Source organism: Tachypleus tridentatus, chromosome 7 (genome assembly GCF_004210375.1).
Source record: "Tachypleus tridentatus isolate NWPU-2018 chromosome 7, ASM421037v1, whole genome shotgun sequence".
NCBI lineage: Eukaryota > Metazoa > Arthropoda > Merostomata > Xiphosura > Limulidae > Tachypleus > Tachypleus tridentatus.
Window position 1 is genome coordinate 154,825,183 of NC_134831.1, and position 121,896 is coordinate 154,947,078.

The following is a 121,896-nucleotide window of genomic DNA, read 5'->3' on the forward strand; positions in this document are numbered from 1 at the left end:
ACAAAATGATGCTAATAAGAGCAAAGTTAAAGAAATCATCTTACTGCATACGCACTTTGTGTTGTTGGCTAATTTGGAGTATATAAATTTTGGCTGGATCTTTCCATTGACTATTTGCCCAAGAAAACTCACTTATTAATTATGCAGCTCATATTTCACGATATTCATCTTAAAGATCACTTTCTTCAAATGATCAACCACTTTTCTTAGTCCATGATACTTGTAATGGATTAACTGTAATGTATTTATTTTACTGTCTATGTTTCTTTTAGTTGAATATATATTTAGAAACACATATATGTATTGTAAAAGTCTAGCCTATTCTCTAAATTTGTATGAGATTCTCGAACGTAAGTTTGTTTGTTTTTTAAATTTCGGCAAAGCTACACAAGGGCTATTTGCGTTAACCGTCCCTAATTTAGCAGTGTAAGACTAGAGGGTTTGTTTGTTTTTGAAATTCGCACAAAGCTACTCGAGCGCTATTTGTGCAAGCCGTCCCTAATTTAGCAGTGTAAGACTAGAGGGAAGGCAACTAATCATCACCACATACCGCCAACTTTTGGGCTACTCTTTTACCAACGAATAGTGGGATTGACCATTACATTATATCGCCCCCACGGCTGAAAGGGCAAGGATGTTTGGCGCGACGGGGATGCGAACTCGCGACCCTGAGATTACGAGTCGCACGCCTTAACACCCTTGGCCATGCCGGGCCTAAGACTAGAGAGAAGGCAACTAGTCATCACCACCCACCGCCAACTCTTGGGTTACTCTTTTACCAACGAATAGTGAGATTGATCGTTACATTATTACACCCCCACGGCTGAAAGGGCGAGCATGTTTGGTGTGACGGGGATTCGAACCCGCTACTCTCAGATTACGAGTCGAACGACTTAAACCACCTGGCCATGCCGGGCCGGGCCTATATAAATCCAAAATTAATTCGCTCATTGCGAACCTTTTATACAGTGTCAAGGAAGTTCGGGATAAGACAAAAGACTCAATATTGTTTGTAGGTTTGTAAAACATTTTTATATAAGTCATATATATGTAATAAATGTTAATATAAATTGTATTCTTGTTTGTATATTAAAGTATATTTGTTTTAAAAAAGAAAACTTTTTGTATCAATCTTGTAGGCAAATATCTTAAATTTGATAATATCAACATTTAATTAACTTCCAGATTCAAATTTAAATTTCCGGCTATTTGAAATCGTAGTACGTCACATACGTAACATAATAAATTGGAGGCTAGTCCTGGATAAATTATAATACATAAGTAACACAAGTATTATTGAAAATTTTACATGTCAGGGTAATCCATAGAAGAAATATTCTAGTAGTAGTTAATATGTGCCAGGTACTTTAAATAACCTAAATAGTAACACCGAAAATTGTTATAACATATTTATTGTAGTAAAGACAGGCTTTTCTACCCCTGGTTTTCTAACGTGAACGCATCAGTATCCACTCTTTAGATTCGGTGTTGAAAACTATTCTGAGCCAAGTAAAGCATCCAAGATAGAGTCAATCTTTCGCAGTGGGTACGAATCCTTTTTTTTTATTCCATTCACCTTATGGTAGTCTACAAAGACCTCTATGAGTCAACTCTTGTTCTTCAATAGAATGGTAAATGATTCCCAAAAAACTATTACTCGATTTTATTTCTCCTTGCTTTTTAATAGGTTCTATTTCTTTAATCTCAGCCTGTTTTGCAATAGGGATTCATCTAGCAGTCTGATGTATTGAGGCTGCATTTTCAGTATAAATATTTTGATATATTTTATTTGTCTGGCCTAAATGATGATGTCTGCTTAGTATTATGTGATCAAATCACGTAGCTTGTGGTATAGCTCATTTGTAAAACCTTCGCAACTCTAATTATACATCTCCTGCAAGTAAGACTGTAATCTCACTTTATGTGAAGTTTTGGCATCAGGTTCCCAATGTCTTATCTCAAAGGTATGCACATTTCACGCTCTTTGAATGAGATTTCTACTTGTGCAGCTTCATATCTTGCAATTTTACCTTTAGAATTAACTAGGACTTCATTATTTATTATGTTCTTACCTCTAATAATGGCATCCTTATCTTTAAGTTTCACAAAAGTTCTTCCAATCAATAACCTTTCAGGAGAAGCTGAAGTTTTAATTTTACAATAAACTAGTAAAGTCGCGCATAATAAATAGGTCATGGCATGAGTAGTTCACTTGAAGATGATACAAATATTTACTCAACTGTTTGTTAGTGACAGTTCAAATTGTTCCCCGCTAGTATAGCGGTAAGTCTTCCGGATTTACAATGCTAAAATCAGGGGTTCAATGCCCCTCGGTGGGCTCAGCAGATAGCCCGATATGGCTTTGCTATAAGGAAAAACACACACTGTTAATATCTTGATCGAGTGTTTTGGTTTTTTTTAATTTCGCGCAAAGCTACACAAGGGCTATCTGCGCTAGCCATACCTAACTTTACAGTGTAAGAGTAGAGGGAAGGCAACTAATCATCACTACCTACCGCCAACTATTGGGCTACTCTTTTACCAACGAATAGTGGGATTGACAATTATATTATAACGCCTCCACAATTTAAAGGGCGAGCATGTTTAATGTGACAGAAATTCGAACCCACAACCCTCGGATTACGAGTCAAGTGCCTTAATTCACCTGGCCATGAAGAAGTGAAACTAAAATGTTTTTATCATATTAATAAAACCCTTACACTATTTCATTATTTATTACGTTCTGGTTTTTACTTCAATTAATACATTGTTCTAATTATGTTACTTTTTAATTTTGGTCATTGTTGCAAATTGCTTTTCAAACATTTGAGAAATAAATTTCTAGCCATACGTATTCAACCATACGTAAATAATTTGTCTAACTGTTGTAACTTTTTAAATGTCTAATTATACTTTTAATTTGTTTCAAATAACATACAACTCTGGAACCAGTTTCATTAGTATAAATCTTAAATTACAAGATAATTTATATCTATCACTTTAATGATTTAAAAATAGATTTTTATTTACTAGTTTACCTTCAATTATTATTAAAATAGATTTAATGACCTACAGTTATCAGTTAAGTGGCTGTGTCGCTAAAAAGAACTATCTGAAATAAATAACCCAGTACATATCTGCTATTACAAAATGAATACGACCTGAAAACTTGTATATTCTTTCTTTTACGTACCCGTAACGCCATTTTTAATCCAGTTTTCGTGCTGTGTTCTGGTTGATGTAGTGTTAACGAAATGGGAAGTATTCACGTTGGCAGTTGTCATGTCAAAATGTAGTTGTAACATAATAAAGCTAAATAGTGTCAAGGTTATGACCTAATATTACATACACTATACAGTCAATACTTTAGAGCCCATATACTGCTACGAAGACGTCTGTTCAGATGAGAGACAGCATCTAAAGGCGAAAATTTTACCACTATGGCTTTGATTGTGAAATTCCCATCATTGATAATGGTTTTGCAGAATTATCTATCTTCATAAGGTCAAAGGTTTTGAATGTTTATATTATGTAAAAATAATGCATATGAAGTTAAATGTATGAATTGATTTTTTCTTTGCAATTAAAAAGGTTTACTGTTTACGATAGAGGGCAACAAGCGAGTTTCTTCATGTACAAAACTATTTTAATGCTTTATATACTATTTTATGGCCACCACTAGATCAACACTAACACGCAAGTGTTAAAGGATACTCTGAATAAAATTGAACTTGTTATGTATGTCTCGTAATCTTAAACTTTCGCTTTTTAAAATTCATATCATGGTTTATAGTGTTTGTGAGTAATGGTAGAGTAACATCAGAAAAAAAAACATTTAAAACTTTTATTCGGTTTTAAATTAAAATATTATTATAGATATCGTGAATATTTGAGTGAACTATAATTCGAATAAATTCAGACAATATGCAATAATATGGAACAACAAATTTTCTTAAAATATGTTAAACGTGTATTACTATACATTTCAAACTATTTGTTTGTTTTTGAGCATGAAGCTGAACAATGAACCTTTCGTGCTTTGCTACTCCTGGATAATGATGTTCAACTTTAAACGTTATAAGCCCCGCAGTCTTGCAACTACTCGTAGTTCCAAACTATACATATTTGAAAATATAATCACATGATGACAGATAAGATATAGCTATCGTTTAGTTATCTGAATGTTTACATTAATAAATCAGTTTGGGTCGTACAAAATATTTTAAATTTTCTTCGGAAGTAAAATGTATTTATTTATTTTTCTAAATTTCAGCGCAAACCGTAACATTGGCAGTATATCCTAAGAGGTATAAGTTTCAGTTCAAACATATAGGGGAATGAATATTTTGTTAGTTTTGTCGTGTGATTCAAAGCTGACAAAGGGTTATCTGCCCACTTCCCACAATAGCGATCAAACCTCCCCCTGACCCCGCAGAAGACAACAACAACAACGTAATATACACGTTGCTAGAAGGTTACATTTTTCTCTTACAGTTAATATTATATCACTTCAGTGAGTCATAACTTTGTAAACGCTAACAGTTTCATACAAGGTGAGAAAAGAGTACAGTTCCCCAAACATTGTCTCATTTTATTTATATTTATATGAATAACGTTATATTTTGTTTCTAACCAACCACTCTCAGGGATCGTTGCATAACAGCTAAAACAATCCCATAGTGTTAGATTTAGTAATTAAACTGCCAAATAATGGTTTACAAATTTTCTATCAGAAAAGAAATGCGACTTACTGAACTTATAAATTATAAGAGGCTTGCAATTTCATTGGTGAATCTTTCTATAAATTGCACTTTTCTACAAACATAAAACTACGATTTTCGAAATTCCTATTCTCACGACTGAGCAATTAACTTACTGATAGGTGAATGTTGTGGTTTGTGATTCGCTTCTCACTGTCGCAAAACGTCCGTGACCCGAACACTGTTTTATTTGCTTGGTTGTTTTGAAATTAAGCACAAAGCTACACAATGGGCTACATGTGTTCTGCCCAACATGGGTATCAAAACTCAGTTTCTAGCATTGTAAGTCCGCAAACTGTGCCACTGGGGTCTCTGAAGTTTGAACTCGTGGGTTTTGTAAAGGTGACGATCAGATCTCACAGTTTAGTTATATTAGCCCAATAACAAGTGTCGGGTGTTGTTCACTGTCCACCTTTCTTCTCCTCTATCAGTTCAAATTTATGGACGCTAATATCCAAAAATAAACAATCATATTTTCGTAATTTAAGTTTGTAGATAAATATATGTAGATGAGGCCTTATTTTCTTTTTTATTCGTAATCTCGAGGCCTTTCTTTCTGTGTATTATTAAATATTTAAAAATGCACGGGAGTTTAATTGATATGATTAATTGCTATATATGTATATATGCTCTTACATTCTAAGGAAATATAGTAAAATATAATTCCTAGTTTATTCCCCTAAATTAATTATACGTGTTATGATTCACTTTGCATTCATCCCTTATCTCATTGTTTGTTCAGTTTAATTTTTGGACTTGGCTTTAACAATACTGGTGACGCCATTTTACTCTAAGCTTCCAAGTTGTTCTCGTTGTGTGTGATATTGTTATCACTAAAAGGCTAGATATTTCTAGATTTTTTTTCTGTTGCGTGTTATAAACAGTGTAAGCACAAAAAATAAGTCGAGAAAGCAAGTTTAGTAAAAGATAATGACACAGGTCTATAGTGAGTGACCCCCCCAATGGTACAGCAGTATGTCTGCGGACTCGCATAACGAAAATCCTAGTTTCGATACTCGCGGTGGGTGAGGCACCGGTAGTCTATTGTGTAGTTTGTGCTTAATTCTAAACAAACAAACTATACTGACTGATTGACAACTTAACCTTGACAAGCGATTTCTAATGAAGTTGATAATGAAATTCAGTTAGTGAAGATTAAATTAAGATTTTTAATGAAGTTGGTAATGAAATTCAGTTAGTGAAGATTAAATTAGACTGCGTGATTGTTAATTCAGCCATAAGGGCTATACTTTGAAGTGAGTTCATAGTTTAACAGAGATAATGAGAAATGATTTGTCTTGTCAAAGAGTGTTATAAAGCACTTGAACCTGACTGTGTGGACTTTGACGAAAAGGAGCCCTGGACACAACAGTGGTAACAACATATTGTATAGTACGAAAGAGAATAAAAAATAATAATTGGTCTTGTCATTTGGGTTCTAAAGAAACTGAACTAGTGAACAAGCATGTGTGGGCTTTGACAATAAAGTATAAATATTTAAATACAACTGTGATAAGCATTAGCGTTACAAAGTTTTGCACATATGTTTGACTTGTTTTAAATATATTATTTTAAGATAAATGGATTTTGTTCTGTTTGTTTACTGTTGACATTTATCGCCAAGAAGTTACAGACACGTACTGTAAAGCAATTCCAGACATATTTGAAACCTGAAACTGAGGCTCGCAGTTAATGTTGAAGAGGAAGCAAATGATATATTAATTTTCATCAGAAAAATACAGAACAATGAAATAGGTATTTACTTTAGGTGTCTCTATTTATTATAAATTTTTATCTACCTTAATCTCTGCCACCTTGTGTAGATTGTACGCCCTTCTTGATACAAACTTTTCTCATAATAATTTTCATTGGTTGTTCTACGCCTATACTCTGATTGGTTTTATTATCTAAGCGGCCTGCCTCAAAATACTTGTAAACTCCGGTAAGATGGCTTTACTTCTTGGTTCTTTATGTCGCAAGTATAGATGAATTGTATCAATGAAAAATAAAAACAAGAGAACCAGAAGGCACAATTGTCCTGTGCCTCGCACCAAAAGATGTCACTCTCATGATATATAATATTATATATAATATTACCTGTAAAGATCGCTATCGTTTACAGACAGTGTCAGTAAAGAAAAAAACATCTCGTTCACAGTATAAGTGCTGGAAGAATGATACAATTATTGTGCATTTGGTGGTGAAATGTTTCGAAAACAAGGGGAAGAAGGATCGGTTTGTTTTCATACCTATGATCATTTTCAGTTTAATTGTAAAGTATTTTAAAATTATACACAACAATAAACCGCGTATACAGTACTGTGCAAAAGTGTAAGGACAATAGAATATTTTGTCATTCTTTCCACTTTATTCAGCTAATTATTCCATGCCATAACAGAATGTAAATGCCAACATTATGGTAACGCCTCACTGATCCATGTTGACAATTGAATAAGACATGGTAAGAATACTATCACTCTTTATATTTCCATATACTTGCACCACGAATATTTCATATGGGTTCTGCTTGAATAAATATACTGTTCAAATTTAGTGCCTGAATAAACTGTCGTGGTACCCTTTGCTGTGTCTTAACTATATAGAAAGAAGCTAGTATGAAGCTGGCATGTGGTACTGGTATATGCTAGAGGAAAGTGCTAGAGGAAATCAATTTTACAGCATTCTACAAATAAACATTGATAAAAGTAGTGTTTAATACTATACATTAAGTTTTGCTGTCATGCCACAGCCCAGAAGAAATGGAGAATTGTCAGTGTACATAAAAGCTTCATGTGATGCTAGTTGGACTTTACAAATTGCTGCAGACTTGAAATGCTGCCCAACCACTGTCAACTACTCACTAGATCGTGAGGCTGAGACAGGTAAATTTGAAAATAGGAAAGAAAACAGAACATTTAAACTAAATAATACTGATGTTAAGTGTCTTTATTTCTGTCGTCTTTGAAATAGATGAAAGATTGCCACTGAAGTCAAGTAAGAGATAAACGACCGTGTACCAAATAACAGAAAAGTGTCCAGGTCTACAGTATCAATAAGATTAAAAAAGGATAGAATATTTGATAGTGTAGGAGTTAAGAAACTTTATTTCGATCTCCATATACTGTCAAGAAACTTAAATTTGCTAAAAGTATAAATATTTGACCGTTTATGATTGGAAAATGGTATTATAGGAGGATGAGTCCAGGTTTGAAATATTCGGTTCAAAGCGTAAGTTGTACGTCCGGCCAAAGAAAAGCGAAAGACGCTTATCTCAATGCATAGCAACTAGCATGAAGCATGTGAGAGGTAATGCGATAGTTTGGGGTGTTTTTTCTGTTGAGGAAACAAAAGATATTTGCAAAATAGATGGAAAAATGGACCACTGAAAGTACCATCAGATACTGATCTCTCATAGTATACCCAGTTGTTTGCATATTATTGGTAAAGGATTTTCGTACCAAGAATATAACCAATGACTTCAGATACTCGTTCAACCTATGAAGAAAATTTCTTAGCCAAGAAATAAGCTGCTGGAGTTATTCATTTGATACAGTGGTCCCCATGAAGCCTCGATCTCGACCCAAGTGAGTAAATCAGGAATTTAATAGATCAAAACTTTATAAATCTAAAGTTACTTCCAAAGAAACTTTATGGGAGTGTATAAGAGACATTTGGAGTAAAAGTGCATAGAAGTGTTTGATTAAACATATTGTTACAATACCTAAAAGACTGTCTGGAGTTATTAAAGTAAAAGGAGGACAACAAAATATTAACTGTTTGCTGAACTGAACTTTCGCTGAGTGTCTGTTGTACTAAATACGAATATTACTAAAATTTGATGTTTCACCTGTGATCTACTTTCCGTTGTTTTTTGAATGCAGTCTTAAATTTAATTTTTACTTTGTTCTAACACTTTTGTATAGTACTGTATCAAAAGCAAAGATAATCCATCAGTGATGTCGAGAAAACCCACTTTTAGAGAAATATATATACAAAAAACGGCTCGTTTGGGTTGAGAAAATATTTTACATGGAAGAGCGAACAACGTTTCGACCTTCTTCGGTCACCGTGACGAGCCGTTTTTGCATATATAAAGATAATCCATTATGTGTTATATCTATCACCCAGAGTTGGCTGGCTTGACTACTCTAATGTTTATAATATGATAACTGGAAATTGTCTGACTGTGTTCACTATTTTGTTTTAGGAGGTGAAAAAGCCTCTAAAATATGATAATATTTTCATACTATTTTATAGACTTTTGCCTTAAGTCAGCCCCAACTGTCTGGCTCGATTAACATAATTTTTGTATGATAACTGGAAACTGTCTAGCGATGTATATGTTCTAACTTGTTTTAGGAGTTTTGCCAAAGAAATGAGATAAGAAACACCTTAAAATAGGGCACACTTCTACTTTTTTAAATAGACTTTCGAATTTGAATTTAAAGACACAAATACGTAATCAGTCAAGTGAGTCAATTCAGTTAAGGTATGCAATTAGCATCTACTCGTAATATCATCGATTATATTCTAATTTAAAAACAAAATTAACAAGGAAGGAAAACATTATGTAATATTGACGTTTATGCATTTTTCCTTCAATAAATGTTACACTCAGCTAGTACTAATAAATTAATTGTAACTTAATAACTGAATGTATGATGCTTATTTAACTATTGTTTCGCAGTGCAGGATTGCTGATAATTGAAAAACAAGAAAAACAATACTCCGCATATGTTAAGCATAAACTTATTTTGAATAATAAATAGCTATTTGTACTATTTCTATTGTGTTTAGAAACAATTCATCCACCTGAGAGTGGTTAGAACTTAAAATGATCTCATTTCCTGCTAAGTTCCCATTTACAATATAAAATTTTATTGAATAAGTGGATGATCGTTGTACGTAGAAATGATTTTACTCTAACCATATAATCAAGCATATGCAACAAACATTTCACTGCATCCAGTGTTTAAGCACGTAGATAATAATAAGTTCATGTTTTTTGTTGTTACACAAACCTTTATAAAATCATACCATCTTTTTCAAATTGTGTTTTAACTTCATCTTAGTGTCAGTGTTTAAAGACAACTCTTTATTGTTAGAATGACAATAAGGCAGGCATGTATTAAATATCTTCATCAACATTTCGTAGTAAAATACCTGAAAACAGTATACAAGGGATGGAATAATAAGCCCAATGTATTCTATGACCATTATTGTGCACAGACTTCATAAAGTAAGTAGGAAAGTCCAGCGTTTGAAATGAACAATAATTTATTGTGTAAATTGAAATCAAAATATGCAATTACAATTTTACATGTTTCAATGAGAAAACTTCCACCATCTTCTAAAAAACAGAAAAAAAGGAAATTTCATTTTATTTACCAGCAAGTGCACCTTTGTAACTTGCTTATTATGCAGTGGCATCTATTGAATCTATTTTCATATATTCACCCCTGTGGCTCATAACATTGATTTCCATTCACAATCATTTTATGTTTAACAATTTCAACATATTTTCTTTTTTCTAATTCATCTTAGCTTAACTTATTACAAAAACATGGGAATGACCCGTTTTCTGCTTTCCAGGAACATCTTAAATCTATCCGCCCTACAATAAAATTCACTTTAGAAATGGATGGAAGGGGCTGTTTGAATTTTTTGGATGTTTCGGTTAAATGAGAAAATAGATATTTACTTACCTTTGTATGCAAAAAGCTGTTCTTAGTTGCCATGCTCCCACACGCAAGATCATGTTACCCATAGTTACAAAAAATGTTTTTTTTTTCATCGTTTGCCCATAGTTCCATTAAAATCTCTTTATATAACGAAGATATTATGCTTGAATCAAATTATTTAAAATATATAGCTATTGATAGAGGTTTCGAATCGTGTATTATGTATAGGTTTATAAGAAAACAAATTAGTAAACCACAAGTTTCAGAAATTACAGATGAAAAATAAGAATAATAAAGAGAGAATATGTTTGCCATGCATTCCGTTACTCTCAACTAAAATAGACAAGTTATTAATGAAAATAACGACCTGTCTATTAGTCCGTATTCTTAAATGAAAACCACTGAATATAATTAACAGTATTAAAGACAAAATTGAATTAAAGGATAAATGTGATGTACATAAAATTTATTTTAGTTGTGGTTTGGGTTTTATCTGACATGTAAAACGAAATTTCAAATTTCAAATTAATGAAGAGAAAAACGCTGTCGAAATATTAAAACCACGTTACGTCCTTGGTGTAACATGTAGCAAACTCTTTGCATAAATTAAATTGAATAAAATTAAAATACTTAAAGAAGTTAAGATAAAATGAAGTAAAAATATGAGAATTTCTTGAAATTTTTAAATATAAAATTATTTCGAATAAGCATTCAAACCTAGGTGTCACGTGAGTGAATTTTTGGAAACCTATTCTGTAGATGGTACTGTATAATATACAAATTCAATGTGCAATCGCTGTTATATGAAAAAAAAAAAAAAAAGAACACCGTAATTTTTCCAGTCTTTTAAAGATGGTAGAAGTTTTTTACACTGAAACATCTAGAGCAAAGGTGCACAAAGTCCAGCCCGCGGGCCAAATCCGGCCCGCGATGTCCAACGGGAAAGTCAAACATAGAGAGTTCACGCGCTTAGGGTCCGCGCATGCGCAAAGATTAAGTGCTATAGAAAAATATGCATGAGATTAGATACTGGATGGTTCTATATTTGTGTCGAACAATAAAGAAAATTTAATAAGCAAATCTCGTTAATGCAAAGGAATTTAATCATTGGCGCAATGACGTAGTATTTCTGTAATTACGAAATCTCACGCGTTCTAATTGTTCTTCGAGATTTATTTACGAGCCCTATTTTGATATTATTTGATAACAAAAATGGCAGCTAATCGTAAAAAAAAGTGACGACGAAAACCGGCAGTTTCATGATGATTGGACTGCGCAATACTGTTTTGTTCAACAACAGAAGAACGTGATTTGTCTGCTGTGTCATTCGACAGTATCAGTGGCGAAGGTATCCAATATAAAGTGTCATTATGAGCCGAAGCATAAATATTTCCACAACGTTGTCGGTGATGAACGAACAGCTCGAATTGAATCTCTGCGGCGGTTGCTGAATCACCAGCAGAACATTTTCTCAAAGCAGTCAGCAGATTTAGGTGCAGCATGTGAGGTCAGTTACGATATTTCGTTGATGATAGCGAAATCTGGCCGACCGTTCACTGATGGTGATTTTGTCAAGCAATGTATGATTACTGCATTGGAAAAGTTGTGTCAAGAAGCAGTTTGCAAGCTACATGCGGTGGCTTGAATCGCATGACAGTTCAACGAAGAATTTCACACCTCTCAGCAGACGTGACAAGGCAGCTTACAAATAAAGCAGCCAACTTTGTCTACTTCTCTTTGGCAGCAGACGAGTCGACTTACATCAGTTCAACGGAACAGCTGCTAGTTTTTGTTCGTGGTGTGTCGTCATCGTTTGATATCACAGAGGAACTAATCGGCATGGGTTCCATGAAGGGTCAGACAACTGGGTCTGCTCTATTCGAGGAGACAATACAACTGTGCAGTAGTGTTTCATTGGATTTCACGAAACTGGTAAGTGTGACAACTGATGGGGCACCAGCCATGACCGGAGAAAGTAGCGGGCTGGTAGCACTGTTGATGAAGCATCGAAGAAAGCAGAACAGACAGTTTGTGAAGTTGCACTGTATTGTTCACCAACAGAACCTGTGCAGTAAAGAACTTGGTTTTCAGGCACTGATGGCATTAGTGACGAAAACAATTAATTTCATGAAATCACGAGAGCTCAATCACCGTCAGTTTCGAAGTCTTCTTGAAGAAATTAATTCAGACTATAAAGACCTTGTGTATTACTGTGAAGTACGCTGGCTGAGTCGAGGGAAGATGCTCAGAAGATTCTGGGAGTTGATTGATGAGGTGATAGAATTCCTCAGAAGCAAGAACAAAGACACAGAAGTGATTTCCATGACTGATCCAGCATGGCAAGCTGATTTGACCTTTCTGGTCGACATGACACAACACTTGAATGATCTGAATTTGAAGTTGCAAGGCAAAAATCAGCTTGTCTGTCAGCTTGCAAATCACGTCTCAGTTTTCAGGACAAAGTTGTAGTTGTTCTGGCAGCAAGCTGCATCAGGCAACTTCGTGCACTTTCGCACTTTTCAGTCACAGCTACAGAAGAATCAGGATATTGACACACAAGTTTATGTTGGGAAGCTAGATACCTTGATTCAATCCTTCAACTCACGGTTTCATGACTTTGACCAATGCAGATTGTTAATGAAACTTTCTGCTGATCCATTCAGTGTGTCAATGGATGACTTGTCAGCAGAATATCAGTTCGAACTTACTGATCTCCAGACATCTGATGAACTGCGTGCTATTTACCGAGAAAACAGTTTGCTTGACTTCTACAAAACGTTGCCTGATACATTTGCTAATCTGAAAGAGAACGCATTTGTCCACACCAGCATGTTTGGCAGCACATACTGCTGCGAACAGTCTTTCTCGCATATGAAACTGAACAAAAATAACATTCGCAATCAGCTGACTGATGATCTTCTGGAAGCAGTCTTGCGTCTTTCAACGTCAAACATCAAGCCAGACATTTCTAAGCTCGTAGATGACATGCAGCACCATCCATTGCACTGACTTTGTGACAGTTGACGTATCATAACATTTCTTACAATAATGTGCAAACTCTTTGGTGTAATCGTTATTTGTGTGTTCTTAAATGTGATGCCCATCTTGTGTGAAACAACTGTGGGACGAGTTTAATCTTCACTTTTTTGTGGCCTCCAACGGTTACGAGAAGTCTGTTTGTGGCTCCTGACTCAAAATGTTTGTGCACCACTGATCTAAAGTTATTAATTGTATATTTTAAGTTTAACTTTATTCAATAAGTTACTGTGCCTCTTTAAAAGCTTGAATGTTCTTAATCATTTCATGAATAATAAGTTAATATAAGTTTGATTTCTTAAGAATTTCGCGCAGAGCTATTTGGAATGTTATCTGCATTAGCCGTCCTAATGTCAGTCAAACTGTAAACAAAAACCCTATTTTAAGAGGACGTTTACAATACTTACAGAAATATTTTTTATGCTTCCCCACATTTGCAAAGAGTGAAATCGAAGAGGAACTCTCAAGGGAAGAATCAATTTGAAGAAAAACTTCAGTCTGAATTGAAATATTATATGTTTTAAACAGAAGTATGACGTTTAGTGTGAACACTTTATTGTCTGATCACTTTACATGAAAAGTTCATCATTGCCAAACATTCAAAAATGTAATGACGTTTTAATAGCTGCCGCTAATAATGAAAATGCTACTTGAATTTCTGTGCTTAGCTCTCGGAATATTGTTCTATTTAAGTATTCATGTTTTTTATCTCAAATATTACTGAATACCCTTGCTGGAAGGACGTTACTGTAAACATTAAAAATAATTTACCTGCTCATGCTAAGTACTACTCACACCATTTGCAATACCAGTGGAATTTACAAGTAGTTGATTAGACTTGCAAACAAAACTAATATTTTTTTCTAACTTATGGAGGTCTCAGAATCTCAACAACATACTCTGCCACATACTTTTATGTTTTAGTTTCCTACTTCTAAACTACACAATTGATTATCCACACTCTATCTTCTGCAGATAATCAAATCCTGGATTTTTGTTTTGTAAACCTGTAGACTTTCCGCTGATTCACTGGAGAACTTTTCCACATACTTTTAAAGAGGGTTTACCGAATTTGGCTACAGATTTCTAAAAAAAATGAATCACTTTGAAGAACAAAAAATTGATTTAAAATAGGAATACCAGCGCGCTGGTTAAATAAAATAGTAAATAATGCATATATATTTTTGTAAAAGTCGTTACCTAATTTGGAATATAACTTGTTTCAGAGAACACCCCCATTTTGGTTGAAGTTTGGCTACATAAGATAGAAATCAATCGCGACTGCAGTTCAGAAGCAAAACAAGTTTTGAACCTATAAATTAGGCAAATCTATATATTTTCATTGTTGCAAATACTCAACATTGTTCAATATTATGTTTTTAGTAAACTATACTAGTATTATTTTTTATTTTTGTAAATGGTAATTAGACGAAACAATTACGTATTACAAACAAATACAAATGGTAATATATGATTATGTAGTTCATTTATTCGTTTCAAATGTGTGTACACTAATTTTTCTTTCAGACATGTGTGAATCCAGGGTTTGAAAAATGATGATATATTTGTAGGCAGTTTATAGAAAAACTCCCGAGTAAACTGTGGTAGATGTCTTAACATAGATAACCTAAAGGTGACCCAAGAAGGCTGAAACGTTCTTCTGTACTTTATTTTAATTAAAGTTTCAATACCCGCACCAGCCGTCTTTAGAATACGTTATGTAAAAAGGTGTTAGAGATATATTGCTTTAAAAATGGTCAAGAACAACTATGTTTAAGTGCTGTTAAAGTGAAATAAAGGTGACACATGAAAATTTAGTGAAAACGAAATGCTAAGCAGATACACTTCTAAAGACAGGCATGGAAAATTGTAATACATAATAACTATTACAAAGATTCCATAAGGATGAATAACTTTAGATTAGCACTCCAATGAATTTCTTTTATCTATCAATCTTCTTTAGTTTTAAAGTCGATTTCAGTGCCGATGAAAGTAACATCGTTAATAAAATAACTGGGTTGGCTGAAGTATTGAGAAACAGCAGGGAATTCTTTTTTTTTTTTTTTGGTGTTCATATGAAACTTATGTTTACTGAAGCGTTTTTAAGAGTAGTTAGGGTATGTTCTGCGAACTGGAGATTGTATTTTTTGCAGTATTGTTCCACAAGTGATTTCTTTAAAATTTTTAAACAACACCCAATGGGAAAGCATCCTAAACCAGAGTAATACTAAAGTTTCAAATATAATTCATCTTGTTATTATCTGCCGTTTTAAACCCAGAAACGTTTCGCGCATTCAAAATAAAGAATATTTCCATCTCCTACAACTGAACGATAATATTAAACAGATAATTAGTAAAGTTCCTGTTTTCGTCTGGAAAAGTGAAACACTAAAATATACCCTTGATAATAAAAGCTCGTTGTTAAACCTGCCAAAACTACAGAACTTTTTTTTCTGATAAGCACAACCTGTGAATTATGAAGACAGCAGTTTTAGCCTGGCGTGATGAGTTCTCTTGATGGACATTATGTGTTGAAGTCAGGGGAACTCCATACTGATTCAGTATTTCCCAAATTAAACTATATAATTTTGGTTTGTGAATCACTGCAACAACTTCAAGTATTGGTGAGCTAGTCCCTCTGATGCCAGAATCAGCAGAACGTCAGACTGTAACGCTATTCGCCAGTTCTCTATTTTAGCTATGTTTTTGACTAAACTGAAAATCTTAGTAGCTTTTGAAAACGTTAGAAACTTAAGTTAGGTGTTAATAAAAGTCCTTTAGATTGTTATAAGAGAGATTTGAGACTATGATAAGTAATACATAATACGTGGCGACCATAATTTTTCCTGGATCATCTCTACATATTAAGCACTACTGCGCTTAATGACAAGTTAAGCATGAATAAATAACCAATAAAGAAACTAAAACGTATATAAGTTCATTAAATCAGGGATAAAGTAGTTAAAAATTAATAAGTATGAAGCACAGGCTCTAGACAAAGTTAAGATACGAAAAGCTAGTAACACAGTCTCACCAACTAAGCATTCAAAAATATTATTTCATGTTATTTCTCTGGAGTTTCAAGAAAAGAGAACAGCTATCAAAGATGTGAAAACATACAGGGTTGATTTAGAAGTTAGTTGGACTTATATGTACCTACATACATACAGAAGCACAAGCAGAAATGATACATAATTAATACAATCAAAAATATAACAAGTCTTACTGTTGGTACTAAAATTAGTCGTTAGTTTATAATATGTGGTATGACTAGCTTTCAATTCCATTCTCTTTTTGTTACAATGTGCTCATTTCCGAAATGTTTTTATTTCTTTTTTGCTATCGTTATTTTAACAGTAAATATAACTGTGTTTTGATTTGTACCTCAACACAACTTTTTATCTTTCGCTTAACTCTGGTATTGAGTTCATCGTTTCCATGCACTTTGACTCAGCCTTTTAACCAAAGACAACAAGGGTATTTGTCTGCAAATTTGTCTAACGCTAAAAACAACAACAAATAATTGCATAAATGCTAGCGACAATTGTTGTCACGCTGATTGTACTTTGGAGTTATACTGCTTAATATAATATCCAAACTTTTATAAAATAAGTTAATTAATTGAAAAAACAACAGATAAAGTTTGTTTTCACATTATTTTTTATCACAGTCATCAATCCCATACTTGAATTATCTTTCTTAGCATTACGTTTGGAAATCGGCTCATACAAATTTTAGGAAATATTCATATCTAAAAATAGAATACAGTACTTACCGTTTGAAACAAACAATAAAATGTGTTAAGTAGATTGTAATATCTTAAAATGAATGTTAAATAAGTTTTGCTTCTCAAACACAATAGTGCAAAAAGTGAGTTTGTCATGTTGCTCACACAAGTCATAAATGCCAAATGAGGGCACTAAAGTTAAGATATGGTGGAAAATGAGAAACTACAATGAAGCACCTCTCATTCAGTAAGGCCCGGCATGGCCAAGCGTGTTAAGGCGTGCGACCCGTAATCTGAGGATCGCGGGTTCGCATCCCCCTCGCACCTTTCAGCCGTGGGGGCGTTATAATGTGACGGTCAATCCCGCTATTCGTTGGTAAAAGAGTAGCCCAAGAGTTGGCGGTGGGTGGTGATGACTAGCTGCCTTCCCTCTAGTCTTAAACTGCTAAATTAGGGACGGCTAGCACAGATAGCCCTCGAGTAGCTTTGTGCAAATTTCAAAAAACAAAGAAACAAACTCATTCAGTAAATTAACTTGTATCGGACGTGATATATAAAATAAAATTTACATTAATATTTACATTTTGCTGTTTTAGAGCAAATTTTTATTGAACTAAACAAAATGTTACAAAACAAAGTTTTAATGTGTGTAAAAATGTCACTGACAAATAATTAGATATTCAAAAAATTTTAATTTAAAAAAAGTCCCATTTAAAATGCAACTCAGAATTTATTACAAAATACTCATGCAGTTTAACATGAAATCCCAAATTGAATGACAAGTTTTATTATTTTCCACAGACTTTTGCTTTCTGATGCACAAGAAGTATTTTATTTTATTCATTGCCTCAATATTTGTCTCAGTAAACGTTTTATTAAACCGATCAGGCAAAAGTGTTTGAATTAATTTTCCAGTTTAAATCCATTAGTACAGCTACAATTTTGTTACTAAACTGAGTTTTAATTATATTTAATTCAGAGACAAAAAATGCAGCTTTTGGGTTTAGCTCACTCAGCTTACGAATTTTAGTATAACGAAGCGATCCAATACCATTGATGTTTTACTGATTCAATTTATATAATAAAACAATTATTAGAATATTATAGCAGGTAAAATTAAAGTATCTAAAATTCTTCATCATTTTGCAGGTATATTTTGATATTTTTTCTCTTTAAAAGTATAAAGTAGATCTATTGAATTAAATGAATCTTATCATTTTTATAAGAATTAACAAAAATATGTTCATTAATAAATATTAATACGCTTATTTCAAATTAAAGAAAACTTAACTTTTGTGTTGTAATTATTACTTTAAAATATACATCTTTTTGCGGGACATCATATTTGTATTTGTTAAATTAACTACATCCTCATCTGCATTTGGTTCCATTATATTTGTTATAATATTTTATGTGCAACAATGTTTTTGTCTTTATTCATTATCAATGAATTATTTTCTCAATATTGTGATTTGCTTTCAGTTACAGTATTAAAGCTGTTAATACTTAAATTAATATTGTCAATTGACTCTTTTGAATTTCTTTCTAATATAATTATATTAATTTTTAATGTTTTTATCAAAGTCTTCATTTTGGTTAATATTTTTATCGACATAGGGTTTGTTGACTACATGTGTTTCTTTTATCTGTTTCTTTATATTTCGTTATAAATTTATTATAAGCATCAAAATTATCATTCAGTAATAACAGCAATTATTTCGGTACATATAAACCTTATGTATTTTTGTTAAATTATTATTCAGTGACTTGTCATCGATTTTGGTTTTACTTTGAACATATTTTTTCACTAGTTGTAAATTAAAGCATTGTAACTATCAGTTCCCTCTTCAACACTTTTAATTGTTAATTTTCAATATCATCATTTCCTTCACTGTTTAGTTTAGAAACGTTTCAAGATGTACCTATAGGGCCCTGAAATCATTCTTTATATAGATTACCATATGTAAACGTAAAACTCATTTATTATCAGTAAATATTTCGCATAATTTCAAAATTTTTATTATAAAAACATTCATTATTCTATTGTGTGTTTTATTAAAGCAAAGCTACATCGGACTATCTGCTGAGTCTACCAAGGCAACTAACACTGACTAAAATCAATATATTTTTGTTAGAGTTTGCGTGAGTTTTCAAAATAATTCAAACTTCAAATTGCTCACATTATTATAAATGCATAATTCATATTGTCAAGAAGAATTATTAGGTACAGTCTCCCGTAATTGCTATAGCTCACTAAGTATTTACGTATTGATATTGTTTAAGAAGTCTGAGTAATATCTAGAATAATCTAGTTTACATATTTGAAAGAAGCATTGGGATATTTACTATCATTAAATACTTCCAAGATTATTAAAAAATTTATTGTTCTCGTTTTGATTATTATTCTTACCTTTAAAGTAGAAAACAACATGAATATTTCTAATTTCATTGTTTGTAGTGTTTATTATATATTTATCGCTGGATCCATTCTGAACATTACTTTTAATAATTCTCACATTACTTCAGTTGTTTTCAACATCAGCTTGAGGATTTAGAACAGAACTACGATATTCAACTTTTGTTCAGGATAAAGTTTAATAGGAGTTAATCATAATGAAATGTCGCTTATAATAACATTGCAATATCTATCACTCCTATTTCTATAGAGACAAAATATCACATCGATATTCAATATAATTTTTATCCTAAATACATTAAGTAATTAAAAGTATTGTTTAATCTGCATCTACACTTTTATTTTATTAGCATGTTTTCATAGAATCCATATTTTTGTAAAACCTTCTTCTATGAAGCATATTTAAATGTTGATCCCAATTTATCAATTTTATTCTTACCATCATTACCACCCAATGTTGTTGATCTGTAGTTATTAGATGTTAAAACTGTTTATTTAGAGTTTCTGAAGGATTGATATTGAAGAATATGTTCGATATTTCGCTCATGTTGTTATCATTTGTGAAATATATTAATCCTTGTACATAATGAGCGAGACAGAGTGATGAAATAATAATCAGTGATGTCGAGAAAACCCACTTGTTGAGAAATTTATATGCAAAAACGGCTCGTTTGGGTTGAGAAAATATTTTACATAGAAGAGCGAACAACGTTTCGACTTTCTTCGGTCATCGTCAGGTTCACAAAGAAAGAGGTAACTGACCGGAAGCTGACCACATGTTTGAAAGAGTTGTGTAACTGTGTGTCGAAATGTAGAGGGCGGTATTAGATGTTTGAATATATAATTTTATTTATTTTATTATATTAATTTAGGTATAAAGGCGTTCCTTTATATTGGTTTATTTTGGGTTTAAGTTGTTGTATAAGTAAGGCTTCTTTAATTTTGCGTTTGTTTATGTTTGTTTCTTTATTTAGTATTTGAGTGTTTTCTATGGTTATGTTGTGTTTATTTGACTTGCAGTGTTCGAAAACGTGTGAAGGTGACTTTTTATGTTCTTTGAATCTGGTTTCCATTTTTCTACTTGTTTCTCCAATATAGAAGTCGTGGAAGTTATCACATTGTATTTTATAAATAATGTTGGTGTGGTGTTTGTCAGTGTAGTTTCTACATAGTATAGACCTCAGTTTTGTGCCGGGTTTTTGAATAAATTTGGTATTAACAAAAAGATCTGCCACAACAAAAAACTAGAAAAACTAAGATGCAAACAACAGAAAAGACACCAAAACGACAAACCGTTGACTAACCTCATAATTAACAGATCCGACCGTCAATTAAACACAGACAAGAAACAATTACTTAACAAAGGACTCAACTTCGCAATAGCACCTAGGTACATTCCAACCATAGAAATCAAAACATGTTTAGAAGACCTAGCCAGGAGACTTGTGATACTTTCTACAGAGAAGAAAAACAAGGAAACAACCAAACACAACCAACAGAAAGAAGACAACTTAGATAATTTTATTGACATCCAACAGCCAAACTTCCCAGGTAAAATTACAAATTTATATTTTCCAGAAACACCTAAAAACAACATCTTAAACGATTTTTTCAAATAATTTTCTCACAAAACCATCAACATAATTTCACAAAACAGAAAACTAAAAAACAACCTTACACAAAGAGACATTAATTCCATTAAAACCTAAAACAAGACAAAAACATAAAAATTCTAAAAGCAGATAAAGGTAACGCTATAGTCATAATGAACACGAATGAATACATCCAAAAAATGAATAACATCCTATCAGACACGAACAAATTTAAACCAATACACACAAATTCAACAAAGACACACGAGACACAACTGAACAAATTACTACTACAAATGAAAAAAGCCAACACAATTTCACTAACACTTTATTCCTACCTACGTAAAACCGACTCACGCACACCGCAAATATACGGCATCCCCAAACCTCATAAACCAGATTATCCATTACGACCAATAATGTCCACATATTTAACAGATAATTACAATCTTGGTAAATACATAGCATTTTATTATCATTAAATTTTTCATCAATGTTGTTCCATAATACTAATATTGGCATCTATTTGAATGCTAAAAATGACTTATATTATTAGAAGATTTAAATTATCACCTAAAATACCCCGATCACTTATTGTCTTTATAATATTAAACTACAAGCTTTGTCATTTATTCAAACATAATTCTCGTTGAAATCACTCGAGTTTTAGTAGAGGTATATAAAACTCTGTAATGACTACGACTGGAATTTCTCTATTTTGAGCCTCCTCCTACTGGAACAGAAGTATATCTGCGGACTTGCAATGCTAAAAACCGGATTTCGATACCCGTGGTGGTCAGAGCACAGATATCTTATTGTGTAGCTTTGTGCTTCAAACAAACATACTATATTTTATACTACAATATCCACATTTTACTGTTATAGCTTTTTAGAAGCTCGAATTGTATCCAATTTCATATTCATTTTATCTCAAATGATTCAATGTTTAAAATTTACCACCAGTGATGCAGTGGAATGTCTTTGGCCTTACAACGCTGAAAACTGGCTTTTGATACCCGTACTGGGCAGATAAAAGATAACCCATTATGCAGCATTGTGCTTAATTGCAAAACTCTTTAGAAACCTTTATTTATTTTTTTATTTTCTACAAAGATTGAAATACTCAATTAAATTATAATTGGGCCATTGTAATAAGAATCTCAGTGAGTTGCAGATCTAGGTCTTTTATCTGAGTTAATATTTCCATTTTAAAACGATTTTATCTTCTTAGGTAATAGAGCATTAGCGTAGACATCTCTATAGCCTTTTCCATTATTTTTCTGTATATCTTCATTACTAAATGTGGTTCTCCTCAGTTTTGAAGTTCGCCTTTTATATTTTTTAACATTCAAATATTTAATAATGCAGTTCCATTGACATTTTATGACCTTTTCCAGTCAAACCCACCAACTGCATCTGCTGTAGTCGCTTTTCAGTTGTTATTAACATAGAGATAAAAAATGGTAAAAAAGTCTTCCACTTTGTTTTAATTGTGCTTTTCACATGGTAATCTTTTTCCTTCATTCATCTGTATAATTTGTATTTTTGTTTAAAATGTTGTTGATTAGACTTATTATATTATTCTATTTGAATTGACCTAGATTCATGTTTTTTTGTAAGTTGCTTCTAATTTGTCTTTTTAAAGATCACTGAAATACATGTTATTTGTTATATCTCCTTCATTAAGTAGTATGTTTAATAAGTTTACTATTTATACATGGTTTTTACTTTTTGCTTCTTTATATTACCCTCTCAACACTTTTAATTTTTATATATATGACATAAATTTATAACATCTAATATATTTTGATCTATTTCGAGGGATTTTCTACTTTCTAAATAGTTATTTATTTATTTTCACTTTTTATTATTTGTTTCACCTTTTTTACCAGCCAAAGATTTATTTTCTTTCTCTGCTTTTCAGTTTGTTTGTTTTTGAATTTCGCGCAAAGCTACTCGAGGGCTATCTGCGCTAGCCGTCCCTAATTTTTTCTAGTGTAAGACTAGAGAGAAGACAGCTAGTCATCACCACCCACCATCAACACTTGATCTACTCTTTTACTAACGAATAATAGCATTGACCGTAACATTATAACGCCCCCATGGCTGAAAGGGCGAGCATGTTTGGTGCGACTGGGATTCGAACCCACTACCCTCAGATTACGAGTCGAATGCCTTAACCCACCTGGCCATGCCGGGTCCGCTTTTTAGTCATTTATCACAATTTCATCATGTTTATTAATTAATTTGAATAGTAATAGAAATATTTATTGCTCTAAAAATGAAACTGCAAATTTCTTCATCTAAATCAACCTTATATATTTTTCGATAGCAGTTGATTCCAGTTGATGTTGAAACTATGGTATTGTAATGTTATGAATTGTATGCTATAATGCTTTATATCTCTTCAAGTTTTTGAACTTCTTCTAGACGAGGGTAGCTTGAAATGACGTTTCTAAATTACTAGTTTATAAAACTACTATTGACTCTTTATTTCTTACTCTACCCAAAATTGTGTTTCATTCTTAATTCTTTGTTTATTTTGATCGTCGTTTTAATGAGCTTATATGCTCTTTATCATCTTTATAATTAAAAGTGTTAATGAATTTAAACAAATATAAACTCTAATTGTTTATAAAGAATACCTTTTATCATTAGATTTTAATATTTCGCTATCCTCTTTTAATAACATTAAGTCTAGGAACCAGTGTTACCGAAGTAGTTGATAAATATCGAAATATATTTCTTATATAAAAGGTGTTATAACTTCTATAAAGAAGTAATAATTTTATTTAAATTCCTAAAGTTACTGAACAGGAGATTAAAGTATAGGCAAAGGTATCATAAAATAATAAAATAGCTTCCAAAAGAGAAGTACACCAAACACTCAAAGTTAAATGTGTATTAATAAAGAAAAATAAAAACGAAGTGCTCTAGTTGTTTGAATTAAAACGGTAATACAGAAAGAGGTTTTAGCGCTATTAAGTAATTAAAAAGAAAATCTCAGTTTTTTTCAAAATGAATAAAATATTTGCATCAGCAAGGTGATTATAAAAAAACACAAACTAGTTAGGCGTAAACTATGAAACAGGTTTTATTTCGTAGCACATACTGACGATCAATGGCAAACAGATTTAGTTGGTATGATACAGTTTAAATCTAACAACAACAATAATAATGCAAAATATATTTTAGTAAATATGCTTGAGCTGTTCCAATCAAAGTAAAAATTGAACTAGAAATAACAAAGGCATTTAAAGAAATTTTAAAGAGAAAAAGCTACAAAAATTTAAACTGATAAAGGAACATAACTCACCAATAAAAAACTCAGAAATTTTTAGTGATTAGAATGTTTACCTACTCACAACTGAAAGTAATGTTAAAGCTCAGATGTTTATCAGAACTATGTAATGCAGAATATGGAAATTGTTTGTTTGTTTTGGAATTTTGCACAAAGCTACTCGAGGGCTATCTGTGCTAGCCGTCCCTAATTTAGCAGTGCAAGACTAGAGAGAAGGCAGCTAGTCATCACCACTCACCGCCAACGTTTGGGCTACTTTTTTACCAACGAATAGTGGGATTGACCGTCGCAATATAACGCCCAACGGCTGAAAGGGCGAACATGTTAATCGCGACAGGGATGCGAACTCGCGACCGTCAGATTATAAGTCGCACGCCTTAACGCGTTTGGCCATGCCGGGCCTAAATATGGAAATAATTTATGGCTTATAATACAAGGAAAGTGAGTAACGTTTTAGATAAATTAATAAACAATAATTATAATTTATATCGTAGATCAATCAAGGTGAATCCAGTTAAAGCAAATAAATAAGGCGATGAATTTAAAATATTTAACAATATATTTAATGTTAAAATTATTCGTACTGCTAGATATAAAGTTATTTATAAGGTATATTTCTACATATAATGGACCATTCAAAAACTTTAAATTTACGAGATTTTACGGAACAAATATATGTTGTATCCGAAGTTTTGAAAATAGACCTTGTTACTTATAAAACGTATATCTAAATGGTAAAAACTTTAAGTCGGTTTCTACAAACCTAAATTAGTTGAATATGATAACAAACGTTAAGTTTATAATACTGAAAAATGAGAATAATTCGAAGGAAAGTGAATAAAGTATCTGTAAAATGGGAATAATTCCTGATAAATTTAATTCCCGTGTTGGTGTTTCAAATATGCCTTATTTGAGGAAATCCTGTTTATATGAACCTTTACGTTTTTTTAACATTTAATATTAATGTTGTAGCCCCCAGTGGCTCAGCGGTATGTCTGCGGACTTACAACGCTAACAACCAGGTTTCGATACCCGTGGTGGACAGAGCACAGATAGCCCATTGAGTAGATTTATGCTTAATTCAAAACAATAACAAGTAATGTTGTATTATTTTCTTGATTAATGTATCCCAGTGAAACATTCCATAGATTTTAATTGCTCGTAGTATTCAGTAAATGTTCTTACATTATTCGTTTTTATTTAATTAATTTTATATCATTTGTAGCTTATAAAAAGTTACAGATCTTTTTAGCAAAATGAATGAATCATATGTTTACCTTTATGAAAGATAACGAAAGAATGAGACATGTTTCTTATCAATGACATATTTATTAAATTATTAAAGAAATGCATTCTATATGTTACTTTAGAATAAAGTTTTCTTTAGTTTTTTACCAACGAACATAGTTCAGTATATGCCACAGAACTTCTGTATCATGTCATCTATTTAGCATTATTTAATTTCACAAAACACATCATTACTTTTAATTTTTCAAAAGATCGTTTGCACTCGTCAAAAGTGTTATTTTTAACAGCCATTTATTAACACATGGAAGACAGTATTTTTTGTAAAGTTGAAAAACAAAGTTAATAAAAATAATGAAACCAAAAATAATTTTAAATATTTCTTTGAACATGTATTAGTAATTATTATAATAAAGCTAAAAATGGAAGGAATGAAGAAGTTCAACATTAATGTGCTAATCAAATTTTAAAAAATGCATTTGAAAAAATACAAAGTAAGCTCTCTTCGTCGAAAGAGATCAAATAAATTTAAAAAGTGTTCTACATACAGAGAAAACAAATCACTTGATGAATTTTATAAAAATAGAAATAATGGTAATGGGTACAAATTTTTATATAAATATTCACATTATAATAAAAGCAAAATCTCATAGGAAAAAATGTAAATGTTAGTGTGTGTTTATTAGATGCGACATTTGCAGCGGACTCATGATCTCGAGTACTGAACAATAGGTTTCACAAATCTATGTCAGTTTTGAAAAATTACATAAAAATCTTTCGTCCTTTTTTGACTAACTTTTGAAATTCCAAAAGAATGTGTATTTTTCTTATAGCAAAGACACGTCTGCTGTGCTAACCGAAGAAAGTCGAACCCTACAATTTAGCGTTGGAAATCCGTAGATTTACCGCTGTTTCAGCGGGAAACTGAAAGTTGATGTAGCTGTAATACGGTTTTAAGTAGGCCTTGGACACGTGATCGACTTTTACCATTCAACTGCATGCTTATAGATCCTCACCTGTCACAAGATACCTGATTCTGCCACAATTGAGATACAACGTGAGGCATGTCTCTTTGTGACTCAAGCTCATCCATTAAGAATGAGGAATATTCCCGTCTTAGAAATTCTAAATCTTCAATTTTAATGTATCTTTATGATTTAAGCGTATGTACATTTTTGCGCCGGAAAAGTCCGTTATACGCCCTTAAAAGCGATACATTTTTATGGCATTAGACTACTCATGCCTGAAAAACAATAGAGAAATATGGTTATTAAACATATTATTCCATCATTACCGGCCAGGAATAGCGAAGTAGTTAGGTGGTTAAAGCACTCGAGTCGTAATCTGAAGAGTGCGGGTTCGAATCCACGTCACGCCAAGCATTCCTGCCCTTTCAGCCGTGTGAGCATTATAACGTGACAGTCCATCCCATTATTCTTTGGTAAAAGAGTAGCCCAACAGTTGGCGGTAGGTGATGATCACTAGCTGCTTTCTCTCTAGTCTTACACTACTAAAGTAGGGACGACTTTAGTATAGCCCTCGAGAAGCTTTGTGCGAAATTCAAAACAAACCATCATCACTTGCAAATTTACATGCACAGGACCTTTTTAACATAAGTACTAAAACTCCATATTCTTCAGAGTGTTGATACTAGGCATATGTAAAGGGCGTGTGTGTGTTTTCTTATAGTAAAGCCACATCAGCCTATCTGCTGAGTCCACCGAGGGGAATCCAATCCCTGATTTTAGGGTTATAAATCCGTAGATTTACCGCTGTACCAGCGGGAAACAGATGTAAAGGGGCACCTCATATTTAGTATTAAATGAAACTTAACTTTTTATATTTGTATCAAAATTATTGCAAATAAATCCTTGAACTGCTTTCTTCACGACATTATTTTAAACATCGCTTCTGTGTGAACAAGAAATGTTTAATTTTTGGTTATGAATAAAATTCAGTTGAGTAAAAATGTAATATTTTAGGAGAAAATTTTGGATTTGGGTGTGAAATATATTGGTTGGTTTACTGAAGTTAATTCAAATGTTTAAAAACTACTAATAAAGTCAACTTAGTAAATCTATTAAACAGAGGAATATTGAAGAAAACGTTCCGCGAGAATACTGTTCCCTGGCAGCATTAACAACCTTGAGTTAACAATATACATTTATTCTTTATGTAAAGATTTTGTCCTAAAGCAAAGTCCTATTCTGAAGAGAAAACATTATGCATTTTAAAATAAAAAAATATAATTATTTGTGCATCATTTTCACTGTGAGATAAGACACTGCATTGTATTTAAAATCAGTATTATTTCAAATAGCCTAATAAAGTTTTGCCACCTACATATCATTACAAAACATTATTGGAGAAAATACTATAGATATCAAAAGAAGGGAAATTAATAGAATATATGTGTTGAAGGACGTCGGATGTTTATAATTAAACTATTTCCCTTCCAATAGGTTATGTTTCTAGTAACTTCTTATATGTACACGAAATGTCTGTTTTTTTGCGTATTTGTATCTTGAATTATAGCATTGTTAAGTGTATGTTTTTTATTACTAATAAACTTACCATTTATATATTTAACTATGAAGGACAGAATACTTTCTTTGTAATATAAACTAATTTATCAACAGAAGTTATTGTAAAATATTTTTAAGAAAGTTAAGAATGATGTCCTCTCGAGGATGGCGTTCTGATAGTGATATAGCCCCCTAGTGGCACAGCGGCATGTTCTACGGATTTACAACGCTAGAAAACGGATTTCGATACCAGTGATGGGCAAAGTTAAAATGCCCATTATGTAACTTCGTACTTAAATTCAAACAAACAAACAATCTGATAGAGTTAATGTTAACAGTATATTTACAGCTTATTGAGGATATACTTAAAATAAAGAGGATTTAACTATTTATATTTGTATCAAAATTATTGCAAATAAATCCTTGAACTGCTTTCTTCACAACATTATTTTAAACATCGCTTCTGTGTGAACAAGAAATATTTTGGTTTACTTATTAAATGCATTTGGGACGTAAAGATATAACTTATATATAGTCTTTACCAAAGACTAATCCATTTAACTCCATTTAACAGACTTATTTCCAAAGTGCAGCTTAGATTTACAACATTAAGTATTTTAACGAGGTAATATCTGTTTAAATCTTTGACATTTTTTAAGAAGACAGTCGGCCCGGCATGGCCTAGCGCGTAAGACGTGCGACTCGTAATCCGAGGGTCGCGGGGTCGCGCCCGCGTCGCGCTAAACATGCTCGCCCTCCCAGCCGTGGGGGTGTATAATGTGACGGTCAATCCCACTATTCGTTGGTAAAAGAGTAGCCCAAGAGTTGGCGGTGGGTGGTGATGACTAGCTGCCTTCCCTCTAGTCTTACACTGCTAAATTAGGGACGGCTAGCACAGATAGCCCTCGAGTAGCTTTGTGCGAAATTTCCAAACAAACAAACAAGACAGTTATCCAGTTTTTATTGCAACACAATTCGTAACCAGCTTAAAATTACTTTATTTGTAGTTGCGTACAAAGCTACACAAGTTATTTGTGTTGTGCCTGCCACTAGTATTGAAACACAGATTTTAGCATTATAAGTTAACAAACTTATAGCTGTGCCACTGGGGAACATTTAAAATTGCATTAACGATATCTTAATAATGATGATAATTTAAAAAGTTTAGAGATTGCCATACGTGTAATATAAGCTAGTTTCTTCAGTTATTTAAAAAGTTTTCTGTTACATAGAGTAGTAATCAGATCTTTAAATCCATTTACTATTAGTACTGTTACTTCATAGTTCTTGTGTGCTCTGAAATAAATAAATTTAAAACACGAAGTTTTAAAATTGCAAATTAGATTGCCAATAATAGCATTACTTTTAATCCTGGTTTTGTTCCTGATGAAGACTAATCCATTTGCCGAAAATACTGGAATTTTGTTGTGTTTTTTATATGGCATTATTCTACGTAGGAGTGTAGGTTATTAAAATTTTCAGCCTAAACAATGAAAAAAAATATTCACATTTTTATTTCAATAAATCAAATATAATCTGTCACGATAGCATTTTATACTCCGTTCGTGCACACACACACGTAACGAAGGGAAATATATATGAAGATTCAAAAATAATATTTTTTTTCTCACGAAAGAAAAACTGTAACACAATTGTATTTAAAGAAAGGTAAAAAATACCAGAGCAATTCGTAGAAAAACTAAACCAATAAGTCATTACAAGACTAAAATAGGTCTTATTCCAGAAACCCACATTTTATTTAAATAGTATTTCACTTGACACAATTTATAACAGTTAGTTCTTCCTTACGTTTTCTATAAGTGGGATAAAATATATAAAAAACGAACAAAAGAATAAATCTTAAAAGAAACTAAAATATATTCCCTAATTAATCTGAAATGTTTAGAAATAAGCCCTGATATGCATCTTGATTGAAAAAAATTTGCTGAAGAGAGACCAAGATAGGTGAGTTTATCGATTAGAATATTGGAAAGGTACCAAGATAGTTTCGAAAGGAATTTGAAATAATTGAAAATAACAGTATAAACTTGCTAAATTATTTAGGATTCCTGAGAAAAGTGTTCATTCAAATACTTCAAATTAATCCAAACAATTTAGCTGTAATTATTCTAAACCACCAAAAAGAGAAAAATAATAGCATTTAAATACTTAGAAAGGGGCCTAAATATATAAGAGCACCATACTTTAAACATAGTTATATTTATTAGTAATGCAACGTACTTTGAAAATCATTGTCTTTTGTTGAGGAATTCAATTTTATCCTTCTTGAAAGTCTAAATAGATAAAACTTACATTTTCATTTGAGGTTCCAATACAGTACTTTTGAAATATTAACATTTGGTATTCTTATACAAAGACATACCATTTTTAATAATGACCACCATGATCTACAATAATATCAACAAATCAGCTATTTCAGACAAAATAAAGAATGTAATTTTGAGCCAGAAGATAGAAAATAGAATACTAACATTGGAACAACATTTTCTCACATTCTTTATAAAAAACGATATTTTCTCACTGTATATTTTTATTTTGATTCTTCTTCCAGTGAGTGCTTGGTAAGAGCTAGAAGAATCATAGTTAATTCTTTCTTGTTAATCTTTCCATCCCTGTTGAGATCACAGCCATACAAGATGGTTTCTTGGAAGTGCATCAAGTCTTGAGCATCATAATCCTAAAACAAAAGAAAAACTAGTTACTGTGTCATGAGTATCACAATTTTAATATTCTAGTAACGGTATAGTTAAAGTTTACGAACATAAAACTACATAATTTCTAGGAAACAATATATTGTCACCAGTTTTTAGGCTTGCTCATTTGTTTAGAATTAAGTACAAAGCTACACAGTGGGCTATCTGAGCTATGCTCACCACGAGTATCGAAACCCGATTTTTAGAGGTGTGAGTCCGCAGTCATACCGCTGTGTCATTAGGGGGAAGTGTTGAGTATCACAGCCACAAAGTTAACGAAAATAGGCTAAAGACACAGCTCTCATATTTAGAACACTGCTGAAATTAACCAGGGTTTGAATATCACAATCCCAACATTAGCAAAAGTAACCAGACATAACAGTCCCAATATTGATAAACAGACGAAAGATGGAATCAAATTTTGAATTTGGTAATCTGTTTCCCATTTTATACTTATATAACATATCGTACTTGAAAGGACTTTTTTCCTGCTTTTCATATATACCTGTTGTGACGGAGCTATCATGTAGCGCAATTTTATGGTATAAGCAAGAACAGGTTCACACGTGTAAAATGCGCAAAACTGACTATGCTTGGATGCGATTTATTGCTTTAAATAACTCCTTCAATAAGCATTCTGGCAAGCCAGTATCACAGCCGCAATACAACTTATTTATTAAGAAATATTCAAACCTTTCTGCAGGTGTGTGTGTTGCAGAATTCTCCAGTGATTTTATTTTAGTCCAAGTACTAACGAAAAGACCTATGATTGAAGCGTATATCATTCCCAAGTAATTAGTTGTGAAGTCCTTGTTCATTTATTGTAATAGCGTTTTTGTATAGCTCTTCTATCCAAATAACATTTATTCCTAGATTTAGCTACGTCTCATTTTCAAACATATTTGTTCATTAGGGCTAAGTAAATGGTGTTCCTCTGTTGACATCATTACGGTGTGTCAACGTGTTTCTATACTCTTGAAATTATTTCGACATGAATTTCTTCCCGTACGAGTGCAGATCATATGCTGCAGTGTGTGTGATGAGGGTAGGAACAATGTCCGTTTTTCACCCGCGTCTGCAAGCAGAGCCAAGAATTTGATAGATGTGTGAATACATCCAAAATTTTGTTCAAGACTCAGGCTTCTTTCCATGTAATCTAGATTTTTCTTAATATGGTGGTAATCGTGCTATGCTGGAAGATTTTCTAGCCGATCTAAATCTCCATGTACCTTTTCCATCATCTTTTACGGCATAGAGATTGGCTATTAATCTTCTCTTAACTTGCTCTTTTCATGGTCTTTTCTTGTTATAATTTCCAAGGTTCTCTGAGTCACATTTTGGAGCATTCCAGAACTTATATACATCTTCTTTGCTCAGTGTTATACAGTGAAGATGTGGTATTACACTCAAATAATGTGTGGAAAAATTTTGTAAATAATATTTGGTTTCTATTGATTTTATATCTCAGAATGTTTCAGCGCAAATTTGTGCTTCCCGTTGTGGTTACTTTTTGAATCCGTTGTTCCTTTTTGCTAGTCAGTTGTAAAATATAATGCACAAGAACATCAGTGTTTGTGGAAGAAATGACAATTTATCGCTTTTTGTCAGCAGCTGAAAACCTTTCTCTATATACGTGGCACGTAAGATTATCCTGATGCTGTTTTTTCTTGAATGCTGACCATATCTGGAACAATTTGGAATTATCACAGTCATCCATGTCTTGTCAGTGTACATCTCATGTAGAACATCTCCTCTAATGTATTGTAGAACCTTAACCCCTGCGAGTAAACTTGGGAAAGATTATTAAATGTGTGATATTTATTTCCATCTAGTTTGGTTTAAAATTCACGCAAAGCTACACGAGGGCTATCTGCGCTAGCCGTCCTTAATTTAGCAGTGAAAAACTAGGGAAAGGGCAGCTAGTCATCACCACCCATCGCCAACTCTTGGGCTATTTTTTTACCAACGAATAGTGGGATTGATCGAAACATTATAACGCTTCCACGATTGAAAGGGCTAGCACATTTGGTGGAACGGGAAATCGAACCCACGATCCTCAGATTGCGAGTCGAGTGCACTAACCACCTGACCATCAATGACCCTTGTTTCCATTAATGTTTCCGGGATGACTTCTACAATATTCCTAATATTATAGATAGAGATACACATACACACTTGAACCCTTATCAATGGGAAAGTTTGTTTGGTTTGGTTTGGCTTGTTTTTGATTTCGCACAAAGCTACAAGAGGCCTATCTGCGATAGCCGCCCTTAATTTTGCAGTGTAAGACTAGAGAGAAGGCAGCTAGTCATTATCACCCACCGCCAACTCTTGAGCTGCTCTTTTATCAACAAATAGTGGGATTGACCATAACTTGATAACGTCCCAACGACTGAAAAGACGAGTCTCAGGTTACGAGTCGAGTGCCTTAACCACCTGGCCATGCCGGGCCCAAAGGGAAAGAGATCTATATATTTGCAGGTTTACTCTGTTCAAGATTTGTGCATTATAATATATATATATGTGTATGTGTATTTGTGGTTTAACAAATATTTGGCTGTTTCAAATTTAGATCTTTAAAAAATGTATAAATCATAACTATTGGAGTAAGATGTTAAAGAACTGATTTTGAAAGGTATATTAGAACAGTTGACGCTAGGTACAAAACTTGTTGTTGTTTATTTTTAAACACAAAGCTACACAATATATTATCTGTGCTCTGCCCACCACGGGTATCAAAACCCGATTTCTAGGATTGTAAGTCCGTGGACATACTACTGTACCACTGAATACCATGCACAGGAATACTATATTTTATTTTATTTTATGATTCAGTTTCAACTTTAACCGTTCCTTTTAAGAGAGGAATGAGACAAGCAGAAATAGTACACTTTTGTTTTTGTTTTAGTTACTTAAATTAGTTATAGAATCTTTTCTTTATAATTTAAGAAAAAAATAATCTCTTTAAGAGCAATATCAAATTTTAGTAATTAAAAATTAATTTTCTAATGTAACAGTGCGTATCAGCATAAAGCATGAAACAATTTAATGTTCTATATAACAACATGAATGAATTTGACATATATATTCTGGAAAAAAGTTTAATAAAAATATTCTGCGTTATAGTCTGGTGTTTGGAAAGCGCACATTAAAATATATTAGTCTGATCGAATCAGGAAATAAAATAATTTTGAAAGTATTTAGGAACGTCGTCAGTATGGATTTTAAGAACCTGGAATGAGATAAAAGAGAACAATATAAGCTTATTATAATTTGGAAACATTTTCCTCCTTTTTGTATCATTGAAAGGTAAAATATTAATTCTCAATCAAATTAGTACTATGTGGTAAATATTTCAGGTATTGTAATCTCCTAAGACTGAGATATCTAATTTTCAAGAGCTTTTATAGAATGTGATTGGAGAAAAGGTCATTAAATCAATAGAAACACCTTTCGATGAAAGTGAATTAAATCTAATAAATTAACAATTTCCAGACCCCGTTACTTCGAATTTGTGATACATAGACCGCTCATTCGATTTACAACTAAAGTTATTTCGAAACAAGTGTATCGTCACTTTGTCTTTCTTACAGTTGTTTTGAGAGATCTTAAGAATCTACAGGAAAAGTTAGGAATATTTTACTTTTTCGCTTCAAAACTATGGTACAGTATCAGGATAAGAAGAAAAACTGAAAATTACAATGTTCGAGCACTTCTTAATAAGCCCATTTCCTAAGTTTTTTTTATAGATAAAACAAAAAAAATCAATTTGTTATTTTTCATTGCTCATAAATAAAGTAATAACAGTGCCAGACATTGTAGACAAGAAAAGACACTGATAGAAAAATATCAGATTAATCTTTCGCTAATTTTACAGAATGATGAAATTGAAGAACGTTTAAACAGAATAGTGACTGCAATTACAGCAATTCAAACACACTAAAAACAGAGGGAATGTAATTAATAATTAACAAGGCAATATATCTAGTTAAAACTGCAAATAACAAAACAGAAGACAAAAATATGTTCAATAATTTGATAAAAATAAAAAACATTTGAATTAATATCATCCTAAATTACAAAAAAAAACAACAGAAAATATATAAAAGTCTGGAAGATTGTTTGTTTGTTTTTGAATTTTGCGCAAAGCTACACGAGGGATTTATAAGGCTAAAATTAGGGTTTCAATTCCCCAATATGATTTTGCTGTGAGAAAAACACATATATTCAGAACAGACCTATCCTTCATGGAACCAACCAGATTCTTTAAAATATATAGCAGTAGTTTTTAGTGTTAGTAACTTCATTTATAGTAATGTCATTTAATTAAGATAATTTTATAAAATTTAGCATATTTATGCTAAAAGGTTTGCAATAAATAATGACCAATAACCGTTTAGTTGTATGATTCTTTTGAAAACCTGAGCTACAAACTGCTAATCTTATTTTCTTAGCCTAACCAAAACTTGTATCAGTATGTCCTTTCATCCTATATTTTTGCTACTCTAAATCAGCCATCTTTAATCCGAATGTCAAAAACTAAAAACAGTCCACTTTTACTATTAGTTGAAGCTACAGTAAAAACTTAATTTTGTTCTAATTTGGGCGGCTTCTGTTGAATAACTCTGCACATGTGGCTTATATGTAGACCATTCTGACAGTTAATTTTTGACACTACGTTTTAAAGATCTATCAGCGCACCAAATTTTTGAAAAAAACCTATAGAAGTTAATTATGTCATTCCATTAAATGAATTTTTCATGTTTTTGATACGTCTCTCAGTGACGCAGCGTTATATTTTCAGTCTTACAATACTAGGAACTGAGTTTCAATACCCATAAAGGACAAAGCTCAGATAGTCCATTATGTTGCTTTTTGCTTAATTAGAAATAAATAAGAGTTTTCTGTTCAAAGGAAAAAATTAATTAAAATCGGAGATTTTATATTTTGTGTATTTCGTAAGGGATTGTCTAGAAATTTAGTATGCGAAATAATGATTTAATAATGTACATCCACTGAAAATATATATTAGTTTGGTTTAACGTGTTCCGAGCAACGTAAAGTGAAAAACCGATTAACTATTTTTCCTGTTAATAGCACACAGTGTGTTCTCCAGGTTGTTTTGGCTGCATGACACACTACAAGGAGTCTTGATATTGTTGTTACTAGAGGTCTAAATATTTTGTATTTTTCTATCGCATGTTATGAGCACGTTTAGAAACAGAGAAGTTTATCTAGTGAAAATAAAACAAAGTTAACGAAAGATATAGATATAGACTGCGTATGCAAGTTTATTTATAAAGAGTGTATAGTGGCAACTTTTTAAAATGTTATGTACGTAGAGCTGCAAAAAAACAAGGTAGAGAAAAATAATTCATTTTGTCAACTGAATTTAAAAACTGAACTAGAATGGGTGGAATTTTAATATAAAAGAGAATTACTTGAAACTCTATTTATAACTGTGGTAACCCATGGGAAAAGGTAAGTGATTCTATCATTAATTGTATTATGATAACAAAGTAGAGGAGAATAATTTGTTTTGTCAAAGGGTTTTGTAAATTTAACTCAATTGTGTGGACTTTGACGAAAAAGAGACAATTATATAAATTTCTGGATACAATTGTGAAAACCAATAATATAATGAGTGTTTTAACATATGTTCGACTTGTTTGGAATATATTATTTCAGAACAAATGGACTGTGTGATGTCCGTGTATCGTTCAACTTTATCGCCAACAAGACACAGATATCTACTGTAAAGAATCATGATCTGTACATGCACAAAATAAAAATCTGACACATGACAAACTTGTATTTTTACATAACTATCTCGTCAGTGCTATAAAAACTGAAAAATCTCCTATACGCTTTTAATCTAACAGATAATTATGAAATATATAGATATGGCTATTAAGTTATAGATTTATTAGGTAAATAGTTTTGTTGTTTCAACAAAAATATCAAATTATCCATCTAACATTTTATGGCTATTTGTTTGATACTGCCCATTAAGAACAAAAGAAAGAGGTAAATATTGCATCAAAGTACAGGTAACAGATTATATTTTTCACTTAATATACATATGAAGGCTTCAATGCTGTAGTTTAATCTTCTTACTTTTAGGTAACTGCTCTAAATAAACCATGAAATTATTTTCCATTGTTCCCAAAATGTAACATACACATTTATAACTTAACAATACATAATTCGTAAAGCCATTGTTGTGAAGTATGGAGGTACCCGAGTAAGAAATTCAGAAAATTATTTTCTATCGTATTTTCATAATGCGTGAAATGGAAGTTACTATGTCGTCCGTTATAAATATATATGTGAGTATATAAAGGTATAGCAGTTGAGTATGATAATATAATGGATGAATGTTTTTCTCTTGTAGGTATGAAGTGTAAAATCTGTAAAAACCATAGTTGGTTTTATGGTATTTGCTGGCAGATCATTCGAATGTGGGAAATAGACGGATAAACCAGAGTCGCTTTTTTGTTCATTTGTTTGTTGTGAAAATGCAATTTACTTTAAAAAGGTTTTCAAACTTGCATATAAATATACACTTCAATAACATACCGAATAATGTTAAAATAAATACACGTAATTGTTGCAAACCATTAAACAAAAGCTTAATTTTTATGAATTCAAACTTTCATAAAATCCTTTAATTTTTTTCACCACTAATATTTTAAAGTTGTGTGTTCACCAAAAATAGAATGAGTTTCGCATTTTAACTAATTATATTAAAAAGACGTATGGCAGTAAGCAGATTTTTCAAATTATTTTATATTATGTGCCAAAGATATAAATTTTAAAGGCACTTGCTTTCCACTTTATACACATGTTACTGCTACTGCTACTACTACTACTACTAATAATAATACAGTCATACATTTTAAGCTCAGTATGCTAGCCGTCCCTAATTTTTCAGTGTAAAACTAGAGGGAAGGCAGCTAGTCATCGCCACTCACCGCCAACTATTGGGCTACTCTTTTATCAACAAGTAGTGGGAATAGCCGTCACATTATAAACCCCCCACGGCCTAAAGGACGAGCATGTTAGGTGCAACGGGGATATTAATATAGCGAAACTGTGAACATTGGAGAACTAAAGGAAACATTTCTAGGGGAAAGTTTTATAGCGTTGCATTTATGGCAGGAAAAAGGTTTGAAACCTCGCCCCACATCAATAAGGATCAATATCTTCATCTGCAGAGTAAAACTGTCCCCAGAAAAATAAAACTCGATATATTCTGCACCATTAACAAGGTCACAAAGAAGAACTGAAATTAGTAAACTTTCAGTGCCAACTAAATAATAGCTGTTCTCGTGAGAAAGATAACTGAAGAACCTAAAACGATTGCATGTTGAAATGTGATAATTCAATTAACCCTAATAAAAAGGAAGGGTAAACTAGACACAACGTTCCCTTTTACAGTTAAATTTAACAAAATCATGGTTTTCAGAATAATGTATATTTTTAAACAAAGCAATAATGAAACTTGTAATAACAACTGTCTTAAAACATAATCATACAGATAGAAACGTCTAATGTGTAAAGTTTATCGATATAAAGAGATTAGGAATTTCAGAAAATAATTGATTCACCTTTTTCACCAACTCCAGTAGGTCTTTTAAAAAGCCTTTCAGTTCTTCATTCTCTATTTTGCCATTTTTATCCTATATTAAACACAAGAAAGTTAAACTGAACTGAACTGAACTGAACTGAACAGAACCTAAAATTAGAACGGCCTTCCTTTAGAGAAGTTTTTGTAGTTAAAACCAAAACAATTATATTTGAGCATAAAATTCCATAAAGAAAGAAAGAAGCATTTTTATTATTTTAAGGCTACATCAATTCATATATTAAAATTAATAGAAAGGTAACAAAATTTGTGTATTCGTGATGACGAGAAACCCACTTGAAGTAAAAATGTATCTCAAGACGGCTTGTATGGGTATTAACACTTTTCTTAAAATAAAACACAAGGTTTCGCCCCTTTAGGTCACTTTCGGGTTAAATTTATTCTAATAAAAATTTTAATGCCCATAACAGCCGTCTTGAGATACAAAAAATTGTTTATGACAGAAAACTTTCCAATATATCTAATTTTACAGCAAAGATTTGTTAGGTACTTTATGTTAAGTTTCCAATATGCTACTTTAAACAGAGGTGGCTATTTATGCACGCACGTAAAAAATATCGTCAAACTTCAAAAAACAAAAATCCGTTATTTTTATTGTAATAGTTCAGTTCCAAGCTTTTGCACTGTCAGATTTTATGGTTTCTTCCCAAATCACTGAATTTTCTAAGGAAACGTTAATAATTCTGATCAAAAGCAAGCTGTCTGTTTAAATCAAAACTAAAATGCAACTTATAAATTAATGAAGCCAAATATATATAAGAAACTGACTAGATGTGAGAAAACTAAAGCTTCTAATAATTATACTGTAAAGAAATAAATTTCCTGGTACATTCCACTGTTCTACCTGGCTAGTTTACATAGAGAATGTTTAAATATATAAAAAAAACAATGTACATACCCGGTCATACAAAGCAAAGACTCTCTCTATATCCTCTCTTGTTAGCTTGCTGCAGCCCTAATGAATATAAAGTTTAAATTTGTGTCACGTCTGCTTCAAATATCCCTTATCTTACTCTATTATCTTTCAGTGAACATATGTCATAGTACGAAGGATTTGCACGAAAGTTTTATAACTGTTTTCAACCAGAAAATTGCTTTAGAATGAATAACAGATTAATCTCGAAATGTTATCTTATGAATTGCTTATCAAAATATATAAGTATTGTAGATTTTCAACACACTATGATGTCTCTACTATACTCCATCAATACTCGAGGATTTTTCTAACTTAGAGTTTAGAAAAATGAATTATATTTCAATTTTATAAACACGGGGATACAATTCTTCACAACTGCTGTCCTCAGCTGTTAATGTTATACAGGGTTTATGTGAGTGTAAGTTTTAACTTCACAGCTCACTCCACTGAGATGTGAAAGAAACGTAAATACCAAATTCGGCTTAAAAAGTGAATGGTCTCAAACTTTCTTCTGGAATAACAGAACACAAAACTTTATGTACTTTATGCCCAGCACATACAATCATAAAACTCCTCTCCATCATAAGCCTAATTAGGCTGATAAGACACTGCTAGAAGCTCCAGATCTCAACCAGTCATGATATGTTTTGTTTTTACCTAATTTCAATATTGGTATATTTTCATTTAAATTTTTTTCTTCAGAAAAACTGTACTTTAAAAAAATTAACTCAAGAAATTAACATTTTGGCCTAATTCAAAAGAACAACCCTAGCCGACCTTTTGAGCTATTTATCTCAACGTAAATGCTTTGATAACCCAAGGTAAGATGTGTTTGTTTTACGAATTTCGCACAAAGCTACACCAAGGCTATCTGCGCTAGTGACCTCTAATTTAGTAGTGTAAGAGTAGAAGGAAGGCAGCTAGTCATCATCACCACCGCCAACTCATGGGCTACTCTTTTACCAACGAATAGTGGGATTAGCCTGAACTTATAATGTCCTTGCGGCTGAAAGGGCGAGCATAATTGGTGTGATGGAGATTCGAACTTCCATCCTCAGATTTCGAGTCGAGCACTCTAACCACCTGGCCATACCGGGCCACAGGAAAGAGCGGATGAAGAAACGTGTAATTAAATTTTTACAGTTATTAAGCATTCTGTTTATTTTTCCAGTCTACGTTAGAAAGTCTTTGAACAGTGAATCACTTATCCATCTTTTAGTTCTTGTTTAAATGAGAAAGTAAATAAAGATCCATACCACCATATATGGTAGTCAAATCACTGATTTATATAAAACTTAACAGGATCAAATTATACATCCATGATTTGAAGAGACATTCTTCATATCTTACTTTCATACTTTACTGAGACTTCTTTGCAAAATTATTTTTAAATTCGTGATTTTGTTAATTCTAAAATGAAGTTTCGTTTTCGTACTGTAGAATTGTTAATTAATTGTCCTTTCTCAATTCAGTTTCCATGCATTTTAAGTATAAACTTATAATATTTTATAATAAACATCTAAATGAGTCTCTAAACGTTTTCCGTATCAGATTTGTTCATGCACTCGAAGAATTAAAGAAATAAAACTAAATTTCCTTCAACACGAGTTATCATTGTGTTAGATGTTAAGTAACTTGGATTTCTTATTTGTGTAAAAAAAAGCTGGAAGAGGGCATTTATTCTTCTCTCTCTATAAAAACAACACAGATCGAGGAAGTAGAAATTACGACAGAGGGGGTCTAACGTGCTGGCGAAACCCGAACATGATAAGTTTGTCACACAATTCTTAATATATATATGGTAAAATATGTAAAGATGGTATATGAAAATCAAAGTCCTCAACAGGGTTTGTTTGTTTGTTTGTTTAGAATTAAGCACAAAGCTACAGAATGGGCTATCTGTGCTCTGACCACCACGGGTATCGAAACCCGGTTTTTAGTGTGTAATTCCGCAGACATACTACTGTGCTACTGTGGGGAACTCTCAACAGGGTTACATGCTCTCATCAGGCTAGTTTTGAGAAGGCTAATGTGCCCCTAGTTGATTTGATAAAATTTCTGCTTTCACAAAAAATAATTTAGGAAATAATTAAATTTTTCGTAAATTTATTTCAAAACAAATTTAAAATTAGTTTCTAAGTTAGTTTTTGTGAAATTAAAAGCAATAACCACTTTAAGAAAAAATTAAAAACTAATTGATATCAATCAAAAATAGAGTTAAGAAAACGAAGGTGAATTAAAAACAAAAATATGCCAGAAGCTTTTGTTATACAAAAAACGTATTGAGAAAATTTAAAAAAAGGTTGTTGACTTTTACAAAAAAAACTATACATTGCCATAAGTTATTGAACAAAGTACATATTTAAGCATTAAACTTCTAAAAAAAAAGCATATTGTAACAATAAAAAACGCTGGAAGTGATGGTACATTTCTAACATAATTGAGTGACTATTGCAATAAACCATAACGAAAACTGGCATACTCCTGTAGACACGACATTTAAATTCTCAGTCAAACTTTTATGAGGACACTATAAAATAACAGTGATTACAAACGACATCTAATGCTTACTAATCAGCATCATCATAAACATAGGCCGCAGCCTTAACTTGTTATGTCATGTATTATCATCGTGAAAAAGAAGAAAGCTTTAACTTACATAACTACAATGGTTTGGTATGCTCCCATCATGTCATCATGAATTAAAACATAACTTTAACTTACATAACTACAATGGTTTGGTATGCTCCCATCATGTCATCATGAATTAAAACATAACTTTAACTTACATAACTACAATGGTTTGGTATGCTCCCATCATGTCATCACGAATTAAAACATAACTTTAACTTACACAACTACAATGGTTTGGTATGCTCCCATCATGTCATCACGAATTAAAACATAACTTTAACTTACATAACTACAATGGTTTGGTATGCTCCCATCATGTCATCATGAATTAAAACATAACTTTAACTTACATAACTACAATGGTATGGTATGCTCCCATCATGTCATCATGAATTAAAACATAACTTTAACTTACATAACTACAATGGTTTGGTATGCTCCCATCATGTCATCATGAATTAAAACATAACTTTAACTTACATAACTACAATGGTATGGTATGCTCCCATCATGTCATCATGAATTAAAACATAACTTTAACTTACATAACTACAATGGTTTGGTATGCTCCCATCATGTCATCACGAATTAAAACATAACTTTAACTTACACAACTACAATGGTTTGGTATGCTCCCATCATGTCATCACGAATTAAAACATAACTTTAACTTACATAACTACAATGGTTTGGTTTGCTCCCATCATGTCATCATGAATTAAAACATAACTTTAACTTACATAACTACAATGGTATGGTATGCTCCCATCATGTCATCATGAATTAAAACATAACTTTAACTTACATAACTACAATGGTTTGGTATGCTCCCATCATGTCATCACGAATTAAAACATAACTTTAACTTACATAACTACAATGGTATGGTATGCTCCCATCATGTCATCACGAATTAAAAAACAACTTTAACTTACATATGTCATTGACACGTTTTTTTTCGTGATGATAATTACATTTCTTAGGACAAATTATGTAAATTTAGATTATATGTTTTGTTAGTGATTATAATAAGTGTAAAACGTCACTGTAGTTAAGTCACATATGTTGTCGCAAGTGTTATTACCATCATGAAAAATAATATCTCAATTTACATTTACGTCAGCGACTTGTTGTGGCGTATACCGTCACAAAAAAACATAGCGTTAACTTATATAATTCAATGTTTTGACAGATTTTATCACTAACAAAAACTACAACCTTAACTTACATATACATACTCTCGTTGAGATGCATCAACATAAACAAAATCCACAGTCCTAATTTGCATAGTTGTAATTGTTAATACGAGAAAAACAAGAAGAATATAGTCTTAACTTACGCGTTCACAGACATTCTGGCATACATTACAATAATGAACAAAAATCTCGATATTAACTAAAATATACCACCAGTTGTGTGACATAACAATTACTAAAAAAACAACAACCATAAGTTACATAATAACAAGTACTTGTTTTGAAACATATCACAAACAAACCTCCACAGCTGTAGCTTTTATAATTGCAATGACTTAAGTCTAGTGAATTCAGATAAATACATTTGTTTTACACATGTTTCAGGTATGAAAACTAGAGACGCAACTTAATTACAACTGTGGGAAAGCATCATTAAGGAGAAAAATACTCTTTAACTAACACAGTATATCATAAGAGTTTGTATAAAACTGAATTACCTAAATTCATATAATATTTCAGCAACACTTTGTCAGTTTAATAGTTTTTAGCCTTTTTTTTAAGAGCTAAAAGTGTTTCCTTCACCCATATCATTTTTGATGCGACTACACTGTGCTCACTCCGTACCTGAGAAACATTGCTTGAACTGTCCTTGAATCTTGGTTTAGAGTGTTTGTTTAAAATTTAACCCAGTCTTCTGATAGTTTAGTACATGTAAGCGTCCCCACACGGTGGGTAATATAATTTATAAACAACAAGTGTTGAGAAAACTAGATCCAATATTTAAACTTAAAAATATTCTGAATTCTTAATATTTAGGTTTAAATACACATTGAAAGATGACTTCTGAACAGACATTTCATTCCTTAAGGATTGTTTATGGGAAATACTTGTAGCTTTAAGAGGTCATAGTTTAATGGCGTAGATATAGTTGTGAAATAGTTTTATTGATGGTATAATCTATAAAAGTTGTTTGGAAAGGAGTTAAGTTTAAAAAAGAACTTAGGTCTATGTAACTATCGCGTAAAAGTTCACAGAACTGGTGATTTGGTGTGTATGTGGCATAAGTCATTTCACGAGATTTTCTTTCAAATTAAATGAAAAACTACAAAAATTGGTGATCATTCTGGCATATGTCAGTCTCTGATAACAACGGGTATCAAAGTATATACATTTAAAAACGGCTTGTATGAGTATAGAAAGCACTAGTAAAGTATAATTTTCTCTACAAGTGGGGTTTTCTCGTCATCACGGGGTATCAAAGTGTCTTTTTGTTATTGTTATTGTTGAACACATATGTCAAGGAAAGGTAGAGCAGAACATTGTTGGTGTTCACTAATGAATTTAATGTTAACATGTCTAGAATTTAAATTATAGATGATCCTCATTGTTGAACATTAAAAATGTGTAACCAACATATCGATTGTAAATAAGTGGTTTTAACTTTGTGAACCTGACGATGACCGAAGAAGGTCGAAACGTTGTTCGCTCTTCTATGTAAAGTGTTTTCTCAGCCCAAACGAGCCGTTTTTGCATATATATTTCTCAACAAGTGGGTTTCTCGTCATCACTGACATGCTGACTTCAATCTATTCATAAGATTCACCATTAAACTGAAAAAAAAAATTTGTCTGAAATTTTCGTAAGTTGTTGGAAAGATTTGTCTGTTTATCCTGTTAATACATCCTTGTCTATTTATCCTGTTAATACATCCTTGTCTGTTTATCTTGTTAATACATCCTATGTATTTGAAAACAAGCTTTGTATAAATGTTAATACTCATCTAGTATATGGTAAATGAACAGAGCTTCAATATCTAGACTGGTTAAATAAACATCTTCAAACCTAAAGTTTCTATCATTATTAGAAACAAAAAATGCTGTCTTTCTCTATCTAACTACTAAAAGTAAAATTAATAAAAAAACGAACATAAGAATTTGGAAAATTTGTAATTAAAACAATCTATATTGGAAACAGTAGGTCCATTGGAGCAATCATACTTGTGATTCTTAGGCAGCCCGTAAAGTATACCTGGTTTTTTCGTTATAATGTCGTTATAAGTGTCACCTTCCAGGACACAAGTTCTCAAACGTAGCAAGTATAATTTTTTTTATAAGTTAGAAAACGTGATGGTGTTACTAACTGACTTTGATACTTTATCAATATAATCTGTTCAAAATAACAGTGCAGTTAGCTTTGTTTGGTTTGGTAATGAAAATGTTACGGTTGAATTTAAGTGTGTCTGGTACTATGTGTTCTTCTTTGCTGATGTTAGAACATTTGCGTCCAAAACTATGAGAATATAATCCCAAAAAGGCGGGATTGTTAATATGTTCTCTGGAATTATTGAAGGTTTTGTTATAAAGTGGGTAAAAATCACAAGATTTAATTTTTCTTAATAATTTAAAAAGAACAAGATAATTGTGGGACCGAAGTTTTCCTGGTACTAGGAAATATCTGAAACCCTTAGAAAAAAACTCATTTTTCTGTTTCCCCTAATTAGGTCATATATGGTGATTATGAACAAAAAACAGATGTATTTTAAGTAATTACACTTGTTATGGCACATTATGACCATGATGAAAATCCACAGTCCAGTCTTATCTTACAATATCACGATGCCTTTTTGACATATGTTAGAAAAGGAATTATCCCCGTCATAATAAACAAGCCTGCTCTTTTAGCCGTGGAGGCGTTATAATGTATAATCAGTCCCGCTATTCGTTGGTACTAGAGTAGCCCAAGAGTTAGCGGTGGTGGTTGGTGATGATTAATTGCCTTTCCTCTAGTTTTATACTGCTAAATTAGGGATGGCTAGCGCAGTTGGCCCTCGCGTAGCTTTGCGCGAAATTCCAAAACAAAAAAAAAAAAAAAACAGTAAAAAGCATTAAATGTTATGAAAGTACATATTAAGAAAATATGTAATTTAGAAACAAAAACATTAACAAATAGTGTAACACAAAAAATTTCTTCTTAGTTTCTATACTTAAAAAAAGATTAAATTAGAGTAACAAGATGCAGAAGTGACTGTTCAACTCACCTTGAAAACAGATCTACACAGAAAGTTTTCCTTCACTGGTAGCAATCTCGTAATAAGAAAAATATATATAAAATAGTGAATGTTTTATTTTTCATTTAGAAAAAATGACACTTGATTAAATTAATAACAATTTAATCGAGCTAGATGGTTACTAAAACAGGCATTGTTATACTTTATTAATATCGTCGCATTGTTACGTATTAAACTCCCAGAAATAGCCTACTACAGGGTAGAGTACGTTATGTTAAAACAATTTTGAATATATAATTCCTCAAGTCACGTGCCAGCCTCAGATAATATAGTCTCTATGAAAAGGCGTTATCAGAACTATGTGTTTACACTGTTTAGCGTTTACTTAAATAGTGTGATGCTACTGATAATTCAAGAATATACAAGAGCCATTTCTGATACAAAATATTCATACACCCAAACCATATAGATGTGTTACGATTGAGGATTTGAAATTTATGATGGTTTTATTCATTATCAATGCCGTTGAAAAATAGTGGAATGTAGCTCAAGTTGGGGTACCAGGACCATTCAAAAAGATATATGAACAAAATGTGGCAAGCAAAGTATGATTGTCTTGTAAGAGACGAGAATTGACGATCACAAAGGTCAGTGCTAAAAACTCTCGTGTTCCAGGCATCATTACACAACAATTAAAAATACCTCCGTCTCGAAACAAAGTCCATATGATATAAGTTTACCAAGATAACGCATCCATTCATACCTGTCATTCAACCTTTTGCAAGCAGTTCGAAAGTAAAACTGATATTCATAAAATTCCGCATGAAGACATACTAGGCAACTTACCTGATGCAAAACCTATGGATTTGTGTGTGAATTAATTGTGAACTAATGCTGGAATCCGTCGTGGTTTACATAAAGGAAGCATGGAGGAGTGGTGTGGTTAATACATAACAACCTTATGATGGAATCTGCGGATTTATTATCAAGGGCGGTTAAAATGAGCTTAACTGAGCAAAGCGAGATAAAATGTTACGACCATTTGCGGCTCTGAAATCGTTTTAACTTAGTGTACTCCATACCCTCTCTTGGAAACAGACTACACATTCTGTTATTTAATCATACGCTTTGAAAAATAATTAAATTATATTTATGTAAGATTTAATTTTTAATAATAAATTCGTTTCTTTTTCAAACTATAACTATCAGTTTCCGAAGTTTTAGGAAAAAGATACTTACTTTGCCATTTCACTTAATTGTAATTTCCCATCTTTGTTCGCATCAAAAATGTTGAGCTAGAGTAAAAATGGAAAGTTTTCAGCAGAAAGCGATTTTTTTTTCAATTTACGTTCATCAACATTGGTTAATAAAACATCAATGGGCAACTTATTTTAGTGAATAAATTTACATGAAATATATAGCAACATGAATATGTAAAAAAGTTAAGACTGGATAATAAGGTTCTTTGAAAAAATGTATTGTTATTATTAGCAGATAGCATTAACACTTACAATAAAATATTCGTATTTAAAACAAAAATAAATTAGAAAACAAGTAAGTTTTAGCACGTGTCCAAAGAATTACTTAACTGAAATGTTTAAAATCTAATATTTACTTTAATTATTTATTCTTATATGGTTGAATGGAAGACTGAATCATTCTAACGCTAAATATCGGGTTTCGATACCAGTGCACATATTGTGCAACTCTGTGCTCAAGAGAAACATGCACACCATAGTATTTAGTATAACAGTTTGCAGTTACATAGTTACGCTAGATTTACGGTAGTTATTATATACGAAAGCTACAGTGGTATTTGCAGTTCTTTCTTGAACTGCTGAAAGGTGACAGTAATTACAATGATATTTTATTATGCTATTTGGACATGCCGCTTGATATATCACAATTCCCAAGCAACTTCCTATCTCTCTCTATCAGTAACCAGCTTACCAGATGAGCCTCCTGTTCATTCAGTCTAAGCAAGGCTGGTGCCATAGGAGGATACGAAGACACCATGCCTGCTGTGTAAAACGTGGTTCCCACAGTCCTAATCTACTTCAAACGTTAATAAATATGTAACTTACATTTCAAATTGTCGAGCTTTCCAGGGCTTATATTAAAACGTTGGTTAACTTTGTGTTTATCTTAGAGCGAGTGTCTGCTTTGATATTGAATGCTTAAACATAACAATCACGTCTGTGTTAATACACAAAAAGTGAGACCTTTAGGGAACATCACTAAAATACATTTCAAATACCAAATGAAACCACAATAAACATGTGTTTCTTCAATAAAGTAAACTACGTAAGCACGAATAAAACTTCAGCTAAACCAATTGTAGATTAAACAGAAAATACGAACGAACAAGATATTGCAACACATTAAACCAATAGATAAAAGTATACACAGCACAATGAAAATGAGACTCCAAATGGCAGATGTTCAATTTTTTCCAAAAGAAGTTAAGCCGTCGAATAGACCAGAAAGCTGCAGACTAATAATCAGCCTAACGAGCTATATTGGCAAACTTCTAGAAACTCATTAGTAAAAGACTAAAGATATTTAGAGCTATCAGTGAATTTACAGAAAATACAAAAAGGTTTCTGTAATTCAAGACAAACCACGAATCATTTAGCTCTGCTTACAAAATTATAATATAGTTTTAATCAGAAGGAATGCAGTGCTTTCTCAACGTAAAGAAAGCCTTTGACAGTCTGTCACAATGGGTTAAGGTTCCAAATGTCTCAAATTAAACTGTCTCGTGATATTATTAGTTGGCTTTCCAACTTTCTCAATAATAAAAAAAGGTGACAATTAATGTGTGTCCATCTTCTCAGAAAATTTTATTCAAAAGGTAGATGTCCCGTTCTAGAGTTAGTTCTATTATCTTCCTAATGTTTGTGAATGAAGTACCAATCATAGATCCAAAATCCTGTCGTTTTTTCCAGTAATCTCACTATGTTGTTATATGGAAGAATTCAAAATATCCCGCCATAGCTGCGACTGATTTACAATCACAATTAAAGAGACTCAGGATTTCTGTAATAAATGGAGAATAAAGATGAATATTCCCAGAACACCAGTGATACTCTTCTCAGAAATGAATAAATTAAGTAGGTAGCCCCATAAATGAGAATAACCATATTAGCGAAATTTCAGGACTTAACTTACGACTTTCAGGGTTTTATAAAAAAAATGGGATAAGGATCTTTCTACAGTAGGTGTCGGTGACTTGTTAGAGATAAATTCGACAACAAACAGAGGGCACGTATTCCACTTGTTTTAAAACAATGTATACAACAGCATATAAAACAAGCCAAACTAAGTAAAAAACGTTTTTACGCTATGGATATCAAAGTTGTGACTCAAACTTTAAATAATTCTCTTTTCTTGTCAAAAGTCCAGTTAGGCTGGTTCAATTACTTTAGAATCCATTTAACATGATGAACTCTCTTTCTTTACTCTTTTCACAATAGTATCAGTAAACAATTCACTTCCATTACCCAGTGAGTTAACACAGTTATATCTCGAACTCAGAATTTGACAAGACCGGTGATTCTCTTTATCTCTATTAAGCCAGTAAACGTATTTTAAAATAACGACCGTTATGGCTAATCACTCACACTCCTGCTAACTTCAAGCTCTTTTCGCGAACTAATTTTCTGACCGGACTACATTTTACATTTCCTCTATTTTAGTACACTTTACTTCTTTTCCTTGACTTGCGTTCGCGAACCATCTATTTAAATGTCTTATTCACTGAGGCCTCGAAAAATAGCGAAGATTCGAGTAATGTGACGTCAATAATATTAGTAAATCCTAGATAGCAATGTAATTGCAAACACAACATGCGACTCAGAGTTATGTAACTGAACTTGTCATAATTTCGCCTTTAAAATAATCAACTTTTAACTCTTTTGTTATGAAAAATAAACAATCATTAAATATTAGTTCTAAAAATAAATCAAATAATAATTCCTAAACTAAACAGTGTTGTATATCCAACAACGACTATGAACTTTCTGAACTAAACATAAAGTTAGAATTAAAAATACCAAGCAACTAGCTACATACAGCTTCTGACTGAAAACAATAGAGCTATAAAAACTGAAAATATACTTAAAATTTATAAAACCGATACACGTCCAGTAGTATAGTACGCCTACCCTACGTGGTTAAATTTCATTTAATTTAACTACATCAATCAACTACAGACAGTTCAAAATTCAATAACCACAAAAGCACGTGGTATCTCTATAACAACAAATTCAATATTTATACATAGTTATGCATTACTAAATAGATTGGAAAGTTATCATACATGAAGAGCATCCGCCTAAATACCTCTCACCATTTAAATTCCTTACAACAACAACTAAGCGATTCAATAATTCGTACACAACTTTATTTTAAAAATAGTTGTATGTAAAAAAATGAAAATACCAGTTTATCTCTTTTTTGCAATTATGGAACTACTTGCAAGAATAAGCATTTTCATTTGAACATGTAATTCAAAGTGATATATATATATATATATATACAAACTAAAAAAGCACATCATAATGAGACCGACAAATCTAGATCATTATTCCATTACTAGTCCTCGTTGTCATCTGTAAGTCAGAACAAATTATGACTGTTGCCATTGGTAACAATAAAAGGTTTTAGGGTTATTCAATCTATCAAACAAGATCCAGGTACCGATGTGAAACAAACCGGCTACTAAGGAGAATCAATGCCTAAACCAACATATCAATTACTATCTCTTAGTTGCGGAAAAACTGTCACACTTGATATTTAGATATAACCTTAACATAGAATTAAACAATCCTAAAATTATGCATTGTAGAAAGTTATAAAACCACAAATGTTTTTGATATTATAAGATATAGAAAGCAAAATAAATATCCTTATAATACAGTCTTGGCGAAAATGTTTACATAGTTTATAGTAAATAATTTCATTGTTGTGTGTGTGTGTGTATTTTATAGCAAAGCCACATCGAGCTACATGCTGCGCCCACCGAAGGGAAATATTATTGTTATTAAGATGAAATACAAACACATTTAATATTGTCAAACTGAGAAATGTAAATTATATTAAACATCTAAATACGTAACTTGTATAATGAGACGGGCTCTGTGGATATCGTACACAAGTTCTTAGAACAGCAAACAATTATATGAGACACTTATAGAAATATGTGGAATTCAGCATTTGACTTATAACAACAAAACCTGACTAAAACATATATAATGACAAGATACAACATCAAATTATGATAATAAACATGCAATACTTGATTGGTCCTCCTCGTATTTTAGTAGCCTCTGCAAGGTGACGAGGTATACCTTCAATTAGATTACACTATATAACACAAATTTCATTTCTGGATAGTATGTGTTATTTCTTAATTGTTTATATTGTAAAAGTACAGAAAATGGCCATTATTTCCTTCAAACTTTGCTTTTGTGACCTGGATAATAAAGTTTAGAAATTAATTTATTTTCTTTTTAAAAACCGGCAAATTTGCACATTTGGGAAATAACACTTTCTGCCCACGAACAAGAGAAAGTAAAAAATTTGTTACCTAGTGCTACTGATGTAATACACTATGATTTTATCTCAACTTGTCACTAGAAAGCACTGCAACTCAGCTATAGCAGCTGCTTTGGGGTTTTGGTTAGTAATTTTAACAACTCAGTTTTGCCCAATAGTTCTCAGTGAGATTACAATCTGGAGACTTTATTGGTCGTGACACTTTTGTAACATTCTCCTGATCGAGACAATCTCTAGCATATGAAACAAATATCGTCTCCATGTTATGCCTATAGGAGATACTTATACTCATTGATGCCATTGATTATTATTTAGCCTCTATATTTATCTTGTTGTCCCACATAATCAAGGTGTTGTCTGCCTCGTCTGTCAAACTACAATTGCAGTCATGAAAGAGTACAATATTAAGCGACATTACGCAACTAAGCACTCCTCCCAGTTTGATGAAATTGTTGGTCAGGCACGAAAGGACAAAATTGAACATTTAAAACATCCATTGAAAAGCAACAAGGTGTTTTTACCACTTTCAAGAAAATTCAGAACTGGTGACAAAACTGAGTTTTAAGCTTTGTGAATGTATGGCAGAAAAGGGAAAGCCTTTCAGTGATGGAGAATTTATTAAAAATTGTTTAACAATCTTCACAGAATATGCATGTCCAGAGAAAAATATTTGGTGGAACAAACTAGCCTTTCCCTTTACTGTCTCACGCAGCACAAAAGATCTTTCAAAGGACATCAAAGAAACTTTGAAAGAGATTGAATTCGTGTGAAGCTTTCAGTCTGGCTTTGGATGAAAGCACTGATATCAATGACACATCCCAACTTGTCATTTTCATCAGAGCTGTTACTGCAGGCTTTGATGTTTTCGAAGAGTTTTTAGATATGGCAAGCCTTTCCTCCACAACCACAGGACAGGATATTTGTGAATAAGTGCTTAAGGTTGTAGAAAAGTTTGAACTGAATCCTTATAAATTATGTGGTGTTACAACAGATGGTGCTCCTTCCATGACAGGTAGGACAAATGGATTCACCAAGAAATTTCTAACTGCAATTGGAGCACAAGACGTAGTTGTAAGCCATTGCATTATTCACGAAGAGAGCTTGTGCACCAAAGTCCTGGATTTTGCAGAAGTCATGAAAAATGTCGTCCAATGCGTAAATTATATTCGAACACGAGGATTAAATCATCGACAATTTAAAACTTTTTTAGATGAGCTGGACAGTGAGTATTCAGATGTTTTGTACTTCTCTGCTGTACGTTGGCTTAGTAGAGCTGCTACTTTGAAGAGATTCTGGAATCTGCGAGAGGAGATTAAGTTCTTCATGCTCTAGAGGATATTAGGAGCATTTTCTCCACCATGATAAATATACGCCTAAACATGTACTACACCACCTCCTGTGTGTTTCATGTGAGAAAGACAGTCTTACATTATCTGGTATTCAGGCAAATGACGAACACGAATCTTACCATCTGATTTAATTGGCCATAAAGATAACCCATCTGAAAAGATGACATGCCGCCAGTGTCCTAACTGTATGTTGGCATGTTATCTTGCCTAAATAACATGGTGACATTGGTGAATTATTGTTAATATTGGTTTGCCGATACACTACATGACCGAAAGTATGTGGACACTCGACCATTACACCCATATGTGCTTGTTGAACATCTCATTTTAAACTCATGGGCATTAATATGGAGTTGGTACCCCCTTTAGCTGCTATAACAGCCTTCATTCTTCTGGGAAGTCTTTTCATTAGAGTTTGGAATATGGCTGGGGGACTCGCTCCTATTCAACCATAAGAGCATTAGTGAGGTCGGGCGAGAAGGCCTGGCTCGCAGCCACATTTCAATTAATTCTAAAGGTGTTCGGTGGAATTGAGGTCAGGGTTCTGTGCAGGCCAGACAAGTTCTTCCATACCAACCTCAGTAAACCATGTCTTTATGGACCTCGCTTTGTGCACGAGGGCATTGTCATGCTGAAACAAAAAAGGGCCTTCCCCAAACTGTTGCCACAAAGTTGGAAGTACACAATTCTTTAGAATGTCATTGTATGCTGTAGCGTTAAGATTTTCCTTCACTTTAACTACAGAGCCCAGCCAAAATCATGTAAAACAGCCCCAGAACATTATTGCTCATCCCCAAAATTTTACAGTTGGTGCTTTGCATTCGGGCACATAGCATTCTCATGGTATCCGCCAAACCCAGATTCGTTCGTCAGACTACCAGATAGCGAAGCGTGATTCATTACTCCAGAGAACGCGTTTTCACTGCTCCAGAATTCAATGGCAGTGTGCTTTACACCACTCCAGCTGACGCTTGGTATTGTGCATGGTGATCTTAGGTTTGTGTGCAGCTGCTCGGCCATGGAAACCCATTTTATGAAGCTCCTAACGAACACTTCTTGTTCTGACGTTGCTTTCAGAGGCAGTTTGGAACTCGGACTGAGTGTTGCAACTGTGGACAGACGATTTTACGCGCTACAGCACTCGGCGATCCCGTTCTGTGACCTTGTATGAGCTACTGCTTCGTGATTGAGCTGTTGTTGCTCCTAGACGTTTGCACTTCACAATAACAGCACCTACAGTTGATCGGGGCACCTCTAGCAGGGCAGAAATTTGACGATCTGACTTGTTGGAAAGGTGGCATCCTGTGACAGTGCTACGTTGAAAGTATCTGAGCTCTTCAGTACGACCTATTCTATTGCCAATGTTTATCTATGGAGATTGGACGGCCATATCGATGATTTTGTGAATCTGTTAGCAATGGGTATGCCTGAAATAGCCGAACCCACTGTATTAGAAGGGATGCCCACATACTTTTGGCTATGTAATGTAGCATTTCTTGCAAAATAACCTTGTTTGGTCAGTTTCCTATTCACTGTTCTTCTGGATAACCTGGAATGAACGTATTTATACCATTTTTGTCATAAGGCGTTGGAAGACCTCATTCAAATCTTAACGTGTTAACCTGACCAAAACAGGATCATCTTGGGCAGTAAGTTTTCGGTATCTAGACTTTCCTGGGACAGTGTTTCCTATAGTGTAATGGAGTCTCAGGACATTTGAAGTATTCTACTATTCTGGCAATGTCGGTTTGCTGCATACCGTTTGTGAAGAGATGAATAATATTTACTTTTATGAAATTTGATTCGAATATCTTTTCTTATTATTAATAAAAACAGCGTCAACTAAAAAGTAAAAACACATTTGCAATAAAGGCAACGAACAATTTTAGGTGTTTTTTATTCTACCTAACGTTTCAACTTACACATCTTTCAAGTGTCAATGCAAGTTGTGACATTTGATAACATTTAAAAAAAAGTCGGAATCCAAAACATTAAGTAGAATAAAAGATATTTATTTGAATTTCTTTGCTGTATTCTATGCAAATGAATATTTTTTTAGTTCATCAAAAACAGAATCTGAATTTTTAGAACATTTTTTTAAAATTAATCCATTCTAATTTAAACTTATCCCTATCTTCTTTCTTTATTGTTTCACGCTGGAAATACTAATGTGATATAAATGTCTAATACAATAATTATCACTTAATAATTCAACAGGTTTAGTTTGAAAAACCTGATGTAATCCATTCGGGTAAAAACATTTCCTTTAAAATAAAATTTATCTTCAAGTTCTGTCAAAGGGTCAGCATTACAAACCTTTCAGAAAACAATTATTTTAACATTAAAAAAAGGAAAGAATGTTTAAATCGCCTATTTCAATAAAATGCATAAAATCATTTTACATTGTGATCTATATAGATCATGCTTAAATATAAGAGATTGGATGTTTTAACACATATTTTAAACCAAATATAACAAAAATTAACAAGTAAATTAGATTTTTCGTTTCAGAAAATGAAGAATCGTTATATAAATAGCAATAACTACTGAAACTGGACATACTAGACATCTTAAGTTATTTAAATGTTATGAAAAATAACCCACTTATTATTGACTTGAATGGGTAATGGAGATAAATGTATTATAAATATACAACGTTTCGACAAAATTATGTCATCATCACGTGCATCGTCTTGTACCAGGTGATGTCATTATCGTGCCGAAACGTTTACATTTATAATAAAGTTTTATTCAGTACCCATTCAAGCCGTTTCCAAACTTTTATCTTGAAATGCTGCAAGTATTTTTATAATATTACGTTATAACATACTTAAGTTCGCAATAAATAGTTACCTGGACTAAAAACTCATAGACAAATGAATGTCAGGGAAAGAAAAGAAGAGAGAATGGTGATAAATCAGGACCTGACATGGTGTCGCCAAAGGCATAAATAAACCAAATCTCGTACTATAAATTACATTAGTTTTATATGGTGCAATATAGTGCATTTAGTAAACTAAATTCGTACGACTTATATAATGATGTGTGTTTAGCTTTTTCAAATGAGTCTGGTGGCATAACTGGCATCGAGCATGAGCTTTCTGTGTATGTGTCATACACATTTAATCACTACTTACGAAAATGTTCAAAACCAAGAACTTTAAGAAAGAAAGAAGTTCTCACGCAATTTTTTTGCCAGGAGTTATGCGTAATCCCATCCACAGGCACAGATTTTAAATCATAAAACCTAAAACCATGTTTCTTCTTTGAATACTGCAAAGATCTACTGTTAATGATTGTTTCACTTCTTTTTGTTTTTCCGTGTCTGTTTACTTAATGAAGCGCATTCCTTCTAGAATGGATATGTATTTATATTCGGCTGTTTATGTCTTATTATATTTAGTTTGACAGTTTTTAATTCACTACTTATTGTATATAATCAAGGTGAAGAATTTATTTTAAAATTTTAAAAAATTAACGTTTAAATGCACAATTTTTTTTGGCCGACAGCCAGTAATAAAAGACTACATGTTTCGGAAGCTTTATGCTTCAATAATCAGAAGTAAAAAGCTGCATGACAAGAGGGTAGTTTTGCAAGAAAAATGTTTAACTCATTGTAATATATATGTGTAGAATGAGTATTATTTGTTTGTTTTTAGAATTTCGCACAAAGCTACTCGAGGGCTATCTGTGCTAGCCGTCCCTAATTTTGCAGTGTAAGACTAGAGGGAAGGCAGCTAGTCATCACCACCCACCGCCAACTCTTGGGCTACTCTTTTACCAACGAATAGTTGGATTGACCGTTACATTATAACGCCCTTACGGCTGAAAGGGCGAGCATGTTTGGCGCGACTGGGATGCGAACCCGCGACCCTCGGATTACGAGTCGCACGTCTTAACGCGCTTGGCCATGCCGGACCTAGAATGATTATTAATACATAACACATTGTTAAACAAAAGGAGAAATTAACATTTCATTATTACGTACATAACAAATATGTTTATTCAGAAGATATTTCAAATCATTTTAATTTTGACCAATACATTTTTCATAACGCACAGTTTTGGAAAGAAATATGACTTCTTATGTGCAATATTCACCATCATATATTACCAATGAGTTAAACATTTTCCTTGAAAACTATCCGTTCCTCATGTAGGTTTTCACTTCTGAAGACAATGTCGTAAAACTAAGGAAAGATGAAGAGTTTTTCATGTTAGTTGTTTGTCAAATATAAAAAAAAAATTATGCATTTATAACATTGTTTCAGTATTTATTGCATATGCTTACATCTGTATAAGCATTTTTTTTCCATTTTGGGAACATCTGTAATATTCATACTTTGAAGGATTTCATTGCCCACTCTAGTTAGTTAAATAACTCTCTTAGGTTGTGTGTCTCTAACTGCAGTTTAACAAATACGTAACTTACTAGAGCAGTTCAACACACCGTGGTGTGTCTGATAATATTTGTATTTAAACTTTAGTATATTTCACTATAACTGTTTTCAAGATTACTTACCAACGTGTCCGTATATTCTATTAGTTTGTCTTCGTCTACAAATTGAAATTTCTCTTTTTTGGCTTCTTTGAGCAAATCTTTTAAAAAATTCTGCAATAATTGAGAAAATAACTGCAATCTGTTTCAGCCAGTTGTGTAAAAAAAACTATCTACCAATCAACGTAAACTCAAAGTAAAAATATAAATCAAATAAAGCACTTATTAAATCTGTTGTAATAATATCGAATAAAAGCAAATGTTCGGGATGAGCTTTATTCACTTATTCTCATAAAACTTAAACTAATTCTAGCTGGTTTACAATTAGCACTTAATTATAAAAATAACATTAGCTACTAACATTAAATTACAAGAAAGAGGAAAATAATTTCATAGCTTATTTCCTCTGGTTCACAATCATCCATTTAGGACAGAATGATTATTACCACATGCTGGGTGAGAACGGCCAGTGGGTAGCGTGCCGGACTGTAAATCTAAAGTTTTGTGGTTCGTGCTCCGCATTTTAAGGCGAGGCAATGGGAGCGTTGTAAAATCCCATAAAATCCCATAAAATTAGGAATGACTAGTGTAAATAGCTCTCGAGTAGTTTGACGCAAAATTCAAGCAATTAAATATATTATCCCAGAATCTTTGGAATTTAAGACCAATGGAAAATGGATTATTTCATTCAATAACATGAAAATTATTTTTTATTGCTACAGACAGAGTATTTCATTATGATTCAGTAAGTGCTCTGACTCAGAACTCGGGTGTTAATGTAATCCTGTGATTTAACATTTTACTTGGAAAAGACTCCATAAAGACTATATATATAGTATGATGACTGGACATCTCTGTCATGTTTCGATTCTTTGAAATTAAGCCCAAAGCTACACAATGGGCTATCTGTGCTCTGCCCGCCACGGCCATCGAAACCCGGTTTCTAGCGGCGTAAGTCGAAAGACATATCGCTTTTCCACTGCAAGGTATTTTGTCATGTCAAAACTATAGGTGGATTCACAGCCTCAGGTATTCAATTGCCTTTTTTAGAGGAAATAGTAAATACAAAAACCTTCAAGTACTGATAAAATTGTATCAGAATCTGAAAAGCAGTGTCTATACAGCTAGATGAGTGATTAACATTTGTAACAAATTTACTGTTGTACATTTATTTCACTGCCTAATATTTGTTTCAGTATAGGTTTTCTTTATGCATGTAACGTATATATTGTTGTATCTGCACTGCACAAGACCAGCCCTTTCTCTAAGTTTGTAGAATATTCTTGAGAATAAGAATAAAAAAAATATTTGTTTTACGAAAACGCTAGCGTGTTTGGACTTTCTTGAACGTTCTAGAATCTCGCGTGATTCGTATAAAGACAGCTAATCGAGAGACAATAATATAATATTATTAGTCAACTACCGTCAGTGTGTTATAAGCCTCGGAAGTTGTCATTATGATTACGCTTATTAATTGGAAAATTACAGAATTGGCCGAGGAACGTTTATAGATTTCGAATATTACAAACCGTTCAAGTTCAGTGAGTTAACTTTGGACGTTAGTATTATTACGAAGACATTATATATCTTCATCAGTAAAAAGTAAGTGGTATAAGGCCAACAAATCTTAAGCGAATTGTGACAATATACACTCAGAATTAAACTGCTTGTTATGTCTTTGGATTGACGATAACATTTTCAGTTTTATACTAGATATACGACTCAGTATTGTCTGTAAGTTTGCAAATTCTTGTACATAAATCATGACTGTTTTTAATAACCGTTGTTATAAATTGTATCGTTATTTGTATATTAAAATATATTTGTATTAAGAAATAAATTTGTGTGTATCAATATTGTTGGCAAATATCATAAATTTGATACACATTAATATCTAAATAAGTTTTAAATTAAAATTAACATTTTCTGTTGTTTAAAGTCTTAATACGTAATGTACGTAACACAATAAATTGGAAACTTGTCCGAAATAAAGTATAATAAGTAACCTATTACGTAAGTTATCCACTTAAATAGCGATTTTCATCTTATGGTAAAAATAGATTCCATAGAGTTGCAATATATAATAAATATTTTCATGATCTCACAAAAACACGAAGGTTCAATCATTCTTGATACAAAATGACGAAAAAGTCATCTCCATCACAAGTGGGCCTTTCGAAAGCACTCGGGTTATAGAGTTTTATTATTTTGTAACAAATCATTTGATGATATTGTTTATTGTTCTTAACTTCGTATTTGCAAGAAATGATTATAATTATGTTTGTAGGTGTGAATTTTCTCGTTCTTGTAAAGACTAATTTAGAAGAAAAATTAATTTAAAGTAACGTTGCAATTATTATACAAGTTTGAGTCATCTATCACTTTGAATAATTAATGTCAGAGATATTATCTCACATTCTTATGAAGTGTATTAGTGTCTTAATAAGTCTCTTTGTGATTCGCCCCGCACTTTCACGCCATGGAATCGTTATAAAAGAGATGGTTAAATCCTGCTATTGGATTTGAGCAGTCCAAAAGCTGGCAGTATGGTGCTGTTGACTACCTCCCCTCCAGTCTATCATTTCAAAATTAATGACGACTGAAGCAAGTAACACTTTCGTATGTTTGAACGAACATCCCCAACAAAAAGTTCTCCGCTAGTACAGCGGTAAGTTTACAGACTTACGATCCTACAATCACGGGTTCGATTCTCTTTGGGAAAGTCAGCAGATAGCCCTTCTGACTTTGCTATAAGAAAATACCCCCCCACTCGGACCGAAAAAAAGCTCTTTCTTTTTTCTAAACAAATCTGAGATTTCATTGTTCTTTATTTTATAATTAAAAAGTAAACCAAGTTATTTCTGTGTACTACTTTTGACACTAATTGCTAAAACTTACTTACTTTCGCACATAAAGGCGTGTTTTTAAATTCTGTTTGACTTCTTAATGACTCCTTATGTTTCCTTCTGAAAGGTTCAAACTTTTGCAGCAAAATCTCATCTTCCACAAACTGGTTTTCGTTTTTATATGGACAACCAGATTATACTCACAACGTCTTTATTTGAATGGAAGTATTATTTTTTATGCGCACTTAAAGGTTAACTGGGATAACGTGGGTTGTCAACCTTATCCTCATTCATCGAAGTTCTAAAGTGGCTTAACTGTTTTTTTGTTATTTACTATTGTTTCAACAATGACATTTAAAAAAAAAAGACGTGTTTAGTTTATATGCTCTATATTTTTTGGATACCATTGGTTTTTTGAACTGAGCCATACTTTTAAAAATTCAGCAAGCATTGGCAGTTTGGTTGCATGGAACAGATTGACATGTTTTCTTCTGTAAGTTTTACTAACAAGTTGAAACAGTACATTTACTCGACACGTCTGCGAATTTTCTAAAAATACGGTTTCTATTCTCTTGGTGGGCAGAGCACAGATAACCCATTGTGTAGCCCTGTGTCTAATTATAAACGAATAAACAAAAGTATATTTAGTTATGTTTCCAAAAGATACAGGTCAGATTAAAGTATTTTTACGTCCATTTGTGTTGCAAAAACTTGGTCTTTGTCATAATCCCTTTCTTATATTCGTATTTTATGTTTACATATGATCGATTATCAGAACTTTTCGGTTTATTTGTAAAATATCAGTGTATATTAAAGCCTGTTTGTAAAGGGGAATCTTGTTCCTAGATTTGATATTTACGAATAGTTTTATTTTCCTGAGATTTATGCTTTCTAATGTTTCTGCTATAGCAAGCTGTAAAATTATTTCAATCGTTACGAAAGCAGCTACATTCTATCTTAATCTTTACTATTTTTTTACATTGCCTGTGTAGAAAAACTAATTAAAAACTGGGCAAATTGATTAATATTTTGTTCTAGCGTTGTAAGTCCGTAAACGTAGTACTGTCTTTGTGTAGAGGGGACATAGAAAATCTACATGTATGACATTATGTTATAGACCAGCTTTAAGAGAGAGTTTTCTTGAAGCGTGACTAAACCCTTATTATGATAGGACTATATTTTTGAAAATATCTCTAAGGTATAGTTTAATTTCATTAAAATCGTAAAATATAATTAATTTTGGGAATAATTTTATTTAGATAAACCTTCAGGTATGACTAATAACTCGTCTTGAAATCTCAGAAATACCTTTAACTATAAGTAATATATCATTATAGTAGAGATCAGTATTAGAAGAACTTCCAAGTATTAATAATTTCCATATGGTAGAGAATATTCTTATAAAAACTTCCAAATGCGACTAATGTCTCGTTATCATAGAAAAACGGCTTACAAGAGCATCCAAATATAACTAATATCCCCTTATTGCATGAACTAGTCTAAAACTTCAAGCATGGCTAATATTCCACTTTGGTAGAAAACAGTCATAAGAAAGTCTCCAAGTGTGGTTAGTACCTCTTATAGTAGAAAATATTCTTAGGATAAGTATGATAAAACCCTGCTATAGAAACTAATTGTTTCAAGTGTAATAATCATCTTGTTACTGTATGAACTAATTATAGACTACATATAATATATTCTCATGATAAAAAACAATAATCGCTTTCAAATCGTTAGTCAAACACAATATGTCCTTAAGGTAAAAAAAAAAACATACCTTCAGTTCGTTATCCTACACACAGTATTATATTATTCCGACATAAAGCAAAACAAATTATTTAGCTTGTACATATAGTACACCTTTATAATATAAAGTAAAACTCAGCCCTGATTCGTTACTCTATATAGAATATCAGGTTCATTACTCTACATAAAATATGTCCTTGCGATACAAATGAAATCTTACCTTCAATTCGTTAGCTTCGATAAACCCACTGCCATCTATGTCGTATTCTCTCCAGATCTGAAAATACGTTACTTTTTCAATTTAAACTTGTTTTATCAACAATATAAACATCTAAAAATTGAACTGTGTTTAATTATAAAAGATAATTAGCTTTTTAAGTACATGTTAACTCGCGATAAGGCTGTGTAATTAAGTATAACCATCTTTAAAAGAAAAAATATACAATTTCTTCTTTGTGCGTGTTTGTGTTTCATCGTTTAACAAAGCTACATCAGGCTATTTGCTGAGTCCACTGATGGGAATACAATTTATTAACTGTAGCAAATCGAAAATGGACACTAATATAAGCTTTAACCTGGAATCAAAAACAAATATTTATCAAATCATAATCTTAGCTATGAATTGGACTACAAGAAATCTGGAAAATATAAAAATTTGTAATAAATGTGAAAATGATTATTATTCTTAATGAAAACGAGTTTACATAATGGAAATTGAAAGCAACTTCAAAAAATTACAGTAATCATTCAGAACTGCGATAATTAACCCACAGAAATGATAGTATCATAAAACATAGAATTAAAACAGCGCTTACACAAAGTTTGGATACGTTACATTAAAACAATTTTAAAGATTCATCATGTTGTTAATTTATGCTGTCATATTCGGTCATGCTTTAGTGACAACTATAAATCTTGTTAATACTCATACAGCATGGTTTCCATTGTAAAGGGCTCCTTAATGTTACCATGTTTAAAGCACATAACACTCCAGTGCTTGTTTTCTACAATCTATCTAGTTTACAATGACGACAGTTTCATTGCAACAGTCTGATCACTCAGAAATCCAGTAAGTGCTGTATCCAGTAAGTTAATCAGTGTTGATTCGTAATGATGCGTAAAGTTACATTTCTATTCTCCAGCTACTTCTTGTACAGCACAGTTGAATGAATATGCTGTGGAACCAATGTGTGCTTGTGAGATTTCTATCGTTTTTCTTTCATACTTTGTGTTAGATTTTGCTCTATGCAACTCCGGAACAATTTTTGGTAATGAATTTTGTATTCTTGGTTTCTAGCCTATCACAAGCCACCCACCACATTCTTTTGTCACCGTTTGCTGAAGGTATTTTTATAGATGTTTCATTTTCCTTTGTTTTTCAATGATTTTAAGAACAAAAGATACCACCTTCTTGAAAATCTAATATTCTGATCTGAAGATATCCTTATTGTCTGAGTTGATAAATATTTTTCATTTGATAGAGCTGTCACATGATCATATTCTGATCTGAAGATATCCTTATTGCCTGAGTTGATAAATATTTTTCATTTGATAGAGCTGTCACATGATCATTTTCTGATCTGAAGATATCCTTATTGCCTGAGTTGATAAATATTTTTCATTTGATAGAGCTGTCACATGATCATTTTCTGATCTGAAGATATCCTTATTGTCTGAGTTGATAAATATTTTTCATTTGATAGAGCTGTCACATGATCATTTTCTGATCTGAAGATATCCTTATTGCCTGAGTTGATAAATATTTTTCATTTGATAGAGCTGTCACATGATCATTTTCTGATCTGAAGATATCCTTATTGTCTGAGTTGATAAATATTTTTCATTTGATAGGGCTGTCACATGATCATTCCAAAAGAGTTGATAAATATTTTTCATTTGATAGGGCTGTCACATGATCATTCCAAAAGAAATGTTTTTTGAGGGCATCACACCACTTTTATAACGTCAAATATTGTTAGAATGTAGCTCTAATACATTTCACTCCACTGCGACTTTATATCGATGGTTGATGTCGCGTGAATTGTTGATTTACATATTCAAAATTATTTAATATAATATACTCAGTCCTCTTTATGGAATCATTTTGGTTGATATACAGTAAATATAGTACCTATTCTAAACTATATACATAAACTTAGAGTTACACATATCATGATAATTAAATTATCGCAATTAACAAAAGATATATTACAGTTATGAAAAAAACCAACAACAAATGCTCACTAATGTATTGTAGCGATAAACTTTATAAGCCTTAACGTTAGTCGTGATGTAAGACAGATGATTAAATGTAGCAGCTTTAGTATTAAACTATCTGATATATTTCGTTCTACTTTGAAAAACCTTCTGGTATGTCTGACTTTCAAACAACATACGCTCTGTAAAATTGTATTATAGGTAGAGCTGGCCTAGATATCAGTTGTACAAAAAAGATTTTGTATACAAACAGATTATCCAGTGATGTATAATGACGTCAGTTGCAGACACAAGAGACAAACCTGTGAATTCAATGAAACATGCTAGTTATTCAAGAAACAGAAACAGCGATAAACCCTTTACAATACATTATGCACTATATTAGCATATAAGGTGCCACAGGTAGTGTATCTATCTTTTACAGCAAAGTAACTGCAAAAATTAAGAACTAATACTGACAGAAAAGTAATGAGCAGTTGTCAGGACTGTTCAGACACCGCCCACTGAGTGAAAGCTTCAGGAGAGGGGGGGAGATGAAGAAAATAATGTCATGAACTCAAGAACTGGAACCAGAAGGCGTGTTGATAGGGCCAAGTTATTAGGCTGTTATGACATATAAATGGCGGAAATTGTCATTTCATCATGGCATTTAACGACGGAAGTTGTCTGTTACCAAAGAGAGTTCTGCTGGGATATGTCATGTGACATCACAATTCATGGGATACTCAACAGAGAGCATGTTGCTAGTGGTCAGAAGGAGGTACTAGAGCGTGCATTGCTAAGGGCACATAGTGTTGCCAATGTTCTATATATGGATGTTATTACTAAAAAAAGATAGCATTTGTGTATGGGAATGCTCTTACAAGTTGTATTATGTGTTTTTGCAAAGGTGGATGGTGTTTATGTAGGTGGACAGTGTTACTATACTTCTATAGGACTTCATACAGATTACAAATTGTCTCAACTTATGTTTATAGTTTTCTATTCTACAATTAACTTTCATGAAATACGTCTTGCTGTTTTTATAGCTTTATAATGTTACTAACAGATTTAGCTTACTCATTGGAGTTTCACTTCTATAGTTAGTATTGCTGCGGTGGACGTTTATATAAACAGATAGATCAATAGGATAATGTCTCTCAACTTCTTCTAAACATGTGATGGCATCATATGGATTGTAGACTAGTTTTAGTAATACGTCCTTATAATTTAGAAATAAAACCATAATTTTAATGAGACAACTATTATAATATAGTGTATTTCGTATGTCATTTTGTATTGTATATACTGTCTTCGTTTATCCATTACTTAAATGAGGCAAACATTATCGTTAGTAATCTGCTTTGCATACTTTTATAATTATCTGCCTTGAACGGATACAAACAATCAAACGGACATTCATGACATTTTCAAGATTTGAAGATATTAGGAAGTTATTTTGTTTTCGATCTAGAACTCACATATTTGAACTTAATAACTACGATTGTTTACAAATACAACTTACATGGATCTATATATAATCTATCTTTTCAGAATGTGTGACTGCTTAAACACTTAAAGAAATATTAATACATCAAACTTACAGTTCAGGTTGTTTTCTTCAAATTTATCTAATAGAACAATTCCACTGACAACTCGAAAACATTTGATATTTAAGAATAACACAAACTGAAACATGTATGAATTATAAAACTGTATTTCCTATATTAAATTAGCTTTCATACAAGTCTAGTATATTTCAGTGAGTGTATAATTCTTGTAAACTTTCTTCTCAGTTAGACTCCCATAATGGCCTTTGTTCATTTAGCTTACTGATCAGAGTTTTGCTTCTATGATTAGTACTGTTATGGCGAATGGTGTTTCTATAAACCAATAGATCATAAAATGTTTCAACTTGTCTCATCATCTAACTATGTCATCAACATTGTAGTATAGATTTAATTATATATCCTAAAGCATCACAAGTAAAAACAATGGTTATCGTTCAATGTTGTCCTTAATACAAACCAATTGATCACGCATACTTACAGTCCAGCCCACTAACCACTTTCAGTCTCTTGGAATCATTGATTGAATCTTATCCAGTGTCTTGTGCATGAAGGAAATCATTCCCACAGTGTAAATATAGGTCAAAAGGATTATCGCTGACCAACAGAAGTTTTGCGTTGGAAGACTTTTCACAAAACCAAAACAACATTTTGCGAGTTTCATTATATTTCTAGAAGCAAAAAGTAAAACCATAAACTTATCTGAGAAATTGGTTTAGCAATTTGTTGTTGTTGCTGTTCAGTGTTCTCACAAAAACAAGGTAACGTATGGTCGAATCAAGATTTTGAGAGTTGAATAAAATCAAATGAAATCACATTCTTAAACAAAAAAGACTGTAACAACAACAACAAAAACAGCAACTACGGGCAAAATAAAACCTGAATTTAGTAACATTTTACAGCGTAATAAATGAGAATGATGCTAGTGATGTCAAAATTTTACTAACGTTAATAACCATAGAGATATTATTGCAGTGCAAAAAGTGCATGAAGTAAAATTCGTGCAAAATTATTCAATTGTTAACGAGACTTTTGTAGTATTTGAGTGTTTTGATCATCATGCTAACTAAATTATTTATTGTTTAAATTCATTGGTCAAACACCTTCTATTACATTAGTTACTGGTACTGTTCAGACACTGCATGTTGACTGTCTGCTTCAGGAGTACAAAAGGGGTAACGACAAAGACGTCATAGATATACATAATAGAACCAGAGGGGTGTCGCTGGGGTGACACTGCTAGGCCATCATGTCACTTGAAAGCCGGTAACTATAATGTCGCCATGACACATGATGATGGAAGTGGTGTGCTGTCAGAGTGTGTGTTGCTAGCATATGCCATATGACATTACAGATCGTGTTACTCAACAGAGAGCATGTTGCTAGGAGTCATAGTTCCATCAAATTGTACCAAATGGCAAATTGTATTAGTAATGTTCTGTTGGTGAATATGTTACCAATATTCTATATGAACATGATGCTAAGGTTTTATAAACAAATGGTATTTATTACTAAGGGTAGCATTTGTATAGGTGAATAGTTTTACTTGGCATATTGTATGTGTCCTGCTAAGGTGGATGGTGTTTTATAGGTAGACAGTTTTATTGTACATTTGTAGAATTGCGTACATATGAATGTGTTAGTACTCATGGTGGTAGTAACAGCAAAGTACAGAATAAAACCTGAAATTATTAGCATTTTGTTACTAACAACTTGTAAATAGAATACTTAATTTCGACTAAGAAAAACTTATAATTTCTACTGATACTCTTTCATGTCTAATAAACTGTTGATTTTTATATCTTAAAAAGTATTTAACATGTTCAGAACAATTAAAGAGGACAAATATGCCAGATAGCCGATACAAAATTCGTGTTTTCGAAAGCTGTAGGTTTAAGATATCATTGAAAGATAATGTTAATGGTGAATATTGTGATGACTATAAAAGAACAAAGTATTCACACTATTCCATTTGATTTGCTGTGTTGTAGCCACGTTTTGACTAAATTCCAGTTTTTTTCGTAACTTTTTTGATAGCTTTAGTCTCACAGGAACACAATTGTTATGACATCCACAATGTTTACTTTTTATGCAAACTTACCATTTTCCAACCTTGAACTTGTAACTGAGACTAGAGACATTCTCCTAGAGTAGAGTTACCAACTATAGCTCTGTAGATCTGAAAGAGTCTTCTACAGGTAAATTACTTTACAAGAAAGAATGAACTTCCCCAACAACTTGACACAGAAGGTACTGGCTGTTGTTACATGGCATCTATGTGAACTAAACCAAGTGGGTTGGTTCTCTTTTGAAGCAACCAGAGGACTCGATAGTTGATTATAATGCCAAAATAGTTAATCAAATACTGCCTAACAACATAAAGTTGGAGTATGTAGAAATTTTGTTTTTGTTCGTACCTTGGTCCCAATGTGCGTTACTCTAATATTAATTTTTATTATACCTTAAAAAGTGATTAATATGTTCAGAATCATTAAGAGGACGAATATTCATCAACGTAATTTCAATAATTACGAGCTTGAAGCATTGTGACTGTTTTTCAACTACTGCTTTTTATTTTGGCAAAAGAAAATATTTATCTCACTGTCATTACACGCACATGAAGGACGATTCTATTTTTTAATCTGACGCTTATTGTTGTCTCAGAGAAAGTTAACTTAACAGACTGCGAGAGTTATCTACTAGTTTCACAAAATCTTGACACAAAGGAGGGAAAGAACTCTTTTAAAATGAAAATTTCTCTGTAAAAGTTGAGCCGATAAGCATAAAATTTGTATTTTCGAAAGTTGTAGCTCTAAGTTATCGTTGAAAGGAAATTTTAATGATGGATATTGTAATGACTAAAACAGACATTAATTTATTTACCTTCTCCGGGAGTTAAAAGCAAAGCTTGACAATTGAATAACAAGGGCTAGCCAGCTTTAAGGTTTATTTCTTAATTTAATGTACAGGCTAGCTTAAAAGAACCAAAAGGTCGATTTTTGACCTTCAGTGTTATGTTACAGGCAACTATCGAACTCTCTTGTAACAAAAGGGAAATTTTCATACCTCTGAGGATTCATCCGAAACTTAATCTTACTACGTCAATAACGGTAGATGCTCAAGAATAGTCCCCAAGTATTACCTCTTGCCATAGTCTGTTTGATGATGTCTTCCGCTGTCACAAGCTCCTGCTTAATATTAGAGACTTCTTTGTAAACTTGCCAACAAGCTATTGGGCTGTTCTGAAATGATTTTCCTAGCCCGTCTTATTATCTTTTTTGACACATGGCCTAGTCGTAGGTACATTTTAGATAATCTACTGTATTATGTACTGAGTTTGAACCAATGTGGTTTTAGTTTTCTGAGGTTCTAACTCTTGTTTATGCTTCATCTGTTGTAGTGCCAGATCTGAAGTAGAGGCTTCAATACTGTATGTTTTGTTAAAGTGCAATAGAAGTAGTTGTTTCAAGGAATTCTTGGTGACTTTATATGTTTTAACCACAGGAATGTATATAGGGACTATGATATATTACAGTTCACAGAGATTACCATAACTATTAAGACAATCACAACGTTTTGATCTCCTTAGGTCATCATTATGTTAAGAATGACTTGAGAAAACGGCTGGTTTGGGTTGAGAAAATTTTTATGTAGAGGAGCGAACAACGTTTCAACCTTCTTCGGTCATCGTCAGGTTCATTGTTGTTGATCACGTGCCGTGGGGTCGACAATAAATAGAGATAAAATAGTTGGGACGTTATATATACTTACTTATTATATATGATAGTTAACAGTGTAATATCATCTGTGAACATGTGAATAAATAATTTTGTTTGAAGTTAAGCACAAAGTTGCACAATAGGCTACCTGTGGTTTTCATAGTTTCTAGCGTTGTAAGGTCGCAAATATATCGTTGTGCCACTAGAAGCATATGTAATTTGAACAAATCTTTGCTCAGATTTAAAGGACCCAGAATGGCCAGGTAGTTAGAGCTTTCGATTCGCAATATGCGGATCGTGTATTTTAATATCCGCTCCATTTCCGTCGTAGGGGAGTTATTATGTGTCAATCAATTCCACTATTTATTAGTAAAAGAGTAATCCAAGAGTCGGCGGTGGATGGTGATCAATATATGCCTTCCCTCTAGACTTTCATTGCCAAATTAGGAACGACTATCGAAAACAGCCCTCATGTAACTTTGCGCAAAATTAAAAACAAACACAAATACAACTTTTTTCACTACTTTTCACTTCAGCCTGTTTTATGTCATAAAAAATCTTGATTTTGTTTTTAAATACATCGAATTCAAACATAAGTTACTTTTTCTTTTACTCCTAGAAAGTGTGTTTGTGTTTTTTTATATAGTAAAATCACGTCTGGCTATCTGCTGAGTCCACCAAGAGGAATCAAATCCCTGATTTTATCGTTGTAAATCTGAAGACTTACCGTTGTCCCAGCGGGGAACTTTCATAAAATGAAACTGTCTTTATAGTATAAAAGTGTAAAACTTTTAACAAGAAAAATATTATATACAAATTGAGTGAATGCTTTGTTTTAGATAATGGAGAAACACGACGTTAACCAAGTTTTTATATTTATGAGCATTTCTCGAAATTCAACATAGCTTTTAAAAGTACTAAATAAAAATTATGATATAAATTCGACATATAGTATTTTAATCTATGTTCGTTGGGGCAATCGTTAAGCATGTGTACTTGAGTATTAGTGTTTTTAGTGTCCAGGTGACAGTAACAGTTTTTATAGTTTTAACCTGATGGTTATACGTAATCACTAATGTAAGCAGAGTTGATTAAACACTTTTACTTGACCTGTGAATATGTAGATAAAAGCGACATCTTCCTTGTGTATGTTTTCATGTTGGGAATGCTAGTTATAAACTTTTATATTGATAGCTTAGACATATTATTTTTACTATACTATATTTTGATCACTTTTATAGAAATAACATTGTACTTTCTCAATTGCAATTTGCTCCCCAGTGGCACAGCGGACTCGCACCACTAAAAACCAGGTTTCGATACCTAAGGAGAGAAAAGTACAGATAGCCCATTGTGTCGCTTTGTGTTTAATTCAAAGAAACCAAACCAAAACCAATTGCAATTTAATTTGTTTATTTAAAGTTTAAGATACTGATTCCTAGTAAACGTTGGTTAATTGGTCAATTGGCTCATATTGAGGTCTACCATACTTTCAATGCTACTGCGCTGGATTTCCGAGCTCATAAATTGGATTCTAATCCGTGCACTTCTTCAAAATACAACCCGCATTTTAAGCTCTGGGTGTTTATACGAGTGACAGTCAATTCCTTACATGAATACTGAACAGAATGGTTCCTGCTGACCAGTTATTTTTCTCCAAAATTAGGTACGGCAGTACGTAGCTTTAGAAGTTTTGCCACAAATACAAATTCCTCAATTTTGTTTTTAATCGGTCATTCATCAACAATTAAAGATCTCAGTTTTCTTAATAGCAGATATATTCTCTGTAATTTGACACCTTATTTTATATATCTAAATAAACGAGCTGTTACACAACTATATGATGGAAGGTCCCTAATAAATTGGTCAGTTGGCTTAAATGTTTACGTTTAAACTCTGGTCTACGACATAAAAGTAGGAACATGTTTAAGTCCTAGTGTTCCAGATAACTATACAATAAAATAATTTTTATTAACTCAAATTCACTGCTGGCCAAAATCTTAAGGCCAATGAACATAAAGAAAAAATATGCCTTTTGCGTTGTCAAACTCAACCATTTATTTGAATAGAGCTTCGAAAGATGACAATAAGAAAAGGGAAAATAAAAATAAAATCCTTTTTAGCATTTAATAGGGAAAATGTAAACACTATGAAATTAGCCTAAATACTAGCTGGTCAAAAGTTTAAGAAAGCGTTAATCGGAAAACAAGTAACAAAATTTAGTCATTTGTTTTAAAGCATTAGCGTTGTCAACATCTCCCACTGACCTCTCCTGTGTTACGTTTGATAAAAACATAGCTAAGGCTAAAAAGTTGACAGAGTTTGAGCGTGGCAGATTGGGTGTAGTAAAACTGCTGTTGCAAATTCCTTAAAAGACCCTGAGGGATACGGAACGAGAATTTCAAGTGGTCGGCCCAAGAAAATTTCGTCAGTGTTGAACAGGAGGATTCGACGGGTTGTCTGGCAAGACACCAGCTCATCGTCGAACCAGATTAAGGCCCTTACGGATGCAGAATGCAGCTCAAGAACAATAAGACGGCATCTACGAGAGAAAGGCTTTCAAAACCGTAATCGTCTTCATAGGCCACTCCTCCTTCCACACCAAGGAAGCTCGGTTAAACTTTGCTGAGAAGCGCCAAACATGGGATGTAGAAAATGGACGAAGGTTTTGTTCTCTGATAATAAAAAAATTAACCTGGATGGTCCAGATGGCTTTCAAAGTTACTGGCACGATAAGGATATCCCACCGGAGACATTTTCTACACGACACAGTGGTGGAGGTTCCATCATGATCTGGGGTGCTTTCTCCTTCCATGGAACAATGGAGCTTCAGGTTATACAGGGGCGTCAAACAGCAGCTGGGTACATTGGCATGTTGGAGAGAGCATCCTTATTGACTCAAAGCCCTCGCTTGTGTGGAAATGGCTGGATCTTTCAGCAGGACAACGCTGCAATCCACAATGCCCGCAGGACAAAGGACTTTTTCATGGCGAATAACGTGATTCTTTTAAACCATCCAGCGTGTTCGCCCGAACTGAACCCCATTGAAAATGATTGGGGGTGGATGGCAAGGGAAGTCTATAGAAATGGACGTCAATTCCAAACAGTGCATGATCTTTGTGAAACCATCTTCACCACTTGGAATAACATTCCAGCCAGCATTCTGCAAACGCTTATATCGACCATGTCAAAGCAAATGTTTGCAGTTATTTGCAATAACGGCCGTGCAACTCACTACTGAGACCTCTTGTTGAGCATTTCCTACCCTGTTTAGGACTTCTTTTTGGTATGGTCTTAAACGTTTGACCAGCTAGTATTTGGAATAATTTCATAGTGTTCACATTTTCTTATTTTCATCTTTCAAAGCTCTGCTTAAATATGTAGTTGAGTCTAACAACGGAAATTGCATTTTTTTTTTTTATGTTCATTGGCCTTAAGATTTTGGCCAGCAGTGTACAAATACTATATGTATCAAACTTGTATGTATTGTCTATTAAGCAAAAAAGAGACCGTAGAAACATTCTTTGTGTAATTATCTGTCATTGTTCTTTTCACTTCATTAAACATGAGTGCAAGTGTACATTTACACTTTTGTTTTGTTTTTAATTTGTCTTCTTACTTTGCTCTGCATTAAGCATTTCTTTTTGTGGAAATAATATCCTTATAAAATAATAATATCTGCTCACATCTTAAGCTAATTTAATTTGTCTGAATAGCATATAAAATTCAAGCTAAATATATATACATATAAAGATAACACAATTTTCTATCAGTGTTTAGAATAAGAGAATAATTTTAACGATTTTAGTAAAAGTATATATAGAATGTGAGAAGACTAAAGAATAAATATAATTTCGTATAAAGAGAAGAACGTGCAGATGAAATAATATTTGTTTACCTTCATGAATTCCACGCTTGACTCAAGTGGATTATCAAAGCGAAAGAGCAGCAAGAAACTCTCCTCAAGGGGGAGCAACTGAGCAAGCTAAAATTGGGAAAACTAGTCGTTATTGCTAAATAATAAGATATTAGAAATTTGATCAAGATAACATAGATAAATATGTTACGATTTTTACAGAGAAAGAGGGATTATTAAATCTTCAAACAAGATAAAATAAGGAAGACTAATTTATTATTGTCATAGAAAAAAGGATTATTGAATTTATAAGAAAGTTAGAATGGGGAACAAAATTCTTGTTGTTACAAAAATACAGATTATCGAATAATTTCTAAAGGGATAATGAGAAGCTTTTGAAATTTTGCTCATGACAATGAGTGATCAAAATATGAAAGTGTGTTTTTTAATAACGAAAAAGACAAGACATTCTAAATGTAACAACTCATGTAACTGTTTTCGGATCTTCCCAAGAGATCCATCTGGTTTTATAATAATTAGTCCATGACAAAATAATTTTAGATTTGGAAAACCTTTATGAATAACTTTTTTCTTACAATAATATTAAAAAATATATGTTCTTTAGATGAATATAAACGCGCACGTAAATTTGAACATAGACAATATTTTTATGAAATCTTTAAATAACACGATAAGTTGAGCTCTGCCTACCTCTCTAATTTCAATCTTCCCGTCTTGGTTATCATCATATGCTTCCATGAAACATTTTTTAAGTTCTTCCAGCATTGATTCAGATAACATCTAGTATGGAAAAAAAAACAGTCATGATTATTATAACTTAAACACATTTGCCTATATTGATTTGAACTGATCAAACCCAATCTTCCGTAATCGTTCATTTCGCAACTTAATTAGAAATTATTTCTGCCAGCTGCTGTCAAATTTGTGTTCAAATTTTAATTCAGTCTTTTTTTTAATTTCTGTAGTAGTAAGTTTAACGAAACTTAGTGCAATAAATGTGGACTAATTTTAAACATTTTACTTCAAGCTGGCCAAATTTCTCTGAAAGGGGGCCGAAGGCCGCCTAGAAGGGTCACTTATTTTAAACACTCACACCACTGTACAGTAAGCGTGTCGTTTGTTAAGTCAGTCAGAAGACACCCATAAGGGACGCTTAATGTTGTAATATGTACCGTCATTACGTCAATAAAAGGTACGTACGCCATGAGTCACGAGAAGGATTATTCACTCTGCAGGCTATAAGAAAACATTACATATGAACTTCAAAAGCAAAAAATGGAAATAATTGTTAGTCTTAATTTTGGTTTTATTCACTCTTGAAACAGAACATTTTCAGTGACCCTACAGAAGTACAATACTCCAGTAAGACGAGAAAGAAAAAATACACTTTTTTTCCAGTTTCTCTTCTAAGTGTTTTTACTTTTGCGTTATATGCATTACATAACAGAAGAACTTAACAGTAGACAGTATCATTACGCTTCTGTAAATAGTTTATCCTCTACAGTATGCATGATAGAACGCATTCATAAATATCACTGTCAATTTACTGAATTTACCTAAAATAATACTTATCTTAAAGCTTAATGATTATGAAAAACCTAGTTTACGACATAATTATCTCACAGATAAGCATACCAATTCGAAGGATTTATTAGGCAAATCTAACTGTAATGACACATATAAAGGGGCACATAAAAGGTTCTACATCAATATAAGCACAATATTCATGTTTTCATAAGCAGTATCTGGGGAAAATACAATATAAATTAACTGAACAGGTCGTTATTTGTTGTTTGTTATTAAGCGGTATAAGTCCGCAGACATACCGCTTTGTCACAGGGTGGCCTGAACATTTGGAGCATGTTGAATGGAATTGTTAATAGCGAAATAAGAATACTATACTCCACAAATAGTTGAGAATTTAGTCATAAATGCTATATTAGGATTAAGTTAAACAAACAGGGCAAGTAATACTGCAAGAAAGGGTTTCGAAGTCAAATTCACTCGAATACATTTATATTATAACTAAATTTAGTTATAACTAAAATGCAACGTTTCACATTTACACAATTAAAAGTTTATTAAAGCTGTAAACTGCTTCCATATTTAATTGTGTAAGTATGAAAGTTCGCACATTAATTCTTTCTTTGATTTTAAATATTACTCAAGGGCCACTTAGTCATACTCAGCTTTACTCTTTGGAAGTGAACAACATACAAGTTATGTTATAAGACATACATAAAGAATTCATACATGTATACAGAGGTATAAACAAGCATCTGAGGAGACAAAACTAAATTCGGTACTACATTTGTACAGAAATACCGTACACCACGTTGCAATATATATATGAAACATTACTCCCCCAAAAAAATTAAAATAATTTCAAACAAAAGCAAAATAAACTACTACAACTAGTTTCAAACAAAGTGAAAGATGAGAGAAGGAATTAAACACCCATTGTTCACCAAAATCGTAAAATAAATTAATACAACAGCAGCAGTGTTGCAGAAATGCGTTTAGGTTTCTTTACTATGTGGTTCCACTAGAGGTGTGACTATATCTAAGACTAGTGTTGTTGTATCTCAGTATACTCTTCTAGTTTTTACTATACAAAGCAATGAAACTTCTGGTTTGAAAGAATCTAAATACAACCCATGCACCGTTTGACATATTAGTTGTAAGTTATTGTATGGTGTTCTTTGGATCTTGAGGAGCAAGACACGAAGAGTTGGTGAACTGTTGCTCCGGATAGTCTGAAGTAAAAAAAAAAAACAATAACAAACCTGCAAAGCTAGTCTTACAGGCTCAAGTAACATTTATGCGATCAAGTTACATAAGGGCAGAGAGGATCAGCTCTGCTATAAATATCCGAGCATTGGTTTGGAGGATTCAAAGTATATTCATGGAATAAATTTAGATAGATGCACACATTACCACACTGGAATTTTCTAAATACATTCCAAGATAAAGTAAAGCATAATAATGATTCACATTTGGTTGGAAACTGTCAACCCGTGATAAAGAATTGACACCTTCCATTTTCAAAGCCATACAAGATTGAAAATTAACAAAATATGACCTCTCCTGAGTAGTGGCAGTACTAAACTCTGTGTAATGCCATTGAAGCAATTCTTCAAAATTACACATATCTGAAGAGTCAACCTCAAGTCCAGAAGCAGACTCTGATTTTATGGGTTTCTTATTGTATACTATAAGCCCCTGCTGATTTTCTAAAAGAGTAAATGAACATATAACCCACTCTTTGTTCTTAACCCTGACATTTTATTGGAATAATAACACTGATATCTATTTTCATTTACATCTGAAATAGATACCTACAAGAAAAAATATCAAGTGACTAAAATGATACAACAAAGTAATAAATAATCACTCTGAACTAAACTTATGTTATCCGTTTACCTCATGCCTGTAAGTTAATTAAAATATAATATATATGAAAAAACAACATTATAGCTTATGTCAGAAAACTGTAAATGGTAATGTGCAAATAGTATAAATATGTACATATCAGAAATAAACCCATCTTACATATTTCTTCAAAGTTCGTAGATATATATTTTTAAAAAAACATATCGCCATTATTTCCAGTTTGCACACTTATGTACCTTAACAATTGTTGCTCACAATCATTCAACATCTTCAGTAAACATTGTGGAATATTCATGATGTAAAAAACACTTAAATTACACTGAAAACATTATAACTTTTCTCCCAAACATCGACAAATGTCATAAACATCTACCTGATTGTTGGTTACTTACCCTGTCTGTCATTTTTAAGTTGAAAAAAGGCCTTCCTATTATAACTTTTCAACCACATCCCATTATTTGACAAAATATTCAAGGGTTTTGGCAGCGCATGTTACTCCTGGTGTCACCGTAATCTTACATCATCCACTATTTGCTGTTTGAAAGACCTGGAGACCACTGGCATCAATATCTTGCAAATTTCAGCAATAGTACAACATATTCTGCAGTTATACTTTAATAAACATGTGTGTTACAGCTTGTGTTACGCTGCAATAAAGTTGGTAAGTCAAGGTGGGTATACTTCTTCCTTTACCTCATTTAACATCCAGCTGAATCTAGTTCCTCTAGTTTGCTTTTCCAATATATTGGATATTCTACTTATATATGTAGTCATCATTTTTACTCAGTGATGGTAAAACAAAACAATGTTATATATTAGGACATTTGACAAATTTTAATTCTCATCTCAGCTGGTGAGAAACTCCATATGTCTTACCATAGTACTGTTGCATATGATACTATTAGATCATGGTATTGTTTCACTGTAATACTGTTATCGATTGTACAACATACTTTCTTGTTATCTAAAATGTGTGTGTGCTTTGAAGTTTCTTTTTTTATAGTTCCAAAATGCTAAAAAACGATAACAACTCCCAGCGGTTTTTCTGTGACGTGCACTGATGGCATTTGACAGTAAACTACATAAAGCTTTGTCTGCTGGCTTTAATTCACAGTCTTGGTCAAATATTTTCTTATTTTGTAACAAATGAGATTATCATTATTAATACGGAATACAAATAAGTTAACACTGTCAAACTAGAAAATGCATGTTATATTAAACATCTACTTAAGCTATTTGAAAAATGAAACAAATTCTATAGTCCTTATGAACGATTTATTTGAACAGAAAGTATTTTATCAGACATCTGTAGAACGATGTGTAATTCAACATTTTACTTGTCACAACAAAATTTATCAAAACATACATAAAACAAAACATAATAGCAAATTGTTGTAAACATCGTCTGTAACCTTGCATCAGTTCATATTAAACGTTCAGTACTTGGTTGGTCCTCCTCATGCTGTAATAACCTTCAAAAGGTGACGCGACATTCTTTCGGTGAGATAATTGATGTAATCCACTGTGATTTCATCCCAATTTTTCACTAGAAAGCACTGCAACTCAACTGCAATAACTGATTTAGGATTCTCAATGGGATTACAATCTTGAGACTTTGATGGCCATGGCATGCTCCTGGTCGAGATGATCCTGTATAATATGTACACTGTGAGCAGTGACATTGTTATATTGGAACACAAAACTAGTGCCAAACCTTGCACTAACATATGTGTGTGTGTGTTTTTCTAATAGCAAAGCCACATCGAACTGTCTGCTCAGCCCACCGAGGGGAATCGAACCCCTGATTTTAGCGTTGTAAATCCGCTGTACTAGTGGGGGGCAGTAACATATGAAAGAAATATCGTCTCCAGGTTATATCTGTAGAAGACACCACTGTCGTTTACTGGAGAATATGAAGAGCAGTTTTATAGGAAAAACAGTTTACCCTCATCTGTTCTCCAGACAAACAACAACACGAATCCTACTGTCAGCTTTAACAGACAAGAAACAAGATTTATATCAAACGATGGCTTGTGATCAGCGTCTTGACTGTAACTTCGCATGCTGTCTTGCACAGGTTACATGATTATGACAATGAATTCTGGTTAAATCGGTTTGCAGATAGTCTTTCTTGCAAAATAACCTTGTTCAGTCAGTTTCCTATCCACTGTACTCTGGATAACCTTAATATAAATGTGTTCATGCAAGCTTTATTTCGACATTGATGTGATAATCTGATTAAAACAACGTCTCCTGTAACTCAATGACGTTTCAATGTTTTGTATATACCTTACTCTTCTGGCAGTGTTCATTTGCTTTATACCATTTACGAACAGTCGAACAATTTGACGCCTTCCAACACCTGACGAGACACGACTCTACATGTATCTCAGAGAAATTGTCTGAAGAAAGCAGTTTTGATCAAAATCGAAAAAATTATACCAAAGAACGCCATTTTTTAACAAAAAAAATAGGTGTATATAAGTGTTTAGACGAACAAATACACAGTATAACTTACACAGACTAGAATAAAAACAGGTTTCTCTGATCATACGCTACATTCTCTGTTACTATTCGAACATTTACTCAATAACTACTCCTTGCATGTAAATAATAAAATCAACATACAAACAATTTGGTGATCCTTGTAGAAAAGTTACTTTCAACTTGTTATTCACCTGTTAAGAAAAGCCATTTTTTTGGAAGCCAGTTGAATAGTGAAGCTATTACAATTATAGATGCTGGCTTTCAATAGTCCCTTAATTTCCTTAGACTTCACTCGCTTGAATTTGGTCCACATAAACAGAGCTTATATCAGAGATGTAATATCCCAGACACCCATATCATGCCTCGACCACTCACTTGACGTAAAGCAATGTAGATGACTCACATTGTCTAAGTAGACAACAACGTTCTTGGGTGGCTCTTACCTTGAGGCCTGTGATTTCATATCGTTTTCCACTGTGTTGGGTCTTTACTTCAGTTCTGCTCTTACTATATCCCAGACATGCAACTGGTACACATTTATAATAGTGACAAAGAATCAATGTCTGGAATCAGTAAATTTATCAATAACAAATTATCCAGGCAGCAGTCCAACTCATATTTCACTCAATGCCCCTGAATGATAGTAAATTAATATTTTTGTGATTCTCGCACCAATAGTACATAACTGGGGCACCAACAAACCCGTTTGTTTTTATTTCCAAGCTTCACTTCTGAGATAAACCTGGGGTGTGTAATCATGCTTTCCTTTGAAAAACGTTTCAGGAAAAATCCCAATTAAATCCACTTTAAATTCTACTCAGCCACAACTACCCAAAACTGTAATAGTCAGAAAGAGGCTACGTCTTGTCCTGATCAATAGAATTACAACATTTACTTTCAGGAATACGTGATACTGGTAGTTATGGTAGTGTAAAAACTTTCCTTTACAAACTCTACGTATTTGATTTCATATAACGTCAACTATCCTGCAATAATCTTACTTTTGTATTAAGTTAGACTTGTGTGATGACTGTCACAACTACTGTAGAAAATCCAGACAGCACATCAATATGCTTTGTTAGTATTCTGAATTTCCAAAATTACTCAACATCCAAGAAGTATTCCTCCACCCTGACTCCAGTTCGCAGTTCTGATCGATCTGATCCACAAGTAGGAGATTTGAAATATTTTGTTGTTCGTATTAAATAGACTACCGTAATTATCCAAAGTTCTATAATGACGTAAGCATAAACTTTATTTCAACTTATAATATAAACTGAATAGTAGGAACACATTGAACGCAACTTAAAATGCAAACTTAAAATAACAAATTAAAAATAAAAGACAATTTTCACTCAAAAACCTATGATGTGACTAAACTACATAACGAATAAAGTAAAATGTCAGAAATGTTTTCCAAGCCATAAACACCCTTGGATGGAAAGTGTGAGTTCTAATTTGAAAGGGAAACTGAGTAGAGATATTTTATCACAAAACTAACATGGAAAAAACACATAAACAATATACACTCATCAATAAGAAAAAGGATTTCATATCTAAAGACTATAACTGGTAAACAATCTAAATGCGCACCGAACACCATTATACAAATATACAAGGCTTACATCCGTCCACTAATAGAGAACGGATGTCAAGTAACATACAACATGTCAAACAACACACTCCAAAAAATCCAAGTGCAACAAAACAGAATATTAAAATCCGCATTCAGTTTACCATCTTTTACACCAACAAATTATCTACACCAAATTAGTAATTTACCAACCATAAGAGATAGAATGACAGAACTTTCTATGAAATATTATCGAAAAGCAGAAAACAGAAACAAACTAGCGGCATCACTACACAAATTATCAAGTGCACCAACAAAATACATATCACCATACAACATATTTCAAGAATCACAATCCACTCAACAAAGAGTCTAAATACATAAAACTATGTTATTAACATGAATTCCTTTTTTTTCAGGTACAGGGCACACGACAGGCAAAACTTTCGGCGCCTGTCGTGTGAAAGTGGGTTTTCTCAGGGTACTCCGTTTCCCCACATCAAAATCTTCAGGCATTGGATTTCTAGATCCCAGCCCAGGCAACCTTTTTGCCAGACCCAGAGTCGGGCCGTTTGATTTGATCTGAACTTGAATGAATTACATTCATGTTCACATCTACCCAACTTTTTCTTTTCGAGACAGGTCCCGACCTTTCCTTCTTTCCACTGCTACCTTTGCCTCCACCCAAAAGACCATTTAGTGAGACATTCCCCACCCAAAAGTCAAGAATAATAACGATAATTAATTTATTAAAATAATAATAAAAAAACCCACCACTTAATCCTAATAACAATCCACGAAAGGGGACGAAGAGGAACTACAAAGTTCCTGAACACCCCAGTTGGAGAGAGAACTCTTCGGATTTCTCTCTCTCTAAACTGAACCCCTGCCACGTTAGTTTAGTTTAGTTTAGTTTAGATATTTTATCGCTTTTGACAGTTGAGTGAGCAGATTTATTTTCACACATGAATTTCAAGTTAGTGACTTACAGAATTAGCTCTCTGAGTAAGCAAAACAAGAATATAGAAAAAGTCTAGATTAGCAAACCACAAGACTACGTTTCTGGAGAACCAAAAACAGTTTTGTCAGTTTTAACTTAAGCTATCAGAAATATACTTTAAAAGAAATTAGAAACAAAAGTTAAAACTTTAAATATGTATGGTATAAACATGCATATAACAACTCTATCTTGACAGCATTATTTCTAGGTCATAACTGGGAACAGTTTAAAATAAGTTGCTATCTTTGGTTGTTTTGAATTTCACGCAAAGCTACCGAGGGTTATGTATGCTAGCCGTCCCTAATTTAACAGTGTAAAAACTAAAGGGAAGGGAGCCTGTCATACTCATCCACCGCCAATCCTTAGGCTACTCTTTTGCCAAAAAATAGTGGAATTAACTGTCACATTGTATTTCCTTTACGGCAGAAAGGGTGAGCATATTTGGTGTGACAGGAATTCGAACTTGTACTTCTTAAAGTATAACTCGAGCACCCTAACCATCTGGCCATACCAGACCGAAGATGTGCATGTATGTAGTATCTATGTACATCACTAAAGTGTTTTTTTGGAATTTTCAAGTATTTATCTTTTTATTTAATAATCCTACATGTTTGTTCTCACTTGTTCCTTGATATATTAATACTCTAATTTTAACTGAAAATTTAAACACATTTACTTCTACAGCTGTGGTTTGGGCTGTAGTGGGAGATTAGGGCAAACAAATCTTTTTAGAAATAACAGACATTATATTAGCTATTTCTAGTTTTATATATGCTTATGTATAATAAAAATAAGCCTTGTTACTATTAATATATTCTTAATAAAGTTTCTTTTATTTGCAATGAATTTCAAAAACACTTTAGTAAATAAAATGGTATACTTAATATGTTTCCTGTGATTAAGTGACTATTAATCATATGTGTGCGTATGTCTGTGTAAAATGTCTTAACATGTTGCAAATGTTTATTTATATCCAGAAAATAGATTGTTTATAGTTATTGGCCCCTTTCTTTCACCTTTACGGCTATCAACTGTTGCATACTGACCACGAATAGCCATGTAGAATGTTAGAGTTATTTTAAATGATACCTAACAACTAAATCTTTTTTTTATGTAAAAATTAAGAAAGGAAGCAGAAGTGTTTGATTGGTATTTCAGATATGCTTAACAGATCATTTTAAATGATAATTAGATTTGTGTTTGAAATTTGATGTCAAACGCTTGATAGCTTTGGATAAAAATAGTTTAATTTGTGGCTTTATTGTGATTTTTACTTTATTTAGGATGTTCAACTAAATTCATGCTTCATTTGAACAAATTTGTTAACTTTTTAAGTATTGTTCCAACACATTCTCACTGTAATGCTACATTTTGAACATGTGGGCACTATGTTTGACACTTTTAAAAAATGGCTGCATTACTCGATATACTACGAATTGTGTCAGAATTGTAAAGATGAGACATGAATTATCTCTGATTCGTTTTAGGTACATTTCGCTTACCTTAACTCGAAATAAAGTACAATAAAGTACAATGTGTTTTTGATGCTAATTTCAGTATTTTGTTTTAATAAATATTGGAAATAAAGATTAGAACCTATTAAGTTTTTAAAAGTTAACCCATACAAACAGCACATCCTGAGGCTTAGAAATTATTTTATCTAAAATTTATTGGATTCAGAATTTTACAAGCGATTAGTTTTATTCTATCTAGATATAGATAAATTACTATAATAGGAAAAGTAACAGGCTAGTGAAGTAAGGAATTTACACTTCTTTGATTCTAATTAAAGCAAATAGCTTTTTTATATACAAATAGGAAAATTGGTTTATTAACTTGGTGAAAATAAATATTTATGTCAATACATGAGATATGTACTTATTGGTGCAATAAGAATTATTAGTTATCTTCATACATGTGGTTAGGAATTACTGAAACAATAAGGATATTTATATATCTTGAAACGCGATTTTAATTCCTTTTGAGAGAGTGAAAATGTCCATTTTATTTGTCTATGGAGAAGGAATTTCTAGTTATTTTAATACATTGAATTTGTTAGGCATTCAAACTTTCGTTACACAGTAAGTGTTTTCTTTGCCAATCTATTCCATATTTGGGACGTGCTTCTTACCTCTGGTCCAATATCACTAGTGTTGACACTTGACACAAATTCTCTTAGAAAATTATCAAGTTCTTGGTCTTCAATATAACCATTACCTAAACAACAAAAGGATACAGTTATTGGTAATAAGTTAACGTGTTCTCATTTTCTTGGCAGAATATAACAAAAACTTAAGTGAACTGTCAGTTGTATATAATACAGACATATTGCAGAATATAACAAAAACTTAAGTGAACTGTCAGTTGTATATAATACAGACATATTGCAGAATATAACAAAACTTAAGTGAACTGTCAGTTGTATATAATACAGACATATTGCAGAATATAACAAAAACTTAAGTGAACTGTCAGTTGTATATAATACAGACATATTGCAGAATATAACAAAAACTTAAGTGAACTGTCAGTTGTATATAATACAGACATATTGCAGAATATAACAAAAACTTAAGTGAACTGTCAGTTGTATATAATACAGACATATTGCAGAATATAACAAAAATTTAAGTGAACTGTCACTTGTATATAATACAGACATATTGCAGAATATAACAAAAACTTAAGTGAACTGTCAGTTGTATATAATACAGACATGTTGCAGAATATAACAAAAACTTAAGTGAACTGTCAGTTGTATATAATACAGACATATTGCAGAATATAACAAAAACTTAAGTGAACTGTCAGTTGTATATAATACACACATACTGATTAAAGCGTATAACAAAAACAGTACATAATGAATGATTTCCAATTTATTCTTTCTTTTCAGTTTACCATTTTAACACATATTACACGAAGTAGTTAAAGACTAATCTTTAAATTTGTTGAAATTTAACTTAAAATACAAAGGATTAACCTAACTTTATACGAACAGTTTACTCGCTCAGAGGTGAGATGCGACACATACAAATCATAATGCAATGTACAACATCTTTAACACTTATATACACGATTCAGTGTATTTCTGACTACTCGACTTAATATGCCACCAAACTGGAGGATATTCTTACAGGACATTAATCTAATTCTTCAGAATTTTAGAGCAAAGTAGTTATAGGGAAAATACGGTGCCTTACAAAAGCACCGACCCTCCTGCAAATATTCCACATTTTATTGCCTTCTGAACTTGAAATCATGAAACTTTCAAATGGGAATTTATATTTAGAACATATAAAATCTACATTTTAAAAAAATACTGTGTCTGTATATGTGGAGGATAGAATGGCTTATTAAATAAAAACTGATTGGATGAGCGAAAGCAGAAGTTGTTATAAATGATGTTCAATCAAACTGGATTAACGTCACAAGTGGGATAGTTCAGGATTCATTATAAGAACCTTTGCTCTTTTCGAGTTAAATCAATAACATAGTAAATAGATGATCTGAATTTGATGATGAAATTAAAGCTTTTAGTGTGGCTGGCTTTAATGACGGTTATGCTGCTTTACAAAAGGATTTTGATTAATTTGTAAGTTGGGCAAATAATGAGAGGTAGCTTTTAATTATAATAAATGTAAGGAAAGTAATGCATGTATGGTATTATAATTTGAATCATTTGTTTTTTTGTAGTTAAGCACAAAGCTGCACAATAGGCTAACTGTGCTTCGCCAACCATGAGTATCAAAATCAAGTTTCTAATGTTGTGAGTCTGCTGTGCCACTGGGTGCATTGATTTATGAGTATGGTTCTGTTGGAAATAAACTTTACAGTATTATGGAAGAAAACGATCTTTCTGGTTTATCAAGCTCTCAAGCCATTCATGCATTGTACTGTTGATAACGGTAGAACAAATAGTATTTTAAGTTGTATCTCTAGAAGTATTAAATATAATGTAAAAAGACTATAATTTCGTTGTATATGTTGTTGACCAGGTTATATATGAGGTAGTGTATTCAGTCTTGGGTTCCTTATGTCAGAGTTGGCATTGAATTGACGGAAATGATATTAGAAGAGTTCTAACAATAACTTAAAGTCATTCATTTTGTTTTCTCTTTAAAAAAGAATAGTTAGAAAGTATCTGAATGAAGTGATTAAAATTTATAGTGTTTTGACTCTCATCATCATTTGTATAATAGTTAGAATGGTAAGATGACTCCTCCCCTGCTAACACAAGCCTATTTTGTTCTAACAGCGTGATTGCCTTTGGAACAGTTTTTTCTCAGATGTGGTAAGAGCAAATACTTTATGGGAGTTTAAGAAAAAGCTTCAAAACATTTAAAAATAAGGATTGGCATTATAGGTTTTAGTTTGGAGTTTGATTTAATAGATGGGACGACTTATACGTACCACAAAGTTCCTTGTTATTCTTTAGTATTATATACATAGCCATTCCTGATTTTGAACTGATAGACTAGAGGGAAAACGGTCAACAGCACCCACTACAAACTCTTGGGTTACTCATATATGAATAAATAGCGAATAGAATGTGAATAATGTCTATATTAGCATTCTTAAATTGTTTTTTCATGATGCATTGGATGATTACAACCATGAATAGCACAAAGAAAATTATTGCATTTGGTACTTAACTTTAGGCTGATTACTACTTGGTTAAAATATTGTAATATATTTATTTTGTTTTGCTGTAACTGGATCCGTAAGCCAAATGGAACTGGGAATCCTAAATTTAACAAGCAGATAATTAACCCTATAAGTACCAGTACTGGTACCATTCGACCAAAGCATTTTGTCTCAGTACCAGATCCAAATAGTTATTTAAAATTAATGTCAGCACGCTTTGTCCTAATAAAATTAGATTAACGAATTAAATGTGTTATTTGATGGTTTTGGAGTGTTTTATATGGTTTATTCTCTTCAATACAACATTAGATCCTTCTCCTAACTCCAATGTTTATACTGTCTTGCAGCGATGTGTAGGTTGGAGATGACTTAGCTGGCACTCAACTCGAAACCTGTGTGTCGCAGGTCTGAATCCTATCATCATATACGTTCGCCCTTTTCAATTATAGAGCTATTATAATATGATGCGCAATCCCCACTATTCATTGGCAAAAGATAGCTCAAGAGATGATGTTGTGTGCTGTTGACTAGCTACCTTTTCTCTAGCCAGTCTATCACTTCTAAATTGGGGTTGAACAGTGCAGCTAGCCATCTAGAAATTTGTTGGGAAATTCAACAACTAGAAAAACTCTTATGGCGTAGAGTGAACAGTTATAGCGTATCATAATGTTAAAATTTAGTCTTACCATAATTTACAACATAGTGATTTTTCATTTTATTACTAATTGAATTAGGTTTTGTTAGGTACAATCATGCATGGCATCATTGTTGTTCCGTAGTCTCTCAGTTTATTCTGCTTAAGACTCTACTGAGTAACTGTCCTTAGGATGACTACAGAAACCTCAAGCATTATCGATACTGATGTCTTACGTATAGCTTCATTTATTACACTTCATTCGCCCAGAAATAAAAGTAGAAGAGTTTGAACCTATATTTTCTTAAATTCATCCACTTAAATGGGAAATAATTTAAAAATGTATAATTGTATCACAAAATCTTCTTATGAAAAGATTGATCAAGGTCTGTTGTTCTGGTTTTAGTACATCTCAGGATTTAACACATCTCCACAAACAGGAAATCGCAGTGAAGTTCTATAACATTTCAAGTCTTGAAAAATTTATTCTCAAACCAAGCTTCTTTACTGGAGTTTCTGCTTCTACTTTTAACCTATCCTAAAGGTCCAAGCATATTGACAGCAACTCTCTCAAGTGTCCTCCATCACACACTGCTATAATTGCCATTGTGATTTCCTTTGTAGACAGAGCATTTAGCATAATTTACACTATATTGTTACAAATTACCAGCATCCAAAACAGATAATGCACTGTTTTATCTTTTGTGGTGTTTTCTGTAACAGATTTATTATTATTTTAATATCTATGTTTGTTTTAGTTTAATATATATATATTTAAAAATGTATATAACTTTTATTGTTAACTGTGTATTGCACAAGTCACGCCTGTTCTCTAAATTTTAGAAGATTCTCGAGAGTAAGAATCAACAGTATATATGTTTTACGAAAACACTAGCGTATCTTCAAATATTGTTGGGCCAACTTAACTTTTGAAAATATCGTCTAAAGATTAGTAATCCACCTGCCAAGATAGAGAATAATACTGTTAGTTTGCTACTATAAAAACCTCAGGAGCTATAATTACGATAAACGCTTATTAATAGGAAACTACAGGGATTTATTCAGGAAAGTTTGTATATTTTGAACGTTACAAACCACTTAACCTCAGTTGTTAATATTTCTACGAGGACATTAAATATCTTCGTCAGTAAAATGTCAGCTTATAACAGCGTGAGGCCAGCCAATAATAGACAGCTAGCTAGCTCAAGCGAAGTGTAACAATATCAACTCAGAATAAATTCTCTTGTCGTGAACCTGGACCGTTGATAAAATACTCAGTTCCAGACCAGATAGAAAACTGAATATTGTTTGTGAGTTTGTAAAATTTTTGTATGTAAATTATTAATTGTTTAACCATTATTATATAATTTATAATAATGGTTCTCTGATGCTGAATAGTGCTTATCACGTTCAATCTTGGTTGTATCTTTGTACATTCCCTCTACACTGAAAAATCTGCCCCAGGAAACAGCTGTCAATGAACTATTTTATACTTCAAGGAAATTATCTCAATGTTCTCTTTGATTTGCTCTACGTAAACTTTATTGAAAGTCTTTCATTTTATTATGTCCTCTGAATAGAAACTTATGAACTTACAGGATATTCCAGAGAGAAAACACGTTCTGTTTGTCATTCAATTTTAATAACTGTAATACATAACACAAATACAACAACAACAAATTACCATAACCTATTTCCTGCAATAAAGGCTATCTTTACGCTTTTCAGGTACAATGTAGAAAATTATTTTCACACAAATAAAGCATTCAGACTAGAGTCAGTCCTTGCATTAAGTGTGCACCCTCCTTCTAATAGCCTAACTATATCTTTATGGATCCACCCTCATTTTTCACGAGTACAATAGAACTAATACTCGGTTTTTGTACTCCATGTTATTTTACGGTTTTTATCTCTCTCAGAGTCTCAGCCTGTTTTACAATTGGATTTTGATTGGTCAACTTATGTATTAAGGCTGTGACTCCAGTATCAATCTTAAGAGATCATTATTTTTCTGAAGAATGTTTCTTTATATTCTATGAATAATTTATGTACTCTATGATATTGATTACTTGTAAGATCTTCATAACTCCAGACATACACCTCTTGGTAGTGCAGTAATAAGTTCCATTTCTGTGAAGATTTGACATAGACTCCACATTTTTGAGATGTAGAAATACTACTTGTACACATTGTAAATATTCATATCTTTCAACGTTCTACCAAGACTTGAATCGAATTTCATAGTTCGTTGCTGATTTGGCCCAGTGATGACATTTTAATTTTTCTAAAAAATAAGAATATCCGATTCAAAATAGTTTTTCTAAATGAGCTCTTTAGGACAAATCAGAACATTTGATACTATCATGCACTTTCACTAGATATAATGTTATTTCTAAGAAGTCCCAGTATGCGTGCTTCACTTCTTGTAAATATAATAACTGCCCTCTTTCTTGATAATTAATCTTTAACCTCTAGTATGGAAACTATCTTGTATTGCATAGAGAATTCTTCGTCATATACTGTAAAACTATTTGAAGTATTCTTACCTTGCATCCAAATTTTCACATGAACTCAACCTATTCTAGGCTTACAGTCTTCGTCGGTGTCAGTTATCCACGCATCATGTTAATTAGATAAAGTTCCCACTGAGAGAGTAGCTTTCAACATTTTTCTTGCTGGAGATTTATGACATTCAAGCTTCACACAAAACAATCAATATCTTATAAGACTTCTCCTAAATGGATCCATCGACTAATGGACTCGTTTCTTCAGATAATAAGCTCTTTATCTCAACTGGAACAAGTGGAGTATTCACAACTGAACTTCGTCTATTAAGTCCAGATAATTCCTGTTTCTCGTATCTGATTAGCTCTTTATTGCTCCTTGGATCTGTTTGAGGTCTGTGCTCACTCTCAAAGTTTCTGTTGATTAGCCACAGTCTCAGTTGTAGTGTTCATATGTTCCACAGTTATAGCAGATCCATTATTCCGTCAACTGTAGGGATATTTTTTTTTTTTTTTGGAGAAATTTGTCTGCAGTTCTTGACAATATAATATTTAATGTTATATCTGAAACACGTGCTACCCTTTGGATTATTTCTTTCCTTTCGGGGAAACAATAAATTAATCTTTTGATTTCTCCTAACTTTCCATCAGGAGTTAAAGATTTGATTTTTAATCATCTAATGATACTATAATACCTGAATGGTGCTTTTACTTGTTTATCTGCAACTTCAATTCTTTCAAGTTCCATAAACAATTGGAGAGCTTCCTCTAAAAATATACATCTACTGTGTTTTAGTCTTATTCGCATATCTTCATCCCCGATGATATTTATGATTTGGTTCATAAACCAAAAAATCCATTATCTTTGTCGAGAATATGTATAATACAACATTGCAGTACTTTCCGCATCTTCTGCTAGATTGGCTAAACAATCGTCCTTTTTTCTTTTCTGTGCCTAAACTGTGTCTTGGAAATTTTATTCTGATATGACACTCCAAATCTGCTTGATAAGGCAGCCACCAATGTTTAGAAGTTGTTACAGCTCTCAGCTGGTATGTTGCTTAATGTTAATTACGGTGGTCCTTTTAAATGAACAGAAAGATGAATAATTCTCTATTATATCATCTATTTTGGAAATTATTTCACAATTTGTTCAGTATGCTTCCCATACAACATTTCCATCATAACCATAAGTTGTATTGTGTCTCTTGTAATCTAAAAAGTTATGCAGTGATAGATAGCACAGAAGATGTGTAAATTGGGTTGTCTTGAATTTCGCGCAAAGCTACACGAAGATTATCTGTCCTAGCCGTCCCTAATTTAACAGTGTAAGACTAGAGGAAAGGCGGGTAGTCATCACCACCCACTGCCAACTCTTGAGCTACTCTTTTACTAACGAATAGTGGGATTGACCGTCACGTTATAACGCCCCCACGGTTGAAAGAGCGAGCATGTTTGGTGTGACGGGGATTCGAACCCACGACCTTCAGAGTAGGAGTCGAGTGCCTTAACCACCTGGCCATGATGAACGTGTGCAAAGAGAAGTAAAGAAAACAGATTATCTTATTCAATTATTGAGGGTCAAATTCTTAATCACAGAAATACCGAGTTGTAGTTGGTTTGATCCTCACATTTACTAATGTAATTTATAGGTGTTTTATTTTGGCATTGAAATAATTATTCTGACTTCACCGGTGTTCTTTTGTATACTCGATTATACCTGTAATAAATGTTGTTTCTGTTCAAAATTCTTCTGTAAATCTTAAGACCTGTTTTTAGATTCCTGTCTCTTTTTTTTGGACTTCTTTAAAATTTACATTTCTTTTCTTTAATAATGTTATGGCTCTTGCTTTTCGTTCTTCTTTTAATTTTATCTATTTCTTCTAAATTTTATAGCTCTTTATTCTAGTTCTCTTTCAGTATTCTGTCTTGTTATTCTTAATTAACTATCCATTGTATCGTCATTTCCAGATGACCTGGCATGGCCAGGTGTTTGAGGCACTCGACTCGCAATCCGAACGTCGCGGGTTCGAATCCCCGTCCCACCAAACGTGCACGCCCTTTCAGCCGTGAGGGCGTTATAAAGTGACGATCAATCCCACTATTCGTTGGTAAAAGAGTAGCCCAAGAGTTGGCGGGGGGTTGTGATGACTACCTGCCTTCCCTCTAGTCTTGCACTGCTACATTAGGGACGGTTAGCGCAGATAGCCCTCGTGTGGCTTTGTTCGAAATTTGAAACAAATCAGACCACTTGCTTTGTTAAGACAGAAATCTAAAATTTATGGTACTAAACTAACTAATAGAGACTCTATAAGTGATTGATTTTTTTTATTTGCGCACAACGTTAAGCACAAAGGTACACAATGGGCTATCTATGCTCTACCCACAATGGGTATCGAAATCCGGTTTCTAACGTTGTAAGTCCGCAGATATACTGCTGTGCCACTGGATGTTTTATGGCTTGTTAAAAAGGAATTTAAAAATTGGGGTTTGCTCTTTTGTTATAATTAAAAACTATATCTCATCAGTTTCTCAGCGGGTAGTCTGAAGGCTTATAACGCTAAAGACTCGGCTTGATTTTAACCGTGGTTAGCACAGCACAAATACCCTGTAATGTAGCTGTGTTTAACGACAAAAAAAGGAAACAAAATACTAATTGCAAAATGCGTACTTGCAAAATTCTGATAATTTGAGATTCCTAGGTTTGAAATTTTATGATGCTGCAATAGAAAACTTCATTTCGAAAGAGATTATATTTCGGGTAGCAAAAATGTGTTTTACTTGTAAATTTTTTTTCCAAAAAACATATATACCAATGTGTGTATGTAAAGGACCTTTGTATAAGTGCAGGACTGTGTGCACAGTTAAACTAAGATAATTCAAATTGTAGAAATACTTGGGAATTCAGCCACAGACATAGCCACAGAAAAGGATCCGACTGAGAGTGAGACAGCTTTGTCATGGAGGGAAGAAGAGATTCAAATGGAACCTAATATTTTCGGGTCAAACAAGATTCAAACGCTGGCTGAGATTAGAGGATCCATTTTACTATCTGACGATATATCTATACAGTAAATTTTTTGTAAAATAATAAAAAACTAATAATTATTATCATATCAAGTATTTGGATGTGCAGCTACCAATAAAAGTGGTAGAAAATCGTTCGACTTCATAAAAGAAACAGACAGTAGCTGGTTAAATGGCATTATTCAGCCACATACTAACTATGCAGAAAATAATATTAGTGATATGTTAGAATTATGTACATGCTTATCCTCATTGGTAAATGGTCTTGTTTCTTTTACCATATATGGTGATTTGGATAGCGACTATCTACCAATCTGGTGTGACTTCAATCTCATATCAAATCATAAGCTACCATATATTTGATTATAGAAGGACTAACTGGTCAAAACAGCAAGAAATACTAAACAAACACCTACCAGCAAGTGCTATTATTATTGCTGAAAATCATTTTCAATATTGAAGTTTGCTGCAGTTGTTTTGATATTTAAATCTTGCAGACCGTATATAGGCCTACAAGACAAATCAGTGGCACTCAGAATATGATTTGTCATTGTCCAGGGAGCATTTTGTTTAGGTTTAGCTTCTCAGAGGGTGGTATAGGTTTTTGGTTAGCTGTTGAAGTGCTAAGAAGCTTAGTTGGACTTTTATATCTGAGGTGAGATATTTTTCAGTTCGCGGTTAATTAGCAAACACGCTTCGTCACTAATGGATAGCCTCAGAGTGTCCGGAAGGCCGTGAAAGTACTGCAATAATAATCATGGACTGCCTAAATTGAAGCAGTATTCTCAAACATACTACAGAAACTACTTTCCTTGGAGACTACGAGACCAAATCATTAATACAATACAAAAACGCAGAAAATTTCCGAAAACATAAGCGAACACGAGAAATCTACAAAGAAAAAGATGACTAAACGCTCTTAGAAACAGTGAAAGAAATGAAATAACATATGTTAGAAACAAAAGGATGAGGTAACTACTGCCCGAATTTAGACATCCAAATGGATCCAAAAGGTTTTGGATCAAATAAAAATTTTCAAATAAACAGATATTCTCCACATGCACAGTAAAACACATGCTTACACTAACACTCAAAAACCTAAGACTTTCAAAAAATATTTGCAAAATACTTTTCAAACACCAAATGAACCTAGAGTTAAAACAAGTTAACAATTTCATAAACGAAAATAAAGATATTTTTACATCTTTTCTTTGTCACATCATTTGTTTTACGTGTAGAAAATATCGAAAAATATGATACTATGGCACTAAAAAGGTTAAAAACAAAGCACCAGGACAAGATGGTATACAATATACCTCGACGACTGAACGAGCACTCTTTATAACTCTCAACGCGTTGCTTAATTCCGGATGTATCAGCTAATTGGAAGTGATCAAAGTTTTTATTGTTCTTGAAAAAGAGAAAAACTATCGAACAAACCAGAGATCTACAGACCTATTAGCCTAACCAATTGCATAGGTATATTTCTTTAAAAAAATTATTAGTAAAGGACTGTCAGCACATTTAGAACTTTCATCAAAGTAACCAGAAACACAAAAGGGTTTTCGAAAATGCAGATAAACTGCAAATTGCTTAGTACGATTTAAAAAAACACAGCAATTAATAGATTTAATCAGAAGGAACGCACTGTTGTTTGCTCTTTTAAGAAGAAAGCTTTGGACAGCGTATGACATAATAAACTAAGGTTACAAATGTTCAGAATGAAAGTAACGAGTGATATTATTCATTCGCTGGCTTTCCAAGTCTCTCGAAGATAAACAGGCTATAGCTAATCTGGTGGCACCTACTGAGAATATTTTACTCTTGAGGCTGATGTACCGCAAGAAGAGGTAGTCAGCCCACTCATGTTCATCGCGTATATGAATGAAATGTCATTAGCATATCAAAATTCTATTTTTCACAGTTTGCTGCTGATGTGACTAATAGGAAGATTTAAAACAGTCCAGACGTAGCCGCTACTAATCTACAACCATTTCTAAATCACATAAAATAGTTTAACAATAAATGCAGAATAAAAATCAATGTTCCTAAAACCCAAGCCTTACAATCCATACACGGCCCGGCATGGCCAGGTGGTTAAGGAGCTCGGCTCGTAACCGAAGGGTTGCAGGTTCGAATCCATGTCGCATCAAATATGCTCGCCCTTTCAGTCATGAGGGCTGGTAATGTGACGATCGATCCCACTGTTCATTGGTATACGAGTAGTCCAGGAGTTGGCAGTGGGTGGTGATAATAGCTTCCTTCCCTCTAGTCCTACACTGCTAAATTAGGGACGGCTAACGCAGATAGCCCTCGTATATCTTTGCACGAAATTCAAAAACAAACAAACAATCCATACAGTTTTGTTAAATAAGCAAACAATCATCGAAACTAAACCTAAATGGAACTCTTCTCCTGGTAGCTACACAAATATTGATTCGAAAATTAAATGGACGAAACATGTAAGTACCGTGAAAGCAGAAATATGGCAAAGAGCCAGTTATGTACGACTTTTGACTGGAAACAACAGAAAAGCAAAGACAAAAAATATACTAAAGTATATAAAAAGTACACACGTTCATCCAGTAGTAGAGTATGCTTATCTTGCATGGACGAATTTTTCAGAAATACAGATGATCAAGTTATAAACTCGATACTGACTATACAGGGTTTCCCAACCTTTTGGCACTCGTGACCCCTTACCTAAAAGTTTGAAACCCATGTGACCCCCTACTTAAGGCTTACTATCAGCAGCTTAATTTTTCTTTTATTTTCTGTAAAGGAGAGGGAAAGAAACATCTAAAAAAATATTTAAAAATTCTGTAATTATTTATTAGCAAATTGAATCACATTGGTCCAACCTGAATTCACAAAAAGAACACATATTTCTTAAAATAATATAAACATAGGTTTGAACAGCTATCCAACCCAGCTAGTGAGATGTCTGATGTTGCATTTCAGCAGCAAGCTTTGAAATTCGTGGCCGAGCGTTTGTTAGAGCCAGTCTCATGTCATCTCCAACATCCAATCTGTTCCTATTCTTTGTTTTTATATTGACAAGAGTGGAAAATCCTGCCTCACACAAGTAGGTAGAAGCAAATGGAACAAGGACACGTAAAGCTATCATGCTAACTTTGGAGTATGACTGATAAATAGCGCACCAGAACTGAGTCACGGATTTCACCTTGAAGAGATCAAGAGCTGAAGAGTCGTTCCTTAGATCCAGAAAATCATCTTGGATATCATCTGGGATGCTAGATACATCAAGTTCAGTACAAAATGGATTTCTTACCAGGGCCTCCTGTTCTTGTGATAGCTCAGGGAAGTAACGCTCGACTTCCTTTTCTAGAGACTAAAGATATTCGGTAATCTCATCCTTGAGGAACTGATCCAGTTGGATCTGAGACTCATCCGTCACTCCCCAAAGTTTTTCAAACATAGCGATGTTTCCAAGATTGGTTTTCCGACGCCAGTTCTGCAGTTTGGAAACAAAGGCCCGAAAACTATCTTGAAAAAGGAGAACATGTGTTTCCCTTCCTTGAAGCTTCAAATTGAGCTTGTTCAGCTGGTCAAAAATGTCGGCTAGGTACACAACCCTTTTATTCCATGCTTCATCTTCGAAGTGAGCTACAAGATCTTTCCTTTCTTGAATCTCCAGGAATAGTTTTATTTCATCTTTCATTTCAAAGACACGATTAATAACGTTTCCTTTCGACAACCAACGTACTGCTGTGTAGAAGAGAAGGACTTCGTGGTCAGCATTCATGTCTTTGCATAGTTCTTTGAATAGGCGAGTGTTGAGTGCTTGAGTCTTCACATAATTTACAATTTTGATTACAGATTCAAGCACTTCCTGCAGAGAGGCAGGGAGAGTCTTACTGGCAAGAGCATATCGGTGAATCATGCAGTGGATGCCCTTTGCTTGAGGTGCTAGCTTCTTCACTCTCGACTGAAATCCTGATTTCGATCCCAGCATAGCCGGTGCCCCATCCGTACAAACCCCACACACGTTTCCCCATTGAAGATCTTCGTCTTGAAAAAAAGTTGAAACTTTTTCCATGACATCATCAGCTTTTGTTGTGGTTTCAAGTGCACTGCAGAATAATAATTCGTCTTTGATGTCACCTGAATTAATGTATCTCACGAAGACAAGCAACTGAGAACATGAACTTACATCTGTTGACTCGTCGAGCTGAAAGGAGAACAAAGGGGAACCCTTGATTTCAGTCAAAACCTGTTCCTTCATATCCATAGACATTTTAGAAATGCGCCTCTGTGTAGTATTATTTGACAGGGATACATGCTGCATCTTCTTTGCACTGGCTTCTCCAAGAATAAGATTTACTGCTTTCATCATGCAGGGTTTAAGAAGTGTTTCTCCAATCGTGTGAGTTTTTTTTTGTTTAGCAATTTCGAATGCAATCTCATATGAAGCTTCCACTACGGCTGCACTCTGCTGCTGAAATGACCCACTTCTATCGATTCTTTGGTTTTTAAGACACCGTTCATGCCGTTTGAAGAAATCCAAACCCTTCTTTGCGTGTTCTGGATGTTTCGTCTCGAGATGACGCTTGAGTTTTGATGGTTTCATTAACTCTGTACTCAGGACAGCATGGCACAAAACACACTGTGGTTTCTCGATGCCGTCGTTGGCGAGCACAGTGGTGAAGCCAATGTTGAGGTAGCATTCTGAGTATCTGCGTCGTTTAGCCATGGACACAACTCACCTCTACTGCTTACTTATCTCCTTGTTAAAATAAAATAAAAATGTTGAATAATGAACGCTTTGGCAACTGTAGATCTTACACTGACTACTTGTGGGGGGTGCAGGTAGAGTAATGATGTGGTAAGTATTGGGAGGGAAGGGAGCGTGGCCAGTCGCGCGATTCGTCATCCACCAATCAGCAACGGACATGTGACTCACGTGTCGACAGCGAGCACACACACACTTAATCACAGCTAAACAGACACACAAGCATACGTACATGCGCGTGCACTCACATACTTGCTACTCACTAGTACACACATACATACAGTTGCAGACACATACACATTCACACAGGCACATTCACTCACAGGCACGCATACATACACCCATAATATCACCTAATGACATTGAACTAACGTAGCACACGTTTTGCTTTGCACCGAAACAAAAAATGTAAGAGCATGAAAATGTAATTGATGAAATAAAATTAATGTTGTCCCAAGCTACTTCTAACAAGGCTACGCGACTCCCCTGCCAAGGCTTCGCGACTCCCCTGCCAAGGCTTTGCGACCCCCCTGCCATGGCTTCGCGACCCACCGGTTGGGAACCCCTAGACTATAGCGTACCTAGTTCCAAGAACCATCGGTTCGACATTCATATACAACTATGCAAATATACCTATAATGTCAGATATAATATTTAAATGGATTAATGGATTATTATAAAAAAATTAAACGAAGTAGGCCACTAAGTACTTTAAAGAACTTATGTACATGATGAACAAAGACGAAACTACAGTTAAATTAAAGTTATTTTTATCAACAACCACTCAATAATGAGCAGACCAACATTCAGTTGCACAATTAATTTATTTTGAAAGGGATTTTATATCTAATTAAATTTAATGGCGTATTTTTATGTGCAAAAACAACACTTCCTGTTCAAATAGACGCAATAAGTGATATTGTGGTGACATAAATAGTAAAAACTGATTTCAGCTCATAAACGTGGCAAGAAAAGGTCCACTTGCATGTACGACAAACTACAAACAGTCACGGTTCGACTACAGTGGCTTCATGTTTGTAAATTGATTCTTCATAAATATATTTTGTCATCTACCAAGAAAGAAAGTAGAAATTAGTAATACTTCGACTAAACTGAAGGTAGAAACATTCAAAACCACAGGCCATGAGGAAGGAAGAGTCCCAATGTGCACCTGACACTCCCAGATGTCACAATCTAAATCACGACCATGCAACACCAGTCTCAAATTGTGTACGAGACAGTATATTAGTTATCTGTATTTAACATTTTTCAATTTATTTTATTATTCAACTCTCTGAAATGAATGTGTTTCTGTCAGAGCTTTTTTCTGGACTGTATGTCTTTCAGCACCTTACAGTTTCCAACCCTGATATGCACCATAAAACAAAGAATCTTAACAGTATACAGGTCTGGTCAAGATGACAGAATATGTTTAAACTCCCATTATTTATCAAATAAATTTTGAAGTCAAGAAAGTCAAATTTGTTTTAAAAACGTTAAGGTCCGCCACTGTAAAAATTAACATTTCGAAAATTGAACAAATGTTCCACATTAAACTAATACTAATGCATCTAAGGTAAAAACAAATTTATTCTAAGTTTTCCGAGGAAGTTTTAACATTCATTTTATTTTAATATAACAGTTATAGAACTATTGGCACACAGGAAGATAGAATCTGCAAAATAACAAGAAATTTGAAGAGACAATGAAATCAAGATACAGTAAAATTCGCATTAATCCTTATTAAACTGAAAGACAAAAAATGTGAACTTTAGAAGTAGTGAAATAAAGGAACTCTTAATAAATACACTAAACTAATAGTGTAATAAAATTGACACAAATGGGTGTGATTTGGATTTCTGCGCAAAGATATACTAGAGCTATCTATGCTAGTTGTCCCTAGTTTCGCTGTATAAGACTAGAGAAAAAGGAGCTAGTCATCATTACCCACAGCCAACTTTCAGGCTACTCTTTTACCACCGAATAGTGGGATTGACCGTCACAGCATAACACCCATACGATTGAAAGGGCGAGCATGTTTAGTGAGACTAGCTGCCTTTTTTTAGTCTTATACTGCTAAATTAGGAACAGCTAGTGCAGATAGCTCTCATGTAGCTTTACGCGAAATTCAAACCAAAACTGACAAGGTTAATTAGTAACTTGACACGTTAAGTCAGCTGTGATACAAGATTCTTGAGTATTTTACTACTTTTAAACCAACCACGTGCGTAATAAAACTTTTGAGTAAACATACTCTGGTGGTACCACGTGTAGGAAATACACTGCTGGCCAAAATCGCAAGACCAATGAACATAGAGAAAAAATATGCATTTTGTGTTGTTAGACTCAACCACTTATTTGAGTGGAGTTTCGAAAAATGAAATAAGAAAAGGAAAAAAAAACCTTTTTTAGTATTTAATAGGAAAAAAGTGAACACTATGAAATTATCCTAAATACTAGCTGGTTAAAAGTTTAAGACCATACCAAAAAGAAGTCCTAAACAGGGAATGAAATACCCAACAAAAGATCTCAGTAATGAGTTGCAAGGCCGTCATTGCGAATAACTACAAACATTCGCTTTGGCATGGTCGATATAAGCGTTTGCAGAAGGCTAGCTGGAATGTTATTCCAAATGGTGAAGATGGCTTCACGAAGATCATGCACTGTTTGGAATTGACGTCCATTTCTATAGACTTCCCTTGCCATACACCCCCAATCATTTTCAATGGGGTTCAGTTCGGGCGAACACGCTGAATGGTCCAAAAAAATCGTTATTCGTCATGAAAAAGTCCTTTGTCCTGCGGTCATTGTGGATTGCAGCGTTGTCCTGCTGAAAGATCCAACCATTTCCACACAAGCGAGGGCTTTCAGTCAATAAGGATGCTCTCTCCAACATGCCAATGTACCCAGCTGCTGTTTGACGCCCCTGTATAACCTGAAGCTCCATTGTTCCATGGAAGGAGAAAGCACCCCAGATCATGATGGGACCTCCACCACTGTGTCGTGTAGAAAATGTCTCCGGTGAGATATTCTTGAAAGCTATCTGGACCATCCAGGCTAATTTTTTATTATCAGAGAACAAAACCTTCGTCCATTTTCTACATCCCATGTTTGGCGCTTCTCAGCAAAGTTTAACCGAGCTATTTCGTGGTGTGGAAGGAGGAGTGGCCTATGAAGACGATTACGGTTTTGAAAGCCTTTCTCTCGTAGATGCCGTCTTATTGTTCTTGAGCTGCATTCTGCATCCGTAAGGGCCTTAATCTGGTTCGACGATGATCTGGTGTCTTGCTAGACAACCCGTCGAATCCTCCTGCTCAAGACTGGCGAAAGTTTCTTGGGCCGACCACTTGAAATTCTCGTTCCGTATCCCTCAGGGTCTTTTAAGGAATTTGCAGCAGCAGTTTTACTGCACCCTTTCTCACCAGCGATGGCATGTTGAGAGAGACCTTGCATTTGCATCTCGACAATTCTGCCACGTTCATACTCAGTCAACTTTTTAGCCTTTGCCATGTTTTTATCCAATGTAACACAAGAAATGTTTGTTTGTTTGTTTGTTTTGAATTTCGCGCAAAGTTACTCTAGGGCTATCTGCGCTAGCCTTCCCTAATTTAGCAGTATAAGACTAGAGGGAAGGCAGCTAGTCATCAACACTCACCGCCAACTCTTGGGCTACTCTTTTACAAACGAATAGTGGGATTGACCGTACATTATAACGCCCCACGGTTGAAAGGGCGAGCATGTTTGGGGCGACCTGGTGTCGAACTCGCGACCCCCAGATTATGAGTCGAACGCCTTAACACACTTGGCCATGCAGGAAATGTCAATGGGAGATGTTGACAACGCTAATGCTTTAAAACAAATGACTAAATTTCGTTACGTGTTTACCGATTAACGCTTTGTTTCAGTATGGTCTTAAACTTTTGACCAGCTAGTATTTAAGCTAATTTCATAGTATTCGCATTTTCCCTATTAAATGCTAAAAAAGTTGTTCTTATTTTTATTTTCCCTTTTCTTATTTTCATCTTTCGAAGCTCTACTCAAATATGTTAAGTCTAGCAACGCAAAATGCATATTTTTTCTTTATGTTCATTGGCCTTAAGATTTTGGCCAGCAGTGTATATCGAGTATCATTATTATACTTTTAGGTTCCTTGGCGCGACACAATAATTGAGTGACTTGCCAAGCTGATAAATTACCCATGCGTGATAATACTCTTGAATATTCTACTATGAATTTAAGTTACCCTCATGGGGAAAATCTATTGAATAAAGTAATAAGCCAATAAATTACCAATAATGTAACAGGGTTTTGATAATTTATGCACGCTTAACAAGACGTTTGAAAACTTAGCGGATTGATACTTTATACACATATAACAAAGCACTTGAGCAGTTTATTAATTTTATATGCTACCTACTTGTGACAAAGCTCTTGAGTAACTTACTATACTTGTAAGTTGTCCGCGTGTAACAGTGCTGTTGAGTCATTTATTTACTGTGTTGAGATGTAAAAGAGGGTTCTTGAGTAATTTACTATGTTGAGTAGCTTACCATATCTAACAAGGTTTTGGGGTAACTTCTATCCTGATAAGCTAACAGTGTGTAACTAAGCTGTTAACTAACTTTCTATGTTGACAGGTTCTTAGAATTACAATTTTGACAAGTTACTCGCTTGTTACAAGTTTGTAACTTACTTAATATTTTATTGTATTATCATCTTGTTGTTTTTTATTTTAATCAGATTTTTTTCAGGACCTCAAGAGAACACATCATCTTCTGAATGACAACTCTGTGTTGTCTTGTGTTTTATGCACTCATAAATTTTTATCATTTTGCTGTAAATAAATTTGAGTTTATTTTACTTTATGTTTGATTTCAGTTAGTTACTAATCATATTATTTTCTGCTATGAATAGTTTTCGTTTTGTTTTTATGCGATAACTACAATTCTCTGAAAGATAAATCAGTGCTCCTAAGAATAATAAAATAGTTTCTCTATAGCCTGGACGATGTTTCATTCAAAGATTGAACTCTGTGCTTACCTAATGTAAACTTAAGACATAAACGTCGTTGTTATAAGAGTAGATGAGAGCACTATTTATATTTTTTAAGTATTTACTGAAAATATTCTATTAATTGTGTTAAACAATATTGTATTATAAAGGTAAGCAGCTGTTTCATAATGTGTACTCGTCGTTTTTCTCAACAATTTGTACAACGTTCTGTACAAATCTTAAAAATTAGCAATAATTTCATTTAAAATATAAATTTCAGTTTAACCTTCTCACTACTCATCAGTTGGAACTGAATGGCATAAACAGTGAACACGCTAACCATTCTTGCACATGGTGATTATTAGATTTACCTCTACAATAATAATAATCAAACAAGGACGTTTCATAGATCATATTTTCCTTTACAACTAGTCGACAATAAAAAACTGAATGTTTATAAACAATTTGTTGTTTGTTTTTGAATTTCGCACAAAGCTACTCGAGGGCTATCTGTGCTAGCCCTCCCTAATTTAGCAGTGTAAGACTAGAGGGAAGGCAGCTAGTCATCACCACCCACCGCCAACTCTTGGGCTACTCTTTTACCAACGAATAGTGGGATTGACCGTCATATTATAACGCCCCCACGGCTGAAAGGGCGAGCATGTTTGGCGCGACGGGGATGCGAACCCGCGACCCTCAGATTACGAGGCCATCCCGGGCCATTTATAAACAAAGAAACGACAAAATATCTGGTCTAAAACCAATGATAAAGTACACAGTATAAGTTTATTGCCCTTTCTACAGAAACGTTTCAAAACAAGAACAATGGATATTTAAAAACTATAATTATTTTCTAGTTTTATAATGACAGGTATGGATTGATATATGCGTGCCCTAGCTGGTTATAATAATATAGAAAGTTTCAGTAATACAAAATTACTGAAACATACAACTGAAAAAAAAAAAAACTGAGTTATTTAAAAAATTAAAATATTTTATCCATTCTTCTGCTGAAACTAACATAATTACAGTGATTTGTCAAAATAAGAATAATTGTTTTTGGTTGTTTTAGTTTTATTTTAAATAACTCAGTGTTTGTATTTTTGGCTTTCTTTCGTCAATACGTTTTGTATACATATCAATTTTTACCTGTGTTATAAAATTAAGAAAAAATTATTGTGCGTATATGTTTTCCTTTTTACCTATATTTTTATGCTGCATCAATATGTAGTGGCCAGGCATGGTCAGGTTGGTTAAGACGTTCGACTCGTAATCCGAGGGTCGCGGGTTCGAATTCCGGTCGCACCAAACATGCTCGCCCTTTCAGCCGTGGGGGCGTTATAATGTGACGTTCAATCTCACTGTTCGTTAATAATAAAGTAGCCAAAAGAGTTGGCAATGGGTAGTGATGACTAGCTGCCTTCCTTCTAGTCTTACACTGCTAAATTAGGGAAGGCTAGCACAGATAGTCCTTGTGTAGCTTTGCGTGAAATTCAAAACAAACAAACAAGCAATACAAAATTCTTTGATCACCTAAAAGCACTTTTCAACTTATCATTATCCTCTGGATACATACCAGTTTCTTGAAAGCATGCTAATATATTAATGTTCCATAAGGAAAAAAAGCTAGCCAATAAACCTAATAGCTACCGACCAATCAGTCTGACTAGCTGTGTAAGCAAAATTTAAGAACGTATAATCAGCAATAGACTCTCATACACTTGAAAATAACTTCTAAATTGCCAGAAGAACAAAATGGCTTCAGAAAATTTAGACAGACAACTAACTAATCACTTAGTCAGATTAACTGAAGAGATAATTGATAGTTTTAACAAAAAACAATACACTCTCGCCTGCTTTCTTGACGTTGAGATGGCATTTGACACTGTATGGCACAATGGTCTACGGTTCCGTATGCATGAAATGGGACTACCATGTGAAATTATTCGCTGGTTATCTAACTTTTTGGAAAACAGAAAATGTAGAGTAAATGTAGAGAATACCTTTTCTAAGTACTTTACTCCAGAAGCTGGTGTCCCTCAAGGAGGGGTGGTTAGCTCTATACTCTTCATCATGTATGTAAGCAATTTGCCATTGAAGGATCCTAATCACGAATTCTTCTCACAGTTTGCTGATGATATGGCAGTCTGGGAAAGTGCTACAACATCAACAATAGTAGCAACAAACATACAACCTTAACTAAATAGAATAAACGAATACTGTCAAGCATACAGAATAAAAATAAGTACAACAAAAATACAAATTGTCGTCTTTATAAAGCTGAAAATACAAAAACTACAGCCTGAAATATATATGAATGGAACATTACTTCAGACTGCCACATGGACAAAATTTTTAGGCCTAACCTATGACTCAAAATTTACATGGATTAACCATGTAAATGAAATTAAAAGTAAAGTCTGGCGAAGGACTAACTATGCTAGGAGTCTAACTGGCAAGAATAGTGGAGCATCAACAGACAATATACTAAAAATTAACAAAACATACATTAGACCAGTAATCAACTATGCAGCTCCAGCATGGATAACTGTAAGTGACAAAAAAAAATCAAAACCAAACTACAAACACTGCAAAACACACTCCTCACAACAGCATACAGAGTTCCCAGAGCAACATTATCTCAATTTATACATAAATATTCAAACATACCAACCATACCAGATAGACTCCTACATAGTACAATAACATATTTTGATAAAAATTGGATGAAAAATGAATTATTATGCGAACGAGACATATACCTCATACATTATGAAGATAGTCCTAAACATCACTCCCCGATCAACATATATTTTAAACACAACAATAAGTAAATGAAATATATATATATAAAAGGGAGGGAAAGAAAGCCACCATCAAACTACACTTCCTACTGACAGGGCAAATTATATCCATAACTGTATGAAACCAGTGCATGGACATTGCCCTGAAAAGGATCGGAGAAAAGGAGCAGTAGCCATACCAACCAACACTGTATGATCATATGAGTAAAGGAAGGAGGAAAAGATCAAAGAGCACCTGACCCTCCAGGGTACATATGACCTAAAGAGAGAGAAGCAATACGAAGGGTGGGACGCGCGTGTTTCGGACGTGTTGAAACACAATTCTAGCTTGAAGTAGCGCATCGTCAGTAACCTTTTCAGTATAAGAAAAGAATCGTTGAAACTTTAGACAGAAAAATTCTGTGAAAAAATTAGAGCGAAGTTACAAGTCTGTACGCTTATATGGAAAAGTCATTTACTTAGATGAAAATGATTTGAAATAGTGAAATTTTGATTTATTCCATAAACATGCGTATAGCAAACTAGGCGGTTTTATAAGTACGATAATCTTTAGTTTTGCCCAGTCAATACTGTGAAATAGTCATTGTTAAAAATCAGCTATTTCAAAGTGGTTTTATGGCCACCATTTCGTTTCATCAAAATTCATATGTGGTTTAAGTTATAATTACGATGAATATATTAAAAATAAGTAGTATCAATAACTAAATATGATCTTAAGTTACCTCCAATCAAAAGTTCTTTGCTTTTGTACCATAAATAAAACCGATTACCCTTAGTCACGAAAAAACAGAGGCACTTCTGTTTTAAAACACTCATTGGTGACAGCTGTAGTGGAAATAATCTGATGAGATGCCTTTGAAAAATGAATATTTACTACGTCAAGAGCTTTAATCTACAGAAAAAAGATGAGTCATAAACAGAGTGATGGTCAACGCGGTTAAGCTCTGATATTTAATGACATCTAACAGCGTTAATACACGAAGAGCATCTTGTTATCGAAACTAGTTATTCTTTAATTAACGTGTAATCCTGTATGATATCCAATTCGATAAAATTCACATTTATTTCGAATTATTGATAAATCCGGTGCATTTTCAATTAATATATCAACTCCAGTATTTCCTACAGAAGCACTAAATACGTACAGTTGTATTGATTTAAGTACTCATGTTTACATGTAACCCCAATAGTAATTTTCAATTAATATTCAGCCCTAAAGCTTCTTCATTACAGTATGTTGGTTTGAAAAGTTACTCCTAAGCACATGCTCACTATCATAGTGACTGTATTAGTTTTGCATCAGTTTTAATTGATCTATTCGGTACAAATGAAGATACTGTCAACATTATACAATATTTTCTTGTAGTCAGATAATAATTAAACTCGTGTTTCCTACATAGACTGTAGCATTAAAATGTAGCACACTTTAGCTTCCCAAAATCTAAAATTATACTCTTGACCCTACATATTCTTTTAATGTAATAAATTACTAGGATTGTCGGTATCTCCATAAACTCGTTTTATGAAAAAGATAAGCGTGCCCAGTGCATGACGCTGAGGATGCGAGCCATAATACATATATGATATAAATAACTCCTATTTATGGCAAATTCTCGATCATTCAACATTGCAATGTTATCGGACTGCTACTGCCTGGAGTGATATGTAACATTCCTTTTCAAGGAAGGACATTTACATAGCGAGAATGTTCAACAATGCAAAACAAAAACATGTTATTTCGAAGAAAAGAACCTTATTCTCCATGGCAATGGAATATGCGCTGCAAAATGTTTAAGACAGTAACAGGCTTCACAGACTCATTGTAAGCTCATATGTAGAGATACTTTCACCCATCAGGTAAAGACAGTAGTTAAGAAACCAACCTTCTAACCACAGAAAAAGATTACTATTAAGCTAACTATATTTAAAAGCAGCAAGAACAAGAAAATGAACACTGATTTAAAGTTGAGTAGAACAGGGAAGCCAAAAGTTGAGAAACTTTCCGAAATCAATGGCTGTTTTCATGAGTAATATGAATTATTCATATGATTATTATCAATATTTAGTATATTTGCGTTAAGCTTCGGGCTTTAGATCAGATAAATAAAAAACGTCTTAAAAACAGATCTAGAGCCTAAATATGGAATAAATAACAACTTACTTTCAGACAGTGCTGTTAAGAAATTTTTGCGATCACTGATTGTCTGAACTCAAGAATTTCAACTTCACTTATTTTTTTATTATTATTTACTCGTCAGGAGGACGTTAGAACCAGCCAAAGCATAAACTCTCCTCGTTCCAACTGTGGAGTCCCAATGAAACACGTTTAACTTTTATGCTTGCTTGAAATTGTTTTACTTTAGAGACTTGCTCACAATCCTTGTTGTTCATTTCTCTATACATGGCCCAGCATGGCCAAGCGTGTTAAGACGTGCGACTCGTAATCTGAATTTTACACATATAATTATATAACTTAAGCAGCTATCCTGCTTTATTGTGTAAAATTAATAGGTATTTCACCTACTTTAGTCGTGATAGATATATCACACCATGACTTTAGAACAGTTGGTAAGGTCCTCTTTAACGTGACTACCATCAATATACATGGCATAAGGAAGATTATCTTACATGGTATTTAGATATTCTATTCTAAAGCAACTCAGAACTAATACCAGTGCCGATGGTTGATGTCCGTAAAAGAGGCGTAATGCACGGGATAGATTGTTCTTTATTTTAGCGTCAAGCCATACTGAGCTATCTTATGAGTCCACTGTGGAGAATCGAACCCCGGGTTTTAACGTTGTAAATGTATAGACTTACCAAAGTTCCACTGGGAGATATAATGCAAATAGCTAATCTAAACTTCAACTGTAGTACCAGATGAAATACATTTGTTTTTTTTTTATTTATCCTCACCCGACCCTAAAGCATTATTTTATTTAATTGTTCCTGTAATGGCTTTTGTTTACAGTGAGAAATAATAAACTTAGTTACTTATGGGGTAAGGAATTGATAATTTATAAAAAGCACTTTTATCATACCTTTATAATTTTCCTGTCTTTATTATCTATTATCCTTTGTTCCTGTAATCTCTTTTTATCTCTCCTTTTTTACTTTAATTGTAAACTTATACTAATTTATGTGTTTGTATGGTTTATAGAGAGAGAGTTTTGAAATGATTTAATGATAATGTGTAACGACTAGGAATTTCTGAATGTCTAAACTTGGCGTTATGTACATGCAATATCTTGAATTTTTTTAAAAACTTAGGTGAGGTACACTACAATAATATAACAACACCAATTAGCTAGTCAATCAGTGATTTAGGTTTTTAGTGAATTTAATTACTCGGTTAGTAGTGAGTCTGTTACAGTGTTGTCGACCGCTTAATGAGTTATCGAGTGTGTTAGCCAGTTTTGTGTAAGTTTTACAGATATGAGAGGAAACATAAGAAGTACCTTTTCAGTTCTATTTATGAGTTAGGGTTACTGCTCTGCTACTATAAGTTTGTAAAACCGTGTAAGTTGTAAACCTTTCGGCTGAAGAGAGAAAAACTCTTTTATTTTCTTTCTTTGGAATGGACTGCTCATTAGTTATACCGAAGGAGCAATAATCTTTCTTCCAAAGATAAAAGCCGCTGCAATACTTTGTTTCTGGTGCAAAACAACAGAACAACCACTTAATAGTCATTTCCTGGAATTGATTGATGAAACATTTGTAAGTAGTTACGTTTCCTTCAGTTTTGTATATTCTGTATAAGTTTACTTATTTATTTATAGGTTCAGAGAAAAATTGGTTAGGAATTGGTTTTCGCTGGAAAAGTGGCATACCTTAAAAACTGAGACATCATAACCAGTTTTCATGAATTAAGTAGGTGAACACTAAAACTGGCATAAAAGTAGTACTTTGAGAAAAGAAATAACTGATTTGTGAAAAATAGGTGGATTAGCATATGTGTGTGTGTTTTCTTATAGCAAAGCCACATTGGGCTATCTGTTGAGTCCACCGAGGGTAATCAAACCCCTAATTTTAGCGTTGTAAATCCAGTTGCTAGTGCAGCATCGAGATCAAATCAATGATCTGGATTAATTACATAATTTTCTATGTTAAATATATTTGGATAAATAATCTTAATCGATGAAACACAAGATATGCAAAGTTTAAATTTAAAATGATACCTGTGCATTTGTTTATGTTCTGGCTTGTTTTAGCAGAAAGCTATACAAATCAAAAAAACAAGACTACTTTTTCACCTCTTTCTTTATGGGTTTTTTTTTTGCTTTTATGGAAGAATGTTTTAATAAGAAACATAGAAATGTGACTTTAGACTTTGCAATACATAAAATATGTTTTTCGTTTTGTCTTGTTTTTATGAAAAATTTCACTATTTTCTCTAATGATCTAACTACACTTTAGAACAGACTTGTACCTCACCAAATAAATAATAAAGACACCGTTGTAAAACTTAATTAACAATAAATAAAGCTTATCAAGCCATTTTTAGAGTTTACGGTATGATTCACTTCTTAGATCCAGTTAGCAAAATATATGTAATCAAATTGCAATGTTGGAAATTGGAATAAGCCTAAAAGTTTAGAAAAGCCGTGCCGCAGAATTTTGTTGGTGTAAGATGTTTTCGTTTTTAGAATTGCCAATAATGAATTATCTAATATGAACAGAAATCAGTCTAATGATAGAGTAGTTTATGTATTTATCCATACATTCAAAATAAGTAACTTTGTGGATGACAAATGATTGCTTATTATTTGTCATGATATCCCTAAAACTAATAATAAATACACTCATAATACGTTTAGAAGCACTTGTTTTTATCCATTTTTATCTATTCTACAAATGCGTAGTAACAACAATACTATTGATTTATTAAGAAAGTCAAACTTTAACTCTCAAACGTTCACCGTTGACTCACTTTTTTACTGATATTGCTATCATTAAAACTACTGATACTTTGTGAGCAGGATAACCGATACGTTTTCCTGAGGTATCTTCAAATGTTAGAAATAAACTATCATGATCGCCATATAATTCTAAAAAGTCGGTTTCACAATACACACAAATCTCGACACTACCTGTCTGATTAAGTATTAAATCATAGTAAACTGGATCCCTGATTGCAGCTGTAAACAAAACGTATCAGCTTAACGTCTTATATCAGGGAAGTGTGATCTGTAAGTTAGCTTTTTAAGTGGCATTATATCACAAACAAGACTGAAAATGTATTTTAAAAAATCTTTCTTTGCCGGCTCTATACAAGTTTGGGTCTGGCATGGCCAGGTGGTTAAGGCATTCGACTCGTCTTCCGAGGGTTGCGGGTTCGAATCCCCGTCGCATCAAACATGCTCGCCCTTTCAGCAGTGGGGACGTTATAATGTGAGAATCAATCCCACTATTCGTTGGTAAAAGAGTAGCCCAAGAGTTGGCAGTGGGTGGTGATGATTAGCTGCCTTCCCTCTAGTTTTACACTGTTAAATTTGGGAGGGCTAGCGCAGATAGCCCTCGAGTAGCTTTGCGCGAAATTCAAAACAAACCAAACTGTACGAGTTTACAGAAAGAATATAACAGCATCTTCCCGACGGAGGACTTTCGCTCAGTATTTGATAGGGTCGACGTGAAACACGTAAATCATCGGTTGAAATGTTATTTATATTAGTTGTTTATAAAACGTCAGTTATTATGGTAAGTAACATCTTGAATAAGAGAAGCATCAACCATAAATCGGTAATTTGTGCGATATTACTTAATAAAATTACTAGTAATAATTTTAAAAACGTTTTTGACTGGCCCTGAACAGGTTTCAAGTGTGAAAATTATAATACCTCGACCTCGTATAAGTTTGTTACACAAATTACTGTTCTATAGAAAAATACTGCTTTAAATTTCAATTGTGTTTTTAATAAACGTAAACAACCATTAATGTCAAACTTGTATAAAAGGAATATGCTGATAATTGTTTGTTTGTATCTTAACAGAAAAATTATGAGTATACCCTTAAACTGAGAATTACATCTTTACAGAAATAAATCCGCCCAATAGGGAGTACAAGATATCAATGCTATAAAGAACAACTATTTTTTATAATAATTGTTCAAGTACTATTTTCGCAGTACATGCCATTGATTTATCTACGAATACAAATCATTGTGTGTAATTACTTGTAGCAAGCACAGAAAAAATGGTAGAAGTGCCTTCTGTTACACAACAAACACGAAACCAGACATAACATGATTGAATAGCTGCAATGCTTTCTGTGACGCAACAAACAGAACATTAAAAATCTGATTATACAGAGGTAAAAAGCAGCACCGCTATAAACTAAACAGTTTGTTTGTTTTGAATTTCACGCAAAGCTATTCGATGACTATCTGCGCTAGACATCCCTAATTTAGCAGTGTAAGACTAGAGAGAAGGCAGCTAGTCATCACCACCCACCGCCAACTCTTGGGCTACTCTTTTACAAACTAATAGTGGGACTGATCGTCACGTTATAACGCCCCCACGGCTGAAAGGGCGAGCATGTTTGGGGCGACCGGGATTCGCACCCGCGACCCCCAGATTATGAGTCGAACGCTTTAACACGCTTGGCCATGCCGGGCCGAACTAAACAGAACATTAACAGCTTGAATGTGTTTGATTATCTAGAGAACGTTCCCTTAACAATAATAATAGTTTATATATGAATTTCACAAAGATTCATTCTAATTATTGCATATGTAATTTAATAAAGGTAGGATATGTTCAATTTGCTTTCCCAAAGCACGATCAGAAAGTCATTGTCTAGTAGATAAAATGAGTAAGCCAGAACAGAAAGTTAGTATTTCCAATATGACGAAGGATGCATTAGTCATCCTTGCTAAATGTTTGAAGACAAGATTGATAACAACTTTAACTACAGTGATAATGAAACAGTATAGGGTTTATTTCTAAGAAATAATTGTTCTTTAAGTGACAATAATAATTATTAAGTGATCAGTACTGTTGTAGAAACATTTTTGCGAAATATATCTTGCATTCTAGCAAAATACACGCTGTATTGGTAGACTTTCTCTGTCGCTTTGACGTCGTTCCCTTTACACCATCATTTCGCCGATAGTTGTCGGAAAATATCTGAATATTTGTTCCGATTTATTCTAATTTTGCGCAGAAAGTTAACACATTCATCACAATGAATCGAGTGTTCAACACCCATAGAGAATTACGACATTAGACGAAACGTCAAGTAAAATATCAACAGTATGATACAGAAATATAACCATGAAGTATTATAAATTTATTGAAATACACTAACTTAACGATTTGAGTAGTTCCTTTCTTAATACTATTTGTTGCACGTTCAAACTGCTATGACAGTAAATAAATGTTGTTCGAAAATAAATATAAAAATTAGTTGAATTTTCTTTTTATAAATGTGCCCCAGCGGCACAGTGGTATGTCTGCGGACTTCCACACTAAAAATTGGGTTTCAATGCCTGTGGTGGGCAACGTATAGAAAACCGGTGTGTAGCTTCGTGCTTCATTCTAAACAATCAAACAAATTTTTATAAATATTTTCACACGTTCTATTTGTGCATATTTACTGAATTATTCTAAAAAGTGAATTTCAGGTACACTTTTTTATAATTGAATATTAATGAAAGTGTATGTTTTATATCATTAAGTACTTCATTCAAACTATTCAGTAAAACTAATAGAAGCTTAATAGCACTTTTATTGAACTGGTAATAAATCTAAATTTGTTGTAAATTTCATATGCCTTACGAATGAACTACTAACATTTTAGATACTGTTATAGCAACTATATTTTTTTTTAAATCAGTTTCATTTAATTATTATAATATTTTGGCCAGTATTTAGTTACAAGTAAGGATTTTTTTTCTTCTGCAATGACTCAAATTCAAACGTTTCAAAATGTAGTTTATTTTCTTTAAAACAAAATGCTCATGTTCATAACATTCATTAGGACTAGTAGGATTTATTAATAACTTGTTGATGCAAAAATCAATTTTTGCTTCTTAATACCATGAAAGCCCATAAAAGTGTTAAGAACCAGAGCTACATCATCTACAAGTCTGAAAATATACGCAAATATAATCAGTTCATGACAGAACTACTTTCACAAAGTAAAACACCAACTGACACAAAATAATTCGCTATAGCAAAGGAACAAAAAATGTGTACAAAATATTAAAAATTGATCACTGAAACTAAAACCGTTAAATAGTACAAAACAATAAAAATGATTAGTCTTCTGAGAGAACTTAAGTTGATAACTGTATACACACCTTACGTCTTATCATTGTCTTGTAGAATTTCACAAACTCAAAGACAAATTAAGACAGAATATAAAATTAACTTCCAGAACTAATGCTTCTTATTTGTTTTTATTATAGTTTATTAACGTTAGTTCAATCATCAATCGTGAAAAAGGCTACGCGTAGTTTTATTATTGTTTTAATGACTTCATAAAAGGGTTTCTTTAGTTGATTATTAAACTTTCAACCGGTAATATTTATGATTTATACCTCAGAACATGAAGATGAATAGATAATATCATATATATATCATTCTGCAAACCTGGATATTAAAATAACAAACACTTCGTTTTTAAGCTTATCTGTTGATATTCTTAGATGTATTCATTCAATAGTTCCTTGACCTTTATCTTGTAACTGCAACATTCCAAAGTGTTGATATAGTTGTAATTATTTCACAGTTTAGTAAATTCTCTACTGTCTCATCTGATAAAGAAGTCTTTTATTCTTAAACTGTAATTTTATAGACTGAAGATAATTAAAATCAACTGTTTTATTCAGTATACTTAAACTTTATGTAACTTTTTAACACCTATTTTTTGGTTTCACTTTTCAAACAGTTTTCAATCTCGTTGTTTCTCACCACAGCGGTTGCAGATTATAGACTCTCGCATAACTTATCTTCCAGGTAATAACTAAATAAACTATTTATAATGACTACATTTAGGACACATGAGAAGGTATGTTTTTGATATTAGCATTGTGTTCTTTTCTGCGTCCCTATTTTTGTATTGCCAGTCAATATTGTACTCTAATAAGACGTGTCTGTATTTTGTGAATGATTCCCCAACATCACAACTTCAGACAGGCCTAGCATGACCAGGTGGTTAGGGCACTGGACCCGTAATCTGAGGATTACAGGTTCATATCTTCGTCGCACAAAACATACTCGCCCTTTCAGCCGTGGGGGCGTTATAAAGTTACAATCAGTCCCACTATTTGTTGGTAAAAGAGTAGTCTAAGAGTTGGCGATGGGTGGGGATGACTAGCTGCCTTTCCTCTAGTCTTACACTGCTAAATTAGGGACGGATAACGCAAAAAGCCCTTGTGTAGCTTTGCGCGAAATTCAAGACAAAAAACAAAAATCTCCAGACTTTGACCCTATCAAAACAAAGAATCATAGAGTATTCAAAATCAAACTTACTGTACTCGAGATGTATTCCATATCTTCATTGGCCCACAGGCAGGCGAAACAAAAATAAATTAGGTGATTAATGAAATTGAAATTGTAAAAAGATACACAATAAAACGTGGCTTTTTTATATTTTTAACTTGAATATTACTTTATATAACACTTAGAAATCATAAATAAGTCAGAGACCTCAGTGCTCAGGCATAATTGTTCCTATTTATCAACCACTGACTAGAAGAAACGCAGACAATCTGTAACAACCGTTGTTTAACAACACCGACCTAAATAACGGAAGTAGATTATAATAGCTGATAGTGTAGAACATATTCAGCAACATATTAGTTGAAACCTAGGACTTTCCATCAAGAGCTTGTACCAAAAACTATGGCATATCCGACCTAATAAATGATATTTATACTAGTATCTTTCAGTTCAAAGCATGGTAAGAACACAACGCAATAATTTGATTGGTTAAATCTGAATAAAAGAAGTCTGAAACAGTAATTTTTACACAGTATGATAAAGTTTAAAATATATATTTATTGAAGATATGTTTTTAATACGTGTATGAGTAAAGCAATGTAGTGGCAATATTATACTATGTATAATAAAACAGTAACAAAGATGGTGTATTAGCACATGCTTTAAGAAATTTGGTTTATCATTATCAAGAGAATATCCGTTTGTGACAGTTGTTAATAGGAAGCTGGAGTCACTGCTCAGTAAGCCTTTTCTGTTATTCTGTTTCATTTTATTTTTTGTAAAACCTACAGTTGAGTGAAATAGAATGTCAATTAAATGTTGAATGATTTTAATATGACGATTTCGGAACTCTGTAGAAGAATGTTCAAGTTAACAGTTTTGTGCAATGATAATTAGGTACAAAGTATACAGTAGAATAGATGATGAATACAGGAGAGAGTTTGAAGAAGCAGTATGTTGGTTGATTTGATCTTTCATTTATTCATGGACGACATGCATTTCTTGACAATAAAAGAAGTCGTATTGACAAAATTAAGTAAATGATTTTTCACTAGAAAGTGAAAAGTCTAAGATAGTTTTTTTAAAGAAAAGACTGTTTTCGCTATTATTATTATATGGTAAAATATTTTGGGCAAATTTTTACAACTTCACTATGGGAAATTTTGTCCAATGGACACCATTTGCTAAAATGTAATATATATTCAGAGCTGCGTTTGTTTTATTGGTAGTAAATTTGTTATCTACGTCACAAAATAAAAAGGCAAAAGCTTTGTTCTGATAACGCCAGTTTAATGTTGGTAAAGTATCAATGTTTGTCTTCCTCTCTCCTAGGTAGCTCAACAGCAAGTCTGGTATAAGCACAGTACAAATAACTTGTTGTGTAGCTTTATGCTAAATAGCAAAAACAAGTATATCTTTTATATCCTCTTTTTAGCTATTTTTGTACCTAATTTTTTAGCTTTGTACAGAAACATCATTAAATTAAGAATTAAACTAAACAATAACTATATCTTCAACAATATTTGTATCTAATTTAAAATTATTAAATTCATACAGTAATTGGTTAAATAAATACATAAAAGAGGTAATATTATTATTTTATGCATCACACCAACTCATGCATATATATGTGTAGAGAGAATAATAATACTGAGGAATCAAGCGAAATAAATAAAAATGGTGTAATTCATAATTTCATTAAAGCTTATAAAAAATTTATCCTAAACCAAATTATTATATAGATTTACCTTTTCAACATGCTATTCCTAAAACTCCATAAATCTCCGATTAAATTTAGATTTATTTCTAATCCAATAAGATCAATTATTAAATCGTTTGTTTGTTTTTAATTTAACGCAAAGCTACTCGAATGCTATCTGCGCTAGCCGTCCCTAATTTAGCAGTATAAGACTAGAAGGAAAACAGCTGATCATCACCAACCATCGCCAACTCTTTTACCAACGAATAGTTGGATTGACCGTCACATTATAAAGCCCCCCACGGCTGAAAGGGCGAGCATGTTTGGTGCGACCGGGATTTTAATAATCAAAAACATTTATTCAAACATTTATTACACCACAATCTCATTAAAAAATTTAATTTGTATTACAAATTCATTACAAAAACAGTTATGTTATTCTTTCATAGAACTGGAAGAAAAAAATTAGCTCCAAAAACATAAAAGATGTATTCAGTTTCTTCATTTGTAGTAATTATATATTTTTCAGTAACCAGGTTTTTAAAGAAATAATAGGAGTTCCAATGCAAGCAAACTATTTTACTTTTATCGCAAATGTATATCTTTATTCTTATGAGAATAGATTTATCGAAAATTATATAAAACCAGATATTTTTCCTTTAACTTACAGATTTACAGATAATTTGATCAGTATAAATAATCCTGAAATAAATAATGTTATTAATACTATTTATCCAGCAGAATCAGAAATTGAAAATGCTGAAATATCTAATGTAGAGGCATATTAAAATAATTGATATTGATATCAATATAAATATTTTTGATAAAAGCAAACTTTTTGCTTTTCCAGTATATGGTTTACCCTCTTTTAATAGTAATGTATCTACCTTCTGTGATAAGCATTATCATTTCACAATTATTGAAAGTTTGTAAAATTTGTAATAAATTACAGTATTTTATTATTAATGTTGAAATTCTAATAAAATTGTTAAAATATTATGTGATAAGTATAAGAATGTATTAAAAATATAAAGAATATTTTACTAAAAGTTTCTAATAACTATATTTGGTTGTGAATAAGGCCCTTTAAACAACTTGGCACTGCTATACACGGATGAATATATAAAGCCTTGTTTACAGTCTGATAAGTGGTAGTTACAGTAGACTTAATGGATGGTGGCTGGGAGTTACACTAGATAGTTTAAATAACTGGTCTGGATCCTTTGTACTAATATAATTCGTCTACTGGGCTATTAATTTATGTTCTGTGCCTCTCAGAACAACTGGTATGGGTATTAACATTTTTATTGATAGGCAGAGAACAACGTTTCGACCTTCCTAAGTCTCCTTTAGGTTAACAAAGATGACGAAGTGGGTTGAAACACTGTTTTATGCTTATAAACAAATGTGTCAGTACTCATACCAGCCGTTTTGAGATACATTTTTTTATTTTAAGTGGGTTTCTCATCATCAAGTAAGATGTGTTCTACCACCATTATGGAGGCTGGAATGCCATCTTCAGGGAATAAGTTTATTTAACCTACCTTCTCCTAAAGGTAGTATCTTATATCTTTTTCTATTTAATATTTCTTCATTTTTATCTTTCTTCTTTTTCTACTTTGCTTTGGAAAATAGTCACCTTCCCACAACTGTCTGCAGGCAGTGAAGGTTGACATAGATGTGGGACGTTGTGAGTTTCAGTACCCACACCTCGCTCTCCTAATTTCCATTTCTATTATTTTACTTATTTTATTTTATTATTTAATTCTTCATGTGAGACTTACGAACGGAGGTTAAGACTTGTAGATGGTGCATTTTTGCCGCAATGGGGGTCCTACTTCCACAGTCATCTCCAAAACCTAGGGTACATTTTGTATCCCACATTATAGCCTGTACCCTGGATAACCTTTCAAATGGTGCAACGGTTTTTATTTGTCTTTCGGCTTGTCTTTTTTAATAACGAACGATATATTTGAATATTTTAAATATTCACATTCGTTTAATTAATCCAAACAATCCCGAAACATTTTAAAAGACACCAAAGTTTCAAAAAGAAACAAATCAACATTAGTACAAATTTTGAAAAACATGATCTTTCTTTGGTTTAACTCACTATGTTTTAATTACTAAATGTAATTTTGCCCGAAAATGTGGGTACCTTTTGTGTATATAAAATTTGTACAAAAAATGTAGTGAAAGCTATTTTGTATTCTCAAGACGGTTGGTATGGGTATTAAAACATTAATTAAAATAAGTACAAAACAACGTTCCGACCTTCTTAAGTCATCTTCAGGTTTGTTTGTTTTTTGCTAACCTGAAGATGACCTAAGAAGGTCTAACGTTGTTCTGTACTTCATTTTAACTAAAGTTGTAAAACCCATATCAGCCGTATTGAGATACATTTTTAATTCAAGTGGGTTGCTCGTCATCATGAAAAGCTGTTTTTTTTTTATTAGCTTATAGATTTTATTAAATAGCATTTGTTCGAATTTGTTATCCTGTGGAAGTAATAGGGATTCTTTCATAATATTATTTATAAAACTTCAGGGTAATTAAATGGGACTAAATATCTAAGAAAATACAATATTGCTAGTTATGTCTATTACGTTTCTAATCATCTTAGTTTATCAAAGAAATTCCGAAACCCATGCATTACAACTTTTAAAAGAATGAGTAGACAATACAAAATTCAGGACTAAATATATTTAACCATAAACAGTAAACAAAAATAAAATCTTAAAGATTTACAAATATCCAGAAATTAAATTCATCACATTTCTCCCTGCTTTTGTGTAATGTAATACTACATACTAAAACATTTTGTAAAAGAGAATGTGTGCTGGTCGACTACAAAAGCAAAATGAAATAAGATTAGAAATGAGATTATCTCTGTGTGGATAAGTGAAACAAAAACGTTATCCCTTAACATTGGATTAGCAAACAGTTAACTAACTCACCATCTGCGTCGTAGTGGCTCCAAACCTCCATAAACTGTGCAGATGTCAAATTATTTAGTTTTCTAGTATTTCTGTCTCGAAATTGTCTCATAAAGTTATATTTCTTCTGGCATCCTGATGCTTTGTTTATGTACTCAGCCATTGTGATTTATGCTAAAAATTAACAAAATAAAAATGTTTTCACCACAACAGATGTCGTAAGGACTTTCTTTATTCTTTACCTTCTTAGTTTGACTTTTATATGGCCTTCATTGATCTATGAATATGTAAGAAGAAACCAGGTACAACTGAATAGACAACAAGCTGTAAAGGAGACAGGAGGATTACTCCGACGTACCTACCTCACTCACCATACTGCGCAAGTGCAGTATCGATTAGACTACCTGCAGAAATGCTAGTTCTCTCTGCATGCCTGTTCTCTTATCAACAACTGCCTGTTTCTTTAACAACTAACAGCTTATGATGAAACAGCACTTTCTCTATTTCATGATCAATTTTAAAATTTGTTTCCATTTTATTTACAGTTTTAAAACATCCAAATGGATGAATGTGAAATCCAAATTAAGAGTTCATAAAAAACACCAAAGAATTTTAGCGGTATATTATATAGAAATCAATAAAATATACCGTCATTCTACCCGCTTATTAAAAAAAAATTATTTAGCCAAAATTGGTTATTAGAAGTAACCAAGAGTTATTTTACAAATTGCATAAAGTAATTCTTCTAGGTTTTTTTCGAGCATGCATTGTAGGTATGTGTAAGAAAGTCATAAAAACCATTAGTACTGGTAAGTACCAGACGGCAAACGCATTTAAGACAACATGAATTGTCTAAATTATTAGTCTGTTGATCAATAATCTCACTCAATTTACTATTAATCTGTGAATTGAATCCTTTACTTACTGTATTGATGATCGGTTGCTCAACCATTCTACTCTGAACCATTGAATTGTTGACAAATAGTTATGCTTACTTCGTTTGTTTTTAGAATTTCCCACAAAGCTACTCGAGGGCTATCTGTGCTAGCCGTCCCTAATTTAGCAGTGTAAGACTAGAGGGAAGGCAGCTAGTCATCACCACCCACTGCCAACTCTTGGGCTACTCTTTTACCAACGAATAGTGGGATTGACCATAACATTGTAACGCCCCCACGGCTGAAAGGGCGAGCATGTTTGGCGCGACAGGGATGTGAACCCGCGACCCTCAGACTACGAGTTGCACGCCTTAACACGCTTTGCCATGCCGGGCCTATACATACTTCATCAATAAGCTGTTGATCAAGGATTTGCTTACTACTTCATTGATATTTTCATCACAGATACTACAGAATCACATCATTAATCTGTTCATGTATGATTCTACTCACTGCAAAAATAATCTATTGATCAACGTTTCGACCTTCTTAAGTCATCTTCTACAATTCCGTACCCGTTTATACTCTAGTTCCTCAGACATGTACCGGCAAAGGTCATGTGCGAACACTCTGTTTGTTAACCTAAAGATGACCTAAGAAGATCGAAACATTATTCTTTACGTTATTAGTATAAGTGTTAATACCCACAACAACCGTCCTGAGATACATTTTTACTTCAAGTGGGTTTTTCGTCATCACGAATCTATTGATCAAATACTTACTCACTGTGACAGTAAACTTTCGCCAATAATTCTAATTATAACAAATTTAACCTGTTCGTCAACGATTCTATTTAATACTTGGTTAATCTGTTGATCAAGTATACTTTTAAATACATCATTAATCTGTGGATCAGAGATTCTATTCACGACATCATTAATCTAAAGATCAAATATTATTGTTACTGAATAACTTCTCCGTTAATTGCACACTTGTTTTTGCATAACCTTTTTGGCGACCAAATATTCTTCTTAATTCTTAATTTCTCTGTTCATCAAATATTTTGTATCATCACTTTGTCGGTCAAAGGCTCATATCAAAGAATCATTTGTACGTTAAATATTAACCTAAGGATCCAGTATTCCATTTACTGCATAATTCATCTTCTTATCAAGAATTACAATTACTGCATCATTAATCTCTTCAACAAGATATGTATCTTCTCTTTCTTGATCAAGGATATAACTCACTGCAACTAATACAATATTTTTATGTAATTTTCCGCAGCATATCGATCATCTGAAAAAAAAATGTGATCAAAACAATTTTAGGTCATCAATATATCTATCAAGCTTTCTTTTAAATTCACTCA

General features: G+C 33.0%; 2 protein-coding genes across 3 annotated transcripts in view; both read right to left on the minus strand.

Moving 5' to 3' along the window:
* Nucleotides 1-3,298, minus strand: part of LOC143256958 (N-acylglucosamine 2-epimerase-like) — a 25,651-nt gene extending 22,353 nt beyond the window's left edge. The window contains exon 1 of the mRNA XM_076514883.1: nt 3,194-3,298. Coding sequence (XP_076370998.1) covers nt 3,194-3,205 — 12 coding nt within the window. The 5' untranslated portion in view covers nt 3,206-3,298. The remainder of the gene's footprint in view (nt 1-3,193) is intronic.
* A 26,483-nt stretch (nt 3,299-29,781) lies between these two features.
* Nucleotides 29,782-120,005, minus strand: LOC143256959 (calbindin-32-like). Of its 2 annotated transcripts, XM_076514885.1 has the most exons (11): nt 119,671-120,003; nt 84,341-84,426; nt 74,447-74,536; nt 73,778-73,864; nt 62,617-62,673; nt 57,829-57,918; nt 47,638-47,693; nt 46,429-46,474; nt 39,544-39,600; nt 38,608-38,679; nt 29,782-30,981 (listed from the first exon to the last, which is right to left on the minus strand). In XM_076514885.1, exons 1-11 carry the CDS (start codon nt 119,810-119,812, stop codon nt 30,835-30,837), a joined length of 930 nt encoding a protein of 309 aa, XP_076371000.1. In that variant the 5' UTR covers nt 119,813-120,003; the 3' UTR covers nt 29,782-30,834. The 2 variants fall into 2 exon arrangements, with proteins under 2 accessions (XP_076371000.1, XP_076371001.1); XM_076514886.1 differs by lacking the exon at nt 57,829-57,918 and having other exon boundaries at nt 119,671-120,005.
* Nucleotides 120,006-121,896: the final 1,891 nt, after the last annotated feature.

What these genes read in the sequence shown, in the direction of transcription:
- LOC143256959 (XM_076514885.1), bottom strand. Translation starts at nt 119,812, where the DNA reads ATGGCTGAGTACATAAACAAAGCATCAGGATGCCAGAAGAAATATAAC. An exon ending in GAGCCACTACGACGCAGATG is followed by an intron (nt 84,427 to 119,670) that starts GTGAGTTAGTTA and finishes TTTGTTGTTTAG; the next exon opens with GTAATGGTTATATTGAAGAC. An exon ending in TAGAATATACGGACACGTTG is followed by an intron (nt 47,694 to 57,828) that starts GTAAGTAATCTT and finishes TTTTTACTCTAG; the next exon opens with CTCAACATTTTTGATGCGAA.